Source organism: Chelon labrosus, assembly GCF_963514085.1.
Source record: "Chelon labrosus genome assembly, chromosome: 22".
Classification (NCBI taxonomy): domain Eukaryota; kingdom Metazoa; phylum Chordata; class Actinopteri; order Mugiliformes; family Mugilidae; genus Chelon; species Chelon labrosus.
This window is the reverse complement of record NC_140355.1, coordinates 21278395-21400290: the sequence shown is the minus strand read 5'-3', so window position 1 is coordinate 21400290 and position 121896 is coordinate 21278395. Positions and strand designations below refer to the sequence as shown.

The window sequence follows — 121896 nt, the reverse complement described above, 5'->3', positions numbered from 1 at the left end:
AAATTACAACTAATAATTCAGATCAGTTATGTTTCAGCAGTGCGTCGCGGAGGAGGACGTTTGTTGTGAAGAGGTGGCCTTTCAGGAAACACCTAATCGTCATTGGCTGTTTCGCTTGCTGTGACATTTATGAAAACTTTATTGGACAGCGGTCGCTTCAGCTTGTGACATTTTGGATTCCCCTTTAAAAGCAGCGAATATGAGAGGTTTCTGCTTTCAAAATGAAAATCAGCTCTCAGTCACACTGGTGCAGAGAAAAGAGACCGATGGTGTTTGTATCGCGTGAGAAAAGGTCATAAATATGATGCGACAGAATGTCTGATGCCTTTTTCATGGGTTGTTGAACTCTGCAGGTAGAGAACGATCCACCTCAGGAAGCATGTTGGAGGTGAATCACGATGCAGTTTGGTTTATGTTTGATTTAAATGTGTGAGAAAGACTTTGACCAGACTTTATTAGCACAGCTGACCATCCTACAAGACAAACATCTATCACAGATGACGGTTAACGTCACAGATCGATGTATTAAACAATAAATTAGGAAGGGAGGCTAGGAAGCTAGAGGAAGCTACTATTAGCTGAGAGGCTAGGAGAAGCTATTGTTATGTTATAGGCTAGGAAAAGTCACAGTTAGCTGAGAAGCTAGGAGGAGCTACTATTATGTTATAGGCTAGGAAGAGCCACAGTTAGCTGAGAGGCTAGGAGGAGCTACTATTATGTTATAGGCTAGGAAGAGCCACAGTTAGCTGAGAGGCTAGGAGGAGCTACTATTAGCTGACAGGCTAGGAAGCTAGGAGGAGTTACTCTTCTCTACGAGGAGATACTATTAGCTACAAAGCTAAAAAGCTAGGAAGAGCTACTATTAGCTGAAAAGCTAGGAAGCTAGGAGGAGCTACTATTAGCTGAGAGTCTAAGAGAAGCTACAGTTAGATGAGAGACTTGGAAGCGTTAACTCTTAGCTGGGAGGCTCAGAAGCTACGAGGAGCTACTATTAGCTGAAAAGCTAGGAAGAACTACTATTAGCTGAGAAGCTAGGAAGCTAGGAGGAGCTACTATTAGCTGAGAGTCTAAGAGAAGCTACAGTTAGATGAGAGGCCAGGAAGGTAGGAAGTGCTATTGTTAGCTGAGAGACTTGGAAGCTAGGAAGAGTTAACTCTTAGCTGGGAGGCTCAGAAGCTACGAGGAGATACTATAAGCTGAAAAACTAGAAAGTTAGGAAGAGCTTCTATTTGCTGAAAAGCTAGGAAGAACTACTATTAGCTAAGAAGCTAGGAAAAGCTACTCTTAGTTGGGAGGCTAGGAAGCTAGGAAGAAGCGCCATTAGCTGAAAGGCTACGAATCTAGGAGAGCTACTAATAGTTGGGAGGCTAGAAAGCTAGGAGAAGCTACTATCTGCTGGGAGGCTAGAAAGCTCGGAGAAGCTACTATCTGCTGGGAGGCTAGAAAGCTAGGAGAAGCTACTATCTGCTGGGAGGCTAGAAAGCTAGGAGAAGCTACTAATAGCTGAGAAACTTACAAGCTAGCAACCCGTTGTACAGAGCTAGCCTCTCCTGAGTCATGCTGATTAGTTGGTCTACCGTTTATTCAGCTGTTCAGTTTGTCTTTGTGTATTCTGAACTCCTGTGTAGTGTTGTGGTATCTGATAAACCATTAACGCAGTCATTTGGTATTCAAATAGGACGTCTTAGTTTGCATCTCATTGTCTCACCGGTAACAACATCAAACAAACAGACACAGAGCCAAGCTGATTCACCGTCACATGGCTTTAGACTTTAGCGTTGGTTCCCTGATATTAGTCCCCGTTCATTTTTATTACTTCCCTAAAATGATTCTGGTGGTTTTAATAGAGCTAAGGCAGAATATGGACTCTGACGCTGGTCAAACTGCTGTTAATCTCTAAACAAAAGGCCGTCGTTCGACTGATTTGACTACACACACAGAGCCAGTAACTTCCAGTTTGCATCGCTCGTTGCTGCAGAGCGGCCGAGGCCTGTAATCTGACTTCACATCTGTAGTTTGGGGCTACTTGTGCTGGGGAGGGGCGGGTGGCCTGTTCTCCCTGCAGTCAGCCCATCTCTGCCTTCATTTGCATACGGGATCAGATTATCATCACATTATGTATTCGAAGGACGGGCGTGAGCGTGATGGATGATCGGTGCAGTAATCTCCACCAAGGTGCTTCGTCCAACCTTGTGTTTACTGCGCCTCCAAACCGAGCAGTGGTGATCTACATACTCATCCTCTGCTCCAGGGTCACCAGCTAAAATATTCTTAAATTTAAACTTGTTTTTTTTTTTAAACAGCTGAGCTTGTTGTTTTGTATCGCGCTGTAGATGGCAGGGGGTTCCCGGAAGCTTTACCGGAATATGCTGATTTGCAAAAAAAAAAATAAAAAATGTAAAAATCTGTTGATAAAAAACAAGAAGAGAGTAAATTTAAAGAATAAATGAGACAATGAAGGTCAAGGATTGTGATCAGAGATGAAGTGTTTCCATGGAGACTGAATTAAATGACGTGATCAGATGCACGTGTTCACATGAAAACATCAGTTAATTGATGAAGAGGTTCTGCTGCTGGGGAGCATTGAATCTACTGGAAATAGAACAGGAGAAGAAGAAAGAGGAGGAGGAGGAGGAGAAGAAACGTGAGAAGAAATAGAATATGGAAGGAGAAGAAGAAAGGAGATGGAGAGGAAGAAAGGAGGAAGAGGGAGTAGGATGAGAAGAAAGAGACCAAAGATGAAAAGGAAGAGAAGGAGAAGGAGGAGAAGGAGTAAATAGGGGAAACTGAAACAAAGTAAGGAAAAGGGGGGGTGGAGTACAACAAAGAAGAGGAGAAGGAGAAGATGAAGGAAGGGGAGAGGGAGAATAATGAGGAGAAATATCAAGAGGGAGGAGGAGGTGAAGAAGAAGAAGAAGAGGAAGAGAAGGATGAAGGCAGAAGTGGAGGGAGAAGGAAGGAGGATGAATTGATTCCACAGAAGAAGACGACCAAGATGTCTCCAACGGGAGAAGAAGAAGAAGAAAAGGAGGAAGGAGAGGACAAAAAGAAGGCAAAAGCAAACAGACAAGAAGAAACATGAGAAGAAATAGAATAGGGAAGGAGAAGAAGAAAGGAGATGGAGAGGAAGAAAGGAGGAAGAGGCAGTAGGATGAGAAGAAAGAGACCAAAGACGAAAAGGGAGAGAAGGAGAAGGAGGACAAAAAGAAGACTAAGAAGAGGAGTGATAGACAAAGTAAGGAGGAGGAGTAGGAGGAGAATGGAGTACAACAAAAAAGAGGAGAAGGAGAAGATGAAGGAAGGAAAGGAAAGAGGAGAGGGAGGACAATAATGAGGAGAAATATCAGGAGGGAAGAGGAGGAAGCAAAGAAGAAGAATAGGAAGAGAAGGATGAAGGATGAAGGCAGAAGTGGAGTGAGAAGGAAGGAAGATGAATTGATTCCATAGAAGAAGATGACCAAGATGTCTCCATGTTTCCAACAGGAGAAGAAGAAGAAAAGGAGGAGAGACACAGAATGAAAAGATGACAGGAGAAAAAGAAAAGAGGAGACTGAAGAAGAAGATAATTTCCTCCATGTTAGAAGATCTACTCCTGATCCAGCAGTCAGATCTGATCCAGGAGGTTTTAATCTGATTACTAGAGAAGAGCTAGGTGTTGATGAATATCACAAAACTGGTTAATCATATAAGTCATCATTGACTATTTGTTGACATTTTTTTCCTCGTTGTGTTGACTTGCAGTAAAATTATCTAAAGACAGTATCTAAAAACACAATTTAAGCCAAGAAGGGAATTAAAAATTACACCAGTTACTCTGGTTGGGGCCGTTTGACGTGATGGTGGAGAAAAATAAAAAACAATCCCTCTTTAAGCCGTCAAATTAGAAAACGTCAACAAACCTATCTCCGTCTTATCTCGCCGATGCTTCGGTATCTTCAGATTCTGAGATCTGATGTCATGAGAGCAACTTTCCCCGCTGTTCCCATCCCATCGCGGGCAGATAACAGCGAGCCGACGGCTTGGCTAACGCGGCGGCAGGAGTGGAATAACAGGCCGGTCCACACAGGATACGTGTGATTAAGGGTGATAAGATTTATCTGTGGTGCCGGTTACACAGATGGGGTTACAGAAATAAGCTGCTGGCTGCTCACAGGATCTGCTCTGATTGACGCAGAGGACGTTTATGGTCCTCAAGAAAATAGCCTGAAGTCCAAGCAGTGGCTAAGTGCATATACGACGTGATAGATGTGTGTGAGTGACAGGCCGATTATGGAGCTGTTCCAGGTGTAGGCAGTTTGTCTCTTTGCAGGTGTCTCTCTAAGTTTTGCTTGAGACACACAAGTGTTCTGTGTCTCCTTCAAGTCACATGTTTGGTGGTTTTGTGTTTCTGTCACTATCTCGGAGGCCGTCTACTTCGTACGCGTCTTTGCTGATGTTTCGCGTCTCTTTGTGCTCATTAACGCGTCCATACAGTTGTCTTTTTAGTCGTTTCGATGCCGTTTCAAGTAACCTAGCAGTCGTCTAACGTCTCTTTGTGGACGTTAAGCTTCTCTGGATTTCTACGTGACTATTTGCGGCCATTTCACTTGTTTCAAACGGTTTGTTTTTGTGTTTCGTTGTAGTTGCTGGACCAGTTTTAATAGTTATCTTGTAACTGTCATCTGCAACATTTTCTTGTGTCTCTTTATTGTTGTTGTGTGTCTTCTAGTGGACGTTTTGCCTCTTTGTGTCATTGCTTTTCTTACTTAATCCTCTTCGCTCCCGGTGGAACATAAAGCTGCAACTTGTGGTTCCTAGAATTTCAAAAAGTAGAACGCGAGGCAGAGCCTTCAGCTATCAGGCTCCTCTCCTGTGGAACCAGCTCCCAGTTTGGGTTCAGGAGGCAGACACTCTCTCTATTTTTAAGGTCAGGCTTAAGACTTTCCCTTTTTGATCAGGCTTATAGTTAGAGCTGGACTGAACCATCCCTTAGTTCTGCTGCTATAGGCCTAGGCTGCTGGGGGACGATGCACCAAACACATGTCCTCCTTCTTTCTTCTCTCTCCTCTCTCGCATCCTCCACTTTCTTTTCTCTGGCACAGAGCTCTTGCCCTCTAATTTCCTATCTGCTACTAGTCATGCAGTTCTGTGCATCTGTAATTACTGTATAGAATGTTTACTGCTGGGGGTTTCAGGCCGGGTTTTTGTAAAGCTAACTATCTGCTTCTATCTCCTATCCTATGCAGAATGCTGTGCTTCGCCCCACGATAGGTTCAGTTCTCCACCAGGTGGTTTTTGCCCTCCCTTGTTCCCTATTTCCAGGTGGGGTTACTTTGGGAAAGCAGTCTTTGTCCTTACTTGGGGACATGTCCGAGCCATCTCAGCCGTCTTGTGCCACATTGCGACAGTTTGTCTTTTGGTACAGGTCTTCATTAGAGATCTTTTCTGGCCAAAAGATGCGACATGTCTTCCTGAGACAACCACTGTGGAGTGTGTTGATCTCTCTCATGTCGCTCTCAAGCACTTTGTCTGTTTGAATAGTTGTCTCGTTTTATTGTGTTCACTTTACATCCGTTTCTGGTCATTCTGTGACTTACTTAACTCTTAATCTGACTGGTTGTCTCTTTGTGGTCATTAACACATCTCAGTTGTTTTAGTCATACTTTCAAACTCTTTACGGCCGTCTTGTGTTACTGGATTCATTCTAAATCAGTTTCTGGTCATGTTGTGACTTTCTGAAGAAGTTTTGAATCTTTGTTTGGGTTTTATTTGAGTCTGTATTTGTCAGTTTTTAGTTGCAGTTGACTTTTCTACAGTCTCTTCATACAGAGGCGTCTCTCCCAACGCAGATATTCTGTAAAATACTGCGATAAATAAAGAACCCGCGGAACGTCGTCCTCTCAAAAAACTATTTTAATCAAAACAAAGTGTTGATTCATTAACAAGTTTATAAAACAGTGATTTTTAGTTACATAAATAAATCGATCAGTGTATCAAATCTTAGTTTCAACTTCATGAGCATGTTGACATGGTTGTACAATCATTTTACCTAAACGTAATAAATAAAAATAAAAAATAAAGGAGCCACTAGCAGACCTCTAAGACGACACTGAAAACAAAAAAAACAAAAAACAAAAAAACAGATGAGCTTTTGAAGCACAGGACGAGGCTGTAACCAAAGCCAGAGTCGGCGTACGAAAAGAGTTTGGTCGTTAGAACTCCCATTTGGTTATTTTAAAGCATTAAGACAAGGCAAGAAAGAAGGCTGTTCTTGTGTGAGGAAGTCTAGAGAGAAACCAGATCGGCTGAAGAAGAGGAGCAGAAAGGAAAATTCAGAAGCACACAAAGCGTTTTAAAAAACAAAACAGTCGAGATCTAAAGTATAGAGCAACTTTCTGTCCTGCACAAAGTCGAGATGTGAGAAGAAGAAGAGGAGGAGGAGGAGGTGGAGGAGGAGGCGTGGAGTTAGTCGTGCAGCCGTTTTGTTTTTCTGCTGCAGCTCTGCCTCCACGGTCGTCTTCTACGATCCTCCAGACACTTCTGTGCTGAGGAGAAAACACACTTTGCATGTCCACTTCCTGTTCTGCAGTTCATTTCATGTCTGCAGCGAGTTTGAACCGGGGCCCCTGAAGCCATGCGAGGCCAAACGTTTTGAAGTCCTTCTGATATGTTTTCTTCTTTTTTTTATTTTCTCCCTTGTTTGTTTCAAAAACCCAAAAGTACTGCAGCTTCAAGTATTGTGCCTTACATAGAATATTCTGTCATAAATTAGTTAACATATACATTTTTTTTTCAATATTCAGACATATACTTTCATATATACAGGACAATAAAATGCTTTTGTTCTCTTTTTTTTCTGTTTTTTTTTTTGTCTCTTTTTGTCTTTTACAGAAATCCCTGAGAATGTGTGTTGACGGTTTGCGAAGTTCCCACAAGAGCGAGCGCCGTTATTCGTAAAACAAGCATACTGAACGTTTTCAGAAGACACTGCAGAGCCAGAACAACCAGGCTGAAGATGGCAGTGAGATGGATCCCGAGCAGATGGTGGAGGAGGAAGAGGAGGAGGAGGCCTGGAGGGGTGGAGGAGGAGGAGGAGGAGGAGAGTAAAGCTGGATCCTTTTAAAAAGAGGTACTCGTCACTTCAGCTGGAGTTGCTCCATTTGGTTTAAAGCCGTTTGTCTTCTCTTTGAGGCTGTGAGCTGAGGGAAGTAGGAGGAGTGCAAGGTAGACGGTTTTGCCACCGGACAATTCAGGATACACTCGGTGTAAAACACTCTCACTTTCTTTCTCGTTCATGTAAAGGGAAACGCGTTGGACTTTGAAGGACTGAACGTTTCCACGCGTCGTTACCGGGGACCAGATGTTTGAACCGTGAACAAACCGTACACAGAAATACTTTATACCAGGCGTACGCACAGATGAGGCTGAAACAACCGGGACATTGAGAGATTTAAGCCAAAGTTAATCATTCTAACGATCACTTGATCACTTAGAACCAGCGTGAGAAAGGTGGATGATCATTGTGGAGGATGTAGTTTGTGGTGCAGTTAAACTGGATTGACTTTGGGGAGATGAGACATATTTTGGAACAAGCTACAAAACCACAGCCTCCACAATGAAAACACAGCTGAATCAACTAATGCTGAATAAAATAACCTTCACAAAGCTTAGATTTAGAGCAGGACTGTTATGGTAGAATGTTTTCACTGGTGTACCTAATGAACTGGCCAGTGGGTTGACTTAGGCTTGACTTAATCACTTTTAACTATTCGCCCTTTAAAGATATTTTGCTGTCAGCTCCAGCTTTTGAAGAATAATCAGTTCCCAAGACTTCAGACCAAACTTTCCAACATAAAAACATAATTGTATGTGTGGAAGTTGGTCAGGTTTCCAGGTTAGATCTTTGCCAGTTGTTTAGTTTATAAAACATCAGAAAATGGCAAAAATCTTTTGCGTTGTCTCGATAAAGAGCCAAAAAAACTAATTATTAAGACACAAAATGCCTAATTTTCACCTTTGAGAAGCAAAACGTAGTGATTTTTTAGACGTTTCTTTTCCGAAAATTGCGTCGCAGCTAATTTCACGGATCATTACCGGCGTAAAGTTTCAATTAAAGATGCATTTACTTAATTTTATCAATTAAATTGAAGCTTTACAGCTAAATGCGATGAAATAATGGTGCTGTTTATAATTATAGAAAGAAAGAAAGATAATCTGCGACTGTTTTAACAATCAGTCATCAGGGTTTGGACTGTTGATTGGAAAAATAATGCTCTGCGATCTTTTTGGAATTTTCCGATGTTTCTGAAGTGACTAGTTTGGCTTTGATTTGACGTGAAGCTTGTTCCTAAACTCTCTTGACTTTACAACACTGTCAACGGCCAACGCAACAATCACGTGTCCAGCCACGGCGCAGCCATTAGCATTAGCGACTAGAGCTAGCATCAGAGTTCTTGACGTGTAATGAGGCTCGTGCAGGCGGATGCACGTCTACAACGACCCATGCGATGCACCGCTTCACAGATTTGGCAAACACTTGACTTTAGTCTTGGTCTTCACACGGTTCGAAGCATCTGGCCCCGGTGTCGCTAAGAACCTTTTCCCTAAAAACATGTTTCATACTTGTTCCTATTACTCTGGGCTGTCCAACACTTGACTCTGTCTGTTTCACAACACAGTCTTAATTATTATTTGCCTTCAGGAAAAAAAAACAAAAAACTGTGTTCATCCTCAAGTCACACCCATTAGTCCCAAATCACAGGAATAAGATTCACATGATGGATGTTCACTTCAAGTTAGAAAGAATAAAAACAAGGAGACTCAAGTAAATGAAATAAAATAAATGGCTATTTGGTCATTTGATCAACCAAACCGTTCTCTAACGAGCATCATGAGCTTCTTCTTGCCCTTGTATATCTGTTTCAGGTTGTCTATGAACTGTGTGAACTGGATGTGTCCGTCCTGCGCCATGAGGAACGTCTCTCTGGCTTTACTGAGGAACTCGATGAACTCGCTGTAGTGGCGCGGGCTGATGTGCGTCAGCCGCGAGTGCGTGGTGTTGATGTAGGCGCCGATGGTGGCGTCCAGCAGCTGCCTGAGCGGAGCCTTGTCCAGAGACATCAGCTTCCCAGAGTTCCTGCGGCTGTGCAGCGCCACCATGCCCGGCGTCGTCAACGTGCACCGCCGCAAAATGTCCGACAAGACGGTGGCGCACTTGACGCTCTTCACCACCAGGGGGATGACGGCCGCCAGCTCGTTCTTCCCCAAAGAGTGGCTGAGAGCGCACGCCCAGAGCACGTCGTTGATGGCCGGGTGAGTGTCCTGGTTGTAGCTGAGGTTCAGGTGGGTCATGGCTAACGTCGCTAGTTTGTACGCCCTCATAGGGTAACCTCGGTGCTCCATGTAGCGTGCTATCGTAAACAGCTGAGTGTAGTTCATTCCCGTGGCGGCCGCGTCCAGTACAATCTGGTAGGCCGTCTCGAAGGCAATGTGGTCCTTCTCGCAGAGCGTCAGGGCCGACAGGGCACAGTTCTGGGGGTCCTTCATGGCACACTGCAGGGCCAGGGTGCGGGCGGAGTTGGCCAGGTTTTCCTGCTGGTGGCAGTCCAGGTGCAGGCGGACGATGGTGCTGTTGGACATGACGGTGCTGGCCACGACGCTGGTCGCCTCGGTCGGGGTGAAGAGGGTGAACCAGGTCTGCATGATGCTGTCCAGAGCAAATACACCTGCACGGAGAAGAAAGTATGAGTTAGTTTAGAAAAGATGGAGAAGATGTCGACTAGTCAGATGGTCAGGTAGGTCTCCCTTGTGGTGACTCATCAGAGAATGGACATGTTAGTGGTGGGCCTTTGAGGGGAGGGGCCTCTGTGGATCATCCCAAAGATACTTGATCAGTTCAGGATCTAGTGAATTTGGAGGCCAGGTCAACACCTTGAGCTGTTCTTCATGTTTTTTTGAGTTGTTCCTAAAGTGTTTTTGTGTTTGTTAGGCTGCTGCCATCAAGGAGTGTCATTGCTATGGGGTGGGGGTGGGGGTGGCTGGTCTGGTCTAGGTGGGTGCTACATGTCTAAGTAACATCCACACCAATGAATGCAGGTCGTAGACGCCTCCTAAAAGACAGGTGAGGGGCCCAGTGGGTCGTTGCAGCAAACTAGCAGCAGTTCAAGTGTGTGGAAATACTAAACTAATTTTTAAATACAACAACTTGCCTCCATTTGGTCCCGTTCTCCCTAAATAAGTCGTCTTCTTTGGTGAAACAACATAGCTGCCACCAAATATGGATTAATCTGTGAGTGAAAATAGTTCCCTACAAACGCACCACTTCCTCCTTGTTAAATGAAATGAGCCGTTTTAGTAAATTATTGAAACTAAAGTCTCCAGTCTCTATCAGCTTTAGCACCAGATTATTTGACCCAACTTTGAGCACAAGCGTCGTTAATCACGGTCCCAACAACGGCTTTTTGACCTCCTAATTGGATTTTCTGCTTCTAATTCTCTGGCATTATATGATATGCGTCGGCGACCGGCCTCTCCTCAATGCCTCCATTCAAAGCTTTGCTCCCAGACACAGGGACTCCTTGTCGCTCCCCTACATTCGGCAGAAATCATCTGGGAGGAGGGTTTTCCTCTGCACAGCTCCCTCCCTGTGGATTCAGCTTCCTGTCCACTTCAGGGAAATCAGCCACTGGGCTTCAGCGCTCAAGTCCAAACACAAGGCCCACTTAATCAGCCAACAGCCCACAATCTCCCATAATTACTGCCCTGCCAGTCATTCCTTTCCCTGTTTGCAGAGAGCTCTCCAAAAAAAAAAAACACACTTGATGTCTCGGGAAGCCTGACCTGCTGTTTCTTGAAAGTCTCTCACATCTCTAAGCATGCACGGGCAAGAACATCTTTAGTTATTTGTAACGGACCGACTGCCGCTCCCTTCCCCCAGCTGTAACCGGGCACAGTCGAAGCTTTTCTCCACATGTTGAGGCTGCAGGACAACAAATATAACGGACAACAGCTGGACGCAGACATGCTGCCAATACTGTGGTGGTACTGAATGACAAGTAGCACCTGTCAGATATTAAATATGGTCAGAAAAAACGTTGAATGACGAACGTTTTGTTTGCTTTTAAAGACGAGATAAAATTCCCAACGGAGGGCCGAACATCAGACACTAGATCTGGATGCTGGAGCTGGTATAAATGATCATTCTGGACTAATCTGACAACCGTCACCTTGAAAGAAGAAGCTGTTTTTGTGTGCTAGGGATGTCCTGATGAATCTGATCTTAAATGTCCTAAAGTCCTTCCTTGTCTTCTCCTAGAGTCGGCTGGATTCAGTGTGGAGAGGGTAGCTGGTACCTTGTGTTCTCTACTCCAGAAATGTTCTGGTCATCCAACGCTGCCATAAACTCCCTAACCCTCTCTGGAAGATGTTTCTCCTTGACGCTGTCTCCAGGAAACTTTTCTCTTCTTTTAAACGTTCAGTGTTTGTTGTTGTTGTTGTTTGGGTGCAGCCTTTGACTGAGTGGACTCCATGGATTCTGTTTAGATGATCAACTACTACCACCTCAACTCAAACTCCTGTTTAGTGACAGGATGTTGCTTCTTCTTCTTTGATTTTTGGCAGCTTTGATGCTAGCCAACCGCCATTAAAACAGAAGGAGAAGGTTTGACGCCAATTTTAAAAATACCTGGATTTACCCCAATAAAGATCAGGACGTTCCTATGTACTGCTGTTCTGTGGTTCTTGTACCAGTGCTCTGTGATTGGACAAAATGTTCGGTTTGATCTAAGCCAGGTGTAAAGTCACTGTACGCGCCACGTGGACATCAAGTTCAAACTCACCGACTTCAGTAGCACAGGTGACGAGCCAGCGCACCATCTCCCTCCTCCTCCAGTTCAACGTAGACAGGGTCATTCTCATCACCTGTGAGACGCACAAGATTAGCCACGCCCCAAAACATACAACCTGTATTTATTTATTTATTTATTTATGTTTGTTAAAGTGTGTTGTACCTGAAGGCCCAGCTCCAGGGAGACTTTGAGCAGCGTGAGGTCGGGCAGGCTGTCCATGAGCGTGGCGATTTTGAAGGCATCCTGGGCCAGTTTGAAGATGTGGGACGAGGAGTGGATGTTCTTCTGGATGGACTCTAACACTGTTTCCAGCTTACGGGCATCACCTGGTAACGTACACAACTTTTTATAAATCCACGTCGGAAGAAACGTTTTGAATCTGGTGGCCTCGTTAATGTCGAGGTTAGAGTTGGTACCTTTAGCAGCAGTGAGCATGGTGGAGGCCAGTTCACACTGTTGGGTCTCTATGTGGCTCAGAGTGAACCAGCGAGGGTAGCGGTTGGGCACCACCGATACTATGTGGTGAGGCCGAGACAGGTCGCCGGAGGGGGCCGTGGACTCCAGGACCGGCAGCCTGATCACAGAGGAAGACAAAATTAGATCTTTATTAGACAGAAACAGGAAGCAGGAATGTTTCACGGAGGCAAAGGAAGTTATCTGACAGTAATGTTCCCGTTTTAGCATCAATCAATAGCTTTGTCTGAACACCTGAGCTCAGGTGGATGTTTGCCTCAGGCTGTTCAGGAAAGAAAAGACTTAAAAATAATTCCCTTTCACCCAAAACCTGTTACATCCACACACACAGTCGCTGTAGTTTAATAATCCTGGAAAATGAATATCAAGATTTTCATGCCATTAAATGAAAAATAAAATCACAGAGGCTTAATTTGCGCGAGAGGAAATAAAATAAAGTTTCCCGCGGTGGTCAGGGAGAAACAGCTCGGAATTTATTATTCACACATTTTTATAAAACTCCGTTCTCAGCACTGTTAAATTATTCAGTGAAACTCCGGCGAAAAGAGGTTTTGTCATTAAATGGTGTCCCAGATAGCTCCTAAATCTGCCTCTTTTCCCTCCACCGTCTCTGCTTCCAGCACAAACCAGGGGAGGCCAGCTACAGAGTCTGTTCATCAGGCGGTTTCGTGCCCAACTGGGAGGTTTTCAGTCTTATTTCGCGGGTAAAAATAAAGTTGGGCTTGTTTGCACGGGCTCTAGTTTCAAATTTTTAAAGATGGCGGCGCCCGAAGCCTTAGATCTTTGGCTTCACTTTGGTCAACGGGAGGACGTGGAGATGCATCGTCCATCTTTATCAACAGTTCGTAGTTAAGAAACATTTTCCAAAGTTTGCTCTGGATGTTTTCAGTCTCATCTGATCGGCGTCGACTCACCTCATGGCCCTCAGTGCAATTCTGTACGCCAGTTCGGCGTCGTGAGGTAGCAGGGAGGTGAAGAGATACTTGGCAAAGGTGTGCATGGGGACGCTCTCTCTGTAGAGTATTTCCCCCAGACCGCTGTAAGGACCAGCTGAAAGAGACAAAAGACACAACACAGACAGTTCAGTTTAAAGTTCAACTGATACTTCATATATGACTGGACGGTAAACCCTTAGATTAAACCGGGCTGATCAGAATGAGTCAGCAGTGAATCAGAATCACAATGTTAGTCAAGCGGCGACGTCTCGCTTTAAACGACTTCTGAGAAAATCCTGAAACGACGTGTGAACTTTCGCACAGTGAGAAGACACATTACAAGAATCAGAAACTTCGAGGAAACGCCTTTAAAGCCAGAGTCACAAGTTATATTTGTCTGAGCAGTGGTTTTTCTGGGTAGTCTTGACAAGTACAGCTACGCGACGTGCTTTGTTAATTAGCGCTTATTAAAAACACAAAGAAATGTGAACCTGCGTGTGGACATCGAGAGTCATATCTTTAAAAACACAAAATGCTCAATAATTTCCTAAAACAGATAGTAGCACTGGTTTTGGGCAACATGACTCAAAATGTGAGTTTCTTAGAGACTATTTTTAACTGTGGATTAGTTGGTGTAGGACGTTGCATTTGGGATTAGATTAAAAATAAACGTTATAATGGCAATGTATGAAGTAGGCTAGCTAGCATAAGAGTCCACTAGTGGCAAAGCCATCATAGTAAGTTGGAGGCTAGCAGCTTAACTAAACGAGCATTGTAAAGTAGAAGCTATTTTGGCTAGCTCGCTAATGATTCTAAAGGAATGTTAGATTTGACTGGAATTTCTGTTTTTGCATTCGACTCCAATCAGATAAAGTGAGCTGGCTAGCATTAATTAGCTGTGTCTTTCATGAGTCCATTAGTGGACTCTGAAGCTTTAGAGTTTAGTACTAGCTAGCTAGCTACTGGCTTCCAACTTCCTAGCTTTGGAAAGTCAAAGCTATTCTGGTGCTAGCTAGCTTGCTAATGATTCTGGACAAAGGTTAGACATTTGTTTGTCTTCCATTCAACAAATGAAGCAGGTGCTAGCTAGCATTAGTTTTCTCTTTCTCATGCTCGTAGTCTTCAGTGTTAGGTTGGAAGCAAGCAGCTTAACTAAACTAGCTGTGGAAAGTCAACGCTACTTTGGGTAGCTTGCTAATGATTCCAACATCTGCCGTCATTAGCAGCTCTCAATCACTCTGTGTTGAATGAAATGAGCTAGCTAGCTAGCATTAGCTGTCTTTGTATTGCATTATAGTCCAATCAAATTAAGGAGGCTAGTTAGCATTAGCTGTATCTTGCATGAGTCTATGAGAAGCAAAGACACGCTATTAAGGTTGTATTTTAGAGTAAAGTTGGAATCTATCTTTAAGTCAAAGCTACTTTGGCTAGCGCGCTAATGATTCAAAACAAATGTTAGATTTGAATGGAATCTCTGTGTAGTGTTTGTCTTAGAGTAGCTAGCATTAGCTGTCTTTCAAAGCTAGCCACTTAACAAGTTTTCCAAACAGATTGTGAAAACCACAAGAGGGCGCTGCTCACGGACACAGTAAACCCTGTGGTTCAAATAAAAGCCATCAGAGGAGGAGTCAGCACTGGTCGTACTCACCCTCGAGCAGGAATACAGCTTGCTTCCGGAAGATCTTCACCAACGTGTCGTCTAAATCGACTTCTTGAAGTTTGGCCAGCAGCTGCTCTTCGTTGCGACACACTTTCTCTTGGGCGTAGAGGCCGTCGGGCATCACCCTCTGCTGCCCTAAACCAATCAGAGCCGTCTCAACAGCCAGCGACACAAACGACTCGCCCTCCTCCAGGAAATGCTGCGCGGGGAAAACAGGAAGCTCCGCCCTCCGGCCTGGACCCAGAGATCCTGAACGTGGGGGAGAGATGAGGAGAATGTTTAGGCCGTGGACTGAGCAGAGCATCGACAAATCTATTGATCTGTTTGTTAATTCTGGTGTTCCCCTTTCCCCAGTGTGTATTCTCCTGAGGATGGTAATCATGTGTCTTATTGGTTTAATGATGTCCTGGCAGACCTCGCTGCCCGTCCCAGGAGGGTTAACGGTCCCAGATGATCTCACACACACAGATATATATAAATAGCCACGTCTTAATTGAAACATCTTGTCTAGGCAGTGGTTCCAACACTTATATTCAGACTTTCTGCTGTGTTGTAGATTCAGTTTAATCAAATCTAAACTCAAAAACCAATAAAAGATAGAAAAAAGGCAGCATTGAGTGCAGAGACTTGGCGATGGTTCATGTTTTGGCATCACAACGAATCAAAACAACACTTCAGGACAAAGCAAAAACTAAAGGTTCTCAGTCATCTAGGTCATGGTATATCCAAAAAACAAAGCTGAAACAAGGACAAATGGACTTTTAGGCTTTCTTGAAGACGTTTCATCCAGGTCTTCAGTTCTTAATGATTGGTGGGGAGTTGAGTCCACCGGATACCATCTAGTCATGTACGTTTTAGGTGGACAACACCCACAGATGTTCCTATTTGAACCTCCTCCTCTTTTGGAACTGAAGACTGGGATGAAATATCTTCAAGGAACTCCTGCGCCAGACACTAGAGACCAACTGTCAGCTGCAAAGAGATGGTTTCAGTTTTTGACTTGTCCTGAAGCCACCCCCAGTGTTGTACTGGCAGTTTGCTTTAGCTTGTTGCGATGCCTGGGCGCTCTGGAGGCTTAAAGCGTGATCCAAAAATGTGATCTCTAATGGATTGTGTGTTTTATCACAGGACCTGTGTAATTTTTACATTTTTTTTGCTTATTTTGACATAAAAAGGTCAGAAAATGTCCCGAGAGTAAGTGAAGATGGAAAGTCTGATGCTTCCATCCAATCTGATCAAACCTGAGAGGATGCAGGTGTGAGAAGTAGACTGATAAAACAAATATACGTCAAATTTAGAACTGAATTCTGGACGTAAAGAACCCCGGATCTACCTCCCGTTACCAGACTGACTGACTGAGAGCTGATGTGACGTCCTCCGTGGCTACCGTATGTTGAGATTCGTCCGCCCGAGCTCCCTGCATAATTAATGCTTTTTAATTGGAGTGTTTTTCCTGCTGCATTTCTTATTCATGAGCCGTTATCGGAGGATGACTGGAGGCCAATCAGCACGTCTGTGTCATCTCTGCTGATTGCGACCCGAGGGCCCGGAGCTCTGACGGGAGGGACGCTAAAATCGCTGCAGCGTGAATGTTTGGAGACTCGTTCGGGAAAATTAGTTTGAAAATGTGTCTCTGCAGCCGAGGAAAGAAACCACCAATGATTAATCACTACAGTGTTTGCTTCTGCTTCCACTAGTAGTTAGTTGACAGATACAGTTTCTAGCGTATACTACTATATTATTAGTAGTTCTACCAAAGCCCCACATATTAAAAACTGTTTGCGTCCTAATGCAGGTGGCTTTAGGTTGGGCATGTCTGTTTTTGCTCGTAGAGCTGGGTATTACTACTCAAATCCTTTCAATCCTTTCCACAGGCTCCTGATCTGATTCAATATCAATTCATTTAGAGATATTTCAGTTTTGGAAACAATATCACTTGGTTATAAATTAGATTTTCACAAAACTAATGAGGTATTTCCATAATATTTCATTTTATTCTAGTTGGCAAAAAAAAAAACACAGACTGTATGTAAAGATGGATGATGCATCTCTATGAAGCCAAAAAGCTAAGGATACGGGCATTTTTACGTACGTCTGTGTTTGGTGTCACTACTGATTCCCGATTTATTTCGATATCGATTCTTTTAGAGATATTTCAGTTTGGAAACACGCTTTTTTTCTTAAAACTGGAAAAGGAAAAGGTCTTTTTCCTTTTGCGCCGCTCTTCTCTGTCGTCATACTTTTTAAATCCAATCATCGTTCAGTCCCAACAATACCCTCAGAGTTAGAAATTTGCAATCTTGCATGACACGTGAGGGAGATCAATCAAGACGAAGCAGTAAATGACGTGTTATCTAAAAAAAAATCCAAGAATTTCATGAATCCTAATCTGATCTTTTAAAGGAAGATTGATTTAAATCTGATTTGTTTGTTGTGTTTTTTTAACCCTGTCCTATCCACAGTGTTGCTTCTACATATATTCCTGTTTTCCCAAACTACGGGCCGGGCCAAATCACAAAAAAAAATCAAAAAAAGATTAAAGCCAGTAAAAGTAATGTTGCTTAAGATAAAGGATTTCACACCTCAGGTTTATGTTTTGATCCACTGGAGGAGCCCAACCCTTAGATTGGGAACTCCTACCTCGACTAAACTACCTAAATGCATTCAAATAGACTGAGCAGCCGTTATCAGTCACTCTTTTATTTTACCTTAACTCAAAGGTGTTTCTATCCAGGTGTGTTTTTTTTTAGCTTTACCTGAGAAGTCGAGCAGAGCGCCGTCCTCGCTGCCCCGCCCCGTCTCCATCAGGGTGCTGAACAGAGTGCCGATGGGGTCCAGGGGGTGTCCCACCCAGCCCTCCAGGTTGGTGACCGACGTTACTCCTCGGTGGAGAAGCTCTGCAGCGACACGAACAAACGCCGTTAATGAACTGTGGCGTCACGCTGAGAACAAACATTAACCGACTCTTATGGGAACTTTTTTTTTTTTTATATGATAGATTGAGCATCAAAGTTGTGTCCCGGCTTTAACTGGGTTTTAAATGTGTTTTATTGCAAATTATTACTTTGTAATGTTGATTTGAAAAGTGCTAAAGACTTAAAGTTATTTTTATATATTTATACCGGACCAGACCAGTATGTAAAATAGATGCAGTTATCAGTAATTCTTTCTTGCATGATAAACACTTAAATCTGATCCGATACGAACGTTTTTACACCTTCTAGTCTTAAACCCTGGATTCAGAAAAGGAAGAACTGAAGAAGAAAGATCGAGGAGGAATCTATCTTCCACTGATGTTTTGTGAAACCTGACGGATGTACTGACCTTTCTTGTGAGCCCTGAAGAGCTCCAGCTGTTTCTGCTGTTGCCTCCTCAGCGTGTTGACGATGGCGATGGCCAGCCTCAGCGCCTCCTTGGGGTAACCGTGCGATCGCAGGGCGTCCACTCGGGCGCACGCCGTGGGGACGTGCTCTGCGGGAGATGAAAACACAAAGACACGTTTCATTTCCTCCGTCCGTCTCATTAATCTGCCTTCCCTCCAACCACCAGTCTAACCACGCTCCCTCTCTCACCGTGCCACAGCGGCCACCCCCGGGCGTCGAACAGGGAGCTGTCGAGGTGGTCGTGGTAACAGTAGTTAGTGTAGTGGTCCTCGGTGATGATGTGCTGCAGGTGGGAGTCCTGCCAGTGCAGGTCGCAGGCCTCGATGGCTCGCGTGAAGACGGTCCGGTGAGGACGAGTCAGGGAATCTGAGAGAGCGAGAAGAAGACAGGACACACAGTTTTAGATTCAGTAGGGATGTCGCAGTAGATGTCGGGCTTCAGTCGAGCCTGATATTTTGTTCATAAACTAAAACCACATCCTTGCAGTGTCAAAATGTTCTTCTTCTTCTGTTTTAATTGTGGTTGGATAGTGTCAAAGCTGCCAAAACTCAAAGAAGAAGAAGAACCAATCTACAGGAGACCAACTTTAGGACATTTAAGATCAGATCGGGACGTCCCTAGTCGACATTGAATAATCTTAGAAATAAAGTCTCCCAAAGCATTATGGGAGTAGAAATAAGAAACAAAAAGACAAAGAAATTCATCAGTATTAAGATGAAAATCGAGTCCTGGCAGAGGTGAGAAACGTCAAAGCATCAACTCGTCTTTCTCACTCGAAACGTTTTTATTATTTTATTACGGCCCGATAGAATCGCTCCTGTGTCTCTACATCTTCTCTGGTTTAGTGGAGGCAGACGTCAGAATAAAGCTGCAGGACCTCAACTGTGTTATTAGGCTCATTCTATTAGCTGCACTAAAAAAAAAAAAAAAAAAAGGTAATAAGGCTCGCAGGCACTGAGATGAGAATGGAGGGGGGGGCTTGATTAAAAGAGAGGGGGGAGGGCGCAGAAAAGACGACTTAATAGAGTTAATACAGCAGCGGAGGAGGAGGAGGCGGAGGAGACGCTGCAGGAGAGAAGAGACGTGACGGAGGAGAGGATGTGGAAAATGAAACAAAAGGGGGAAGGCCACGTTTCTGCCTCGGCCGCCGGGGCGTCAGCTCACCTGGGTTGCCAGGAGGGCCCTGGGGCAGAGCGTTGGTCAGATTGGTCAGCTCGCTGCCATGGTTACCGTCCTCCAAGGGGCAGACGTCCACGCTGTTCCACCTGCGAAGCTGTCGCAGCCAGAAGCCCTTCTGCTCGGGTTTACAGTGGGGGTTCAGCACGATGCACATCCACAGAGCTCCTGCACGCAGAAGAGAGAGAAACCACACTGAGCGCACTGGTCCCGGGAAAAATATACCAGCTCATCAAACGACAGAGATCATCAGCTCCTTAGAGTGGAACTGGAGAAATAAAAGGCTGCGTTTTCTATTTTGATTGAAATGATAATTATTTTGTTAATTAATTCTATAAAGCAGAGTCAGGTTACTGTGTGCATTTATTAAGTTTAAGGAGAAAATGCAGCAAATTCCTCACGTTTAAGAAACTACAACCAAAATTTTTCTGGTTTCTGGTGCTAAATATGACTTTAGTGTTTATCTACCAGTTTAAACCTAAATAAGAAGCAAATTTAAACAGATAAGACTCTTATTATGTTTTATTATTACTACTATATCAGAAGAAGTGACACAGGTTCGGCTCCAACCAGTGATTATGTCTGCGAGAAGTTGGAGTTGACGTCTTCAGCCATTTTGTTTTTGTTTGCAAAAATAATCACTTTAAACCAGAGATTGATGAACAGAATTGTGATTTAATGACTTTTAATTTATATTTAAGACACAAATATCTAATTTATTTGCCACCACTGGTCTCTGTATTATGAAAAATAGTTTAAAAATAACAGTTTAAACTCAAATAAAAGGCAGATTTAAACAGACATGACTTCAACTAATGATAACAGCCTGAAACATAACAAAGAAACACAAGGTTCTTTAATTGTTTTGGGTTTTTTTTCCTGATAAACTGTCTAAACACCCGCAGACATTTAGTTTAAAATGATACGAAACTAATCAGAGGATAATGTTTTTTGCTAAAATGGCAAAAATAATTTAAATCGTCGTGGCTCAATAAAGGAGTCTGGAGGGATAACAGGAGGAGTTACAGGATAAATAAAGGATGACAGATGACAAAGTGAAAGGAGGAAGAAAGGAGGTGAGGGGAGGGATAGGGAGGAGGGAAGGAGGGAGGCTGAGGAATGGGGGGAGGGGAAAAGGAGGAGAGAGGCTTTATCCTCTGTCTCTTTGTTATAGGGCTGCACCAAGGACGACACCGAGGAGGAAAAACAGACGAGAGTGACGAAACGAAGAGAAAGAACCGACAACAGCAACAGATGTAGGAGGAAAAAAAAACCTGCAGGACGTAGACAGGAAGTAGATCTGGGGTTTTTATGAAGCATTTAAATGTCAATGTTGTATGTAAATCACTGTACTGCGTATTTAATTTTTTATTTTTTTTTGTTCTTTTAGGCGCCAGCAGTTTGTACAAGAAGTGAAGCTCAAATGTGACGGGACTGGAGGCTGCCAGGCTCTTGTATTGGAGACGTAGAATCGAAGCCCCGCCTCTTGTCCAGCCCTCGCTACCAACAAGCTAGCAGCGGTAATAATGACGGCAAGTTACCTAGCAGCAACGTTTTCACCACTTACGCTCGATTTTACAAATAGTTTGCCAAGTGCATTGTCTAAAATATGTGTTCGCCATTAGCTTAGCATTTGCTAATGGAGACTAACCACAAAGTACATTTGAGGGCTCTTGGCTGTGTCAAAGTAAAATAAGCTGAAAGGATTTAAATTATTTGTTCTTTCTAATTCAAAGTCAAATTATTAGAATTAGAATGTCAGAAAAAAACTTGAAAACATGACTTGTAATCCAAAACCACAAAAGACGCCCTCATGGCTTTGATCTGCTGATGCCACCAGATTTTGTCTCGCAGGAAAAGAGAAGTCACAACCAAATGATTGTATCTCAGTTACCGTTTACTGTAGCTGCAACCAACGCCACAGCAGCCACAAAATGTTTGGTTTAATGTCCCCGAGTGCGTTTACTTACCTAGTTCATCCCACAGCTGCCTGTACTTGTCCGTCATGGCCGTTCCCTGTTGTCTCCACAGCGCCAGTCTGGGGTCGCCCATGAACTGCTCTGTGATCAGCGTTAGCATGCGAGCGCCGTTGGAGTCCCTCATCTTCAGCATCTCCCTCACCTGCAAAGACAGGCGGCATTGTGGGTAAATAGTCTGTATTCAATCTGATAAAGTAGTAGTGGAAGGTTTTTAATAACAAATGTATCCTGCACCATAACTGGAGATGCACCCCAGAACCCAAAACTGGAAAAACAACCGTTATATGATTTATATTTTAAAATACAAAAACGAAAGTGGAAAAATAAAACAATCTATAAAGTTAACATTGGGCTCTAATTTTCTTTTCTACTCACGTGATTTTAAAAGTAAAAGTGCAACAAGTTGATTCAGCACAAAATCTGTGGTCGTTTCTTGCGGAAAAAGCTGGTGCTTCTCCAAATTCACAAGACCAACGCTCAGAGAGAAATTCAGATGGCAAAAAGGTCTAAAAATTACATCTGAATATTGTTCCAAAGTCTGTTTATGTCTCTATTTAGACCAACAGAAAGGATTTAAATCACTGACTGATGGCAACAACTTCTTCTTCTTCACCTACAAAAAACTTCTAAAGTGCTTTTTAAATTGAAAATCAAATAAACTCTAAATTATTTTAAAAGAAATATATATTTTAAATACCAAAAAGTAAACTGACGCCGAAATCTGGCATAAAAGACAGAATCATCTGCATAGAAACACACATCAAATGTCTGTTTTGACTGTAAACAGCAAAGGAGCCAACACAGATCCTTGTGGTACTCCGTTTTCATCAAAATGTGAGCCTGTTTTGACCATCGATAAAAATATCTTGTGTCATGCCGGACAAATATGGACGAAATCAGCTCGGACGCAGTGCAACATTCAGGAGGTGGTATGGTTTGGTCGGTCGGTACCTTGCTGAACAGTAAGTTGAGCTGCTTTCCCGATCCATGGTACCCGCCCTGGGAGAGAAAGAGCTTGACCTGTTCCTGGACCTGCTCCTCGTCCAGATGCCAACAGTTTTCATCGTCCACGCTCGCCCCCGCCGTCGGATCCGGAGCTCCTGCAGCGAACGACGGAAATCAGTCAGCAACACATCGGAACCAATTAAACCAAACCTGACATTAATTCAGAAGTTCACTTCATTAATTGGAGGAAGAATTATATTAAAAAATGCAATCGTTATATCAAAATTAGAATTGCTAATTATAATTGCTAACCCCCATTTACAAAATATTTATTTATTCATTAAATTTAACTCAATTATGTGTTATTTGTTATATTTTATACCATTAACCGTAACAGCAAAGTAAAAACTCTGAAATGCAGCGATTACTTAAACTGTGATATATTAACATGTTTTCAGGAAGCAGCAGCAGCAGACGTGAATATGCCGACATCAGCACATATATATATACACACACACATACACGGTAGTTCAACCTTTTGCATTAATGCAGCGCTGGTCAAGCTTAAAAACTGATCGATAGAGTATATCTGCACCGCATTTTTAACACTTAACACGCGTCTCCGGGGAGGATTAAGTCCATCAGATTCGGGGCAAAATAGGGTCTATTTACCACTGTGCAAATGAAAAGCACTAAAGAGGATATAGAACAAAACTGCAGACTAATCCAAAGTGTATACAACTACCAAGAGGCCAGGAGGTGTTGCTTTGCTGCAGGAACGCTGTGTGCATGAAAACTAATCAGGATATTACAGACAATAACATAAATAAGAATAAAAGAAGTAGTCAGTAGAATGAAAATGTATGTCATATCTTTAGAGAAGGGTTTCCAGGTTCCCAAATATATAATATACAATATACAATTATCTGCAAAAAACTAAATTAAATGAAAATGCATTTATTTCGAAGAAGAACTCGTATTAAAAATATTTTTTTCCTTGGAGATAAATAAATAAAAGTCGTTTATGTCTTGAATTTAAGACATAAACAGCTGGAAACTGGTCCTGCACTGTACGACCATGTTAATGCTCATATTCTGCATATTTATTTAAAATCAGAGCTGCTTAAATGCACATAACTCTGATTCTTTAGTTAGTTTTAAACCATCACAGTGAAGGCATTTCTGTAAAAGCTGAAAGCAAAACGTTTCCTCCCTATAGAGCTTCGTCTCCCAGGACGTCAGCGTCCAGATGGACTTATACTGGAGCGAGACAGAGGACACTTAACACAGATACCTGCCTTTGCTTGTTTTTAAACGACTTTCCTGAATTACCCTAACCCTTAAATCAATTTTGATTTGAAAGATATCCAGTATCGATTCATAAAATCCTCAGATCGTTTTTTTTTTTAAATATAAACCGCATCCTCTTGCAAATCTTGCTCTGGTCTTGTGAGGTAACCTAACATTTTGCATAACAATTCTTGTGCAATGAAGAGATTTGTCCACATGTGAGGTAGATCTAAAACATGACAGGAACTCCAACTCTGAGAGCATTGTCAGGACTGAAAGATGATGGGATTTAAAAAGTGTGACGACAGAGAAGAGCTGCACAAAATCAAAGACACGTGAAAGATTTGAACCTATAGGGAGAGTTGATAAGTCCAGCCTCCAGTAAAATCTTAATCAACCACCTCCACTCACCATGAACCTGGTTGATCTCCGAGTTCTGCGACAGTATTTCATCCGCCAGCTTCTGCGCCGTCGGCAGCACCTCGGTGTGATGCACCGTGATCAGATACTGGACAAACTTCTGCAGCTGATCCCTGTTCATTTGGAATAGAGTCTCTGAGATGGGCAGGCGCAGCTTGACCAGCTCGGGCTTCCGTACCCGGTACAGCGACAGTGCAACGACGTGGGCGCAGTAGAAAATGTCCTTGTTGCCGCAGCTGCATGTCACGGCGGTGATTTTGCAGCGGTCGAAGCTGACGCTCACGTTGCAAACCAGCTCCGGCTCTGAGGTCGTGGCGGGTTCTCTTACTGTGCCGCTGAGGTGAAACCCTGCACGGAAACAGAAAATAAATTAACCACAATATGTACGTTTTAATGCTTAATAGCTAAAAGTCAACACATGATGAGTTTTTAATCATCTTTATATGAACTCTAATGTAAACATTGTGCACAAAAATAGGAAGGAGGCTGGATGACACACTGCATAGAGCAGTTATACCAAAAATAAATAAAATTTTTGTTAAATGGACACTATTTTTATAAATTATCAGTTGTTAAAATAATATTTTAACCTCTTTAGCAAAATATAGAACTTCCATAGCAACTTTATTATTAGTTTAAAGTCGAGGTTCTGCCCATTTTTCGCTCTCTTTTAGCTCCAGTTTTGGTCCCTACCACTTCCTGTGTTTTTAATTACCTTTAAATGAACTTTAACGAACAAATGATGCACAAAAATAGAAGGGAGGTCTGAAGAGCCAGTGCAAAAGAGACTAAACCAGACTTTATGGCCACTGGAGGCAGGAGAAACCAAGTGTAAACACAACATTTACATATTATCACCCTTCAAATCGATATGTTGACTCTTTTGAAGCTTTTGGTCTCTATCAATTCCTGAGGGAAGTATTTAGCTCTTTAGCTGCTGCATGCTACACTACTGTGACAAGAAAAAAGACTCAACTCACAAGTTTAGCATGGAAACAATCTTTAACAACTACATTCATAATTCTGATACCTAAAGGGGTACCACAGGGATGTGTGCTGGGTCCTCTACCATTCATGTTCTACAAAGAGTTGTAACATTCGTCTTTACACAGATGGTGGTCTTCTATAAACGTTATCTAATTCAAGCAAATTTTTTTTACATAAAAGGTGCTTGCTGGTTGTTTCCAAGAAGGTATTGTACAGTTTTTTTTGTGTTTTTTTCTTCAAATACGATGCAATAAGAGCAAAATGTTTAGTCAGCCAGCTGAAAAATGAACAACAAGTCGCAATTCATCATTAAAAACTACGGCTGCTGTGCGTTTTGTTCGTTTTTTTGACTAATTCCATTGTCGTTCTGGGGTTTAACCTTAAAGGCCCGGTGAAAAACAAACCAGAAAGACACAAAGAAAGGACAGGGAGACGAAAGCAAAGCCCTAAATATTCTCATTTCCTTTTCATTTCCCTTCCACAACATGTCCAGTGATTACCTTACCATGAACACCTCCTCCATCCGTCAGCACTGACAGGATCATTTCACCACAGGAACAGAGGCCTGCTATTATACTGTGAACCTATGGCCCTCTCACAAACAAAAATCTATAGGTGCATTCGGGAATACTTGGCAGAAATGTGGACGTGACCTTAAACTTACTTCTCTGAGCTATTTGGGTTTCTGACCGTAAAATAAACCTTTGACGCAAATGCTTTGTAACTCGAAGAGGAGGCTTTAACACTCTGTTTTCCATTTAAAAAAAAAAAAGCCCATGAGAAATACAGATTTGAAAACACAGCAGCCACACGTGGGAGTGAGGTTTAAATATTGTGTTGAGTTTGGAGAGACGCAGCAGATGGCCGTGTTTTTGGCAAAAGAAGAAGATACAACATGTACTTTATGAGCAAAATGCTTCTGCAATGAGAGGAAACCGATAATCTGACCGGGTTAGTGGGTTATTGGTGATAACAGATGGTTTTCAGAGGCTTGGTCATAGCTGAGCTGATACAAACAGTATGAGTTTGTTATCTAGTTTTAGTCTGTTCTGTTTCAGTTTCACCACAGAGAGAACAAACACGAGTTGGCTTTGACGTGTACTGCTAACGTTTCTGGTCCAGGAAACATTCACGGGCAGAACAGTTGCTTATTTAGCCCTGAATCGAAAGAAGCATGATGTACTTCATGCATCACGCCGTCATGAAAACTGGAAAACACATGAAGCGGCCAACTAAGAGGCTGATAAGCCACAATGCCAGCCAGCGACAGATGACAGACAGCTTTCATAGACAGCTATGAGATGGTGGTTTGAGCCAAGGAAAATGGAAACTGCATCAAAGAGCTTCTGTCAAATGATGTCTATGGGGGAGTTTTTATATCACATCTACTGTAAGAGTTGTCTGCTAAGCCAGTAACTCCTTTATCAAAATAAAATAAAATCCCCCTGCCAGCACCTCTAAGGTTCACCAATATGTAAAAACAAAAAACAAGCTGCAAATGGTGGAGGTGGATGATTAATTCATATATTGTCATTTTACAGTGTTTTCTTTGTAGTTTTATAACATGTCTGAGGAAAAAGTTGATACTCCCTACGGCCTCGTCCTTTCATTTCATTTCCAACAATTGTCCCGAATCGATAGCGAGCTAGCCAAAATAGCTTTTACTTTCCAAAACCAGTTTAGTTAAGCTGTTAGCTTGCAACTTTAGTGGACTCATGAAAGACACCACTAATGCTAGCTAGCCCCTAATTGAATTTGAACAGAGTCAAACACAACACAGAGTGATTAAGAGCTGCTAATGACAGCAACTGTTGGAACCATTAGCGAGCTAGCCAACCTAGCTTTGACTTTCATTAACCTGCTAGTTTCCAACTTCCTCATTTGCGTGCTAGCCAAAATATTTTCAAAGGTAGTTTAGTAAAGCTGCTAGCTTACAACTTAAGTGGACTCATGAAAGATACAGCTAATGCTAGCTAGCCCCTAGTTAATCTAAATGGAGTCAAACACAACACAGAGTTGTGGGATCAAGTAAAGTCAAGTAAAATCTTATCTTAGATGTTGGTACCATTAGCGAGCTAGCCAAAATAGCTTTGACTTTCATTAAATGGCTAGCTTCCAACTTCCTCATTAGCGGAATCATTAACTTGCTTGCCAAAATGTAGTTTAGTTGAGCTGCTAGCTTAATAGCATGGCTTTACCTCTAGTGGACCCATGAAAGCTAACGCTAACTAGCCTCTACTTCATTTAAATGGAAGACAAACACAATACAGAAAGCCCAGTCAAACCTAACATTTGTCTGTAATCATTAGCGAGCTAGCCAAAATAGCTTTGACTTTCCAAAGCTAGTTTAGTTGAGCTGCTAGCTTCCAACTTCACACAAATACAAACACAATAGCACGGCTTTACCACTTGTAGACTTATGAAAGAGATAGCTAATGCTAGCTAGCCTACTTGATTTGAATGGAGCTGCTAACAATCGTAGAATGTAAAACTGTTCCTACAAAATGTGCACAATGCTCGCTAACTGTAGCTAGCATTGGCCGCTAGGAGCTGCCAGAATAGGCGAGGTTCGAGCAAAACAAATGAGTGTATCATATAGAGCTTGTTTTATTGTTCATGTAATCATTAAACTAAACTCTGTGATGCGTTAGAGTTGTACTGACCGCACTGAAACACCGTCTGCTGTCAGAGCTATCAGCGCTTACAGCTCTATCTATAGTACACTGGGTTCACATATTTTCATTCTTTAGCCGTTAGCGTCACTCTTTACGATAGCAGCTGTCCAGACGCTGCATGTGACTGTGGTGAAAACGTCTGCAGCGGCAAAACCAGAGAATCTGAGACAAGAGCGTGACGGGAACCTTCACACGGCTGCCGGTTTATTAGGTACACGCAGTTTTATTGTAAAGCTCTGAATGCCCGTTAAGAGGATGTAGGTGTAGTGAGGTTTGATTTCCACTCAGCTCTCTCATGTTCTCATGCATGCGACACACCGCACATAGCTGACACATATCACCCCTACTGGGTGGAAGAAGGCCGTGAACAGAGTAGGTGTTTGTCTGCAGATGTGGTGGAGCCGTGTGATCCGAGCCGAGCAGAAACAAAAGAAGCGGAAGAGATGGTTCTTCACTTCTTTACTTGCTTCACACGGCTATGTAGTCCACATCCTGCCTCTTACGCTGTTACGCCGCCCTGCCCCAGTCATGCCTGGCCCGCAGCTGAACCACTGACGTAACAGAAAGAGAGAGAGAGAGAGAGAGAGAGAGAGAGAGAGAGAGCCGAGAGGAGGGAGGAAGGCCGCTGTGCTGCTGGAAAAATCAGTATGCCCTCAGCTGAGTGAGTGAGTGAGTGTGCACATGCAGGAGTGTATGCTTGGCCGCCAGCCAAAGCCCTGAGCTCAGCATTCTGTAATGCACTTCCTCTCTTTCTGTCTGCTCTCCACAGCTTGCATAATACAGCCCTGTGCACCGCTTAGCAACCAAACTTAACTCCTTCGCTGCCGGCGTGGGCCAACGCGAGCTTGGGGCGTCTCGGAGAACCTCCGGGAACTTTCCAAGAAACTAAACACTCCCTCATATCTTTGTTATTTGCTCATTAGCTAGCCGTACTTCAAGTTCAGGACGGATGTCTTGACAATTCCTGGATTTCGAGACAAATGTTTGCAATCAGATCTGCAGATATGCCGAGTTTAGCTCCTCAACTCCCAGTTAAGTCAGCTTAAGGCGTCTCTATAGGATTCAGTGAAGAGGAGGAGGAGGAGGAGGAGGAGGGAGGTGGGAGGTGGGGGTGAGTGTTTACATATGCACCAGTCAGCCATTCACTGGGCTCAGTAAATGAGAGCTTCTCAGCCAAGGTGTGCTTTGTGCTCATGAGTGCGTTGCATTGTGTCTTCCTGGTGACAATGGGGCAACCTAATCTCTCACCCGTGGAGATGCAGCGTTGCCTCCGGGGCTGCAGGAAGGAGCAGTAAACAACCAATCAATAGCCACGGTGGGCCGATCATCTGCCTCTAATGACTGGTTTCAGATCAGCTAGCACGTGGACAGGCAAAACAAAAATAGTTTACAAATAAAAAACCCCACCAACCTCTCGCTAACTGTTAGCAACCAAAGCGAAGCCCCACAAGCAAGTTTATCAAAACAAAACGATGTTAGCCACAATTCTTGTTAGCATAGCTCACTGGGTACTTAATTTTCCCAGCAGCTAGCATAACAATGTCCCTGTTAGCTACTACCACCGTGCGGAAGCTATTTGGCTGCTATGAAAGTTCAGGCTAAGGCTAGCAGCTCTTCAACACGTCAGGACAAACTCACTAACATCAAATGTTTTCTAAGCAGCAAACTAGTATTTTAGAAATAAATATTAGTCTGACGTTTAATTTTTCCTAATTTAAACGTTGTGGCGCTAACTAGCACTACACTGACACAAGAACAATGCTGCCTACCTTTAGCATCCGTGTTTTAGCATTACTATAATATGGATGGAGCCATGTTTATATGGTGTTACTATTTCAAGTTTTATTTAAAAAATATAAATAAAATGAAACTACATACTTATATACCAATTTTCCAAACAAGACATAGAGCTAACACTAGCTTAATTAGCAAGCTTGCCAGATTCACACTCAATCCAAATCGTTAGCATAGCATTAGCTAACTAGTTTAACTCGCCCATGGTGGAGGTTAGTCCTAGATGCTATGAATGTTTAGGCTAAAGTTAGCAGCTCTTTCACAAATCAAGACAAACTTGCTGCCAACCTTTTGCTAGCTTTAGCTTCTGTGTTTTAGCATCACAACGTATGGATGTAACCGTGATGTTGGTATTTCAAGTTTTATTTAAAAAAAATATATTAAAAAAAGGGGCAACTTTTCAAACAAGTCATGGTGCTAACATTAGCTTAATTAGCTAGTTAGCTTGGTTTAGATGGATCTACAGTTGCAGATAGGTAGTAAGAGGAATATTTTCTTTTTTAAATTAACGACAATATGAATTTTTAGAAGCACATTTGTTCCTGTAAGCTAAGGCTAAGGTGGTAAGGATTAGCAAACAGAGTTTAATAAGATATAAGTGGGGTTGTAGGGAACAGGAGGATGCACCTCCATGCAAGCTCAAAATTAGGTCAATGAGGATTTTAGTTAACTAGGTCAATCTGTTGCCCTCTTGAGCAATCGCCAACAGCTCCCTCATCACCTACTGATCAATGCTCACGCACACCAGCCAGTAAATATGTCACGCCGGGCAATCGCTTCTGATGTCGGTTTTAGAACCTAAAATGTAATTAGGAAAACCAAACGCGGCAGCTAAATCCAGTTATCTGCTCCTTCGTCCAATCTGATGTCCTGCTTTTGGAAGGGAATTCCAGAAATAGCAAACTCCACTGAAATACTACACGGCCGAAGGAGTCCTCCTCAACCGAGTGGACAGAAATTCCTCAGCTCTATCAGAAAAAAAACAAGAGGCCGCCTTTTTTACCGCACATGAGACATTGCAGACGGTCTGGTCACTCAGACAAGAATACGACTCCTCTGGCAAACATCGCCCGGCCAATAAAGAAGGGTGAAACTTAATTGCTGCCATTCAGGCTTGGACGAGACCCGTCTGGCCTGCAGCGAGGAGGAAACTGGCAGTGTTGTTTTTAGTTTTTAAAAAAAAAAAAAAGAGACACTCAGAGAATTACTTAATCTGACAGCGAGAAGAGAAAGAGAGAGAGAGAGAGTTCGGCCTTTTAACGGCGAGAAGAAACCTCTCATAGCCGTGGCGGCTCATGAATCGATTACAAACACGACTATCCAAGCACTTAGAGATGCTGCACTCGATACCGCTCGCCTGTAATGTAATGTGAGGATTATGAAAGCAAGTGTCATCTGAGGTTGCCGTGCTTTACGACGTATTATACTTTATTTTCCAGTAATTAATAATCATTTTGGTGCTTTAAAACCATAAAATCCATATACTGGAAAACAGAAATACTATATTTTCTTATTGATTGCTAGGCTTAAGATCCCCTGACCAAGTTACTCTTGTACTGGTGAAAGAAAAGTCCCATCCCGTCTTTTCCTTTGTAAAGAAAATACTGTGACTGACGCTCCAAGCCAGCCATCACTGTGGTGAATCTGGTATTTTGACAGGTTTTTTTCTTGATGTAAACATTTGGGGAACTCGGTGTTTGCCTCATATTACATCAACAACCGCACTAGTCGTCAGCTCATAGCGGAAATTAGTTCAACACCCCCCCCTATTTTTGTCACCTAAAGGTTTTTCATGACATGGGTCTATAGTCACCACATCCACAAGTCTCCTCCTGCGTTTACACCGTTGAACTTTACGAACCTCAATGACTCAAAACACTGAGAGGAACTGGGTTACGCAGCAAGACGACGACCCCAAGAAACTCTTTCCAAAATTCTGCGGAACGGCCATGTCAAACTTCTTAATGCCGTAGAAATGTTGTGGAAAGACCAACATCTTAGGACTGACGTGGTTCTGTTCTGAGAAACGGGTTAAAATTCCTCCAAGTTGCTGTAGACGACAGATCAGCGGTTGCCGGTAAACGTTTAGTTGCCGGTAACTGCTGCACAAAGAGACCACAGCAGATACTTTTGGAAACAAGGGTTCACTTATTTTTGCACCTCTTGGATATGAACAAATGGTTAATTCTCTTGAATAAATAAATGCATATACGTATAATACTTCTGTTTCGTGTGTTTGATCGGGTTGCATTTGTCTACTTACGGGACTTTTATGGAAAATCCTCAGGATTTTGCACCATTTAAGTTCAGTGTCATCTGGTTGTTTTTGCAAATTTTGGTAGATTGTCACTATTAACAACAACAACAACAACCAAGACAAATGACGTATTGGACATTAAACATGCTAACAGTGTGCTGCACAGCTTAGTTTTTTCTCCATATTCTACTCAAAATATTTCCTGTATTCCTTCTGGGACACTTCCTCTCCTGCTGCACACCACAAATGTCACTTGGACTTACAAAAACAAACTTCCAGAGTTTACAGTACACTCGGCTCTTCTGATAAAACCAACTCCTCCACGGTTCAATCTCGCCAGCGTTTTTACGTCAATGTCTCTCTCTCTCTCTCTAAAACTAATAACGGCCATCAGAGGTTTCACAGCGAGCTTCTGAAGGGACTAGAAGAGGATTTTCACCCAACCCATTTAAAAAGCATTTGTTTGAGTGCTGTCTGCTGGCGATGTGCTGGGAGAAAGTCATTTGTTTAGCCTCTGAGGACCATCAGCCAACCCAGCCGGAGCTTCTCCTCTCCAAATGCATTTGTTCCCACTCCTGAGATCCAGCAGGTCTCCACAGAGATCCTCGCTGCTGCCGCTAATGAGCTCAGGAATCCCACGAAGACTCCAAATAAAATCAAATAAAAGCTTTTAGCGTTTTGCTTACTCGTTGGATCCGACGGTGGTTTATTAAATCTCGTTTTTTTTTTCTCCCAAAGACGTGAAAGTTGACTTTCTCATGCGTTTCTTCCTCAGAGTTCAGACATGATGAGACCAGGATACGGTTAGCTTAGCTTAGCATAAAGAGACTGGAAGCAGGATCCCCAGTCTCTTTATGCTAAGCTAAGCCACGTGTGGTGATACGTCTTAAACCTGATCAACCATTCTGATCAGAGATGAACTGTTCCCATGGAGACAGAATAAAATTATCTGATCAGATGGACGTGTTTGTGGAAACTAAACTACTGGAAATAGAACAGTAGAAGAAGAAGGAAGAGGAGGAGGAGGAGGAGGAGGAGGAGGAGGAGGAGAAGAATGAAAACACAAAAGGGAGAAGGAGGGGGAGGAGAAGAAAAAGAAAATTAGGAAGAAGAGAAGAAGAAAGATAATGAGAACAAGAAGGAAGAAGAGAAGGAGAAGAAGAAAAATTAGGATGAAGAAAAGAAGAAGGAAGAGTGGGAGAAGAAGAGAAGAAGGGAACAGAAGAAGAAACGGTAGGAGAAGAAGAGAAGAAGGAAGATAAGGAGAAAAGGAGAAGAAAGAGGAAGATAAGGAGAAAGAAGAAGAGAAGAAAGAGGAAGATAAGGAGAAAGAAAGAAGAAGAGAAGAAAGAGGAAGAAGAGAAGAAGAAGTAAGATAAGGAGAAAGAAAGAAGAAGAGAAGAAAGGAAGAAGAGAAGAAGAAGGAAGATAAGGAGAAAGAAAGAAGAAGAGAAGAAAGAGGAAGAAGAAGGAAGAGGAGAAGAAGAGAAGATAAGAGTAGGAGAAGAAGAAGAAAGAAGACGAAGAAGAGGGAGGAGAAGAAGTAGAAAGTGCAGGAGAAGAAGAAGGAAGACAAAAAGATAAGAAGGAGGAAATGGGGACAAAGAGAAGGAGTAGTAGTTTCTCCTCCATCTAATCAAACTCTAGAAGAAGACAACCAAGATGTCTCCACGTCTCCAACATGTGTCTCGGAGGCGGAGGCGTTAGCGACAGTTTCACATTTAACAGATAAACTTTTAAAAAAGGCGAGAAAGAAAACATTTCCCCAAACGTTGAACAGTTTCTCTGCTGCAGGATAAACGTCCAGTCTGAGGCTACGCCTGCTGAGCTCTGCACCAACCGACCCGTGACCTTTAACCTTTGAACTGACACCAGTCGCTTCCTGGAGGCCTCAACCAGCCCGACGACACCAACAACACCAGGAAAACATCAGAGCGTGGGAGGCTGGACGCCACACGGTAGAAACGTTTAACTTTAAAGCCCAGAGCTTTGTGAACCGTCGCCAACGTGTTTCTTCAACGCAGCCTCGTCGGTCGACCGGAGACCAAACACCGAAACCAGAGAGACGTGACTGCGCCGACCCGTTCCAGTAAGTGCATTTTCATATCTCACTGTTCACACACTACGTTTGCATACGTTTATACGGCAGACCGGAGGCCAGAGCCGTCATAAAGAGAGAACTAAAAGGGAGCAGTTCCCTTTAACGCCGACGGTTCAAAGTAAACAGCAACTCTGAGAATCAGCTGCTGCTAATTTATGGATCTCTGCTGCAAAACAAACTTTGAATGAGATTTACACTGAGATTCTGCAGAATAGCTGCACCGGTACCATCCTACAGACTCCTACAACAACATAACCTGGGTTTTTGTAGTCCTGGCATCTTCTCAGAGTCGATAAAGTTCATATTTTAACATAAACTATTAAAATAATTTACTTTTTGTGAGTTGGTTTTAAATTCTAGAGCCGAACCAAACGTTTCCAAACCTACCAAACGCGCCTGGTTTAAATAATGATTTACGCACAAAGACATCTGGAAGATTTGAATTTAATGACGGCCATTAATGGGTTGGACGTACACACCGATCAGGCATAACATTATGACCGCCTTCCTAGTGGAGACAATGCTAGGAAGGTTTTATGACCCGCAGAACCACTTAGCAGCCCCAAGACAAAAAGAAAGAGGAGGTCAAGGGGTCGTAGTGGAAGAGCCACAAGGTCCACACAGGGAGGAGGTCGGGGCGGATGGATGGGTCAACCTTGTGACTTCTTTTTAGGTTTTAACACGGGAGGACGACGCTTGAATCAATCTTTTAACAGTGACTTGTTGTAATGCCACCAGCCACAGTTTTTATTATGATAATAGAATAATAGCCCAGTCAGAATAATCAGCCACAACATTATGACCAACTTCCTGATATTGTGCAGGTTTCCCTTGTGGTGACTCATCAGAGAATGGACATGGGCCTTTGAGGGGAGGGGCCTCTGTGGATCATCCCACAGATACTTGATCAGTTTGGGATCTAGTGAATTTGGAGGCCAGGTCAACACCTTGTGCTGTTCTTCATGTTTTTTTTTTTTAGTTGTTCCTAAAGCGTTTTTGTGTGTGTGTCAGTGTCAGGCTGCATCCTGCTGGGGATGGCTGCTGACATCAAGGAGTGTCATTGCTATGGGGTGGGGGTGCCTGGTCTGGTCTAGGTGGGTGCTACATGTCTAAGTAACATCCACACCAATGAATGAATGCCAGGTCCAGAAGTTTCCCAGCAGAACAATTGAATTGTCAGAAGATGGTCAATGTTATTTACGTCTCCTGTCAGTGGTCATAATGTTGTGGCTGATAATTGTCACCGTTGTCCTTATTTTCTGAGGACAGCCAGTAAGTCGTCCTCGTCTCTGTATCAGGAGTTAAATCAAGCTGAGCTCATGTGTTGTGTTGAACATCTGAGTCTTTGTTTCACACAGCGACTGTTTAACTGTCGGTGTAACGTCACAACGAGCCTCAGAGAGGAAAAGCTCCCCTTCAGCATCACAGTGTTACAGGAGGAGGAGGAGGAGGAGGAGGAGGAGGGGCCCCTCGCTGTCAAAACAGGATGCAGGTCACACCTTATCATGGCAGCACATCAAACCAGGACTCCACGCCCTCAGCCTCTTCTCTGTTTGGGCTAAACAGACGCCACGGTCTCGCTCAACATATCTGAGCTGAAGCAGCAGGTGTGACTGGACTGGAAGATAAACAACGCTATAATTACCCCGGGACGTTTGTCCAACCGTCGTCCCGATCAATCTACGGCTATTTTTAGTTTCTGTTGTCTCATGTTATCTCAATGAAGACCTGCCCGGTTCCTCCTCTTCTTCTTACGTATCATCGACCAGACGGAGACGTCTTCCTGCGAGGCCGAGGCCAACCTCAACGTTACTGAGAGGGGGTTTTTATTTTTTTATTTATTTTAACTGAAACATTCATCATTGTCCAGCTGGAGACAAAAACGACAACCGTCAGCAGATTCACTCAAGCGCTTTAAGTTTCCTTTCTACGTATTTACACTTGACTAACGGTTGGTTAATTAATCAAATACTCAAATATAAACATAACTGGCGGCTGTGTTGATCATTTAAGTCAAATTTTAAGAATAAAATACCAACAAAAATGTGAAAATCAGCCGGTTTGTTTCTCTTATATTACAGGAAGATGAATATTTTAGAGTTTCTGATGATACGTTTGGGACGTTACTCAAGCGTTGTCTTTAAGTTTAATTTTTAGGTTCTTTACTTGAGGATATCCTCATTTATACTTTACTTTAAGTTAGTTAATTAATCAAATAGCCAAATATAAACTTAAATTGACGGCCAACATGGTTTCCAGTTATTATTTAAGCAGTTTTTTTAGGAATAAGACACCAAAATCAAATAAAAGTCCAGATTCTTACATTACAGGAAGCTAAATATTTCAATACAACACATTAAATGTCCTGTTCTTGGACGATTTAAATGTTTTAGTCACGACTGATCTTTACATTAATCAATAATTACAAAATTAGTTGGTGATTTACTCAAGCAGTGTCTTTAAGTTTGATTTTATGCACTTTACTTGAGGATATCCTCATCTATACTTTACCTACAGTTGGTTTATTAATCAAATACCCAAATCTAAACGTAACTGGCAGCTGTGTTGATGATTTAAGTCACTTTTTAAGAATAAAATGCCAACAAAAAATGTGAAAATCAGCCGGTTTCTTTCTCTTATATTACAAGAAGCAGAATATTTCAATATAACACATTTAATGTCCTGTTCTTGGACGATACGACGGACAATTTTCACAGTTTTTTTAATGTTTTAGTCTCAATTAATCATTAGATTAATCAATAATTACAAAATTAGTTGGCGATTTACTCAAGCAGTGTCTTTAAGTTTTATTTTAGGCACTTCACTTGAGGATATTCTCATTTATACTTTACCTACAGTTGGTTTATTAATCAAACACCCAAATATAAACGTAACTGGCAGCTGTGTTGATCATTTAAGTCACTTTTTAAGAATAAAATACCAAAAACAAATATTCCACAATGAGAAAATCATCCGTTTTCTTTCTTTTACATTAGAAGAAGCTGAATATTTCCCGAGTTTCTGACAATATTTTGTACAACACATTTAACTTTCTCCTTTTGGACGCTTATTACTAAACCTTAAACTTTCAATCTCCGCTGTTTCATGATGTTTCAGATGATCGTGGGTTGTAAGCCGCTCAATTAAACCTCCTGAGAGTCTCAAACAGATGAAATTAGCTGAAGTAGCTCCACCTCCTACTGCTACAGCAGACAAAGCATCAGCCTGTAAAGCCTCTGCAGATCGTTGGGGCCTTTCCTCCACTCGGAGCCTGAACACTCTTAAACTTCCTCTGCTTTAAACTCCGATCGCTAATCACGCCTCCTTCCCTCACTTCAAGCTGCATTAAAGCGCAGTCGATGCGGTTTTCAAGTGCATCCCGTTTCCACCCCGCATGCCGGCATTACTCATCGTTAACAGATGAAAACAATGACTCAAACTTGTAGGCGCATGCCAGGCATACCCGGCTTTGTGCCTGAAACACACCGCATCATGTTTGTGGGGCTTGTGAGAGCTTGTGTCATCGCTGCCAATTCAAACGGCGTCTCTTTAAAGGGTCACGGCGCTCACTTCACACGTGAAGTTTGTAGGAGGTTTGACAGATAAAGAAAAGCAGAACATCAGCACAGTTCCTTAAATCCACCCCATCTGTTCCAGGACATGAGGAAACATTTCACCCGTGGCAACAACGGTTGGATAAAGAGCATAAACAGTTTCAGGACAAGCCTTGAAACCTGGTTTTACTCGTCTTTATTTCCCCACACTGTACGGTTGAAGCTTCGAGGCACCAGGGCCGATGAGTCAGAGATATTCAGGAGCCAAACTGGAGGTTTTGGGGAAAGGCCTGCAGCTACAGTCGGACCAGGAGAACAAGATCATTTGCTTGTCATTACAGACACAGACGAAAGTGTAGAAGGTGGAGCATGCAAAGAGGCCGAATAATGAGGTGAAACCAGAGAGGAGATCCCCGAGTAAAGAGCTGCAGCAGGAAGCAGGAAGCGACTGGTTGTAGGTCTCGTGTCAGCACACTGTCGATGGGTTTACCTTGGAGAATTCGGCAAAGCAAACACTAGTCAGCTAGCATGCTACACTAGCTAGCTTTGAAAACATGAAGCAAGCAAGGCAGCTTGCCAGTTCGCTTTAGCTATCCATTTGTAACACTACGATTGTATCTCAGTTTAAAGTTGGAAGCTAGCAACATAAACTAAACTAGCTTTGGAAAGTCAAAGCTATTTTGGCTAGCATGTTGATCCTTCATTCAAAGAAAGTAGGATAGTTAGCATTAGCTATGTCTTTCGTGAATCCTCTTGTGGAAATGCCCTGCTACTATGTTTGGAATTTCAAACTGAAGTCGCCGTGCTACACCAACTAGCTTTCAGAAAGTCGTAGCTAGTTTGTGTAGCTTGCTAACAGTACCAGTTAAAATTATTCTATTCAACAAAGGAAGGGAGCTAGCTAACATCATCACTAAACTAGCATGGCGAAGTCAAAGCTCATTTGGCTAGCTAGCTAGTGATTCCAATGAGACATTTGACTCGAATCTCTGAGTAGCGCTAATCTTCCATTCAACAACAGAAGGAGGCTAGCTAGCTAGCAGTAGCCGCCTTTATATATATAATTATATAGATAGATAGATTTAGATGTTAAACTAAACTTGCTTTGAGAAGTTGAAGCTATCATTTCATTTCAACATCTACAGAGTTAGCCACAGCCCTCAAACAGACAGCTAATGCTAGCATTAGCTATGTAGCCATACCATGCTATCAGATGTGTATTTTAGAGTAAAGTTGGAAGCTAGAAAGCTACACTAGCGTTGGAAAGCAATTATTACTTTGACTTATATGTCCACTGGTGGTAATTTATATTATATTCAGATATTCTAAGCTAGCTTGCTAATGCTCGTTTAGCCTCAGCTAGCCTCACATCAAACAGCCTCTCTTTTGTGAATCAAACGAAGCAAATGACCTCTGAATTCACTGTTATTCTTTGATTTGAAATAATAAAAAAAATCAACCTCTGACGACTTCGGCCAGTTAATTGAACTATTTTCTGCCACAGCTGCTGAACCGGTACCGACCGGTACAAGCTTCAAAATCGATCAAAATATCTTAGCCACATAGATGCACAAAAAAAAAAATGAATAAAAGCATCAAGTCTACAAAGGATATAAACCGAGGGGAGAGGAGCATCAATCTTCATTAAAGGCCTCTCTGGCTGGGCGCTACGTTAACAGCCTCTGATGGATGACACCTTTAAGGTCCCATTAAAAAGGTAAGCAGCGCTCATGAGCAGCTTCTGATTAGCACTCGGGCCTCGAGAGGTGAGCACCAGGCCTCGAAGCTCTTTACGTGTTTTTAAGCAAAGTGTTTGCAGAGCTGTGAAGGTCCAACAGGGGACGGGGGGACGTGGGGCTCTTCTTCAGGGACCGGTCCACAGGGGAGGACCCTGGGTTCCCATGAGAAGAGGACGACGGCATGCTTTGACTTGCTGAGACAGCGCTGGGGTTAAATAATACTCTGAGAGGAGGAGGTTTAGCTTTTTAAGCCAAAATGCCAAAAAATACCCCAATTCAAGCTTCTCAATTCGTTTGCCATCACGCGAGACAAAGAAGAGCAAATATTTTTCCGTCATTTAATGTAACAACGGCCAATTAATGGCCAATTACGGCGCGTACTAAACGGGATATCGAGCCGGACGGAGGTAAACTAGTTCCTCCTCCTCCTCCTCCTCCTCCTCCTCCTCCTCCTCCTCCTCCTCCTCCATCCGCCGCCTCTCCTCTCCCGCGAGTTGAAGGTTAATGACGGAGGGATGCTGCAGAGGAATACAAATCAGAAAGAGACGTGGATGGATGCGGGGAGGAAGACTAGATCGTTCAGGAGCAGCAGCAGCAGCTGTGGCCAGAGATTACAAACTAATTTTAAAACAACCTTTAATAAGAAGGAGGAGGAGGATGATACTGATCAACTCTATTATCTCCTGTAGAGCTTCAATGTTGCCCTTAAAGTTGCCTCAGATCTCACCAGAGCAGCAGAGGTGTATTAGTCCGCTTCATAAAACAGTCCCAACAAACTGAGCTGCTGCTTTAAAAAGGTGAAACTTTAGATTTATGATGAAAAAGGTTTAGTTTTTAGGTATTTATGGAGCAATACTGACTAACTATGAACAGCTAAAGCTAATGAAAAGTGCAGAGTGACCCTGGACTATACCTGGGCAGTCCTCCAACACGTCAACAACAGCTTAAAACACATCAACGCCCACTGCACGACTCCTTCCTCTTAATTCTATACGCCACATGTGCTCGCTGTGGTGTAAAACCATTTTTCAAAGGTGCCACGTTTTGCCAATAGCTGCACTCGCGCCTCCAAAAACAGAATTGATCCTGCAGAGCTTAGAGGTGCAACGCGTTCGGCATTAACGCTGATCAACAACCTGAGAGGCCCGAGCGCGGCCGTCCCTCGGCGCCGTGCATCATTCAGGAGGCCGAGCGCCGATTCATCGATTATTCGTAAAGTTGCAGATGAGAGGCGGTGATGGGTGTACGCTAACGGCCCCGAGGCTTCGTGCACGTATCAGTGATGATTAGCAAGTTATTAGTGATTTAGTTCAGTCAGCGGTTTGAATATGGAGGCACGGAGAGTCTTCATGTTGCTGAGAATTTATTTGAACAATTGATTTATTCAATTTATTCAGGCAAGAAAACATGAGAAACTTTTTTCCTCTGCATCACTTTTACTCAGTTTCTAACCTTTAGTCCATCTTGACCTTTCTGTGATGTCATTTAAAGCCTCTTAGCACAACATATATCTGCAAGATTCATTTAATTAACTCTTAAAACACAATAAAGAGCAAATATTTATGATTTTTCATTTAAAAAACCCAACATGTCTGTGTTTTTAATGCTGCGTATTATTTAGAATTTGTCATTTTTGCTTCATCATAAATAAAAATTTTATATGTATTTTTTTTCTAAATCTGTTGATTATTTTAAATATTTTTCTTCTATTATTAATTATTTATTATATTTTATTTATTATTATCCATTTTTATTGAAGTCTTAAATATTAATCTTTTGGTTATCTGCTAAAATAACAGATTTTATTTGAACACGACATCTATGAACGAAGACGTGTCATTAATTAGGATGTTTTTATTATATTCTGTCATTCATTAGCATATATTGAGTTTAACTGAAATTTAATGACTTGTGCTGAGTCAGCATGAAGCTAACAGTCGTGTCTATGTGAGAGGAAACAGCAGATACAAGGAGAACATAGAAGCATAGACTGTATATAAATAAATAAAGGTTGCTAACACCGAAAAGCTAGCTGTTAGAATCACCATTAGCGTCTTTTCTCAGAAACAACTGATGAGGACACAACGACGACTCCCAGCCTCTTTTAACCAATAAACCATCAGATTAAATTCACTGTAGTAGTCTTGAAAGAACTTGAAATGATGCAAAACTGAAAGGGGGGGAACTTTTAGTTCAAAGACCACCGAGACAAAATGGGCAAACTTTTGGCTGGACTCTGGTTGCTTCTCATTCCAGCGGTCACAGAAGAGCAGCGACGAGGTTTGGTTCAGCCTCGAAGCAACAGACCGGTGACAGAGTTCAGGTCTGAGTCTCAAATTCTGCACCGCGGTGAATGAACCGACAGAAACGTCGACACAAACTCAGTCACAGCGCTTCAGAGGAAGATATCTGGATGAATTAACAGATTCATCGTGAGGGAAAAACTCTTAGATGCTGCTGTGTAGCTTATAACTGATCATTGGGATTTAGGTTAAGGCCTGAAATACAAATAAAACATGAAATCAACTAATATCTGTTTCAGTTTTTGATCATTTTTCAACACAAATCAGGAAATCGATGAATAATTTCAGTCCTCGGCAGATAAATAAGAAGAGGAGAGAGGACGGAGAGGTTCCTGAATGATGACAGCATCGATGTGGGATCAGACGGAGGTGAGGAGGCGTGAACTTGACCTCCTGTAAAGAGCAAGCAGCTTAAACGTGACCTAATAACCAGGTGACGCTCTGAGAGCACACGATTCCCCGAAATAACCAGAAACTAATCAGTGCAGCCGATAATTCAACGGAAACCTGAACGCTCCACGTCGTGTTTACGGCGAACGCTAAAGAGTCCAGGAGGCGGCGGCGGCCATTGTTGTAGTTCTTGGAGACTGACACCGACACTGAGATCTTAAAGCGGAAGGCTCTACGTAGTTTTTATCCAAAGCCATCTAGATGTTCATGCTCCCTTCATTTAAAACATCCACTAACTGACATGTTTGCTCCAAAATGCACCAACAGTTTTAGTTTCATCTCTATAAATGCTTCATTTTCAGCACATCCTGCATCTTTAAAGTTTAGATTTTTATGAAAATGAAAACCTAAAACTCATAGTTTAAGACAAAAAAATAAATAAAAGCATTTTCTTTATATTTCTGAAGGTAGAAACATCGGCTAACAGACGTTTTTGCTCCAAAGTGCGTAAGAGTAGTGATTTAAAAGGCACATACACGTTTACAGCCAAATCTATTAGTGTAAACATCAGAGTCTGAGTCAGTTAAATCTCTGCAAGCAAACACGGCGACATTAGTTTGAGATTTATTACTACGAATGCTGCAGTTTTTTCATACTTTGGTCGATAAAATGTTGTAAAATACAGATCTAGAACTCCATATTTGTGTTTCCAGCTCTAGTTTAATTTATTTTTCTTAGATGTATGAAGCTAAAAACATCAACATACTGTTTTACAGCCAGTTTCAGTTTTACCAAACAAAAGCTGCGTTTTCTGCACTTTAATCGTCTTTAAAGTTTGATTTTTGTGACGTTCGTTTTCATTATCAGTTATTTTATTTGCAGTTTGGTCGATAAAATGTTAACAAAGCATTTCCAGCTCCTCGTGTCTAGCTTATTCCAATTTAAGACAAAAACTAAGCGATTTTTTATACTCATGAGGCTATAAACAACAGCTAACTGACAATTTTGAGACTATTTAGGTTTTGATAAAGATTATTTTCATTACTGATTATTTTCTTTATGGTTTAGTCGATAAAACGTCAGAAAATCCTGTAAAATATTCATCAAGAACTCCAAATTTGTGTTTTCAGCTCCTTGTTTTCCAGTTTATTCTAATTTAAGAAAGCAACGAGGCATATTTAATCAAATTATGTTAACAAATGATGTAAAATATACATCCAGAAATCCAAATTTGCATTTCCAGCTCTTCGTGTCTAGTTTATTCCAATTTAAGACAAAAACTAAGCAATTTTTTTATATTTATGAGGCTGTAAATAACAGCTAACTGACATTTTTGGCTCCAAAATGACTTAAAAATAGTAACTTAAACCATAGATCTACATTTTACAGCATTAACTTTAACTTTACTACAAACGCTGCAATTTCTGCACCTTATGCATCTTTAAAGTTTGATTTTGACAAAGTTTATTTCCACTATAGGTTCATTTATTCACGGTTTAACCAACATAACATCAGCTATATCCAGTTTATTTGCATGTTCAGACAACAACTAAGTATTTTTTTATATTTATGAAGCTAAAAACAACACATTTGCTCCAAAATAGCAACTGATATGTCAGCGGTGCATTGAGAGCTGTAGCACTCTCTCTCTCCTCTCTCTAGAATAAAGAGTGACCAACTTTATCTCTGATTAACACTGAGGGTTTGTTGTGGAGAGCGAGGGTCTGCAGCACATGTGTGCCAGTTCATTTCCTCAAGGTCTGCTGCTGCCGCTGCAGGAAGAAAAAAACCCTCCCTCCTCCGGTGCAGCCCACACGTGGGGAGATTACATCTTTTATTTATCGCTCCTCGCCTCTATTTTTCCTGCAAATTCCAGGCTGGGGTGCAATCAGCCAAGAAACCCTCCCTGTGTGCGTGTTATTTCTGTTTGTGAGAATGCAGATGGAGCATCTCAGATTTAGTTACAGCAGAAACAGACAGACAGAGGAGTGTGTTGTGTATTCACGGTATTCACACGAGGGGGGGTGGGGGGGGGAAAGAGCGATGGGTCGTGCAGAGACTCAAGCATTCAGATTGCATTACAATTCAAATTAAGCATGCAGAGTAATGGGATTACAGCGAGGAGGTGTCCCGAGTCTGGTGAACTCACAGGTGACAGACGGCAACACAATCAAAGCGTCCCGGGACGAGAGGATCGCGATGAGGGCAATAACCCGAGGAGACACCCCTCCAATCTTACACCACCACGATTACACATAAAACCAGCCGCATGTCAAAAGATAAAACTCCAAATCTGAGTTTTCACCTCCTCATGTCACGTTTGTTCGAATTTAAAATAATTTCTTTAAATTAATGAAGCTAAAAACATCAACTAACTGATGTGTTTCATCAGATTTATCACAACAAGTTGCTGCATTTTATCGTTTCCTGCATCTTTAAAGCCTGATTTCTGGGACTGATTATAGTTTGATGATGATTATTTTCATTATCGGTTATTTTCTTTAGGGTTTAGTCGATAAAAGATAAAATCCTGTAAAATATTCATCAAGAACTCCAAATTTGAGTTTATCAGCTAATCGTGTTCTAGTTTATTTCAATTTAAAACAAAAACTTTGCATGTTTTTACAAAAACGACACAAATTATGTTAAATGTTCATTGAGAACTCTTCTAATTTAAGACAAAATATACATTTATTTACATTTGTGAAGCTAAAAACAACAGCTACCTGACACGTTTGCTCCTAAATGCACCAATAGTTTCAGACGTATCACAACAAATTGCTGCATTTTCATTATTTCCTGCAACTTTAAAGTTTGATTTCTGAGACTGTTTAGGTTTCGATAAAGAAAATAATCTTCAGCAGTCATTTTCTTCATGGTTTAGTCGATAAAACGTCAGAAAATCATATAAAATATTCATCATGAACTCCAAATATGTGTTTCCAGCTCCTTGTTTTCTAGTTTATTCTAATTTAAGACAGCAACTACACATATTTCATCAAGTTATGTTAAAAATTCATTGAGAACTCTTCTAATTTAAGACAAGAAATACGTTCTTCTTACATTTATGAAGCTAAAAACAACAGCTAACTGACACATCTGCTCCTAAATGCACCAACGGTTTCAGATGAATCACAACAAATTGATGCATTAACAGGACTTCCTGCATATTTAAAGTTTGGTTTCTGAGACTGTTAATGTTTTGATAAAGATTATTTTCATTATTGATTATTTTCTTTGTGGTTTAGTCGATAAAACGCCAGAAAATCCTTTAAAATATTCATCAAGAACTCCAAATGTGTGTTTTCAGCTCCTCGTATTCTAGTTAATTCTAATTTAAGACAAAAACTACGCAAGTAAAGTTAAATATTCATCAAGAACTCTTCCAATTGAAGACAAAAATATGTTTTTTTTTACATTTGTGAAGCTAACTGACACGTTTGCTCCTAAATGCACCAATGGTTTCAGATGAATCACAACAAATGCTGCATTTTCAGGACTTCTTGCATATTTAAGGTTTGGTTTCTGAGACTATTTAGGTTTTGACAATGAAAATAATCTTTATCAGTGATTTTCTTCATGGTTTAGTTAATAAAACATCAGAAAATCGTGTAAAATATTCACCAATAACTCCAAATATGTGTTATCGGCTCCTTGTTTTCCAGTTTATTCTAATTTAAGAAAGCAACTAGGCATATTAAATCAAATTATGTTAAATATTCATCAAGAACTCTTCTAATTTAAGACAAAAAACATGTTGTTTTACATAAAAACAACAGCTTAATGCACCAATAGTTTCAGACTTATTATCACAAATTGCTGCATTTTCAGGACTTCCTGCATATTCAAGGTTTGGTTTCTGAGACTGTGTAGGTTTTGATAGTGAAAATAATCTTTAGCAGCCATTTTCTTCATGGTTTGGTCGATAAAACATCAGAAAATTATGTAAAAATATTCAACAAGAACTCCAAATATGTGTTTTCAGCTCCTCGTATTCTAGTTTAAGACAAAAACGAAGCATTTTTCAATATTTATGAAGCTACAAACATCACCAGATTTGCTCCAAATTTACTTCCTCCCTCCAAATCTCTTGAGTCTTCGACAAGGGGGTGAAAAGATGCTTTTGTTTGCCCTCTCTGTTCGGAGGTGACGGGAAGCTCAGGGGACGCAAATGAACATGAAAATGGGAACAAAGTGGGAAACTCACAAAGGGAGAAATTAAAATGTGAAAAGGAGGAAAAACAAAAACAAAAAAAAAAAATACACAAAACAAAAATAGAATAAAATCACAGATCGGAAGGAAGGAAGGAAGGAAGGAAAGTGGTGGAAGCACACAGGTGTCTAGAAAAACAACAACCGTGCAGCAACTAGTTCATATCTGACTCATTTAAATGTTCATCCTCAGCTGAGACACAACAACTCATTCAAATGCAATGTGTGTCAGTTGAGACCCAACCCTGTGTTACTTCCTTTATTACTCAACCACTTTTATGTAATCACACAAAACTGATTTATAAAAAGGTCCGGGCGACTGTGTGGCTTCTGGCTGAAACAATCTGCTGATGCTTCAGATAAAATAAATAAATAAACTTTTAATGTGTTTTCTGTTGAATGGTTTATTTCTGCTTCAGTCTGAGGAAAGTTTCACAATGAACTGAGATGTGTCAACGTGGGGATTCCTCTTTTGTTGAAGCCACAGCTTGATTTGCAGCATTTTGAGGCTTTTTTTTTTTTTTTTTTTTCTTTCTTTACATTTAAACTGAGCCCCGAGCTAAACGGGATTTAAATGCCCCAGTCACACATTAATGCCATTCATGCGGGCAGCAGATTTAAAGCCCCCCTCCTTTTGTCGGCTCTCTGAGGCTCTGTCGCCCCTTTGTTGTCACTTTATCTGAATCTAAAAACGCAGAATTAGTTAATTTTTTTAATTTCTAATGTCCCCGTGCTGGCTGGTTGTTGGACATGTTCGCTTTCTGTCCCCGTTCACCCCGCTCCCATCACTCACCGACTTGCAGGACGTTGTCCACGCAGCCGCTCTCCAGCAGAGCGATGCCCCGGCGGAAGGGCAGCCGCGTCTCGTCGCATATCTCCCCGCTACTTCCGATCTCCTCGCCGCCGCTGTTGAACGACGAGTACATGCAGATTTCCCGTTCGCTCCTCGGGAAGGACCAGTACACGATCCGCCTCTGGACGGGCTCCGGGATCCGCTCGAAGCGCTCCTCCACCCGCTGGAACGGCCACTTCTCCGCGACTTTCCTCGCCGCGATGTCCAGGAGAGACTCCGGGCTCTGGGTTCGGCTCGACTCGCCCTGCGCGGCCGCGGAGCCGCCGCACGGAGCCCCGGCGGCCCGCTGGCCTTGCCTACACGTCGCTCCGTAGCCCGGTCGACAGCAGAGCCGCTTGGCCGGGGGCTGCTGTGCGCGCTCCGCCATGATAGCTCCGCTTTAACGGCGACGGAGGAAGTCAACGCACCGTACGAACGGGACGGGGAAAGGAGACGCTTCGCCACGGCTTGATTATCGGCCGTGTGCGGCCAAATCATCCTTTTAAGGGAACATGGGGGCAGGGCTTCTCCGGGGCTTGTCAAACCCCTTTGTTGACAAATGAAGAGAAGGCGGGGTCTGTCCGGCTGGCTCCGGGGCTCCGAGCTAAACACGGACTGGAGGGCGGAACTCCCGCACGGCCGCTAATCCTTTGTGAAACCCGAGTAAAAAGCGTTGAAATGCGGGTAGTTTGTCCGAAGGAGCTTCTTCCAGGCGGTGTTTTATTTATTTTTTATTTTTTTTATTTTTTTTGTTGGCGTTAAATCAAACCACGGACGCAGAGTCGAGGCTTTTGTCTGGCGGAGAGCCGGAGCAGGAGGACCGAGCGCTGGGAGCCTATGGGCGGTTATTGGCCTGTCAACACTCGAGCCTCGTGGTTTTGGGGGATGGGGCCGTGAACGCAGCACCACCCCCTGTGACGTTTACGCTCCACTGGAATGTGGAGCGTTTTAAAAAAAACACACGGCTCATTATGGGAATTATGGAGGCCCAATGGTGCCAATATTTATTTACCCTATTTAGGTGAAAATTATCATGTAAAAGTTTAAATAAAATAAATTAAAAATCACGGCTCATTGTCTGATTGTGGGAATTATGGAGGCTTAATGGTGCCAATAAAAAAAACAAAATAATTTCCAAAATTAATGTCACAGTAATAGTTTGAGGCACTAATGAACCACTGGTTAGACTGTTAAGATGAAAATGAGGAGATAAAAATAAAATATAAAAAACCACTGGTTATTATTGGAATCAACAAGGACCAGTGGTGCCAATATTTATTCACTATTTATTATTACAATTGTCATGTAAAAATCTCAATAAATAATAAAATAAAAAACACAAGTGATTGTCTGATTGTGGAAATTATGGAGGATCAATAAAAAAAATCAAGTTTACAAAAATATCACTAAACAGTAATAGTTTGAGGTACTAATGAACCACTGGTTAGACTGCTAAGATGAAAACAATAAGATGAAAATAACATTTAAAAATGGACTGATTATTACGGGAAATGATGAGGACCAATGGTTCCAATATATATTCACTATTTAGATTACATTTATCAGACTGACTGTCTGATTGTGGAAAATGTGGCAGTCCAATGGTGCTCATAAAAGAGAATCAACTATTGGCTGACTATATATGTGAACATTATAATATAAAAAGTGAAAAATTAAAGAACGGCTCATTATGGTAAATATGGAGACCCAGCTGTGCCAATAAAAGATAATCAACTGACTATTTAGGTGAAATATATAATATAAAACGTGTCTGATTGTGGGAAATATGGATGCCCAATTGTGTCAAGAAAGGAAAATTAACTACTAACTGACTGTTTAAGTAAAATTATTATATAGGCCTTATTATGAGAAGTATGGAGGACCAATGGTGCTCATAAAATAAAATATAAAGGCTTAAAAAGAGTCAGAATTTCTAGTGACTAATCCAGTAGTAATTTGACTATTTGAAAACAATAAGAATAAAAAGTCAAATAATAATAATTATGATGTTATATCTAATAAAACCAAGTTCAGTCATGTTTAAAAATTTTCAACAGAAACTGACAATAGTAAATTAGTAAATGTATTTGGCTATTTTCATTTACAATTAATAAAATACAATACACTGAGCGTAATAAAACTGCATCAACTGAATCAACGTTCACACCCCAAACCAACTGCACTGAGTTCAATAGCCACATTGTTTTTTGGCTCCGTTGCCTTCGGGGCAATGGGCTGGTTGGTTAACTGCTCTCACCTGAACTCTCAGGTGTAAATAGTCCCTGAATGAATGAGTACAATCGAAACAGTGACTTGATAATAAAAACGTTTCCCAGGTTGAACAGCTGTGTCCACATTCATTACAATAAACTGGCCTCCTGTTGAAAACACGTTGGGCTAACATCTCTCTAACTGCCACGACTTACCACACTGAGCAAATTCTGAAAACTCGAATTAGCATTAGCATTAGCATTAACATTAAAGCTGCAATAAGAACCAGTTTTCTTTGTCTTTGTAGCACAGCACAATATGTTGCACAGGGGGGACATTGCAGAAGCCCCATCTAAAGACGCTGGATATGTCCTTTTGATCTGCACCAGGGGAACATTTCAGACACAGTTTTATTTGTGCATAAACACCCAATTTGTCACCGTAATGAGTTTATCTGTCGTGTTTTTTTCCTTCTTCTTCTTCCAGTTACAGTACCACCTGCTGCTGATGCAGGACAGAGTTATCAGCGGCCTCATTTCAGCACACTCGCTCCATGCTGTGTAAATGATTTAGGCCCCCTGGTTGAAAAATCTTGACTATTGTCTCATTTTCCCCCTGCAGACAGCATCGAAGAAGCACAGTAATGACTGAGCCTATTCACCCAGCATGGTGGGAACAGTGGGTGGGCTGAGGGAGGAAGACGGCAGCACTGACACACAAGGCTCAATGGTGTTGAATAAGATGGTAAAACCTCCTAACAAATGACTTAGTGCTCATTTTTTAAGGCATTCAGCTGCATCTCTCTCTCTCTCTCTCTCTCTCCCTCTCTCTAGTGCTGTATTAAATTTAAATTTCATTATGTTAATAAGGTTCTTATCTCCTTCTTCGCTGCGAGCACATTTAATCAGCACACCTCCCCTCTTTTAAAATGCTGCCACACTTTTGTCCTTTTTTTTACTTTACACTGAAATATCTCGACAATTATTTGTTGGATTGGAACCAGATTTGGTGCAAACATTCACGGCCCCTAGTTGATGTTTTAAAAAGACTTTGGAAATTCTCAGAGTTTTCCTTTAGTGGCACCAGGGTTTTAGACTTTGTATTTTTATTGATGCTTGGATGGAGGAAATTTGATCCACTCATTAATGTGCCTGTGTCTGGCCATTTGGGATTTTTGGCGTGTTTCAACCAAAATACTTCTGCACACAATTTGAAAGTCTCACAACCAATAAGAGAAAACTCTCTACAAAAAATTGTTTGTTCTTGTAAGTTATTTTGCTGTTAAAGTGAATCACAACTCATGCTTCTCCGACGGCAGCCATTTTGTTGTAAACAAAACCAACTCCACGGCGCTCAGGTTACCAGTATGACTGCATTGCTATTACTCTTTTATCCATATAGGCATAAATCCCATCCAAAAAAAAAACTGAATTGTGGCGTCTCCAAATCAAAGTTCCTCCACCAAAATTTTGTTTAGCTTTGGACTAGCTTCCAGGCTAGTCTGCCCCCTCTCCCCCTCAGGATAATATCAAGGAACTGGAGATGTGATGCCACTTCCCCCCAGTGGTTACAAACGGTATTGCAACAAGAACAACACTACTACTAAAATGTTTTTGTTTTTTGTTTGTTTTTTTTTACCCAAAATTTCCAAATATAAACGGTTAAAAATATAAATGATCACCTCCAACTTCTAATTCCTCATAGCCAAGAAAATGTTATCTTAAGACATATCAGCAGGAATGCTAATGAGCCTGTATATAATATGTATATAATCTTAAATATTATGCTGTATTATGTTAATATGTACAAAAGATAAATAAGTATCTTGGGCTGCATTGTCACACGAGTGTCGTGTACCAGACGCTACCATTATTCTGATTAGAGACGAGCCGTTTCCATGGAGACTAAATCAAATGATGTGATTGGATACACGTGTTCACATCACATCAAAACATCAATTAACTGTAGGACTGCATTGATTAAAATGTTCTGATGAGGAGGAGGATCAGATCTACTGGAAATAGAACAGAGGAAGGCGAAGGAGGAGGAGAAGGAGAACATTAAGGAAAAGGAGAAGAAGAAGTGAAGGAGAAAATGAAGAATATAAAGGAGGATAAAAGAGAGGAGAATAAGAATAAGGAGGAAGAGAATAACAAGAAGAAGGAGGAAAAGCTGAATTAAAGGAGATGAATAATAGGGTGTAGAAAAGGAGGAGAAGGAGTAAGAGAAGAGGAAGGACAAGTAGAAAGAGGAGGAAGAGGAGAAAAAGAATAAGGAGGCAAAGAAGAATAAGAAGAAGATGGAGGCAACAACGAGTAAGGAGTTGGGGGAGGAGAAGGTTGTCTGGTCCTGAATGTGCAGAGTCTTAAGCCTGGATTATGCTTCCGCGTAGTGATCACGCAATGGTCACACAATGGCCACGCAGTTGCTTGGACGCAGTCGTGAGACCGTGATGGTTCTGCGTGGGGTTTACGTGTCGAAATGCAGTTCAATGCCACACCGGTAGAGGGCGCCATGATTTTTTGTGACCGACCGACCGAGACTGTGACGTATCTCGCCTCGTATAGTTATTTACCTTCCGGCTTTTGTCGTAGTCACAGTGAACGATGGACACCGAGACAGAGAGACTGTTGTCCATTCTCAAAGACCAACCAAACTGAAGGCTTTTTAAAAATGGCGGTGTTTGAGTGGAAACCGGAAAAGCGGTCTCCAGCGGATGTAGTTAGCGGACCAATCACAGCCAATGCCGCTGCGTTGCTGCTGCGTTGCTGTTGCGTCGCCTCGAACGCGCGTCGAGGATTTTTGGGAGGTGCACGTCTGGCCCTTGCGTAGGACGTACGGGGGTCCACAAGGACGTAATAGGTCCGTACACCCCCTCGCGCTGTGTCAACGCAGAAGCATAACTTGGGCTTTAGAAGACGACCAAGATGTCTCCACGTCTCCAACGTCTCTGTCCGCATTGATTCCATCTTGGTTCATCTTGTTTTTCTACCTCCATGTTTCTGTCCCTCCTGGAAACTCCTCACCTAATGTTTACCCCACGTGGAATAGACATGCTCCTCTACTCCTCATCTACCAGGAGGTTTATATTCTGATTATTAGAGGAGTTCTAGTGAACATGTAAACGTAGCCAGGGATTCAAGCTACAGGCGTCTTCTTCTGTCTCTCCCTGCACATATATATTCTATGCAAGATATAATATACATAATAATGCAGAATGTCTTGCAGCTGGGAGCTTCATATTTTAAATACCACGCTGGTATTCAGCCATAAAGAATTCTTTAGGACTCCCATTAACATGATTTCTATGGTTGGACTCTCTCTGCTCGGCTAAATTGGCCGGTAAGGGTGATAATGACACCCTGCTCACTCCTGGGGATAATCGCACACACTGGGACATGTGCACAACACAAACCCATGGTATCTGCTCATTTGCATCCTCATCAGTATGCATGAAATTTCTCGCTCGAACTTTAATACCCTAACTGCTGCATAATACACTTTAATGAGCATAAAAGTGAGCATGACAATTAAAACTCGCATTAATCACTAAACGCTGAGGGGCGGGGATGCGATGAGAGAGGGAGAGATGGGGGAGGATACTGAGGGCTGGGGGATAAAGAAGATGAGGGAGAAGGGTAAGAAATTGTGAAAAATGAATGGACGCAAAGAGAAAACGAAAGAAAGGCAGAAATGTGTTGGAGACTCATATATATAAATATATATATTTGGTGTGGCGTCTCCACGGGAACAACAGACGAATGGTGTGGACAAACCTCTATCTTTCTGTTACCACTCTTTTATCCTTCTATCATTTCCTGTTTCTACCCTCTCTCCCTTTGTTCCTCTTCCTCTTCACAGACTGAAAGGGAGTATCGTTCACAAAGAGGATTACATTCCCCGGTAATGAAAACCTTTACTGTACCTCCCCCCTTCCCTCCCTTCCCTTCCCTTCCCTTCCTTCCCTTCCTTCCTTCCCTTCCCTTCCCTTCGCCAGCACAGATGATTTGGAGCTTATGAATATTCACAAAGCTCAGGTGTCAATTTTATGCCTGTTTTCTGCATGCATTTTCTGTTTATTAAATATCCCATGTAGTCTTTTTTAATTTATATTCTCATCTGATGAGTGTGAATATTTGTTGAACAAGGCAAAACAGTTTTAGCTGCACGTTAGCTGCATTTCAGAAGTGTAAACTGGACTTTTAAGAGGAAGTCTAGGTTATCGTCAGTTAGCATCGGTTAGCATTTGTTAGGTTAGCAACAATATGAGGGCCAAAGATGTCAAACTCTTCAATAATTCACACATAGCATGTTACGCTACAATTGAAATGTGTGATAAAGACAGTTTTATATAAATATTTGAATAATAAATCTATAAGATGTTAATTAGGCAAAGGGTGAAAACTTTATTTTGGTAAGAACAGTTGCATTTATGTTGTGTGATTATTAAAAATATGTGTTGATGTTCTTGTTTGGAGTCAGACTTTTTCTCTTGTATTGAACGATTGACTATAAACAGATTTTTATTCAGTTACCCAGAGTATTCCACAAATGCTGGATTGGACTGAGGTCTGGAGTAATTTAGAGGCCAAGTCAACAGCTTTAACTCATTGTTGTTGATGTCTTTCCTAAACCATTCTTGAACCAGGGAGGATTATCCTGCTAAAAGGGGACACTGCCATTAGGCAAACGTGAAAACGTGAACATGGTCTACAACAATGCTCTGGCAGGGTGGTAGATGTTAAAGTAACAAACTCTCATGACCTGCAGTTTTGGAGATGTTCTGACCTTGTTGCCTGCGATCACCGTTCTTTCCTTTTTAGTCAAAGTCTCTCAAATTCTTCCACTTTCCTGCTTCTAATATCAACTTTGAGGACAAAATGTTCATCTTGCTGCTTTGATACATCCCACCCACTGACAGGAAGAGCCATAATAACCATATAATCAGTGTTATTCACTTCACCGGTGGGTGGTCATAATGGTATGGCTGATCGATGTAAATAATTACAGGAGTTTTAAATATTTCAATAACACCTGCAGACACGCTGACCCGAACATGAATTATCTGCTGCAGACTGTATAATTTATTGCATCCTTAAACACGTTAATTACCGCAATTAAACGTAAAGACGCCTGTGAACGGATCCAACACACACACTGGAGTTGTGTTTCCACCTCCTCATCCTTACATTAATTTTCACGAGACCTTTGCTGTCACACTTAAATTTAAAGATTTACGTTACGAGGCCGTTAAAAGGGCGGGTCCCCACAATGTCCCAGATGTCCCCACAACGTCAGTGAAGACACTCACGCAGAGTCCCCGAGCTAATCGCCATTTTTGTTACAGAGTTGACACATTTCTCTTCAGAGTGTTTGACTCTCATTTGTCCTTATTTTACCTTTATGTGTGTGTTCCTGATTTTTGTTAAGTTGTGGACTAAGATCAAAACCTGGGTGTGTTCACAACGGGACTTTAAGCAGAACACTTGTGATCAGATCACGCAGGATGGATGTGAAATGCAAAGTCTGAACGGGGCCTATAATGATGTGCAGAAAAGCTTAAAATCCTCACATAGAACACGCAGCTGAAATGATCAAATATTTGCCAGTGAAAGTTGCTTAAATGCAAAGAAAATTTTACAGAATTTTGACCTTTAAGAGAAGTTTTGTGGCGTGTTTTAAACTCTCAGTCTTATCCTCTCAGTTGTATTTCCATGCTCTTCATTTAAATAGTAGGTAAAACAGGGACAGAGGAGGAGACAGAGGTAGAAAAAAAAATACTGACCCAGAACCTCTGGGTATGTCACGCAGCAATTTAAATTAATTTGAGACTCGGATACGTCTCCGAGCCCATCATTTAACCCTCAACGCCATTGATGCTCTTTTCAATTACATGAAGGAGTTTTAAACTGTTATCAAACCGTTTCTCCTTAAAAGTTTTTTTCTGAGCATGAGGAAAGATTTTTACCCCTCAGAGGGGCGAAAGACAGCGAGGGCATTTTAAGTGCGTGCGTCCCATCTGATCTGATCCAGTGGGTTTTGTGATGGTGGTGAAATTGATCCCTGTGGTGGATGCGCTGACAGGCCCGAGGAGCCAAACGAATTAGGAAGGGGAGAAGACGAAGAAGACGGCGAAAGGCTTTCTGTTTGTTCTTTGCCTCTAAATAATACAGCACGATGACAGCCAGCAAACAAAGGCATTTGTGTTGAGAAGCAGCGATACCAGGGATAGGATACAACACGGAGGAACGCTTAAATTACAGATGAGAATGGAAACATCTCTCTTTTTTTTAACGTTTTTGTTGTCTGTTAAACATTGATGGAACAAGAATGTTTCAGAGTCTGACAGTCTAGGACTAGAACCCCTGGGATGTGCTCCTAAATGGACATTTTTTCAAACATTTACCAGCAGAAAATATACTTTTTTAAATTTTTTTGCTTCAGGGTGAGAAAAACAAACGTGATTGTATCCAAATTCCCTAAACGTGATTAAATGTGTGAAGTCTCGGCAGGGAGATTTAGAGCTAAATAATTGACAGTGCCATCGTATATTGTTGTAGGATTTATTCTGCCTTTAAAAAAATGCTCATTTCACTCCGCATGTGTTTTTTTTATTTATTTATTTTTTAACATTCATGCATCTGAAAAATAATTGAAAGGCCTGCACGCTGCTGAATATTTCATTCCCCCCGCTGCCTCCTTTCCCAAATTTTCACAGGCTGAACGATGGCTTTTGCACCCCAAAAAAAGAAAGATATGAATTTTTCAGGCACTTTAAATAATTAAGGCCAAAGTGTTTGGGGGGCAGCACAGCCCTGATAAACTAATCTGAGCTGCGAGAAAGAGAGAGGGGAAAAAAAAAGGTCAGAGCGGGACATTAGAAATTTATTATTTTATCAGCAGCTATTTATTATTAACACAGAGAGATCCCATTAGCATTCATAGACAAAGGGACTCCTGGGAGGATGCCCTGTGGATTTCAAGGTGATACATTAAAAGAGAAGTTAAGGGAGGGGAAAGTATCCGCTCCAGCCCCTGATCTGCATATTAGCCAACATCTTTCAGCGAGAGAAGTCAGCGGGATTTCTCGAGGTGGATTTTGTGAGTGGATGGCAGATTTAGGACGTGGAAATGAATCGTTCGGGCTCCACAAAGTCACGCACCGAACGCCTGATGTGAGAAAGTCGTGAGGACACAGAGGTCGGTAGCTTTTGGCGACACAGGCAGAGCTATATCCATCATTAAGCCCCGCCCAAACGATTTGATTGGCTCGACAGATATTTGCTGGAGCAGAATCAGTTCCCAATGGAGAGACTTCAGACCGACTTTCAGCCCCAAGAAATTTGTCGGCAGGGGAAGGGCAGGCTAGCTCCCAGGCTACGTGGAGACCAGCTAAAAGAGCGTAAACGTCGGACTTAAATGAATGATACTCAGGGTTCCCACGCGTCCTGGAAAACCTGGAAAACCTGGAAAATGATTGACCAATTTTCCAGTCATGGAAAAAAGGTCAAATGTCCTGGAAATTATTAAATTATCCTGGAAAATTATTTATCCTGAATGCAAACGGGTTAAAAGTTATGCGCATGCATGTCTTCTGGGCAACATAAGGCACAGAGCTTCTCTGCCTCTAGCCAGTGCAGCGCCCCACGTGACACTGCCAGCAAATCAAATTTGATTTTGTCGCTAGCTTTAGCAGAGAGTTTCTGGCTTTAGTGACTTTTCAGACCCCGCGCTTAGAGACAAAACTCGGGACTACGGTAAATTGAAAAGTGCCAGTGTCGCTAGTATCATTCCAAAGAATGAGCGGGGAATGTATTGGTGTATGACATGATAACTTGTCTCCGTAGCAGCTGAAAATGTCCTGGAAAAGTCCTGGAAAATTATTTCTGGTCAGGAGTGGGAACCCTGATACTGTTGGATCCTATATTCCAATCAAATTTAATTTAATTCCTTACTTGAAAGAGAATTAAAACACTTGGAAATAAATTTTACAGAACTGACAACTCGTTGAAGTCTTTTCTGCGGGGGTTGTGTAGTGAGTCTAAGCTATAGCTATGGTAATGAAGTACTTTCACACCTGTGGAGAAACTCTGAGGTTTGTCAAAACGTACAAAGGCCGGGTCAAGTCAAGCATGACCAGACTGAGAGGTCCTTCAGATAAAAAAAAAAAAAAGAAAAAGAAAAGATCCAATATCTTGTCTGTCTACTTGACGTAAGAGTGGGTTTGATGGGTGGAGGAGTCGCCCCCCCACCCCTCCTCCTTTCTCAAGACTTACAGGAGACCACCTCCATCTGTACACATGGATGGCCTTTATGAAAATATCCCAAAGTCAATCAAGATCTGCAAATTTCATGAGCTGGCCGTTCCTCCTCCTGAATTTCTTAACAGGTTGTCAAGACAATCAGGGAGGTCTGAGCGCTGAATCAGAAAATCAGCTCCTCCAGACTGAGGCCGTCTCCTCTCTCGTCTCATCTCTGACTCTGACCTCGCTGTGAGTCCGGACACAAAAATCTCATTACGCTGGAAATTTAGAGGAGGAAAAATAGAAAGAGAAAGGGAGCCTAGAGCTGAGCTAGCAGCTCTGTGGAGCGTATAGCATTACTCTGAGCTCAATGCTAATGTTAGTATCAATCCTCCTCCTCCTCTTTTTCCTCCTCGTCGTCCTCCTCTTCTTCCTCTTCCTCATTCCTCGACCTCTTCTTCCTCTTCCTCCTCCGTCTCCTCTTTTTCCTCTTTCTCAACAGCCTTCTCTTTTTCCTCCTCCTTTGCTTTCCTCATTCTCCTCCTCCTCCTCCACCTCCTTTATTTCCAATTCATCCTCCTCCACCTCCCATTCTTTTTCTTCTTTCTCATTCCTCCTCCTCCACTTCCTCCACTTTTTCTTCCTCCTCCACATCCTCTTCTTCATCCTCCTCCTATGTTTTGTCATCCTCCTCTTCCTCTTCTTCCTCTTCCTACTCCTTCCTCCATCTGTTCTTCTTTTTCCTCTTCCCTGTCCTCTTCTTACTCTTATTCTTCCCCCTCTTCCTCATACTCTTCCTCCTCTACCTCCTCTTCTTCCTGCATGTCCTCATCTTCCTCTTCTTTCATCTGCTATTCTTCATCTTCCTTCCCCCTACTCCTCTTCTTCCTCTTTTTCCACTTCATCTTTCTTCTCCCTTACTTCCTCCTCATCTGCCTCTTCTTCCTCTTCCTCCTATTCTTCTTTTTTTCCACTTCCTTCTCCTCTTCTTCCTGCATGTCCTCATCTTCCTCTTTGTTCACCTCCTATTCTTCCTCCTCCTCTGCCTCTTCTACTTCTTCTTCTTCTTCCTCCTCATGGATCCTTGGTCCATGACCCTGTCTCTGGTTCTCCTCCTTCCTTGGACCACTGCAGACCAGGATCAGGAGCTACAGTTCTGGAGATGTTCTGATCTAGTCGTCTAGTCGTTACAGTGTTTGTTTTTAGAACATGAATGTAGAATAATCTGTTAATCATCTAGATAAACTCTCGTGGTGGCACTAGAGAAGAAGCCAAAGGAAACATGAAAATCACACGGATGAATATTCTGGGAACAACAAACGTTTGTTCAAAGTTTCATGGCAGTTTCATGCAGCAGATGTTGAGCCAGTTTAACTCGGACCAAAGAGCCAAAATGGAGGATCATGACACCAACATGTAGCTGTGATGCTAGCACAGCTAACACCAGGAAGAACATCTCTCAGCCAATAACAATGTAAAGAAATAGCAAAATGATGAAACACTGGACAAATGTCACCATGACATTCATTCATCTGAGGGAATATAGACGAGATCAAATGAAGACGCTGAATTTCACGAAAATCACCATTTGCAATTATAATTCAGAGGATTTTCTTAAGCTCTTCTCTGCGTGTTCCCAAAAATCCCGTTAATTTTCTGCATAATAGGAACGATCCGAGGCCTCCCTCCCTCCGTCCGACCCGAGCTGGCCGTGGAGGACGGCGGGTAATACCAGCCTCTGATATGAAGCCTGAAGTGGTGAAGCTCCTCTGTGACCAAATACTCATCTCCTCTGTCACCCCAAAAGAATCCATTAATATTTCAAATTAATGCAAATAACCTTAAACGATGAATAATTGCCCCCATATCAAAATTCAATTACTGTTAAACACTGACGAGCCTCTGATTGAAAACTATGAATAATTCCTTTGACAGGAACGCAGCGCTGAAAATGAGAAGGAGAATGAGAACAAAAGGGAGGATTTTCACAATAAAAGCATGTTTTATTGACTAGCTTTGTAGTTTATAAGGTGGAAAATAATAACAGTTAAACTTTTATCTATTTAACTGTATTGCAAACTAAAAGAAATATAAAAATAAATGGAAAATAAACTAAATGAAATCCTAAAAGATCGTGAAGGTCATGAATGTTGGTGTCATGATCCTCCATTTTGGCTCTTTGGTCCAAGTTAAACTGCCATGAAACTTTGAACAAACGTTTGTTGTTCCCAGAAGATTCATCGGTGTGATTTTCATGTTTCCTTTGACTTCTTCTCCTCTAGCGCCACCATGAGACTTTATCTAGATGATTAATATTATTCTATGTTCATGTTCTAAAAACAAACATTACGTCCTTAAAGTTAATGTTAGGAGCAGGAAAAATGTTCAAGTGGAAGAATTTGAGAGATTTTGACTGAAAGGACCAAACTGTGATGGAGGAGGAGGAGGAAGAAGAGGAGGAGGAAGAAAAAGAGGAAGAAGAGGAGTGGGAAGTAGAAGAGGAGAAGGAAAAAGAAGAATTGGATAAAGAAGAAGAGGAGAAGGAGGTGAAATAATAAGAGGATGAGGAGAAAGAAGATGAGGTGGAGGAGGAAGTAGAGGACAAAGAAGAAGAAGAGGAAGAAGATGAGGAGGAGAAAAAGGAGGAGGAGGAGGGAGTGGAAGCAGAGGATGAGAAGAGGAGGTGGAGGAAGAGCAAGAAGAGAAAAAATAGGAACAAGAGGAGGAGGAGAAAGAAGAAGAGGAAGAAAATGAGGAGGTGAAAGGAGGAGCAGGAGGAGGAAAAAGAAGAGGAGGAGGAAGAGCAGGAAGAAGGGGAGGAGGAGGAAGTAGAAAAGGAGGAGGAGGAAGAAGAAGAGGAAGAGAAAGAAGAAGAGGAGGAAGAGAAGGAAGAAGAGGAGAAAGAAGAGGAGGAGCAGGAGGAGGAAGGGGAGGTAGAAGAGGAGGAAGAGGAAGAAGGAGTGGAAGCAGAGGAGGAGGAAGAGGAGAAGGAAGAAGAGGAAGAAGATGAGGAAGAGAAAGAAGGATGAGGAGGTCAACAGTAGTCCAGTGAAGGAGGAGAACCAGAGTCAGGGATCAGACCAAGGATCAGTGAGTCTGACTCGTGTGGTTCTGATCCAACAGACGAGCTGCTGAAGAAGTTGATGCTGGTTCTGATAGAAAGGAGTCAGAACACTCAGTGGATCACATGTTTAGTCTGGGACCAGTCAGGGTGTCCATGCTGACCTCTGACCTCTGACCTCTGATGAAAGCTCCAGTGTTGATGATGTGGTTTGTCTCATCCACATAAATGTCACATCAATGTTATTCACTTCATTTTTAAGCTGCGTAAAATAAAAACCATGAGACATTACAGACTCCCCCTCTTTAAATCTGACGATTTCATTAGTCTCACTCTGTGCTGCAGTTTCTTGGAAACAACTGATGTAACAGTTCAGTCTGTAGGTGTATGTCATGGTACCTCTGGGGGGGGGGGGGGGGGGGGGGGGGGGGCTACAAGGCCACAGGTTCAGGCAGTCCCAGGTCTGATGCAACAGCTCCACCTGTTGGTGGTTATTAACACTAACAAGCTGATAAGATGCACAAAGAAAAGAAAAAGAAAGAAAAAGAAAAATAATAAAAAAAAAGAAGAGAGGACGATAAATAAAATTGAAATCTAATGTCCTCATTAGAAGTACAAATTAACTTCCTGCTGTGTTCTGGGTCAAATATGTGCAGTTAATGTGTTTTATTTTATTTTTTTGCATATTTATTAAAGTTTTGAACACCAAACTGAAGAAATAATTCAGCCTTGAAATTAACTTGTAATCCAAGAGCAGCGCTTTACTTTTGCAAACTCACAGATATGCAGTATTTGTTCATTTTTCCCTGAATAATACAGAAGTATTTTATTCTGTTATATTTGTTTGACTGACCAAAATATATATTGACTGACTAGCTTATGAGTAATGTGGAAATGACATATTTTATGGCCAGTTTGTTAAAAGTTAAAGAGGAACTACTGTTTTTTACAACCTCCGGACTCAACGGGGAATAGCACTAGCGTATCATAACAAAATATTGTTGAAATTAACAAGTTTCGTGGCAGATAATGCGTTATTTAGAGGCTGCTTTTTGGTGCCCCATTAACTCCCACTATATGGATATACGCGGATCTAAATATCTGACGAACGACTCCAAATAACAACAAAGTTATATGGGTGAGTAAACGATCGTATTTTATGCCAGAAATATGGTACAGGTTGTAAAAAACAGTAGTTCCCCTTTAAGACTAGCGGTGTCCAACCTACGGGTCAAGGCACTTAAAAGGGTCACAAGATAAATCTAGCGGGGTCTTTGATACTAAGATCTCACTGGTAGTCGTTTACATACAGTTTATTGCAGCTTTTTAATTACTTACATATTATAAAATACATATTTTTTTTGGAAAAGTCATGATTATTCCAAGAATTCACTAGATTAAAACAAAAGTACCTCGATTTTTTAAATTTAAAAACCTGTATTTCTTCACTGCTGTTACAGTTTAATGCCAGAAATTAAAACATTCACGTACTTATATTCACGGATGTATGATTTTATGAATGATTACAAGAGCGTGTCCGACTCCAAACTCCAAACTCAAAACACCAGAGGCTTCGGTTTTTCCCAGGGGAACTCCTTCCTGCCAAAGTGACCGTAGCAGGCGGTGTCCTGGTAAATTGGTCGCTTCAGCCCCAGCTCTCTGTTAAAAGAATCACATCCAATGTTACTCTGGTATAGATGGAAAGATGAGTGTTTTTTTTTTTTTTTAATGATATGAAAGTCAACACATACTTCACAATGACTCCAGGCCTCAGGTCAAAGTTCTTCTGCACTATCTGCAGAAGCTCGTCTTCGTCCCGGTCCGATGTCCCGTAGTGAAACACTGCGATGGAGAGTGGATGGCTCACACCTATAGCATAAGAGATCTGAAAGACATGCTTTACTTTAATTAAATGCTATTCAATAAAAATCCAAATTGTCGTTACAGTGGAAGCGGAAAAATTGACCCTGCATACCAATTGTGTGTCTAAACTAACACCAGTAAAATGGGGCGGGGCTTGATAATATAATAATATGTAGGTGCCCTCTGGTTGGTGTCAAGTGTAAACTAACCAAGCACAACTTTTACAAAGGTTAGCATTAGCATGTTGAAGCTAACGTAGCGAGAAGATATTTAAGTGTTTGAAACAATGTATTTGACGTGTCCCATCCACTAACACGGAGGGGGTGGAGCTTATGACCTATATTGCAGCCAGCCACCAGGGGGAGCTCTACTTGCTTTGACTTCACTTTTAAAGAGCTGTCATGGTGTCCATTTGTCCTACAGTCTATAGTTTCAACTAATATGTCCAAAAATAAGTTTATGAACATCTTCACCTGGACAAGAGCTCTCCTACACAGTCCAGCTTTGACCAGAGACTTGGCGACCCAACGCGCCGCATAAGCTCCTGACCGATCCACCTTGGAGTAGTCCTTTCCGGAGAACGCTCCTCCTCCGTGTCCACCCCATCCTCCATAGGTGTCCACTATGATTTTACGCCCTGTGAGTCCTGCATCGCCCTGTTGACACACAAAAAAAAAAAGTCAACTCATGCACGCCGCAACACGTCACAAACAACGTTTAATGATTACCAACCTGCGGGCCTCCCATGAGGAATTTCCCGCTCGGCAGCAGATGGTAGATGGTTTTATCGTCCAGGTACTTGGCAGGAATGACGACCTTCACCACCTTCTCCATCAGGTGGCGTCGGATCTCCTCCAGCGTGATGTTGGGGCTGTGTTGCACTGAGATGACCACAGTGTGGACACGCAGCGGCTCCATGGCTCCCATGTTGTCTTGATACTCCACAGTGACCTGAAGAAAAGTCATAGTGAACTCTTTAATATTAACACAACATTAAAACTCAAATGACCCAGTTTTCTTCTGAAGACGTTCACCTGTGATTTGGAGTCAGGTAGAATCCAAGGACACTCTCCGTTTCGTGACAGCTCCTTCATCTTGTGGTTGAGTTTATGAGCCAGGAGGATGGTTAAGGGCATACACTCCTCTGTCTCATCTGTGGCGTAGCCAAACATAAAACCCTGAACAGACAAACAGATACACATGAAAACCCCAAGTACAAACTAAATGTTTGTTTAAATTCAGGATGAACCTTTGGGGATCACCAACAAGTCAAAATTCACTTAATTACAAAATAATCCCAGTTGTACTTTAAGGCTAATAAACATGCTAACATTCTGTACTAAGATCCTGAACACTGTAAACATAATAAACACCTGTTAAACTTTAGCATAGTAGTGTTGTAAGCATGTTGTTAGTTAACATGCTAACAATCTGTACTAAGATGTTGAACGCTGTTAACACCTGCTAAACTTTAGCATAATAGTGTTGTTAGCATGTTGCCAATAAACATGCTAACAATCTCCTGAACAACGTAAACATAATAATCACCTGCTAAACTTTAGCATAATAATATTGTAAGCACGTTGCTAATTAACATGCTAACATTCTGTGGCAAGATGTTGAACACCTGCTAAACTTTAGCATAGTAGTGTTGGTAGCATGTTGCTGACAAAACACGCTAACATTCTGTAGTAAGACGGTGAACATTGTACAGCCACTGATTTTAAATAAAGGTGGACAAACCCTTTGTGACATCACATACAGATTTTGAAGCTCAGTGAGGCGTCTCTAGTCGTCTCCATCTTGGAATTTGGAAGTGCCTAACTTCATCTAACTCCTAGTTAATTAGAAATGTACACCCACCTGTCACTTTATGCCTTGATATAATTTGAACAAGTAAATATTATAAAAATTCACCAGCGTCATGAATGGAGAAATTAACTAAAGAGACATAAGTTGCTGTAAAGTTAACATGGAAATCTATGGTGGTGTTAGACTCACTTTTGGAACTAGCCTCAAGTGGACATTTGTGGAACTGAAGTTTTGACCTTTAGCATTAGCTTCATTGCTTTGGAGCGACTAGCAGTTTACCACCAATCCAGTGTAGTTATAAAAGGTCAAATACTGAACCTGGTCTCCTGCACCGATGTCCTCCTGGTCCCTGCCTTCAAACACACAGTCCGATATCTCCTCACACTGCGGCTCCAGGGCGACCAGCACGTTGCAGGTCTTGTAATCAAAACCTGCACATCGCGGTTTGTGCAAAATAAGTCACAATAAGCCAAGATCCAGGGCAGATTTTGGATAAACTCAAATGAACAAATAAAAATGCTGGATACCTTTTGAGGAGTCGTCGTAGCCAATCTTCTTAACAGTATCTCGTACGACTGACTGGAGATCCACTATGGCTTTAGATGTCACTTCTCCAACCAGTAAAATCATGCCTGTCTTTGCCACACATTCTACAACACATCAAGTCCAACATGACATTAAGAACGGGTTGGTCAAGCCTTTTTTTTTGTTAATTAACAGTGAGCAGAATGCATTTGATGAACCACAAGGCAGTGATTGTGATAATGAACTTTGATCTAAACACTGTTTAATCATTAATTATCAAGTGTTACCTTTCAAACAAACAAACACTGAAACTACATTGTTTTTAACTTCCTAAACACCAACTGCTTATTTTGAAGGATGAAAACTTACCACAGGCCACTTTGGAGTCGGGGTCCTGACTCAGGTATGCGTCAAGTACAGCATCACTGATCTGATCACACATTTTATCTGTGAAAACAAAATCACCCTTTTCTTACATTAGCCGATCCATAGATACAGGATGTTTGTATTACATAAGATAACCCGCTACTAGCTAAGTAGCAAACTGCTTCTAATGTTAACTAACTACGTGTTAAGACAAGTAACCTGTTCTTAAGCTAAGTTAAGCTAACTAACTGCATGCTAGGGTCAGCTAACTGGGTGCTAGCTAAGATAAGCTAGCTCATTGAACAATAAGACAAAAGTTTGTGGCTGCTAGCTAAGATAACCTAACTTGCTGCATGTTAAGACAAGCTAACTGGCTGCTAACTAAGGCAAAAAATAACTGGCTACTGGTAAAAATAAACTAACTGGTTTCTCAATTAGTTAACTGCATGCTAAGATAAGCTAACTGGCTGCATGCTACGATAATGTAACAAGCTGCATGTTAAGATAAACTAACATGCTGTTCACCAATGTTTACTAACTTGCTGCATGTTAAGACAAGCTAACTGGCTGCTTACTAAGGAAAAATAACTAGCTAATGGTACAAATAAACTAACTGGCTGCTCACTTAGTTAACTAACTGCATGCAAAGATACGTTAACTGGTTCGTTCACTAAGGTTTACTAACTTGCTGCATGTTAAGATAAGATAGGATAGGCTGCTATTAAAATACGCTAACTGGTTACTAAAGCAATAAACTTGTAGAAATAAAATAACTGGCAGCTCACTAAGACTGGCTAACTGGCTACAATGTTAGCTTAACTACCGCTTCCTAGCAATAAGCTAACTCACTACTAGTAAAAATGAGCGAGCAGGTAAGAATAGCTAACTGGCAAAGAGCTAAGATAATTCTAACTCGCTGATAGCTAGGATTTAGTCAAGTGGCTACATGCTAAGATCAGCTAACTGCAACTGGCTGCATGTAAAGCTAAGCTAACAGGCAACAAAGTGTAGCTTCATATTTGGCATGACTACTGATTTGTTTTTTAACTCTGCAAAAAGACATTTATTCGAAATTGTGGAACTTTAACATTAAATAACACTAACAATACCAATAATAAATAATAATAATAGTGTTAATGATGATTAATTTTGCTTTTCACATTTCTAATGTTTTGATTTTAGCATTTATTTTAAGCTTTTATTTCTAATTTCAACATCACATTTGTCTTGTTTTAACTCTGATTTACAATATGATGAGACACCATAATGAAATAATAAGAATTTTGAACAATTAATAATAAAACGTAATTGAATTTTGGTTAACAGAGTCCTCCATACATTCACGTCTGTTGTGTAGTGTTTCTAAGTCCATGGTTTCTGCACTAGATTTAGTGTTTTACTGAGTTACACTGACATACACCTAGTCCATGCATGTGCAGACATGTCCACACAGTGCAGACATGTCCATTTAATGCATCCGTGTGTGTTGTACAGTGAGAACGGTACCGGAGTGTCCTTGTCCCACAGACTCGGAGGTGAACAGGAAGGTCTTCCCGCTGCGGGCTCTGCTGCTCGGGTTCATCTTCAGCTCGTCGGTCGCTGCAGAAAAGTCAAATTTAACGGAGACAAACGTTCAGCGTGTCGGTGCTGGTCCGTGAATGCAGCCTGTGATTAAACTCTGGGGAAATAATTAACTCCGACGAGAGGTCGAAGCTCAGAAGCAGTAAATCTGATTCAAACTGTGGAGAACCACTGGTGCAACTTTCTTTTCTTTTTTTTTCTTTTTTTATCAGTGGAGGAAACGTGAAGAACTCATTTCCTCTTTGGATCTGCAAGCAGCTGGGAAGGCTGAAGGAGGAATGTGCAGAACAAACCGGACGGCCTCAAGATGGCGATGTTTGGACACACTTTGATTTTCAGACCACTTTATAACCTACTGCACATTTTCAATGAAAGTCTGGTCTTCACTGAAGGGTTTATATATTCTCCATCTGCCCACCAGGTGGCCTCAGAGCACCTGAGCTCCCTCAGCTACCTGTCCTGCAGCAAACAGACAAACCCAACATAAATCAGGAATATCTCCAAAACTATCAGGTGCATATGCATGACCCTGGTCTCTATGGATAGGTGAGACTTCGGAGAATAGATTCCCAGTGTTAGGAACATTGCAGCTGTTTAATTTGTTATACACTAAAATTTTGATCCTCTCTTAAAATATCCCTTGATGCCCTTGACTAGAACTGTACCAAGACTTTATAGAAATACCACAGAGCACACATATGCTACAAAGGTTCTAGTAAAAAATATAATGAGGCCGACTCTCCGTTTTTTACATTTAGATAAAACCAAAGTACCCAAAGTGTGTCACATCGTGTTTTTAGGGAATCTGGCAACAAAACACTACTGATTTACACTACAGGAGGCAACGTACGCACATTTGAGCCTTTAGCCGTGTTATTTAGCCTGTACATCAACAGATTCTGGCATTGTGCACATTATAAAATTCATAAGAATATTGACATTACCTCCATCTGGCTGTTAAGCACTCATGTTACTCCACGGAGAAACAAGTCTCCAATACCACAAAGCACAGATACGCTACAAAGGTTCTAGTAAAAATAGAACCAGGCAGACTCTCCGTTTTGTACATTTAGATAAAACAAAAGTACCCTAAGTGTGCCACATTGTGTTTTTAGGGAATCTGGCAACAAAATACTACTGATTTATACTACAGAAGGCAACGTGCACACATTTGAACCTTTAACCGTGTTATTTAGCCTGTACATTAACAGATTCTGGCATTGTGCACATTATAAAATCCATAAGAATATGGATGGCTGTTCATGTTACTCCCTGGGGAAAGGAGTCTTCAATGCAGGTTACATATCTTTGCAAAACCTACAGAGGGCGCCGCTAACTCAGCAAATGTTACGCAGTGTAAATGTACAAGATGCTTATGCTCAGCTAATGCTAATGCACCTTTTTTTATATCACTTTAAAAACATATTTGTTAAGTTTTCTGATGGGAACATGAATAAGTTTTACTTTTTAATTCAGTTTAACAAAACAAGCTGCCACAGAAAAAATATGATTCTGCAAAAAAACGGAATAACAACCTTACAACTACTTGGTGGTTTCACTTTTCATATTACTGGGATATCATACTTATGCATCGTGTTTGTGTATTTTCCTCATAATGTCCTGTTTCCTGAAAGTAAAACACGTCAGCAGCACAAAGCCGATGACTGCTGCACCGTTTGCATTCATTATCTCAAGTTAGTGCAGCTTTATTTAAGTGTTTTTATTTGGCTTTATTTGACTGCTGCCATTAGTATTTGGTAATCTTTCATCAAAGCACATCACCCCCTCCCAGTGCTCAATTTCAATTTGCATGACTCACGTCCTGATCCTCTCTATCTGGGACGTACTAGCAGATCTGAGTAAAGCTGCAGAGGGCGTTTCTGGACTTCTCCGTATTGTGCAATTATTACATGTATCTAGGATTTATGTGTGTAACGAAGAATTAGTTCTACTTCCATCCCCGCAACAGTCAACAGTTAATTCCTCTTCCTCCTCGCCCTGTTTTCTACTTCCCTGTGCAGCTCGCACGATACAAACACACTCACATCAATGTTTTGCGTTTCATGGGAGGGAAAAGGCTGTAAGAGCAGCGCAAAGAGGGAGGACATGCAAAACCTGCTGATATTAATGACTAAAATAATGTTGGAGCTATCTTAGCCTCTTTGTGTGAGGCCCAGGACATAAAAAGTAGATGAATGAACCAGAACAATACCTACTCAACTTACTTGTTGTTTTAAAGTCTCATAAATATCAAGATGAGAAAATATCTAATGAAATGTGTTTAGGTCATGGCATGGAAGGACTGAATGAGAGAAAGACAACATGGAGAACAGATATAATGAAACAAAAAGAACCAAAGTCAAACAGAAACTACTGCAGAGAGACACAATATGACCACAAAGAGACATGTGACAGCTGAAAAGATGCAAAAAGAGAAATGCAAATGACTAAAGAAAGATGCAAAGTGACAACAGACGGACAAAAACAGTGACAGAAAGAAATGCAATACGACTACAGGGAAGCAGCCACGAAAAAAGGATTAAAGAGAAATGCATCACAAACATCTAGAGAAAGACGTGAAACAATAACAAATAGACGGCTACACAAAGATGCAATGTGACAACACAGTGAGAAAAACAACAAGACAGAGATGCAGAATTATCGGAAAGAAAAGGAAAACGACCAAAACTGATGCCGACGTCGGCAAGGAGGCCTAAATCAACCGAACAGAGACACAAAAAGAGAGATGCAAGCGACAACAGAAAGATGCACAGTTTCACAGTTACCCAAAGTGTAAAGTGTGACGACACGGAGAAGCAAAGCAACCACGATGTGAGAAACACAACCACACAGAGGTGCAGAACGGTCAAAAAGAGACAGGAATCGACCAGAAACAGATTCAGAAGAGACACAACATGACCACAAAGACATGCAAAATGACAACAACTAGACAAAAACAGCCGTGCAGTGATGCAAACTTACAAAAAATGACAAAAAAGGACCAAAAAGAAATGTAAAATGACCCAAGAGAGACGCAAACAACTACAGACATGACAATAAACTGACTAAAAACAGCTTCAAGGCAACTTAAATGGACAACGGAGACACAAGTTAAGGAAAACCTCCACATAGAGACGTAGAGCAGTCAAAAAAAATGGTGCAAAATTGTCAGAGACATAAAACAAACACAGAAGAGACACAAAATGACCAAAAAGAGATGCAAAGTGACAACAAACAGACAAAAAACTGCCAAAAGGTGACGCAAACATAGACAAACAAGAACAAAACAAACAAAAAGAGATGTAAAATGACCCAAGAAAGATGCAAACAAGTCCAGAAGGATGCAGAATAACAAAAAACAGACAAAAAACATCCACAGAGTGACACAAAGCAACCAGAAACCGATGCAAAGTTGACAAAGAGACACAACACAAACAAAAGAGAGAGATGCAAAATGACAATAAAACAGCTTTATAGCAACACAAAGTGGCTACAAAGAGAAGCAATATGACCACAAAATGAGAAAAAAACAACCACACAGAGATGCGCAACAATTACAACAAATGAGCTTCAAAGTGACAACAAATTTACGCAAATGTCCACAGAGACAAAAAAAGGACCAAAGCAAATTGCAAAAAACTACAGAAAGATGTAAAAATGACAGAAAAAGGCAACAACATTGACACAGAGCGACTACAAAGAGAGAGAAAATAACCAAAGAGAGACGCAAACTGACAACAAACGTGGAAAAACAAGTACAAAACAGACAAAAAGAGACAAATAAAGGAACAAAAAGAGACAAATAAAGGAACAAAAAGAGATGCAAAATGACCCAAGAAAGATGCAAACAAGTCCTGAAGGATGCAACAATGACAACAGACCAAAAATGTCTACACAGTGACACAAAGCAAACAAATAAGACACAAAAGGGGATTCAAACAAAAAAAAGAGACAGAAAACTAGTAAATAAAGTCACTAAGTAGAGAAAGATGCAAAATAAATATAAAACAACCTAAAAAGAGACCAAAGAGATGCAAAATGACAACAAAGAGATGTAAAACTGCGACAAAAACCGAGACAAACAAGCACAAAACACGCAAAAGGAGACAAAAATGGACACAAAGTTGACAAAGAGTCATAGAGCAACCACAAAAAGGGGAAAAAACGAGATGCAATATGACAAGAAACTGATTCAAAGCAACGCAAAGAGAAGCACCTTGATCAAAATGTGAGAAAAACAACCACACAGGGACACAGAACGATCAAAAGGAGACTCAAAAGAACAAGCGACGACATGAAACTTAACTCTTTTCACACCTTTAATTACACGAGAGTCAAACTGAGCGTCGTCCAGTAAAAGTGGAGAAGGTGGAGTTCCAGTTAAACATATGACCCGTGAGCGCTCAGGCTGGGGGTTAACCATACTGCTGAAACAACGGGCTGCACACAACAGCACAGGATGAGGAAATGAAGTGGAGCAACCGGGTGACTTCAGCCCTTTATTGCCTTGCAAATATCCCTGAGCTGGAAACACAGAGCCCTTTGCCCAGACATATCAGCCCAGCGCTGGCCACCCCTCCGACTGCTCATGGTACGTAAACCCAACATGCCTTAAACCCAGACATATCTTCTCTTTCTAGTCTCTGTTCCCGCGGCCTGTTCTTAGAAGTGCTTCTCCTCTTTAATGCTGAATATGTAGCAGCCTGAAAGTAGTTCCTGAAAAAGCAGGAAATGAAAGTTGTGCTTGCTTGTCGGTGTGAGGCGGCCGAGTTTCTTGCGGCGGTGATGGTGACCGGGTCTGGTGAAGCCAGCCAGACTTTGATTGAGGCTTGTTAATGAGTAACGGAGAAGAAGGAGCAACCTTCAGTTTGTTTAGCTCTTTAGTGAATGACTCACACTGTACTCTGACAAGAAACCCATTTGTATATCGGGGCTGGACGGCGCTCTGAGGAGAGGATTTCACTTTGATATTTATTTGTATGAGGCTGAGTTTTGTTGACTGAGACACGGCTGCCATGGTGAGTGTTCTTTAACATATTTAAACCTGAGTATTTAACGTAACGCTCTCACACGGGCCTTCGTAAACCCTCCGACTCCTTCCTGTTTAACAGCAGCAGGAAGTGACACTCGGTCTGTCAGAAAACTCTTGCACAGAACGATCTTTAGCCTGGCTTCAACCACGACATTTAAACGTTTTATCTTTATTTCCTGCAGGCTGACACGAACCCTCAGCCGCCCGCCTCGGGCACCTCCTCGTCCCAGCTCGACCAAGTGCAGGGTCAGGTGAACGAGGTGAAAGTTATTCTCAAAGACAACATCAACAAAGTGCTGGAGAGGGGCGACAGGTTAGATGATCTCATCGGCAAGACCGACGACCTGCAGGCCACCGTGAGTATCTGACCCACATAGATAAATATCTAAACGACTGAGGCTGCAGGAGGAAATGCATCGACATCACGAGCTTTCAGAGGCTCATACTGCACCTGTCGTTAAAACACAATCAATTTATTAAGATTAAAGCAGCAGCTCCCAACATTTTTTGTTTGTGGCCTCTTAGGAAACTCTAAACTAATCAAATATACTCCTTTGAGTCTCGTTTGAGGCACAACTGTGTCAAATTACTGAACATTTCTCATAAAATATGAAAGAATAGTCCAGTCTTTGCTTGGTTTGCTCAAACACAACTTCATCCACATGTAATTTATGTTAATTATGCAAAAATGTTTTATAGAGTTGACAGAAACTGGAAGTCTCAAACTATTACTCATAACTATTACTTGAAGGTGTTTTACAGCAATTCATTCATTTCCTTATTAGCAAAATTTTGTTCAGTAGGCTAACTTTTCATACCAGCAGGTGGCAGTAATTATCGTTCAAAAGGGGAAATGGGAAACAATTAGCTGAGGGGCTAGGAAGCTAGCAGGGGCTACTATTAGCTGACAGATGAGGAAGCTAGGAAAAGCTACTATTAGCTGACAGATGAGGAAGCTAGGAAAAGCTACTATTAGCTGGGAGGCGAGGAAGCTAGGAGCAGTTACTATTAGCTGGGAGGCTAAAGAGCTAGGAGGAGCTACTATTAGCTGAGAGGTGAGGAAGCTAGGAAGAGCTACTATTAGCTGACAGATGAGGAAGCTAGGAGGAGATACTATTAGCTGAGAGGCGAGAAAGCTAGGAAAAGCTACTATTAGCTAGGAGGCTAAGGAGCTGGGAGGAGCTACTATTAGCTGGGAGGCTAAGGAGCTAGGAGGAGCTACTATTAGCTGACAGGTGAGTAAGCTAGGAAGAGCTATTAACTGAGAGGCAACGAAGCTAGGAGGAGCTAGTGTTATCTGGGAGGCTAGGAAGAGCTAGTATTAGCTGACAGGTGAGGAAGCTAGGAGGAGCTACTATTAGCTGAGAGGTAAGGAAGCTAGGTGGAGCTACTATTAGCTGACAGGTGAGTAAGCTAGGAAGAGCTATTAACTGAGAGGCAACGAAGCTAGGAGGAGCTAGTGTTATCTGGGAGGCTAGGAAGACCTAGTATTAGCTGACAGGTGAGGAAGCTAGGAGGAGCTACTATTAGCTGGGAGGCTAGGAAGCTAGGAAGAGCTGCAATTAGCTAGGAAGCTAGGAAACTATGGGGAGCTGTTCAGTAACTTTTCATAGCAGCAGGTGGCAGTATTCATCATTCAAAAGGGGAAACAGGAAGTATTACTATTAGCTGAGGGGCTAGGAAGCTAGGAAGAGCTACTGTTAGTTGAAAGAGAATATTTAAGACTTTTCGAAGCTGAACTGTATACCTGCTAATATATATATATATTTTCTTTTAAAGAAACAGTTAACGTATTTCATTACATTTCCAGCTTCATATGGATCCAGTCCAATTTTAATTGACTATTGCTTCATTGAAAGAATATTTATCATAATTTTTAGGTGAATTTACTATTTTAGTGACAAAATGTGAATATTTCTGTCATATATGATGACAGAAATATTTTTATAGCTAATTTATGTTGAACAAAAGAGGAAATGGAAACTGCAGCTAAGACTGAATATTGAATATATATCTTAAAACAAATATTTTTATTTTATTAGTATTGTATCTGATTATTATATTACATTTATAACATCAAAAAAATATGATGGGGGGAAAATAATCTAACATTTTATATCCATTTTCAACTTTATGTGAATCTAGTGAAACAGCAGAAACACATAGGGACAAAATATGTTAATTTTAGCAGGTAAATGTAAAACTGAACAAAAGAGGAAATAGAAACAGCTTCTAAATATTTATTCATTTTTTTCTTTCAATGAAAGAAGTTAAATTCTTACAACATCAAATAAACCAGTATATTTGATGACATTTACATCTTTATATGGCCAATTAGAAACAATTAATTCTTCTTAGAGTTGCAAGTTTGTCATATTATTATTGTTATATTATTTTATATTCTCTGTAATAGCACAAAAACATGAAGGAAAAAAATAAACGGACAAAATAAACTGTAGTTATTTATTATTTTTATTACATTTCAAGCTTCATATGAACCTGGTGAAACAGCAGAGCATGAATGAATTACTTAACCACCACATATAGTATTATTATATATATAATATTATATATTAATTACTAATTATTCTTACAGCTGCAGGTATGAGCTGATTGATATTTGATTAAACGATTTTGAGCGAATTTGCCAAATATTTTCTGGTTTAAGCAGCAAAATTTAGTTTCAGAACCTGAATTTAAACCTCTTTATTCTTTGACTCGGTTAAATTATTTTTAAAAATGCATTAGTGTGATGGAAAAAATATTATTTTATGACATTTCCAGCTTTATATGAACCTGGTGAAGCAGCAGAAAGTGGATAATTTCTCTTAAAAGTGACTGATCGCCTAAAATCTGCTCCATTTTAATGTAGACTATAGTTTAGATGAACAAAATAAGTGATACCTACTAATGTCTTTTTCTTTTCTAAATAAACAAATGTAATTCTGTTTCATTAATTCTAAGTTTTCTGTCATTTTCTCTTCGAAGGCCGACTCGTTCCAGAGAACGTCCACGCGGGTCGCCCGTAAATACTGGTGGAAAAACATCAAACTGATGATTATAATCGGCTTGATCGTGGTGATCATCATCATCCTCATCATCCTCGCCGCCACCAACGTTATATGAACCACCCCGGAAGAACTCGGGCCTGCTCGTCCACGGACATTCGGTTGCACTCAGGAGTCGTGGGAGATGTTTTTTTTTATATATATATATTCAGAGATCAAAAAGCGATGATGGTTATTGATTCGGTTCAGAGATTAAAAGTCGGCTGAAATCCTTCGTTAACACTCCAACAGTCGACATCACTCTTATTAATGGAAACGCAAATGAGCGTTTATTGTTTTTATTTTAATACACTGTGTATATACTGTATATGTATCATATGACTGATGATAAAGAGGATAATTACAACACATGGGTTTGTATCTTTGCTACCACAGTACTGTGTGTGTGTGTGTGTGTGTGTGTGTGTGTGATGAGTTTAAACCAACATTACATTTGAATTATGGAATAAACAAGTCACAAGAATCAGTTGAGAACATTAAATAGAAAAGAAGAAGAAGAAGAAGAAGAAGAAGAAGGGATGAGGAACTTATTAAGAGGTCGCCACAGTCTGAATAAACACTGACATACTGTGGTAAATATAGATAAGTGTACTGTAGGTTCATCTTCATTTATTGTCTTACAATCAGCTACCATCATCTCTCCGGTCGACGCTCCGGCGGCGTCGCTCCTCGTCGCTCTGAAACCTGCAGAGAACAAGCGAAAACGAAATCAGCCCTGGACGAATCAAAAGACGCTGCTGCCATCACTAAGAGCTAAAGGAATCCCCTGTTTATAACGTCCCATGTAATAATAATAAATAAAATAAGAAACAATAAGAAAATTATTTTGTGTTTTTTTAAAAAAAGTTAGAAAGTTAAGCGAGAAACCTTCAGATCGGTCAAAAAAGTACACGTTAAAGAAAGCATCACATGCAAATTTCTGGAAATTTTTCTGTAGCGACTCTTTGATTCTTCTGGTTTTACCGAGAGGAAAATATGTTACAGGGAAATTATGAAAAAAATAATTAAAGAGGAAGAACTTTTCCATCATCGCTGTCTGTCAGTAACACAAAACAGAACAATACATGTACACAAAGTAAAGCACTTTATCCCCCAACACAGTAGAGTCCAAAACCAGGTTTTAGCTCATGGACTACTGGCTAAATAAAGAAACAAGCATTTTAGATAAGATTAGAAGTGCATATATATATAAATATATATATTAACATTAGGAACTGGAAAGTCCAGAGAAAGCTGTACGTATCCTTTGAAAAGCAAATAGTTATTTTCAAATATTTATAATCATATTACTTGTGGGGGAGTAAGGGCCTGTAAAAAATGACAATTACATGTGTATATTTTAAGTTTTACATTACAAACAGTTGCAAAGAAATTAAAAATGGAAAGAAAGATGACAAAGCTGGACGTGTCCCATATTGTTTAGTTTAGAAATGCTGATACAGGATGTTGTAAGACCATACCAAATGGCAGCATTCGAGAGCGTATGCTTCTCGTACCCGGTCCGCATTGAGCGGGCCCTGAGAGTATCTGGGAGTCAGCTCATGGCCTGCAAGGAAGCTCCGCTGGCAGGTACAAACAAGGTATGTCAGAGTTAGGAGACAACACACTTTCCTTTTCTGTTTTCCTTTGCACATCCTTAACTTTGGCATCCATTTACTGTAGTAGCAGAACTTTACCTGTTAACTTTACAAAAAAAAAAAAAAAAAGAAGGTGCAAAAGAGGCAGCAGAAGGCCGGCTGTTAAAATAATCGCCACATGAGCGTAGCCTCTATGTTACCACTACTGTAAAGCACTTGAGGGTGCTGAGAAAAAGAAATTTATAAAGAGGAAAATTATGCATAATGTTACCAAACACCAAAGTAAATATAACTACTTTAAGTTTTTAAATGACGACGTGTATTTGTGCGGCTACGTACCTACTTGTGGACGAGGGGTCTCTCCCCTTTAATACGGCTTGTAACTGTTGGTGTGACCACCACGCCGCGGCGACTTGCCGTATCCGCCGGATTGATCTGCGAGTGCAGAATAAAATCATTTTCATCCTTTTGACAAATAAAAGAAGACAACTGACCCTTTTTTTTTTTGTTTTGTTTTTTTTAAAGTCAAGGCCTGCCCATGTTACTGTTGCTAGGTTAGACAAACAATAGATTAGAGGCTTGTGCACACGGGACTGGGTTTGACCTGGAGACCTCGAGTCATGTAGGAATAGTCGCAGAGGTCGTCTGTGATTTCAATCCCGCTGAATCAGCCATGTGTGCGATTCGAACCGCAAATTACAAACCATGTTCCTCCTAAAACAGAGGCCCTGTGATGAAATGAATCCAGTGTGAATCAGCGTCTTTTATCTTTATTTTTTAAAGAGTGTTCTTTGATTTGCAGCTCTTTTTCAGCCTCCGCTTCCCTCAGTAATTATATATAATTAAGGTTGTGTTAAAGTTTGGACAAATGTTTGGATGCCAAGTCAAGATGTCACAGAAAGAAAAAAAAAAAAAAAAAAAGCTCAAAACCATCAGAAGAATGAACTCGTGAAGGATGAAGAGATGGATGAGATGCACGGCAGCAGATTTGGATGTGTTGGACTTTATTTACGATGCATTAATTTGTTCATCAACATCATTAAACGTGGAGCTGATTTAAACACTAACAGGTAGTTTGTAAATTCTCCCCCAACATCAATACAGTCGCATCACATCAGGTTTTATTTTTGAAAAATATATATATATATATATATTTATTTTTTTTACTATCAATCTGAATCAAGAAAAGCAAAGTAACATAACAAAGTAATATAAAAGTTATATTATAACCTCTGACATGTAGTGGGGTGGAAGCAGGAAGTAGCAGAGACGACAGAACCAGAGATTCAAGCCCCGTTAACCTGAGGACGTCTTAGAACCTACGTCCTGTTTTCACGGGATAATTAAACTCCAAATTTAACGACTTTATCTCTGGTTATGGCGTCTCTGTCATATGTACAGAAGGTTTTTTATTTGGGTTGAACTCCCAGTCTGGTCACACACACACAGCCCAATCAGGTGGTGACGTTTCTCAGTATTTATTTGTTTATTTCTTTTTTGGGATAGGCAATAAAAAAACAAAAATAATAAAAAAAAAACAAACACGCCACACATTTTAAACATTTTTCCTTAATTGTCCCGTTCTCAATTTCCCTCTTCTTTTGTGACGAAAGAGTTTGTTTGTCTTACCGGAACGTCACGTTAGCAACGGTAACCATGGGTAGGAGCCTTCTGGTTGGCGGGTCAGCAAGAACCAATCAGAAGGGGTCATGAGGCTGGGGGGGCTCTTACTAACCGTTGTAGTCACCATAGCCGTAATAGTTGTTGTAAGCTGGGTAATCATAGCCACCATATCCTCCATATCCTTGATTACCGTAACCATAATTCCCATAATTCCCATAGCCTTGATTCCAGTAGTTGCCGTAACCCTGGTTCCAATTCTGACTGGGGCCTGAAAAGAAACAGAAAAGATACGTTTAGAGAATTATACGATTTACTGAAACTGAAAATTACAACATTACTTGTTTCCTTTTGGTTCACTAGTCCTGCACTAAATCTTGAAATCTTTCTTTCTCTGTACGCAAATGAATATCGACTGAATGTGTTTTTGTTGTTTCAGAACCAAGAACAGCTGTAAAATACAGTAAAATAAATACAGACTTCATGTGGGGCAAAGCATACAATTGTAACATTGCTGTTTTGCAACGATTCATCGCTATCCACTGTTGTTTCAGAACCAAGAACAGCTGTTTGTTGACTTGGGGAAATGATCCATATTTTGGATCAAGGTGTAAAGTTTCTCACGCGTTAAGTTCTTCTTTACTTCCAACCTGATGTTAGTTATTTTACAAACAAAGCTTCCACGCGCATCATAGCTTCATTATTTTACTGATGTCAATTAAAATGCCAGTTTATTAGGTACACAAGTGAAAACATTCTACTATAACAGCCCTTCACTAAATCTTGAAATCTTTCTCTCTCTGTACGAAAATAAATATCGATTTAATGTGTTTTTGTTGTTTCAGAACCAAGAACAGCTGCTTGTTGACTTTGGGAGACGATCCAGATTTTGGAAGAAGCTGGAAAGTCTTTCACACGTTAAGTTCTTCCTTATTTCCGCCCTGACGTTAGTTATTTTAAAACTGTAACAGCTGCTGTTTCACAACGATGCATCGCTATCCACTGTTGTTTCAGAACCAAGGACAGCTGTTTGTTGACTTGGGGAGATGATCCATATTTTGGAACAAGCTGTAAAGTCTCTCACACGTTAAGTTCTTCTTTATTTATTGATTTCCGCCCTGACAAAGCTTCCATGCGCATCATAGTTTCACTACTCTACCGATGTCAATTAAAATGCCAGTTTATTAGGTACACTAGTGAAAACATTCTACTGTAACAGCCCTGCACTAAATCTTGTCTTCCTAAAGGTTCTGGCATTCAGTAATAATAATTCAGAGAGCTGTTGAATGAAAACTCACCACCACCTCGTCCTCGAGACCTGGACGAGTAGCCCCCTCTGCCTCCCCAGTACTGCTGCTGCTGGTACTGCTCCTTGGACATCGCCACTTTTATTTCACACTGTAAGAACCGATCATATAAATCGACATTAAAAAAAGGCTAGGGTCTGACTTGAAGCAAAACTAAAAATAAAAAACAACAAAGATCCCGTACCTTGCTTAGTCCAATATTGTGATACTTCTTCTCCATGATTTTCTTCACTGGTTCCTCTTCTTTGAACGTGATGAAGCAGAAACCTCGCCTTTTGTTTGTTTTGTTCTCCATGGGAAGTTCAATCGACTCCACCTGCTCACATTATGTATAAACATGAATACAATAACACGACAAGAGGGGGAAAACGTGCAGCGTGGAGATGATCGTACCTCGCCGAAAGCATCAAAGTACTCTCTGACTTTCTCCTCAGGAGTGTCTGGAGAGAGGCCGCCGACGAAGATCTTCTTCACGGGCTCCTTGCTCTTCATGGCCTTGGCTTTTTTGGGGTCGATGACCTTCCCGTTGAGTTTATGTTCCTTCTGTGAGGCGACCTTCACAACGAAACAAATAAACGACAAAAAGGTCACACAGAATTCTGCCTATCTGAGTCCAACGCAACGAATGTTCAGATGTATTTAGCCTCATAATCAAGACTAGTTTCACTTAATTCAAGGCCTGCAAATACTTTTCAGAGCCAGAGTTATTTCTTAAATTCGCCTTGTTTTGTCCAGCTAACACTCCAAAATTGGACTATACTGTCCCATAGAAGAGGAAAATGTAGGAAATCAGTATTTCATACCAACTTCTATCATTCAGTACCAGATCAGAAGGATTTAGAGCCAGTTTGTGCCTCACCTCCATTATCACTGCAGAGCTGAGGATGTAATTGAGCTAAAAAATAAATATCTGGGAATCTCGTTTAACAATGTAAATTGAAAAAAATCTTCGCCTGTTGCAGAATAACCTTGTTTTTGTACTTGTTTTCCAAGATGCACTACTTATTTCTAGTACAAACGAATGTGTACTGTGTATTGTGTTATCCTCGTGTATACTCCAATTTTTTCCAAGATCACCGTGATGCAAAAGGAAAACGAAAACTGGATGCCCGACATCTGCACTGTGTTTGTGGCGGTATGCCGTGCACAGATACAACGCAGGCAGGAGAATACCTTATCGACACTCTCGGCTTCTTTGAAGAGCACGAAGCCGAAGCCCCTCGAACGTCCAGTCATGGGGTCCAGCTTTAACGTGCAGTCAACGACCTCCCCGAACTTTGAGAAGTAATCCTTCAGGTCCTTCTTGGTCGTGTCCCAGCTGAGCCCTCCGACAAACATCTTCCTGTTGATAAAACGGAGATAAGAACGGTAAGACGCTGAATGAGGAAAGCGCTTAAACAAATCCCCACGTTTACTACAAATAACCTGGAAGCGCGAATGTCTAGACCTTATTGTTGTATTAATTTTCCTTTATTTCTCTTTTAACACTCAAAAAAACTTGTTAAGTTATATTTTTCCATCAGAGAAAGACTGAAAAGCTGCAAAAAAATGCTTTTCAGCAAATCTGACAATTGTTAACTTCAATAATCTTATTATTATTTAGTGAAACTGGTGTACTTTTATTTACTGTTTGGTCATTTAATCTATAATAAAACATATTTTAGAAGCTATACATATACATTTATTTACTACAGAACTTCCGTTTACTTCCATTTGAAATGTAGACAATAGTAAAAAGATAAAAATATTCTAATCCCTTTAATTGTCTGAGCAGCTGTCGAAGAAACCAAAAGTTTACTGTCACAGAAAATTAGCAAATATTTAAAGGCGTCTCCGCGTGCGTCCACAGCCAACACTTGAGATCCGATCTTAGTATCTGTATACAAATAAACACCGAGATCATTGAGCAGAATATCGTAGTAGTGTTGTCTGGATACTCTGTGTCCTCTCTTGTCATTTCTATCCAGCTTTAATTACACGTGTGTATAAACCTAGAATCAAAATAGCGCCTCCACATCCATCTTGACCGACCACTTAAGATCTGACCTCGGTTTCATGCTCGCAAATAAACACCGACATCATTTGGGGCGTCGGCAGAATACTGTAACAGCTGCTGTTTCAAATCAGTGCTCCGCTACCCACTGTTGTTTCAGAACCATGAACAGCTCTGTTTGTTTTGTGTGTGTGTGTGTGTGTGTGTGTGTCATGACTGAAGATGATACACATGCTGGAACAAGATGTAATGTTCTCTCTGGCCCGCTGACAGCACACTCATTAGGTTATTTATTTATACACCAAGCTCAAGTTATAACTCTGGACGCCTCCATAAGCAGATGTCAATTAAACCGGCCAGTTTATTAGGTACACTAGAGAAGCAGTAACACTCTTTCACTAAATCTTATCTTGACAAACGTTCTGGTATTCTGCACTAACACAGAGAGCTGTTGAATCAGCTGTTTTCATTCTGAATGGGGCTGTGAACTGTTCCTATTATTTTGACATTTCACTCAGTGGGCTATGGCTGTCACATTGAAGTGCCTTCGTTTTCCACTGGTTGTACCTAATACACCGGGAAGTGGGTGTATGTAAAAGCCCGGGGTGGGTGGATAGGGGGGCAGCTAACGTCTCCTTACCCCTCATCCTCCTCGTTTTTACTAGCGTCAATCCTCGAGCCCTCGGCCTCGCCCCCCATCAGGCCACAGTCCCCAGCCGCTGACATCGGGTCGTCGCTGTTCGCCTCCCCATCCTCCTCCATTCTCATCATCGACGGGTCATCGCTGAATTCATAATCATCCGACATCTTTTGACTTTTTTTTTGTTGTTGTTTGTTTGTTTAAATAACTCAAGTTTTAAGTTTTAAATCACAGCTGCTGCACCCACTCGGAAACTAAAGCTACGTCAAAACAAAAAAAATTTACCAGTAGCAGCTAAGCTAGCAGCTGGCTTGTTGTGAGCTACTGGTGACAGCTAGCGGCTAGCTAACATTTAGGATATATCGTTAAATAAAAAAACGACTGCCGCCAAGTTTAACCATCTGTACGTTTGTTTAACGTTATTATTTTTTGTTTCGGGAAAGCAAATTTAAAAAAAAAAGGGTAGAGTTAGGAAGGTGTATTTTGTGAGCGTCGATTTGTTTTCATCGCCGTTACTTCCTTCTTCTTCGGTGGTTTTTAACAACAGGAGACGAACAGAAGGGAAGCGTCCACAGCGCCCCCTACTGTATGCTAGTATGTATGCTCAAATTAATTTATAAGGAATTTATTTATTTTTATACTTATATATATATATATATTAATATATAGCGTTTTATTAATGTATAAAATACAAACAAAAATTACAGATGAGAAAAAAAAGTGAATTTTAATTTATTTATTTAAGATCATGCTGACCCGTTTATAAAAACTATTCCGATTGCCTCTTTCAGCAGGATGATGCCCTTTAGCTCAATAATGTTTCGAGTAACAGCAAGAACATTGAGTTCAAGCTGTTAACTTGGCCTCCAAATTCAATCCAGCATCCAGTGGGACGTCCTGGACAAACAAAAGTGTCACGATCCACGGAGGCGGCGGCACCTCCACCTCTCGGAAAACTGGAAAAACTTGGACGAGGTGGTCGTAATGTTATGGCTGATTGGTGTGCGAGGCCGAACCGAAAGAGGAGACAGGCTTCAGTGTGAGACAAGGCATTTATTGGAATTACGTTTTCCTAAATAATACCAGCTACTGTTCCACACATAAAATCATCAGTTTGGCAATGTTTCCTGTTTTTTTTTTGTTTGTTTTTTTCTTTCCAAGACCCACGTTACAGACGAACAACAAGGATGGCACATTTAAATAGACACCGTTTACCTGCGAGGGGATCAGTTAAGACATCTCACTTGCATTAAAGTAAGGAAATCAAAAGAAAACCGTTCGATCCGATCTAGTTTACACTCAATAAGTGTTTTAGATAAAAGTCGTTAGGGACACTTGATAGTTTCACCATTTCCTCAAATAATAACGTTCTGAAATAGCACAGTCTGAACACATTAACCCAAAAGAAACAAAGCTTTAAAAAAAAAATAAAGGCAGCTGGACTGGAAGGAACATCTTAAATAGGTTATTAGGGATTTTAGAGAAATTAGTTTTGCTCTAACAACGTTAGAACTTCCTGTCTTGAGTGCATCTATATTGTTGCTCTACCGTCTAAAACATGACACTTAACATTAACTTCATACATGTGTGAGTGAAGGAGGAAGAAAACGGTACATGAACATTTACAAAATGGGAACAAACAAACGCGCACACACATACATACATACAGTCGGAAAGTGGCAGTCAAATATTCATCTAAAAGGTAAAAATCTCACGTCGTGTGCAGCTTCCTTCAGGCTCGTAGCTTCATTCTAGCTCAGCACCTTCTACCTGCAGCTCCCAGCCAATCAAACGGTCCGATGACAGTGATGTTCCGTACATGTTGAAGGCATCCTGAAACAACTGGGTAGCTGAACGTCTTCCAGGCTGGGACTTTTATTATTATTAATAATATTATTAGCTCCGCTGGAGGCTAGTCCCAGCTGAATCGTCTACTACTTCAGCTGTCAACAAAAAATAATAATAAAAAAAAGACGATCAAGGGCAAAGAAAGGAGGAGGAGGAGGAGGAGGAGGAGGAGGTGAAGTGAAGCCAGAGTCGTCGTCGTCTCTGCCTCCATTAATGCTCTGCGTTAAGCACGTCCTGTCAGCTGAAGTTGGTTAAAGGAGGTAATGAGGTTATAGTGGGCCCTCTCCTCGTCCGTCAGCTCCATGTTTCCGGGCCTGACCACCACCACCACGTTCATCCCGGCTTCTTCCGCTGCTTTGGCCTCTGCAACGACAAATCAACGCAAGATGTAATGTGATTCAGTCGAGAACAGCTGCACTACTGCGAGGACCGAGAAGAAGAAGAAGAGAATAATAATATGTATACCGATCAGCCACAACATTAGGACCATGAGAGAAGTAAATAACATTGATCCACAGAGGCCCCTCCCCTCAAAGGCCCCCCCACTAACACTAACATCCTGTTGCCAGACACCACAGGACATCCTCAGAAGGCCCATGTCCATTCTCTGATGAGTCACCACTGTTTTGGAGGCCTACACAATATCATGAAAGTGGTCATAATGTTATGCCTGATCGGTGCATCCCTGCTAACTCACCTCGGGTGACATCTGTCAAAAACGTGATTTCCTCAGGCGGACAGCCGATCCTCTCCGCAATCCTCTCGTAGCTTTTGCAGTCGACCTTAGCTCCTATATTCGTGTCAAAGTGTCCGTCAAATAACTGAAAACGATAAACAGACATCCAAATTAGACTTTGGAACTTGGAGACCTTTAGGAGTTGTTTGGACCTGGTATTAAGAGTCTAGAGTGTGAAACGTGGTGGTTCAAGATGCATGCAGAGACACGTTTTAATTCTACGTTACAAGTACTCACATCTAAAACATCTCCTTCCACAGAGTATCCAAACAGAAGTTTCTGAGCCTCGACGCTTCCAGAGGAGTAAATGTAGACCTTCAGTCCTTGTCCTCTCCACATTTTGATGGATGGAACCACGTCCTGATAGACCCTGTTTCAAAAAAAAAAAAAGAAGAAAGGCCCAACATCATCAAGACACGTCTGTCTTTCTTTTCTGAAGCAAATTCTCTAGCAAACTGAAGCATTTTTTTCCAGTCAGCCTCACTGATTAGTGGTTTTCTTAAGGCTACACAGCTGTTCAGTCCCAGTCCCTTGAGTTCCCTTCACATTGTACGTGTGGAAATGTTCTTACTTTCACTATTAAACATAGCCCTGAGTTCTACTGTTGCTTTTCTGAGATTTGATTTCGATTTACGATGGTTCTCCACTATCCTTCCAGTTTTTAATAAAGCGTTGGACAGTTCTTAACCCAGTTTTAGTAGTTTCTTCAATCTCCTTAGATGTTTTCTCTGCTTGATGCATGCCAATGAGTTGACCCTTCTCAAACAGACTAACATCTTTACCACGACCACAGGATGTGTCTTTAGACATGGTTGTTGAAGAAATGAGAAGCTACTCATTGCATCAGTTGAGGTTAAATAACTTGTTGACAGCTGAAAGATTATCACCCATGCAGTAATTATCCAACAGGAGGCTCGTATCTGTTTGCTTAGCTAAATCCAGGTGGCCAGGCAGTGTATATGTGTGTTTATGCAAATATATGTCTGATATAAAGAGTTAAAGTCACCCTTGTGTCTTGTTTCCGACAAGAACACGTCACTCTAGAAGCCACATTAGTCACCACAGACTCCGTGTTCATGTTCACTGTGCTTCTGGCAAACGTGAGGAAAACGATCAGCGTACTTACTCGCCTTTGATTCTCCCCGAAGAGTACGCCGCCCTCCACATGTGGCCCTGGAGCTGCTTGAGCGCCGTGGACTTCCTGTCCGCCGCCATCTGCCACAGCACGTTCTCCACCACCTCTCTGATGGCCTTCTCCTCGTCCGTGTGCACGGTCTGGTCCACGGCGTGGACGGGACACGACCGATGCTGTCTCATGTCCTCCTCGATCTGCAAGAAAACGGCCGTGCATTTAACAGGAGGATCGACGACGTTTATTTACGTCCTACAGGTGTAAAGGGAAGCGTTTCACTGGGTTTAGTGTATTTATTCATTTAAATCCAGGTCTTAATTGTAACCCACCTCCTTCAAGCCTCAGTAATTGGACATTAAACATAAATAAAACACGTGTACATTAGAAATAATACTTTTATACACATTAATTAGTCCAAGTCTTCTCTTCTTTGTTTATTACAATGCTGAAAATGAAAGATTTTGTCTCAGTGGTCTCCTTACCTGCTTCTTTAGGAGATGAACGTCTTGTTTACACTCGTCTTCCTCCCAGTGAGAGGACAAATAGTCCTCCAGATGCTCCTTGATGTAAGGGAATAAGATGTCCTGCAAATAAAAATGAGGACACGTTACACCAAAACAAATCAAACTAAAAAACACTTTACTTGAACATACTCCCAAGGTCAATTTAAAAATGTCCTCTTCTTGATTTATTGCCTTATTTGTAGGTAGTCTCCTTATAAAACACCATGTGAGACGTAATCCACCCCATTTATGAGTTATAATCACTTAATAGGTTTTGCGTGACTCAGTATATCACTTAATATATTATAGAGGTTAATCATCACATGTTATGGCCTGGCACGAGTTACCTGTGTTGGCTGATATGTATATTTTGTTAACTTTAATATCATAAAAGCACAAATACTTTAATAAATGTCCATTTACAAGAAGGAAAGTCTTAATTACGACTATTTTGGTTTGACCTGAACGCAGCATGAGGTCTGTTTTGTACCAAATGGTTACAAAAAGCGAATATTAAACGATTTAATAAAGGGTAACTCAACAAAACATAGAAAAAGATAAAGAAAATAAGCTTTAAATAAAAGGTGTAACTCTTCTTCCTCGTCCCACAATTGTCAAACACGTCAATCTGCTTTAGCTGCCAGCTACCGGTGTGACAGGTAGCTGTTAGCATAGCCGTTGAACCGTGCACAATTAGCGTAGCATGCTATTAAATTCTTACTTTAAAAATAAAAATTAAAAAAAGGCAGTTTCATTTAATATAATTTACCTTTACAAACGTGATCGGTGTAGTGGTGCCTTCGATATCCAACAGCAGTGCACTGGTGCAGGCAGGAATAGAAAGAGTGGCCATTTTTTTATTTGTATTATTAGCTCGTTTCGTTAGCTGACGTTAGCTTAATTAGCAGCAAGCTGGTAGCGCAGGTCCTCGCTGGCTCTCCCCTCCGCGGCGTCGCACAGATCGAGCGAAACAACGATTATAAACGTTAAATGTAACCGGTCGTTAGCCACTAGCTAGCTATCCGTGCCATATCGTCGCAGCTAGCTAACACACTAAATCACAGCGATGCATCAGCAGCAGCAGCACACATGTTCTGCTCCGCTCCGTCACTTTAGCCTGTAGCTCAGTAGGTGGCGGTAGCGAGAGTTTGTGCAACAATAAAAAGGAGCGAAGAAGAATTTTTTTTTCAATACTGTAACAACTTTATTGAAACTGTTCCATAACATAAACTAGAAAACACAGTCTATGTTCCATACCCGTTTAATACCTTACTTTTTAAAACAAATCTCAACATTTCAGTCCAGTGATATTTGGACTTAGATTAGATTATACTTTATTTATCCCACAGCGGGGAAATTCACCCGTTACAGCAGCAGAAAGTGTAATATACACCACGGAATTTGAAAAATAGAAAGGCAGAAACACAATAACAAGGAATAATAGCAGCTAATTAGCTTAGCTTAAACTATCTTTATTGACAATTTTTGTGTCAATAAAGTGGATTTGAATGTGAAAAACAAACCAAAACAAATCAAAAACAGTTCCTTTAAAGTTTATGATTTCAGGTTAAGTTAAAGACAACACAAACGCAGTATATATTTTTTTTACTGATAGTGGTTAGTTGCTGTAGATACATACTTGACAGCATTAATGACTTTACAAAAATAAAGCGTCTTTTTAAAAAAAATAGAAACTTTAAATAAAACATTGATAGTATGATTGTTGGTGTCCCACTTAAAACTAAATGGTCCTTTTAAAATCCCCCAAAATTCAATCTAAATTCCAGCACACATGTATATTATGGAGAGAAATAAAAAGAGAAAGAACACATAATGATTTAGCATTCTGGATAAAAAGAGTAGAAATATAAAACCAAAAAAACACTCTACAACTGAAATCACAACACACAGTGTAAAGGGCTAGATTTATACATTTCCCCAAAGATTAAATATCAAAAGAAGTTTCTATACACCTTAACCAAACACATTTAAACTTGTTTCTTCACAATCCCTGACATTTAAACTGCTGGAAGGTTTTCAGCTTATCTCTAATGCCTCCACTTTGTTGGTGTCATGGTCTTTTTTTAAGACCTATTTATGACCAAGCTTCACAGCTGACATTTTCAGATGTTCCCTCAATATATCCACATAATCTGCCTTCCTCATAATACCTTAGATTTTCCTGAAGTGCACTAATCCCTGCTACGACATGATGCTGCCGCCGCCGTGCTTCACAGTCAAGATGCCGTTCTTTGGCTTGCAAGCCTCCGGACGACGGTTATTGTGGCCAAACAGTTTAAGTTCTTGTTTCATCAGACTAGAGGACAGATCTTTGTCCCTGTGTGCAGCTCTAGTCTTTTATTTCTGTTTCGGAGAAGCGTCTTCTTCGTTTGCAGAGCAGCCTTTCGGATTATAGCAATGTAGGACTCGTGTTATTGTGGATTTTTGTGTCTGTTTCCTCTAGTGTCTTCGTGATTTGTACTTTTCGTACCAAAGTAGCTTAATCTCTGGGTTGAATGGTCTCACTATGTGTAGAATTGTTTGCAAAGATGACCCAGACGTTTGTCTTTGAGTTGCACATTTTTTCTCTTGGCTGATTACTTTTGATTTTTCCGTGATGTCAAACAAAGAGGCACCAAGTTTGAATGTTGGCCTTAAAAGCAACCCACAGATACACCTTCAATTATTGGTGCTAGCTCAATGCATGTCGATTTCTGATCCAATGGAATTCAGATAATTTTTGGTGTCATGCATAAATTTAGATGTTCTAGCCGACTTGCTAAAACTATAGTTGCCAAAAAATCTGTTTTAAATACTTTAACATGTCAAAATTCAAGTATGTAGATTCAAACTTCAACTGTACACATAAAAACATTTGTAAAATTCAACCATGCATGCACGATGTAGTGATCCAGCTCGTTTAGGCGTCTCCAGAGGGGCTGCTAACACGTGCATCTGGTGGAGTCGGACCTGGCGATCTTTAAAAAATCTTTAAATAATTTTCTTTGTTGCTGGAAATACTCACTAGAGCCGGTCCAGGTCCAGCCTGGCAACTTCCGAGGTCTCTAACTGACCCCCGGGGTGCGGGGATGTGTCTGCGTCGTGGTCTGAGCAGACTATCTGGAAGCGGCTGTGGCGAAACTCGACGCCAAAAGTGCTGATGAAGATGAGGAAGAACATGACCAGCGACCACTGGCACTGAGCTCCCTGGCTGAGCTGAGATGTGAGGGCAAAGTCTGAACCACAAGAGTTAAGGGTCTGGAGGGTGAAGAACATGGCAACCTGTGAGCTTAGACTGACAGTTTACATTCATTCAACGGAGGGAGGATACAAGTTTTGAGGATGATGCAGAGAGAGATGGCTCCAGACAACAGGAACCGAACGATGGCCACCTTCCTCCCCTCGTTCTTAATGTTCGCCTTCAGGGTGATGTAAGACTGGACCCAGCAGAACAGCGTCCCCAGGCCAAACGTCATCAGGGTGCCCATGTCGTGAGTCCTCCTCATGTTGAATATCTAAGAAACACAGAGTTGATCTTTAACACGTCTGGATGTGCTCTATCGTCTGTCTGTGAAGCTGTTCTCTTACCTGGAAGTTTCCTACTAGCGTCATCCCAAAGCAGCCGGCAGAGAAGGCCACCAGACTAGCAATGTTCAGCCAAGGTTTTATGATTCTGTTTCTCAGCTGAAGGTATCGGAGGACGCCGATGACAAACCCTGGAAGAGAGAAGAACCAGGAGAGGGAACGGCTCAACACCTCGACTGAATCATAATCAACATTTCTTCAACCCGACTGAAATGATTCTGACCAGAGATTCCATCGTTTTAGCCAAATAAAAAGGATTTGAACAGATGATCACTACAGGACTTTACTGATAAAGTGGTTCAGTTCAATTCAATTTTATTGATATAACGTCAATAACAATACAAACTGTCTCGAGACACTTTACAAACTCTGGTCTGAAACCTCCAGAGCAAGAATGAAGGAAACAGTGGCAAAGAACAACTCCCTTATGACAGGAGGCCCAGTGTGGAGCCCTGAATCTACAAGAATTATAACAAGAGAAGAAGATGAAGAAGAAGAAGAAGATGATAACAAAGAAGGATAAGAAGAAGGAGAAGAAGAAGAAAAGAAAAGAAAAAGGAAAGGTAAAGGAAGAAGAAGAAAAGGATGAAGAAGAGGACGAAGAAGAAGAAGAAGATAAAGAGGACAAAGAAGATGAAGAAGAAGAAGAAGAAGAAGAGGGTTTTCCCCCAACTTTATTGACAGCCCTGAATTGATTCAGTAGAAGAAGACCCAGACGTCTCCACGTTTCCAATGTTGCTGCATTTTTTGGTATTTAAAGTTTGTTTTAAAGACCAGAAACAAAAACTGGAAAAACAAAGTGGTTTGATGTTTATGTTTGAATCCAAAAACCAAAAAAAAAAAAGAGAAAAAAGTTAATATTACCTCCAAAACCTGCCAGGGTCATGACCTCGCTGAAGATGCAGCTGGCTGGAGGAAAGTTTCCTGAAATACTGAGAGAGGAAAAATAGTATTTAGTCTTCTACAATAGAATAAAACCTGCTCTACATCACAGCTGTTTGTTGTTAAAAGGACGAGAGGCAGTGAGGACAGTGTGTACCTGATGAAGGGAGGATAGTGGGTACCATTTCTTTTGCTAAAATGAATAAAACAAGAAGTTAATCATGGGAAACAGTGAAATAATAATAATCATCAGTACATGGTTTAGAGTCAGACCTGTACGGTGATCCCAGGGTTATCACGTTCTCATTATAGACAGCTATAGAGTACCTGTTTAAATACAAGAGGGAACAAGATGTTAAAGGAGAATAAAAACATAATTTAGTGTCTCTTTGTAGTAACTCTGTCTCTCTGTAGTCGATTTGTGTCTCTTTATGTCTCCCTGTAGTCAGTTTGTGTATATTTGTCTCTCTTTGTGCCTCTTTGTAGTCAGTTTGTGTCTCTTTTTGTGTCTTTGTAGTCAGTTTGTGTTTCTTTGTGTCTCTTTGTAGTCAGTTTGTGTATATTTGTCTCTCTTTGTGTCTCTTTATAGTCTCTTTGTGTACCTTTATAGTCACTTTGTGTCTCTTGGTGTCTCTTTGTGTCTCCTGGTGTCTCTTTGTAGTCCGTTTGTGTCTCTTTGTTGTCATTCAGTGTCTCTTTGTGTCTCAAATCAGTCAGTGTCTTTTTACAGAAAGTATCTCACAGTCGTCATACTAATCTTTTGTGGTATTTTCTGTCTCTTTATGGACATTGAGTGTCTCCATTGTCCTCTACACGCTGTAGTTGATTGTGTCTCTTTTTAATATGAGCCGTGAATGTAAACGTCCGGTAGAAGGAGAACAGAACTTACACCAGCCACAGTCCAGCAGCAGTGGACACGGAGTAGATGGGAGGCAGAAGAGCCCACGGGCTGCAGCCCCACATCATGTTTCCTGTGACACCAAAGAAGAAGAAGAAGAAGAAGAAGAAGAAGAAGAAGAAGAAGAAGGAGGAGACCATTTACTATCTGTTTACAGTAACTCTGTTTCTCTTTGTAGACATTTTGTGTATTTTTGCTGAAATTTTGTGCTGCACAGAAAAGAAGGATGTTTAACCAATATGTGTCCATTTTGTGTCCCTTCATAGGGACATTCTATTTAATGTCTCTGTAGTAATTTAGTGTCTCTTTGTGTCACATGGAAAAGACGTTAAAGGAGGAGGAGGAGGAAGGACAAGATGAAGACAGAGAAGGAGGAATAGAAAAAGGAGTAGGATGTTTACCTTTTTGTAGCCAGTTTGTGTCTCTTTGTAGTCAGTACGTGTCTCAATATGTCTCTTTGTAGCCAGTTTGTGTGTCTTTGTGTCTCTTTGTAGGACGTCTGTGTCTTTGTAGCCACTATATATGTCTCTTTGTAGCCACTATATGTCTCTTTGTGTCTCTTTGTAGCCGATTTGCGTCTCTTTGTGTCTCAATGTGTTTCTTAGTGGCCAGTTTGTGTCTCTTTGTAGTACATCTGTGTCTTTGTAGCCACTATATGTCTCTTTGTAGCCACTATATGTCTCTTTGTGTCTCTTTGTAGCCAGTTTGTGTGTCTTTGTGTCTCTCTGTAGTCAGTTTGTGTCTCTTTGCAGTACATCTGTGTCTTTGTAGCCACTATGTCTCTTGGCAGCCATTTTGTGTTTGTTTACAAAAACACAGTGTCTGTTAATAGTGAGTCTGTGTCTCTTTACAGACACTTGAAGAAGAAGTAGAAGAAGTAGAAGGTAGAGGAGGATGTTTACCCCACATGGAGCAAACACACTCAGAAACAATTATTATTAGATTTATTCTAGAAGCAGAGAGAAACCAGCAGATGAAGACTTTACATAGTTAGACAGAGTCAGAGTCTGTCAGTGTTGCAGACTCCAAACCTGTTTCTAACCACATTATCAGTTTTATTATTTTATGAATTCATCACGTATCCATTCGTTCATGTGTCAGTAGCATAAATATAATCCCTGAGTGAAATAACTAAACTGACTCTTTATGGATCTTTAGGTTTAAATGAAGCAGAAAAATATAAAATAAGAGATCGATCGAACCAAAACAGGAAGTGAAAAACAGTCAACATTACAAGTGACAGGTGACAGGTGACCGATTAGTATGGAATTAGAACGCTGCCATAAATCGTGCGCGGCGCAATGAGACTCGCGCGAGCGCAAATCAAACATCCGCGCGCGCAATGAGACTCGCGCGAGCGCAAATCAAACATCCGCGCGCGCATTTTTGCCCCCCGAGCGCTTTTCCAAGCACTCGCGAGCTATTTTGTAGCTCGCGCGCGCGCAGAGTCCGCTCGCAAAACTTTCCCCTGCTCGCTCGCGAAACTCTCCTCTCCTCGCGCGGAAAACTGTCCCCTGCTCGCGCGCGAGTTATTTCTTTTACTGGGCGTTTTTGTCAGTGAGGGGGACGGGCCTGGGGGCATGCCAATCACCATTGTATCCCCGAATATAATTGGTTGAGCGTGTTGGCCAGTTGAACAGCAGGGTACGGCAACACTACTAGGACAAACGGTACAAACCACACAGCCCCGAATGCCTGAATGACATGTATTGTGATTTGGTGTCTTGACTTGAAAGTTTGCAAAATGTCACACAGAGCAATGAACTTCAGTATGTTTGACTGAGTGCTGTCTTTCCTTCCCTCCATCGTCGACATTAATCTGATAAAATGCTGATCATTTTTTGTAACTTGGATTCTGTTGCACAACGACATTTTTTATTTTGGTAAAACTGTTTTGTTCATATTCTCGATTTAGACTACTTCTTTCTCCCTGAAAATTATAAACGTAATGTTAAAAAATCCTAAAAATAAATAAAAAAGATAGAAGGCCTGTAGTTTATATAGGCGTCAGCAACTCTCGATATGAGAGCAGCATATAGACGTATGGTCCAGATGCAGATGTGTGTCAAAATATAGTAGGCTATTTCTTATTAAAATCTTATTAAGGCAAAGATGCCCATGGACACTCTTTTTAAGAGACACAACCCTGCAAACATTTCGACGTCTAATAAACGTTGAAACAACGTCTAAACGTACACGTCGCCAGGAGGTCTAAAAGTAATGCTGAAAGGCAAATTGAAACGACGTCGCGTTGCAACCTCGACGTCTTTTTAACGGTCATAAACAACGTCCCGTTGTAACACAGATGTCTTCTAAGCGCGCATTATTCACCTTCTAAAAACGATCCAGTAAATATTCTGATATATATTTACAGCTGTATGTGTCGAGTTTTAGATGTTGTTTCTGCAGTGAAGTTAAAAAGAGGTTGACAAATGCAGGTAGAGAAGATGTTGACGTTGCGATCTGACGTCTTTTCAACCTTCATTTCAGCATTACTTTTAAAGCCCCTGGCTGCGTCTAGGTCTCGACGTCGTTTTAACGTTTGTTCAACGTCGAAATGTTATCTGTTCAAACTGACTGATTAACTGTAACAATTAGTGTTTACATATAGATAATACATTTAATGAATAATAAATGATATTAAAAATATTTTTTGCTATAAATAAACACATTTATATAAATACAATGTATTAACAGAACCTACCTTTGGGGGGAAATTATAAGTTTGACAACACAAAAGTGCAATTTCTTTAAAGTTTTATTACACAAACAATCAGAACACTTGAAAAACTAAAAACTAATCAGACCAACATGATTCTTACACATACAGCTCTGGAAAAAGTTAAGACACCACTTCAAAATGATCAGTTCCTCTGGTTTTACTATTCATAGCTATGTGTTTGAGTAAAATGAACAGTTTTGTTTCATTCTATAACCTACTGACAAAATTTCTCCCAAATTGGAAAAAAAAATATTATCATTTAGAACATGTATTTGCAGAAAATGGCAACAGGTCAAAATGACAAAACAATTCTGGTGTTTTCAGACGTTGTATAATGCAAAGAAAACAGGTTCATATTCATTTTAGAACACAACACTACTTTTCAAACTTAGGAGGAGTTTAGAAATCAACATTAGTGGAATAATCCCAATTTAATCGCTGCAGTGGTCTCTTTATTTTTAGCTGTATGTGCAATAAACATAAAAACACCCACACAGTTGAAAAACACTTTGTAGGCGATCACGATCTCCTCTGGACCCCTCTCCCTCCTATCAATGGCTCCTTCACCTGGAGTGGAGATCCTCACTCTGTCATGTGAAGCTGGATAAACATTTGAAGTATATTACTTAACAATTCTTAAACACATCTTGGAAAATTATACACCGTTTTACCATCTAATTCACCTACGTACATACTACATACATCACATGAATGTTAAGTCATGAAACAGACATAAATTGCTTTTTGGTTATATTTACATAGGCCAAAAAGTCCCAGATAATGATAAAATAAAAACATTACATGATCTTAAACAGAAGAAACATTGTTGATTAACAAAGCAGACAATTAGGCATTGCATTGGGAGTCAAATTTTTATGTTCACAATCCACTGAATATTAACATTTTAACAGCTAATCAATAGATTAGGCTACTATTGTTTTTTTTGTTTGTTTGTTTTTTAATGAAGATAAATTAACATTTTCAAATTATCTTGGGGAAAAAAATGCATTTTCTGGACACCTCCATGTCAGCTCGTCTGTATAAGTGCTTCACTGATTTATGTCTGGATTTCTAAACTCCAATAGTCCAAAAATATCAGAATATTAGACAGAAAGCACACTGCAGAGCCCTGTTTCATGTTAGCCGAGTGAGCAGCTAGCTTGAAATCCACTCGACAGTTAAACACATAACGCACGGTCGGTCAATGACACTTTTTAAAACACAGAAAGTTGCAATATGAACCTACAGTCTATGATAATGAACACATATAAACCGTCTCTAATGTTTTATGTCAACGAACTTACCGAAAAAACTGTTCGGTACGTGCCGTACTTGCTTCTCTGCAGTCGTTCCGCTGCCAGGTTTGGAGTAGAAGGTCCCGCCCTTTCCGCCTCTGATTGGCTAGAAGGGCTCACCCGATTGGTTGTATAATTTAATTTTTTCTTCTAGTTGGTTTGTGGTCGAGGTGCAACCTAGACCTACATTTATTTTTTTCATCAAGTTGGTTTGTGGTCGAAGCGCGACCTAGACCTATTTTAAACTCGTTTCACGCTAGAGGTCGCCCCTTAGACCTACCGTCAAGGTTGATGAAATGTTTGCAGGGTACTGTCTTTGACGTTACCTGAATGGCGGTTCGGCAACCAGCTTTTTGGTGCATTACCGCCACCTTCTGTTCTGGAGTGTGAATAAGTGTGGTTTGTCCCGTTTGTCCTAGTAGTGTTGCCGTACCCTGCTGTTCAACTGGCCAATACGCTCAACCAATTATATTCGGGGATACAATGGTGATTGGCATGCCCCCAGGCCCGTCCCCCTCACTGACAAAAACGCCCACTAAAAGAAATAACTCGCGCGCGAGCAGGGGACAGTTTTCCGCGCGAGGAGAGGAGAGTTTCGCGAGCGAGCAGGGGAAAGTTTTGCGAGCGGACTCTGCGCGCGCGCGAGCTACAAAATAGCTCGCGAGTGCTTGGAAAAGCGCTCGGGGGGCAAAAATGCGCGCGCGGATGTTTGATTTGCGCTCGCGCGAGTCTCATTGCGCGCGCGGATGTTTGATTTGCGCTCGCGCGAGTCTCATTGCGCGCGCACGATTTATGGCAGCGTTCTAATTCCATAGATTAGCATGCTGTACCTGGACGAGCTCCTCACCAGAGCTGACCGGAAGTGCTGTAAACGCGACGCCCTGCTTCTGAAATCCGATCTTTGTTTCTTCTTTGTCTCTATTTATGTTAAATGATTGTCGGTTAGACTCCTGAGATCGTTAGTCTTCAGCAAAGAGCCACTAGTGACGTAGTTTCGTTCTCCAGCGACGAGTCACGGTTAATCTGGATGTATGCCCTTCAAAATAAAAGCACGTACTAGACTGTATGCAGGGGCGGATTGTAAAACAGAGGGGTCCCGGGCACTGACACGTAAAAAGGGCCCCCCACACCCACCCATCTATTTTTGTGGTTGTGTGCCAATCATTATTGTGTCTTGTGGTGTTTTTATTCTCTTTCTTGTGTTTTGTGTCTATACTTTGCATAATTTTGTGTCCATATCTTTTTTTTTTTGTAGTAGTAGTATTTTTGTCGAGTCATGAGGTTGCTTTGTGTCCATTTCAAGTCGTTGGTGTTTTAATATTTGCTTTGTGTCTGTTTGTGGTTGTTTTGAAGGAATTAAATAAACATTTTGTAGGTCTTTAAAGACGTTTGTGGATGCCCTACTTATGTATGTGTATTTAAAGACACTTAAATTTATGGAAAAAAAAAAAAGTTTGCGACCCCACTGCAGTACCTCCACGGACGCCCTTGGGGTCGCAGAGCCCCCCGTTGAAGACCTACGCATTAAACATTATAACACAGTGACTATGCAATGATGCATTTATACGTACGGATACAGCAAAGTTTGTATTTACAGTGCCGCTTTAAGGGTTCATGCACCTTTCAGATCAATATCGGTGTATTTTATACCAGCCGATTCTAAAAGAAAATGTCAGGACGTCTGTTCATGAGCTGAATCTGAAGAGAAACTGGGTCACGCAGCAAAGACAGCGAGAACCAAGGATTGAAATGAACGGTTAAAGAAGAACAAGATGAATGTTTTAGGAACAGACAAGTCAAAGTCCTGACCTTAATCCAAAAGAAATGCTCAGTTCATGTGAGGAAACCCACCAACATCTCAGAACTGAGGAATGGGCTAAGATTCCTCCAAGCTGCTGTAGACGACACATCAGCAGTTACCAAAAATGTTTAGTTACAGCAGATACTGAAAACAAGGGTTACTTTACAACTCACAGTTATGTAATATTGGCCAATTTTCCTGAATAAACAAATACACAAGTATAATAAAACTCTGAAGGACACAAAAACCTTTGAAGCGGCACTGTAACCAAAAATTATCTGTATATTTATTCCGGTTATAAAGTCTCAGGATTGTTGTAGTGCACAAAAAGATGTTTGCTGCTGCTGCTGTTGGTGCATGCCTGAGTGTTGGGCACCATGGTGGGCCATGAACTGAAGAAGCTAGTCAGATGAGTGGTGAAACGTCTTCTTGAAAAACTCTACAAGTCCAGTTGCCTTTTTTGAACCTTTGTTGGATATACCATGACCTGGATGACTGAGAACCTTCACAGACGTAATTACGCTCTTATAACATGCAGTTTAATTGTAAATAACTGCCCCGGAGCAGCGGAAAAGGAGGAGGAGGAGGAGGAGGGAAAGAAAAGAGGATGCAAGGGAGTAGAGGAGGAAGGGCACTGGCTGATGGGAGGTTGTCCGGGATAGAGAGGAGGAGGCGCTTGCTGAGATGGGACGGGCTGAGTGTACTGAGAGAGAAAGCCGATGGGGTGAGGAGGAGGAGGAGCAGGAGTACTGAAGAGGCTGATAGATAAGTGGCCCCCCAGCTCCAGGTGGGTACTGGTTGACCTGGGGGTAGGCTGGGAGTCACACAGGAAGTTCTGTTAGTTAAGAACTGCTGCATGTTACATCAATTATGCAACTATTGGGTTACTGAGCAGAGCATGCTGAAAGAACGAGATCAATTAGTCACTGAGACGCTGTTCAGATCTCACATTAACACCTGAAGAACCTGTGTTCTCCAGGATAGCCTATTCTTATCATTTTATGTCTGCAGCATTACAGCTTTTATCCATATTTAAACCATCATGTATTGTTGGACTCAACGAAATCTGCCTGGGTCTTCACAATTAAAGCTGAAGCTTGAAGCACATTGTAATGACGCTGTTCCTTTAGCCAATCGCATTTCGTATTCTTAGTCCTTCTCTGTGGCCTACGGTAGTGTCAGCGTTTTTGCGTCCTCGGATTAGATGGTCAGAGAAACGCTCCATTTAAGCCAAGCTAGCAGTTTGTCGATGGATTTGGTTGCAGATCTTTTTAGACTTTGAAGGAAAAGCTGGATATTGTGAGGAAAGGCCGCCCAACCCTGGAGCTAGCTAGCCTGACCCAGCCGGGGAAACTTTCAGGTCAGCAACAATGAGCGCTACCCTTGGTTGTCATTTCATTGGGTCGACATTGATGCTTCTGCTGGATTTGACGTATGTGGCGTACCAGCTGCTGTCTCTAATGGATCTCCACATACTGCTGGTTCAGAACCAAGAACAGTTTGTTGTGTTTGAGCCATGACTTGGGGAGGTGACACACATTTTGGGACAAGCTGTATCTGAAAGTGCGCACGTTAAGTTAGTATTTATTTATTTGCTTTTTAAAACAAATCTCAACATTTCAGGCCAGTGATATTTGGACTTAATAGCAGCTAATTAGCTTAGCTTAAATTTTCTTTATTGAAACTGTCATTAAACATAAGTGGATTTGAATGTCCAAAACAAACTGAAACAAATCAACAACAATTCCTTTAAAGTTTATGATTTCAGGTTAATTTAAAGACTACACAAATGCAGTATATATATTTTTTTTATTAATAGTGGTTGGTTGCTATGGATACATACTTGACAGCATTTATGACTTTACAAAAATAAAGCATCTTTTTAAAAAAATAGAAACTTGAAAAAAACACTGATAGTATAATTGTTGGTGTCCCACTTGAAAGTAAATGGTCCTTTTAAAATCCCCAAAATTCAGTCTAAATTCCAGCACACATGCATATTATGGAGAGAAATAAAAAGCATTCTGGATAAAAAGAGTAGAAATATAAAACCAAAAAAACATTCTACAACTGAACTCAGAACACACAGGGTAAAGGGCTAGACTTATACACATTTTAAACAAATTTAAACTTATTTCTTCACAATCCCTGACATTTAACTGGTGGCATTTAATGCCTTCACTTTGTTGCCTTTTATTTCTGTTTTGGAGAAGCGTCTTCTTTGTTTGCGGAGCAGCCTTTGGGATTACAGCGACGTACCAAAGTAGCTCCATCTCTTGGTTGAGTGGTCCCATTATGTGTAGTATTGTACCCAAAGATGACCCAGACGTTTGTCTTTGAGTTGCACATTTTTTCTCTTGGCTGATTACTTTAGATTTTTCCGTGATGTCAAATAAAGACGCACCAAGTTTGAATGTTGGCCTTATAAATTAGATGTTCTAGCCGACTTGCCAAAACTATAGTTGCCAAAAAAAATCAGTTTTAAAGACTTTAACATGTCAAAATTCCAGTATGTAGTTTCAAACTTCAACTGTACACATAAAAACATTTGTAGAATTAAAACATGCATGCATGACGTTGTGATCCAGCTCATTTAGCCTTCCTCAGAAGGACTGCATCCGGTGAAGTCAGACCTGGTGATCTTTAAAAACGAGTAAATAATTTTCTTTGTTGCTGGAAATACTCACTACACCCGGTCCATGACCAGCCTGGGCTCTAACTGACCCTCGGGTTACAGGGATTTGTCTGCGTCGTTGTCTGAGCAGACTATCTGGAAGCGGCTGTGGCGAAACTCGACGCCAAAAGTGCTGATGAAGATGAGGAATAACGTGACCAGCGACCACTGCCACTGAGGTCCCTGCCTGAGCTGAGCTGTGACGACGAAGTCTGAACCACAAGAGTTAAGGGTTTGGAGGGTGAAGAACATGGCAACCTGTGAGCTTAGACTAACAGTGTACATTCATTCAATGGAGGGCGGATACAAATAAAGAGGATGAAGCAGAGAGTGATGGCTCCAGACAACAGGAACCGAATGACGGCCATCTTCTTCCCCTCGTTCTTAATGTTCGCCTTCAGGGTGATGTAGGACTGGACCCAGCAGAACAGGGTCCCCAGGCCAAACGTCGTATAGGTGCCCAAATAGTGAATTATCTTCATGTTGAATATCTAAGAAACAGAGAGTTTATCTTTAACACGTCTGGATGTACTCTATCGCCTGTCTGTGAATCTGTTATCTCACCTGGAAGTTTCCTACTAGCGTCATCCCAAAGCAGCTGACAGAGAAAGCCACCAGACTAGCGATGTTCAGCCAAGGTTTTATGACTCTGTTTCTCAGCTGAAGGTATCGGAGGACGCCGATGACAAACCCTGGAAGAGAGAGGAACCAGAAGAGGGAACGGCTCAACCCCTCGACTGAATCATAATCAACATTTCTTCAACCCGATTGAAATGATTCTGATCAGAGATTCCATCGTTTTAGCCAAATAAAAAGAATTTGATATGACGATCACTACAGGACTTTACTGATAAAGTGGTTCAGTTTGATTCAATTTTATTGATATAACGTCAATAACAATTCAAACTGTCACAAGACACTTTACAAACTCTGGTCTGAAACCTCCGGAGCAAGAATGAAGGAAACAGTGGCAAAGAACAACTCCCTTTAAACAGGAGGCCCAATGTGGAGCACTGAATATACAATAATTATAACAACAGAAGAAGAAGAAAAAGAAGAAAATGATGATGGCAAAGAAGGAGAAGAAGAAGAAGAAAAGAAAAAGAAATAGAAAAAGAACAAGAAGAGGAAGAAGAAGAAGAGGGTTTTCCCCCAACTTTATTGACAACCCTGAATTGATTCAGTAAAAGAAGACCCAGATGTCTCCATGTTTCCAATGTTGCTGTATTTTTTGGGATTTAAAGTTTGTTTTTAAGACCAGAAACAAAAACTGGAAAAACAAAGTGGTTTGATTTTTATGTTTGAATCCAAAAACCAAAAACAAAAAAGAGAAAAAAGTTAATATTACCTCCAAAAGCTGCCAGGGTCATGACCTCGCTGAAGATGCAGCTGGCTGGAGGAAAGTTTCCTGAAATACTGAGAGAGGAAAAATAGTATTTAGTCTTCTACAGTAGAATAAAACCTGCTCTACATCACAGCTGTTTGTTGTTAAAAGGACGAGAGGCAGTGAGGACAGTGTGTACCTGATGAAGGGAGGATAGTGGGTACCATTTCTTTTCCTAAAATGAATAAAACAAGAAGTTAATCACAGGAAACAGTGAAATAATAATAATCATCAGTACATGGTTTAGAGTCAGACCTGTACGGTGATCCCAGGGGTATTACGTTCTCATTATAGACAGCTATAGAGTACCTGTTTAAATACAAGAGACAAGATGTTAAAGGAGAATTAATTTAGTGTCTCTTTGTAGTAACTCTGTGTCTCTTTGTAGTCCGTTTGTGTCTGTTTGTGTCTGTTTGTGTTTCTTTGTGTCTCTTGGTGTCTCTTTGTGTCTCTTTGTAGTCCGTTTGTGTCTGTGTCTCTTTGTGTCTCTTTGTGTCTCTTGGTGTCTCTTTGTAGTCATTCAGTGTCTCTTTGTGTTTCAAATCAGTCAGTGTCTCTTTACAGAAAGTATCTCACAGTCGTCATATCTTTTGTGGTATTTTCTGTCTCTTTGTGGACACTGAGTGTCTTCGTTGTTCTCTACACGTTGTAGTTGATTGTGTCTCTTTTTAATATGAGCTGTGAATGTAAAATAGTAAAAGGAGAACAGAACTTACACCACCCACAGTCCAGCAGCAGTGGACAGGGAGTAGACGGGAGGCAGAAGAGCCCACGGGCTGCAGCCCCACATCATGTTTCCTGTGACACCAAAGAAGAAGAAGAAGAAGGACACCATTTACTATCTGTTTACAGTAGGCTAACTCTGTTTCTCTTTGTAGACATTTTGTGTATTTTTGCTGAAATGTTGTGCTGCACGGCGGAGACTGAGATTGATGTTTAACCGATATGTGTCCATTCTGTGTCCCTTCAAAGCGACTCTTTGTCTCTTTGTAACTATTTAATGTCTCTGTAGTAATTTAGTGTCTCTTTGTGTCACATGGAGAAGACGTTAAAGGAGGAGGAGGAGAGAGGACGAGATGAAAACAGAGGAGGAGAAATAGAAAAAGAAGTAGGATGTTTACCTTTTTGTAGCCAGTTTGTGTCTCAATGCGTCTCTTTGTAGTACGTCTGTGTGCTACTAGCCACTGTATGTCTCTTTGTAGCCAGTTTGTGTTTGAATGTGTCTCTTTGTAGCCAGTTTGTGTCTCAGTGTGTCTCTTTGTAGCCAGTTTGTCTCTTTATAGCCAGTTTGTGTTTCAATGTGCCTCTTTGTAGCCAGTTTGTCTCTTTGTAGCCAGTTTGTGTCTCAGTGTTTCTCTTTGCAGTATCTCTGTCTTTGCAGCTACTATATGTCTCTTGGCAGCCGTTTTGTGTCTCTTGATAAAAACTGAATGTCTCTTAGTAGTGAGTCTGTGTCTCTTTACAGACATGGAGCGAACACACTCAGAAATAATTATTATTAGATTTATTCTAGAAGCAGAGAGAAACCAGCAGATGAAGAGTTTACATAGTTAGACAGAGTCTGAGTCTGTCAGTGCTGCAGACTCCAAACAGTTTTATTATTTTATGAATTCATCACGTATTCATTTGTTCATGTTTCAACAGCATCTTAAATATAATCCCTGAGTGAAATAATAACTAAATTGACTCTTTATGGATCTTTAGGTTTAAAAGAAGAAGAAAAATATAAAATCAAATCAAAAGAGGAAGTGAACTGCTAACAGCCCCAAACCACACGAGACCTCAGCACGAGACCCGACACGTTACAGGTGTGCAACATTAAACAGTCAACATTACAGGTGACAGGTGACCGATTAGCATGCTGTAGCTACCTGGACGAGCTACTCACCAGAGCTGACCGGAAGTGCTGTAAACGCGAGGTCCTGCTTCTGAAATCCGATCTTTGTTTCTTCTTTGTCTCTATTTATGTTAAATAATTGTCGGTTAGACTCCTGAGATCGTTAGTCTTCAGCAAAGAGCCACTAGTGACGTAGTTTCGTTTTCCAGCGACGAGTCACGGTTAATCTGGATGTATGCCCTTCAAAATAAAAGCACGTACTAGACTGTATGCAGGGGCGGATTGTAAAACAGAGGGGTCCCGGGCACTGACACGTAAAAAGGGCCCCCCACACCCACCCATCTATTTTTGTGGTTGTGTGCCAATCATTATTGTGTCTTGTGGTGTTTTTATTCTCTTTCTTGTGTAATTTTGTGTCCATATCTTTTTTTTTTTTTTTTTGGTAGTATTTTTGTCGAGTCATGAGGTTTCTTTATGTCCCTATCAAGTTGTTGGTGTTTTAATATTTTCTTTGTGTCTGTTTGTGGTTGTTTTGAAGGAATTAAATAAACATTTTGTAGGTCTTTGAAGACGTTTGTGGACCCCCTACTTATGTATGTGTATTTAAAGACACTTAAATTTATGGGAAAAAAAAAAAGTTTGCGACCCCACTGCAGTACCTCCACGGACGCCCTTGGGGTCGCAGAGCCCCCGTTGAAGACCTACGCATTAAACATTATAACACAGTGACTATGCAATGATGCATTTATACGTACGGATACAGCAAAGTTTGTATTTACAGTGCCGCTTTAAGGGTTCATGCACCTTTCAGATCAATATCGGTGTATTTTATACCAGCCGATTCTAAAAGAAAATGTCAGGACGTCTGTTCATGAGCTGAATCTGAAGAGAAACTGGGTCACGCAGCAAAGACAATGAGAACCAAGGATTGAAATGAACGGTTAAAGAACAACAAGATGAATGTTTTAGGAACAGACAAGTCAAAGTCCTGACCTTAATCCAAAAGAAATGCTCAGTTCATGTGAGGAAACCCACCAACATCTCAGAACTGAGGAATGGGCTAAGATTCCTCCAAGCTGCTGTAGACGACACATCAGCAGTTACCAAAAATGTTTAGTTACAGCAGATACTGAAAACAAGGGTTACTTTACAACTCACAGTTATGTAATATTGGCCAATTTTCCTGAATAAACAAATACACAAGTATAATAAAACTCTGAAGGACACAAAAACCTTCGAAGCGGCACTGTGACCTAAAATTATCTGTATATTTATTCCGGTTATAAAGTCTCAGGATTGTTGTAGTGCACAAAAAGATGTTTGCTGCTGCTGCTGTTGGTGCATGCCTGAGTATTGGGCACCATGGTGGGCCATGAACTGAAGAAGCTAGTCAGATGAGTGGTGAAACGTCTTCTTGAAAAACTCTACAAGTCAAGTTGCCTTTTTTGAACCTTTGTTGGATATACCATGACCTGGATGACTGAGAACCTTCACAGACGTAATTACGCTCTTATAACATGCAGTTTAATCGTAAATAACTGCCCCGGAGCAACGGAAAAGGAGGAGGAGGAGGAGGAGGGAAAGAAAAGAGGATGCAAGGGAGTAGAGGAGGAAGGGCACTGGCTGATGGGAGGTTGTCCGGGATAGAGAGGAGGAGGCGCTTGCTGAGATGGGACGGGCTGAGTGTACTGAGAGAGAAAGCCGATGGGGTGAGGAGGAGGAGGAGCAGCAGCAGAGGAGGAGGAGCAGGAGTACTGAAGAGGCTGATAGATAAGTGGCCCCCCAGCTCCAGGTGGGTACTGGTCACACAGGAAGTTCTGTTAGTCAAGAACTGCTGCATGTTACATCAATCATGCAACTATTGGGTTATTGAGCAGAGCATGCTGAAAGAAAGAGACACTCAACAACATTAGTTAGTCACTGAGACACCGTTCAGACCTCACATTAACACATGACGAACCTGTGTTCACACCTGGTATTAAATGTTTAATGTTTAAAATTTAATGTTAAAAACATCCAGGATAGCCTATTCTTATCATTTTATGTCTGCAGCATTACAGCTTTTATCCATATTTAAGCCATCATGTATTGTTGGACTCAACGAAATCTGCCTGGGCCTTCACAATTAAACCTGAAGCTTGAAGCACATTGTAATGACGCTGTTCCTTTAACCAATCACATTTCAAGTTCGTATTCTTAGTCCTTCTCTGTGGCCTACGGTAGTGTCAGCATTTTCGCGTCATCGGATTAGATGGTCAGAGAAACGCTCCATTTAAGCCGAGCTAGCGGTTTATCGATGGATTTGGTTGCAGATCTTTTTAGACTTTGAAGGAAAAGCTGGATATTGTGAGGAAAGGCCGCCCAACCCTGGAGCTAGCTAGCCTGACCCAGCCGGGGAAACTTTCAGGTCAGCAACAATGAGCGCTACCCTTGGTTGTCATTTCATTGGGTCGACATTGATGCTTCTGCTGGATTTGACGTATGTGGCGTACCAGCTGCTGTCTCTAATGGATCTCCACATACTGCTGGTTCAGAACCAAGAACAGTTTGTTGTGTTTGAGCCATGACTTGGGGAGGTGACACACATTTTGGGACAAGCTGTATCTGAAAGTGCGCACGTTAAGTTAGTATTTATTTATTTGCTTTTTAAAACAAATCTCAACATTTCAGGCCAGTGATATTTGGACTTAATAGCAGCTAATTAGCTTAGCTTAAATTTTCTTTATTGAAACTGTCATTAAACATAAGTGGATTTGAATGTCCAAAACAAACTGAAACAAATCAACAACAATTCCTTTAAAGTTTATGATTTCAGGTTAATTTAAAGACTACACAAATGCAGTATATATATTTTTTTATTAATAGTGGTTGGTTGCTATGGATACATACTTGACAGCATTTATGACTTTACAAAAATAAAGCATCTTTTAAAAAAATAGAAACTTGAAAAAAACACTGATAGTATAATTGTTGGTTTCCCACTTGAAACTAAATGGCCCCTTTAAAATCCCCAAAATTCAGTCTAAATTCCAGCACACATGCATATTATGGAGAGAAATAAAAAGCATTACAGAAAAAAAAGTAGAAATATAAAACCAAAAAAACATTCTACAACTGAACTCAGAACACACAGGGTAAAGGGCTAGATTTATACACATTTTAAACAAATTTAAACTTATTTCTTCACAATCCCTGACATTTAACTGGTGGCATTTAATGCCTTCACTTTGTTGCCTTTTATTTCTGTTTTGGAGAAGCGTCTTCTTTGTTTGCGGAGCAGCCTTTCGGATTATAGCGACGTACCAAAGTAGCTCCATCTCTTGGTTGAGTGGTCCCATTATGTGTAGTATTGTACCCAAAGATGACCCAGACGTTTGTCTTTGAGTTGCACATTTTTTCTCTTGGCTGATTACTTTTGATTTTTCCGTGATGTCAAATAAAGACGCACCAAGTTTGAATGTTGGCCTTATAAATTAGATGTTCTAGCCGACTTGCCAAAACTATAGTTGCCAAAAAAAAAATTGTTTTAAAGACTTTAACATGTCAAAATTCCAGTATGTAGATTCAAACTTCAACTGTACACATAAAAACATTTGTAGAATTCAACCATGCATGCATGACGTTGTGATCCAGCTCATTTAGCCTTCCTCAGAGGGACTGCATCCAGTGAAGTGGGACCTGGCGATCTTTAAAAACAAGTAAATAATTTTCTTTGTTCGTGGAAATACTCACTACACCCGGTCCAGGTACAGCCTGACAACTTCCGAGGTCTCTAACTGACCCTCGGGTTACAAGGATGTGTCTGCGTCGTTGTCTGAGCAGACTATCTGGAAGCGGCTGTGGCGAAACTCGACGCCAAAAGTGCTGATGAAGATGAGGAAGAACATGACCAGCGACCACTGGCACTGAGGTCCCTGCGTTTTCTGAGATGTGTGGACGAAGCCTGAACCACAAGAGTTAAGGGTCTGGAGGGTGAAAAACATGGCAACCTGTGAGCTTACATTGACAGTTTACATTCAATGGAGGGAGGATACAAATAAAGAGGATGAAGCAGAGAGTGATGACTCCAGACAACAGGAACCGAATGACGGCCATCTTCTTCCCCTCGTTCTTAATGTTCGCCTTCAGGGTGATGTAAGACTGGACCCAGCAGAACAGCGTCCCCGGGATAAACGTCGTATAGGTGCCCAAACAGTGAATTATCTTCATGTTGAATATCTAAGAAACACAGAGTTTACCTTTAACACGTCTGGATGTGCTCTATCGCCTGTCTGTGAATCTGTTTTCTTACCTGGAAGTTTCCTACTAGCGTCATCCCAAAGCAGCTGGCAGAGAAAGCCACCAGACTAGCAATGTTCAGACAAGGTTTTATGACTCTGTTTCTCAGCTGAAGGTATCGGAGGACGCCGATGACAAACCCTGGAAGAGAGAGGAACCAGGAGAGGGAACGGCTCAACGCCTTGACTGAATTATAATCAACATTTCTTCAACCCGACTGAAATGATTCTGATCAGAGATTCCATCATTTTAACCAAATGGTATTTCAAGTTTGTTTTTAAGACCAGAAACAAAAACTGGAAAGACAAAGTGGTTTGATTTTTATGTTTGAATCCAAAAACCAAAAAAAAAAAAAGAGAAAAAAGTTAATATTGGACCTAATTTTCTTGCTGCTGACGTGATTACAAGACAAATGCTCAGAGGGAAATTCAGATGACCAGATCTCACCTTGTGTCAGAAAGTCTAATATTACATCTGAATATTGTTCCAGAGTCTGTTTATTGTCCGTGCTTCGTTTAGACCAACAGAAAAGATTTGAAATCACTGATGGAAACTACAACTCCTTCTTCTTCTTCTGCTCTAACTCCAGTCACCAGAAGTGTTAGGAAGTGATCTAATCAGTGTCTGCATCACTGCCTTTACCTCCAAAAGCTGCCAGGGTCATGACCTCGCTGAAGAGGCAGCTGGCTGGAGGAAAGTTTCCTGAATTACTGAGAGAGGAAAAATAGTATTTAGTCTTCTACAATAGAATAAAACCTGCTCTACATCACAGCTGTTTGTTGTTACAAGGACAAGAGGCAGTGAGGACGGTGTGTACCTGATGAAGGGAGGATAGTGGGTACCATTTCTTTTGCTAAAATGAATAAAACAAGAAGTTAATCACAGGAAACAGTGAAATAATAATCATCATCAGTACATGGTTTAGAGTCAGACCTGTACGGTGATCCCAGGGGTATTACGTTCTCATTATAGACAGCTATAGAGTACCTGTTTAAATACAAGAGACAAGATGTTAAAGGAGAATAAAAACATCATTTAGTGTCTCTTTGTAGTAACTCTGTGTCTCTCTGTAGTCGATTTGTGTCTCTTTATGTCTCCCTGTAGTCAGTTTGTGTATATTTGTCTCTCTCTGTGTCTCTTTATAGTCTCTTTGTGTATCTATAGTCGCTTTGTGTCTCTTGGTGTCTCTTTGTAGTCAGTTTGTGTCTCTTTGTGTCTCTTTATAGTCTCTTTGTGTATCTTTGTAGTCAGTTTGTGTCTCTTTGTGTCTCTTTGTAGTCAGTTTGTGTATATTTGTCTCTCTTTGTGTATCTATAGTCGCTTTGTGTCTCTTTGTGTCTTTTGGTGTCTCTTTGTAGTCAGTTTGTGTCTCTTTGTGTCTCTTTATAGTCTGTTTGTGTATCTTTATAGTCGCTTTGTGTCTCTTGGTGTCTCTTTGTGTCTCTTTGTAGTCAGTTTATGTCTCTTTGTGTCTGTTTGTCTCTCCTTTTGTGACTTTGTAGTCAGGTTGTGTCTCTTTTTGTGTGTTTGTAGTCAGTTTGTGTATATTTGTCTCTCTTTGTGTCTCTTTTCTAGTCAGTTTGTGTCTCTTGGTGTCTCTGTGTCTCTTTGTAGTCAGTTTGTGTCTCTTTGTGTCTCTTTATAGTCTCTTTGTGCCTCTTTGTAGTCAGTTTGTGTCTCTTTGTGTCTCTTTGTAGTCAGTTTGTGTCTCTTTGTGTCTCTTTGTAGTCAGTTTGTGTATATTTGTCTCTCTTTGTGTCTCTTTGTAGTCAGTTTGTGTTTCTCTGTAGTCAGTTTGTGTATATTTGTCTCTCTTTGTGTCTCTTTATAGTCTCTTTGTGTATCTATAGTCGCTTTGTGTCTCTTGGTGTCTCTTTGTGTCTCTTTGTAGTCAGTTTGTGTCTCTTTGTAGTCAGTTTGTGTATATTTGTCTCTCTTTGTGTCTGTTTGTGTCTCTTTTTGTGTCTTTGTAGTCAGTTTGTGTATATTTGTCTCTCTTTGTGTCTCTTTATAGTCTCTTTGTGTCTCTCTGTAGTCAGTTTGTGTATATTTGTCTCTCTTTGTGTCTCTTGGCGTCTCTTTGTGTCTCTTTGTAGTCAGTTTGTGTCTCTTTGTGTCCGTTTGTGTCTCTTGGTGTCTCTTTGTAGTCAGTTTGTGTCTCTTTGTGTCTCTTGGTGTCTCTTTGAAGTCCGTTTGTGTCTGTTTGTTGTCATTCAGTGTCTCTTTGTGTCTCAAATCAGTCAGTGTCTTTTTACAAAAAGTATCTCACAGTTGTCATACTAATCTTTTGTGGTATTTTCTGTCTCTTTGTGGACATTGAGTGTCTTCGTTGTCCTCTACACGTTGTAGTAGATTGTGTCTCTTTTTAATATGAGCTGTGAATGTAAACGTCCGGTAGAAGGAGAACAGAACTTACACCACCCACAGTCCAGCAGCAATGGACAGGGAGTAGACGGGAGGCAGAAGAGCCCACGGGCTGCAGCCACACATCATGTTTCCTGTGACACCAAAGAAGAAGAAGAAGAAGAAGAAGCAGAAGAAGAAGAAGAAGGTCTACATTACCTTTACAATATTTCTTCAGCCTGATCAATCATTCTGATCAGAGATTCTAACTGGACTGTTTCCACAGAGACTTGATAAATAAAATGATCAGATATGTGTTTACATTAGAACATCAACCACTACAGAACTATACTGACAAAGTGGTTCAGCTGCTGAGGAGGAGGAGGAGGAGGAGGAGGAGGAGGAGGCCATTTACTATCTGTTTACTCTTTTTCTCTTTGTAGACATTTTGTGTACCTATCTCTTTATAACTATTTAACGTCTCTGTAGTAATTTAGTGTCTTTGTGTCACATGGAGAAGACGTTAAAGGTGTCTGTTTGTGGTTGTTTTTAAAGGAATTGAATATTTTGTAGGTCTTTTGTTTAAATTAATTTTACAATAAATTACATTTATCTCTCACATTTAAACGTTTTTTTTGGTTTTTATCTGCCTTTTCCTGCAAGACAAAGACAGCCGTTGGTTTTAACATTTGCTTTGTGTCTGTGTGTGGTTGTTTTGAAGGAATTAAATAAACATTTTGTAGGTCTTTAAAGACGTTTTGTGTGTGTTTAAATTAATTTTATGCCTTTTTTTTGTCTCTACAGTAATTTTTGTATTCATTTTGCGATTTTTGAATAAAGAATAAGAAGAATAAGAAAACCTTTATTTGTCCCACAATGGGGAAACTGCAGTTTGCAACAGCATGCAGAAATGACAGAGATAGAACAGATAATAGATATATTACACAGACTGGTGTTATTGCACCATGATGTTATTGCGCCATAAGGTGTAATAACATTGCACATATTAGGAGTGTTCGTTGCAGAGCCTAACAGCAGCAGGAAGGAAAGACCTCTTTCCTTCACACATTGAGGGTGAATCAGTCTGTCACGGAAGCTGCTCCTCAGTCCTGTCAGGTCACCATGCAGGGGGTGGGACTCATCCTCCAGCAGACCACTCCACACAGGAGTGCGGCCAGTTCTCACGTTGCCCATGGTAACGGAGGGGAGAACAGCGCTGAGAAGTGAAGCGTCTCTTCTCTTCTCGATGTTGTTTTCCTTTTCGGCATCCGGTCTGGATGTTGTTAAAAATATTTGGCTATGGCGAGACTCCCGATAAAAAAACAAAACTAAAAAAGTGCAATGCTGTCTGAAAAAGTATATAGGCCTACAAAAGTAATCTCCACAAAAAGAGAAGCAAAAAGTGAATTAAATTCGAAAATAAGAGAGATTGAGTAAGAGCTGTTGCAAGCAGTTGCCGATTTCAACCGGCACCGCAAATAAATAAATAAATAAATAAGCAAATTGTTTGTGTTTCTGTCTATACGGTCATTTTTTTACTTGCTCCTGTCACATAAAGTAGTATACAATAGTTTTTATTTAAGTTTTTTTGTTTTTATCTGCCTTTTCCTGCAACACAAAGACCAAATTAACCCATAAAACATTATAACACAGTGACTATGGGCTGAATACAGCTGTATCTGTGGTATTTGTAGATGTTCGGACACTGTATGAATCTGTAGGATCCTAGTAGTTGCCTTCATACTACACACATACATACATTCATACTACAGGGGCTTGCAGATAAAAAGTCAAGATAATCAACTTGTTGATTGATTTAACTGAAAATAAAGTAAATGACACATCTTTTCACAATCTTTTATTTCATGAAATGAAAAAAAAAGCAACACCTTCTTGTAAATAAATACTATTTATTGAAAATATTGCATGTCGTCAGTCTAAAACAAAGACTTGTTCTTTTTTATTAACAACACAAAGAGAGGTTGCCAGAGTCAAAGAAATCTGCCTGGGCCTTCACAATTAAACCTGAAGCTTGAAGCACATTGTAATGACGCTGTTCCTTTAACCAATCACATTTCAAGTTCGTATTCTTAGTCCTTCTCTGTGGCCTACGGTAGTGTCAGCGTTTTCGCATCCTCGGATTAGATGGTCAGAGAGCCGCTCCATTTAAGCCAAGCTAGCGGTTTGTCGATGGATTTGGTTGCAGATCTTTTTAGACTTTGAAGGAAAAGCTGGATATTGTGAGGAAAGGCCGTCCAACCCTGGAGCGAGCTAGCCTGACCCAGCCGGGGAAACTTTCAGGTCAGCAACTATGAGCGCTACCCTTGGTTGACAGAACTCTAAATAGTTTCTAAAGTTCTGGTGAGTAAAATGAATTATATTTACATCTGTTATGTATATTTTTGCCATTTTATTGGGTCGACATTGATGCTTCTGCTGGATTTGACGTATGTGGCGTACCAGCTGCTGTCTCTAATGGATCTCCACATACTGCTGGTTCAGAACCAAGAACAGTTTGTTGTGTTTGAGCCATGACTTGGGGAGGTGACACACATTTTGGGACAAGCTGTATCTGAAAGTGCACACGTTAAGTTAGTATTTATTTATTTGTTTATTTGCTTTTTAAATCTCAACATTTCAGTCCAGTGATATCTGGACTTAATAGCAGCTAATTAGCTTAGCTTAAATGATCTTTATTGACACTGTCATTAAACATAAGTGGATTTGAATGTCCAAAACAAACTGAAACAAATCAACAACAATTCCTTTAAAGTTTATGATTTCAGGTTAATTTAAAGACTACACAAATGCAGTATATATATATTTTTATTGATAGTGGTTGGTTGCTATGGATACATACTTGACAGCATTTATGACTTTACAAAAATAAAGCGTCTTTTAAAAAAAATAGAAACTTGAAAAAAACACTGATAGTATAATTGTTGGTGTCCCACTTGAAACTAAATGGTCCTTTTAAAATCCCCCAAAATTCAGTCTAAATTCCAGCACACATGCATATTATGGAGAGAAATAAAAAGAGAAAGAACACATAATGATTTAGCATTCTGGATAAAAAGAGTAAAAATATAAAACCAAAAAAACATTCTACAACTGAACTCAGAACACACAGGGTAAAGGGCTTGACTTATACACATTTTAAACAAATTTAAACTTACTTCTTCACAATCCCTGACATTTAACTAGTGGAAGGTTCTTCTTTTTTTAAGACCTATTTATGACTAAGCTTTGCAGCTGACATCTTAAGATGTTCCTTCAATATATCCACTTAATCTGCCTTCCTCATAATACCTTAGATTTTCCTGAAGCGCACTAATAACGACATGATGCTGCCGCCGCCGTGCTTCACAGTCGAGATGTCGTCCTTTGGCTTGCAAGCCTCCGGCCTTTTGCCTCCAGATGACGGTTATTGTGGCCAACCGACCGTTGCCGACTTGCCAAAAGTCGGCTAGAACATTTTTTTTTAGTTCAGTTTTAAAGACTTCAACATGTCAAAATTCAAGTAAGTAGATTCAAACTTCAACTGTACACATAAAAACATTTATAAAATTCAAACATGCATGCATGATGTTGTGATCCAGCTCGTTTAGGCTTCTCCAGAGGGACTGCAGTCGGACCTGGTGATCTTTAAAAACGAGTAAATAATTTTCTTTGTTGCTGGAAATACTCACTACACCCGGTCCAGGACCAGCCTGGCAACTTCCGAGGGCTCTAACTGACTGTCGGGGTGCAGGGATGTGTGTGCGTCGTTGTCTGAGCAGACTATCTGGAAGCGGCTGTGGCGAAACTCGACGGCAAAAGTGCTGATGAAGATGAGGAAGAACATGACCAGCGACCACTGGCACTGAGGTCCCTGCGTTTTCTGAGATGTGTGCTTGAAGCCTGAACCACAAGAGTTAAGGGTCTGGAGGGTGAAGAACATGGCAACCTGTGAGCTTACATTGACAGTTTACATTCATTCAATGGAGGGAGGATACAAATTACGAGGATGAAGCAGAGAGTGATGGCTCCAGACAACAGGAACCGAATGACGGCCATCTTCTTCCCCTCGTTCTTAATGTTCGCCTTCAGGGTGATGTAGGACTGGACCCAGCAGAACAGCGTCCCCGGGATAAACGTCATCAGGGTGCCCGCATCGTGAGTCTTCCTCATGTTGAATATCTAAGAAACACAGAGTTTACCTTTAACACGTCTGGATGTGCTCTATCGCCTGTCTGTGAATCTGTTTTCTTACCTGGAAGTTTCCTACTAGCGTCATCCCAAAGCAGCTGACAAAGAAGACCACCAGACTAGTGATGTTCAGACAAGGTTTTATGACTCTGTTTCTCAGCTGAAGGTATCGGAGGACGCCGATGACAAACCCTGGAAGAGAGAGGAACCAGGAGAGGGAACGGCTCAATGCCTTGACTGAATTATAATCAACATTTCTTCAACCCGACTGAAATGATTCTGATCAGAGATTCCATCATTTTAACCAAATGGTATTTCAAGTTCGTTTTTAAGACCAGAAACAAAAACTGGAAAAACAAAGTGGTTTGATTTTTATGTTTGAATCCAAAAACAAAAAAAAAAAAGAGAAAAAAGTTAATATTGGACCTAATTTTCTTGCTGCTGACGTGATTACAAGACAAATGCTCAGAGGGAAATTCAGATGACCAGATCTCACCTTGTGTCAGAAAGTCTAATATAACATCTGAATATTGTTCCAGAGTCTGTTTATTGTCCGTGCTTCGTTTAGACCAACAGAAGAGATTTGAAATCACTGATGGAAACTACAACTCCTTCTTCTTCTTCTGCTCTAACTCCAGTCACCAGAAGTGTTAGGAAGTGATCTAATCAGTGTCTGCATCACTGCCTTTACCTCCAAAAGCTGCCAGGGTCATGACCTCGCTGAAGAGGCAGCTGGCTGGCGGAAAGTTTCCTGAAATACTGAGAGAGGAAAAATAGTATTTAGTCTGTTTGTTGTTAAAAGGACGAGAGGCAGTGAGGACAGTGTGTACCTGATGAAGGGAGGATAGTGGGTACCATTTCTTTTGCTAAAATGAATAAAACAAGAAGTTAATCATGGGAAACAGTGAAATAATAATAATCATCACTACATGGTTTAGAGTCAGACCTGTACGGTGATCCCAGGGGTATTACGTTCTCATTTTTGACAGCTATAGAGTACCTGTTTAAATACAAGAGGGAACAAGATGTTAAAGGAGAATAAAAACATCATTTAGTGTCTCTTTGTAGTAACTCTGTGTCTCTCTGTAGTCGATTTGTGTCTCTTTGTGTCTCTTGGTGTCTCTTTGTAGTCAGTTTGTGTCTGTTTGTCTCTCTTTTTGTGACTTTGTAGTCAGGTTGTGTCTCTTTTTGTGTGTTTGTAGTCAGTTTGTGTATATTTGTCTCTCTTTGTGTCTCTTTTCTAGTCAGTTTGTGTCTCTTGGTGTCTCTGTGTCTCTTTGTAGTCAGTTTGTGTCTCTTTGTGTCTCTTTGTGTCTCTTGGTGTCTCTTTGAAGTCCGTTTGTGTCTGTTTGTTGTCATTCAGTGTCTCTTTGTGTCTCAAATCAGTCAGTGTCTTTTTACAAAAAGTATCTCACAGTCGTCATACTAATCTTTTGTGGTATTTTCTGTCTCTTTGTGGACATTGAGTGTCTTCGTTGTCCTCTACACATTGTAGTAGATTGTGTCTCTTTTTAATATGAGCTGTGAATGTAAACGTCCGGTAGAAGGAGAACAGAACTTACACCACCCACAGTCCAGCAGCAATGGACACGGAGTAGACGGGAGGCAGAAGAACCCACGGGCTCCAGCCACACATCATGTTTCCTGTGACACCAAAGAAGAAGAAGAAGAAGAAGAAGAAGAAGAAGAAGAAGAAGAAGGTCTACATTACATTTACAATATTTCTTCAGCCTGATCAATCATTCTGATCAGAGATTCTAACTGGACTGTTTCCACAGAGACTTGATAAATAAAATGATCAGATATGTGTTTACATTAGAACATCAACCACTACAGAACTATACTGACAAAGTGGTTCAGCTGCTGAGGAGGAGGAGGAGGAGGAAGAGTAGGACGCCATTTACTATCTGTTTACTATTTAATGTCTCTGTAGTAATTTAGTGTCTTTGTGTCACATGGAGAAGACGTTAAAGGAGGAGGAGGAGGAGGAGGAGGAGGAAGGCCGAGATGAAGACAGAGGAGGGGAAATAGAAAAAGGAGTAGGATGTTTACCTTTATGTAAAGGTTTGTGTCTCAATGTGTCTCTTTGTAGCCACTATGTGTGTCTCTTTATAAAAACTCAATGTCTCTTAGTAGTGAGTCTGTGTCTCTACTGACACTTGGAGAGGAAGTAAGAAGTAGAAGGTGGAGGAGGATGTTTACCCTACGAGGAGGAAACACGCCCAGAAACAATTAGGCTATTATTAGATTTATTCTAGAAGCAGAGAGAAACCAGCAGATGAAGAGTTTACATATTAGACAGAGTCAGAGTCTGTCAGTGCTGCAGACTCCAAACCTGTTTCTAACCACATTAACAGTTTTATTATTTTATGAATTCATCACGTATTCATTTGTTCATGTGTCAGTAGCATCTTAAATATAATCCCTGAGTGAAATAATAATAACTAAACTGACTCTTTATGGATCTTTAGGTTTAACAGAAGCAGAAAAATATAAATTAAGAGTTCAATCGAACCAAAACATGAAGTGAACTGTTAACTTCACCAAACTACACGAGACCTCAGCACGAGACCCGACACGTTACAGGTGTGCATCATTATACAGTCAACATTACAGGTGACAGGTGACAGGTGACCAGTAGCATGCTGTACCTGGACGAGCTCCTCACCAGAGTTGACCGGAAGTGCTGTAAACACGACGTCCTGCTTCTGAAACCCGATTTTTGTTTCTTCTTTGTCTCTATTTATGTTAAATAATTGTCGGTTAGACTCGTTAGATCGTTAATTTTCAACAAAGAGCCACCAGTGAAGTGGTTTCGTTCTCCAGCGACGAGTCGACGAGATGTATGCCCTTCAAAATAAAAGCAGGTACTGGAGGCTGTACGCAGGGGCGGATGTAACACCCACCCATCCATTTTATGTGGTTGTGTGCTATTGGTCATTGTGTCTTGTGGTGTTTTTATCCTCTTTGTTTTTGTTTTAGTCCATAGAGTTCATTTAGTTTTTTTTTTTGTAGTATTTTTGTCATGAGATTGATTTATGTCCCTTTGAAGTCGTTGCCGTTTTAATTTTTGCTTTGTGTCTGTTTGTGGTTGTTTTTAAAGGAATTGAATATTTTGTAGGTCTTTTGTTTAAATTAATTTTACAATAAATTACATTTATCTCTCACATTTAAACGTTTTTTTTGGTTTTTATCTGCTTTTTCCTGCAAGACAAAGACAGCCGTTGGTTTTAACATTTGCTTTGTGTCTGTGTGTGGTTGTTTTGAAGGAATTAAATAAACATTTTCTCGGTCTTTTAAAGACGTTTTGTGTGTGTTTAAATTAATTTTGTGCTTTTTTTGGTTGTTTTTTGTCTCTACAGTAATTTTTTATTCATTTTGCGTTTGTGGACCCCCTACTTATGTATATGTGTATTTAAAGACATTTAAATTTATGGAAAAAAGTTCGCAACCCCACTGCAGTACCTCCACAGACGCCCTTGGGGTCGTGGAGCCCCTGTTGAAGACCTCCGCATTAAACATTATAACACAGTGACTATGGGCTGAATACAGCTGTATCTGTGGTATTTGTAGATGTTCGGACACTGTATGAATCTGTAGGATCCTAATAGTTGCCTTCATACTATACACATACATTCATACTACAGGGGTTGCAGATAAAAAGTCAAGATAATCAACTTGTTGATTGATTTAATTGAAAATAAAGTAAATGACACATCTTTTCACAATCTTTTATTTCATGAAATGAAAAAAAATGCAACACCTTCTTGTAAATAAATACTATTTATTGAAAATATTGCATGTCGTTAGTCTAAAACAAGACTTGTTCTTTTTTATTAACAACACAAAGAGAGGTTGCCAGAGTCAAAGAAATCTGCCTGGGCCTTCACAATTAAACCTGAAGCTTGAAGCATATTGTAATGACGCTGTTCCTTTAACCAATCACATTTCAAGTTCGTATTCTTAGTCCTTCTCTGTGGCCTACGGTAGTGTCAGCGTTTTCGCGTCCTCGGATTAGATGGTCAGAGAGCCGCTCCATTTAAGCCAAGCTAGCGGTTTGTCGATGGATTTGGTTGCAGATCTTTTTAGACTTTGAAGGAAAAGCTGGATATTGTGAGGAAAGGCCGTCCAACCCTGGAGCGAGCTAGCCTGACCCAGCCGGGGAAACTTTCAGGTCAGCAACTATGAGCGCTACCCTTGGTTGACAGAACTCTAAATAGTTTCTAAAGTTCTGGTGAGTAAAATGAATTATATTTACATCTGTTATGTATATTTTTGCCATTTTATTGGGTCGACATTGATGCTTCTGCTGGATTTGACGTATGTGGCGTACCAGCTTGTGAGAGACCGAGCTGGCCAAAGCAGGAGAATGCTCAGGTGGTTTAAAGAAAAGAAGGTTTTATTTAACAAAAAGGCAAAAAAATTAATTTACAAAAACTTGTTAAACTTTTGGGCCCATAAAAAGAGGTCAAATTAACAAGACTCAGTGTGTAACTGAAAACAACTAAGAACAAACTCAACAAACAGACCTGACAAAATTAACACAATGGGGCACATATATAGTGGCTGATCAGACCACGTTGACACACTAGGGGGAACTGAAAAACACTACACTAACCGCACTAAGCCATATTACAACAATTAACATCTAACAAAAAAAAACAGAATTCTCTAAACAAAGGCCTTAATAAAGAAATACAAAAATTCTAAATACCCTAAGAAACAAAAATAATCAAACTAATCAAAATCCTCCTCCCTGGAGGTATTGGGGAGATGGTGCAGCCCAATCGGCCCAGGAGACCATTTAGCAGGCCCGACCCTTTTCCTCAGCCTTTGCTCCTGGCCTCCTGCAGCAGCACCACGAGGGGACCCCACCAGCACTGGTAACTCAAAAAAATAACAATTACCATTAGAACTAATGACTCTGCAAAATATAAATGTGATAAGTAAAACAAACATGTGTCCTGTCTTTTATCTGTAAATTATCTGCAAAATAAACCAGCTAAAGCAAACTAACACAAATGTACTACTAACTAAAAAGGTGTCAGTGCTAGGGGGTTACCGACTTTTCAATCCTGTGTGGCTGTGGATGCAGCCATCACACAGCTGCTGTCTCTAATGGATCTCCACATACTGCTGGTTCAGAACCAAGAACAGTTTGTTGTGTTTGAGCCATGACTTGGGGAGGTGACACACATTTTGGGACAAGCTGTATCTGAAAGTGCACACGTTAAGTTAGTATTTATTTATTTCCTTTTAAAACAAATCTCAACATTTCAGTCCAGTGATATTTGGATTTAATAGCAGCTAATTAGCTTAGTTTAAATTATCTTTATTGACACTGTCAATAAAGTGGATTTGAATGTCCAAAACAAACTGAAACAAATCAACAACAATTCCTTTAAAGTTTATGATTTCAGGTTAATTTAAAGACTACACCAATGCAATATATATATATTTTTATTGATAGTGGTTGGTTGCTATGGATACATACTTGACAGCATTTATGACTTTACAAAAATAAAGCGTCTTTTAAAAAAAAATAGAAACTTGAAAAAAACACTGATAGTATAATTGCTGGTGTCCCACTTGAAACTAAATGGTCTCTTTAAAATCCCCAAAATTCAGTCTAAATTCCAGCACACATGCATATTATGGAGAGAAATAAAAAGCATTCTGGATAAAAAGAGTAGAAATATAAAACCAAAAAAACATTCTACAACTGAACTCAGAACACACAGGGTAAAGGGCTAGATTTATACACATTTTAAACAAATTTAAACTTATTTCTTCACAATCCCTGACATTTAACTGGTGGCATTTAATGCCTTCACTTTGTTGCCTTTTATTTCTGTTTTGGAGAAGCGTCTTATTTGTTTGCGGAGCAGACTTTCGGATTATAGCGACGTAATTTTCGTACCAAAGTAGCTCCATCTCTTGGTTGAGTGGTCCCATTATGTGTAGTATTGTACCCAAAGATGACCCAGATGTTTGTCTTTGAGTTGCACATTTTTTCTCTTGGCTGATTACTTTTGATTTTTCTGTGATGTCAAATAAAGACGCACCAAGTTTGAATGTTGGCCATATAAATTAGATGTTCTAGCCGACTTGTCAAAACTATAGTTGCCAAAAAAAATCTGTTTTAAAGACTTTAACATGTCAAAATTCCAGTATGTAGATTCAAACTTCAACCGTACACATAAAAACATTTGTAGAATTCAAACATGCATGCACGACGTTGTGATCCAGCTCATTTAGCCTTCCTCAGAAGGACTGCATCCGGTGAAGTCAGACCTGGCGATCTTTAAAAAGGAGTAAATAATTTTCTTTGTTGCTGGAAATACTCACTACACCTGGTCCATGACCAGCCTGGGCTCTAACTGACCCTCGGGTTACAGGGATGTGTCTGGGACGTTGTCTGAGCAGACTATCTGGAAGTGGCTGTGGCGAAACTCAACGCCAAAAGTGCTGATGAAGATGAGGAATAACATGACCAGCGACCACTGCCACTGAGGTCCCTGCGTGAGCTGAGCTGTGACGACGAAGTCTGAACCACAAGAGTTAAGGGTCTGGAGGGTGAAGAACATGGCAACCTGTGAGCTTAGACTGACAGTTTACATTCATTCAATGGAGGGAGGATACAAATAAAGAGGATGAAGCAGAGAGTGATGGCTCCAGACAACAGGAACCGAATGACGGCCATCTTCTTCCCCTCGTTCTTAATGTTCGCCTTCAGGGTGATGTAGGACTGGACCCAGCAGAACAGGGTCCCCAGGCCAAACGTTGTATAGGTGCCCAAATAGTGAATTATCTTCATGTTGAATATCTAAGAAACACAGAGTTTATCTTTAACACGTCTGGATGTGCTCTATCGCCTGTCTGTGAATCTGTTATCTCACCTGGAAGTTTCCGACTAGCGTCATCCCAAAGCAGCTGGCAGAGAAGACCACCAGACTAGCGATGTTCAGCCAAGGTCTTATCACTCTATTTCTCAGCTGAAGGTATCGGAGGACGCCGATGACAAACCCTGGAAGAGAGAAGAACCAGGAGAGGGAACGGCTCAACACCTCGACTGAATCATAATCAACATTTCTTCAACCCGACTGAAATGATTCTGATCAGAGATTCCAAATAAAAAGGATTTGAACAGATGATTACTTTTGATCATTACAGGACTTTATTGATAAAGTGGTTCAGTTTGATTCAATTGTATTGATATAACATCAATAACAATATAAACTGTCACAAGACACTTTACAAAATCTAGTCTGGAACCCCCAGAGCAAGAACGAAGGCAACGGTGGCAACAAACAACTCCCTCTTAACAGGAGGCCCAATGTGGAGCACTGAATCTACAAGAATTATAACAGAAGAAGAAGAAGAGGAAGATGAAGAAAACGATGATGACAAAGAAAGAGAATAAGAAGAAGAAAAAGAAAACAAAGAAGAAGAAGATTCAGAAGATTCAGAAGAAGAAGAAGAGGGGTTTTCCCTTGAATTGATTCAGTAGAAGAAGACCCAGATGTCTCCATGTTTCCAATGTTGCTGCATTTTGTGGGTATTTCAAGTTTGTTTTTAAGACCAGAAACAAAAACTGGAAAAACAAAGTGGTTTGATTTTTATGTTAGAATCCAAAAACCAAAAAAAAAAAGAGAAAAAAGTTAATATTAGACCTAATTCTCTTTCTACTGACGTGATTACAAGACAAACGCTCAGAGAGAAATTCAGATGACCAGATCTCACCTTGTGTCAGAAAGTCTAATATTACATCTGGATATTGTTCCAGAGTCTGTTTATTGTCCGTGCTTCGTTTAGACCAACAGAAGAGATTTGAAATCACTGATGGAAACTACAACTCCTTCTTCTTCTTCTTCTGCTCTAACTCCAGTCACCAGAAGTGTTAGGAAGTGATCTAATCAGTGTCTGCATCACTGCCTTTACCTCCAAAAGCTGCCAGGGT

General features: G+C 40.9%; 9 protein-coding genes across 12 annotated transcripts in view; 1 reads left to right on the top strand and 8 right to left on the bottom strand.

Moving 5' to 3' along the window:
- Positions 1-5617: 5617 nt before the first annotated feature.
- On the bottom strand, positions 5618-47954 carry LOC311508011 (zinc finger SWIM domain-containing protein 6-like). 2 transcript variants are annotated; one of them, XM_084572619.1, is made up of 14 exons: positions 46893-47954; positions 24079-24435; positions 22384-22532; positions 21424-21574; positions 19442-19621; positions 18467-18643; positions 18219-18365; positions 17651-17791; positions 14883-15185; positions 13214-13349; positions 12242-12399; positions 11988-12151; positions 11817-11898; positions 5618-9704 (listed from the first exon to the last, which is right to left on the bottom strand). In XM_084572619.1, exons 1-14 carry the CDS (start codon positions 47317-47319, stop codon positions 8842-8844), a joined length of 3435 nt encoding a protein of 1144 aa, XP_084428745.1. In that variant the 5' UTR covers positions 47320-47954; the 3' UTR covers positions 5618-8841. The 2 variants fall into 2 exon arrangements, with proteins under 2 accessions (XP_084428745.1, XP_084428744.1); XM_084572618.1 differs by having other exon boundaries at positions 14883-15143.
- Positions 47955-61721: 13767 nt separating this feature from the next.
- mat2al (methionine adenosyltransferase II, alpha-like) lies at positions 61722-67533 on the bottom strand. Its single transcript, XM_084572000.1, has 9 exons — positions 66519-67533; positions 65016-65093; positions 64649-64771; positions 64440-64552; positions 63344-63487; positions 63042-63260; positions 62783-62965; positions 62198-62331; positions 61722-62105 (listed from the first exon to the last, which is right to left on the bottom strand). The coding sequence occupies exons 1-9, from the start codon at positions 66592-66594 to the stop codon at positions 62003-62005; spliced, it is 1173 nt and encodes a 390-aa protein (XP_084428126.1). The 5' UTR covers positions 66595-67533; the 3' UTR covers positions 61722-62002.
- A 3499-nt stretch (positions 67534-71032) lies between these two features.
- On the top strand, positions 71033-74751 carry LOC311507816 (vesicle-associated membrane protein 8; the record flags this gene model as incomplete). 2 transcript variants are annotated; one of them, XM_084572331.1, is made up of 3 exons in its annotated part: positions 71033-71184; positions 71808-71981; positions 74614-74751. In XM_084572331.1, the coding sequence occupies exons 1-3, from the start codon at positions 71182-71184 to the stop codon at positions 74749-74751; spliced, it is 315 nt and encodes a 104-aa protein (XP_084428457.1). In that variant the 5' UTR covers positions 71033-71181. The 2 variants fall into 2 exon arrangements, with proteins under 2 accessions (XP_084428457.1, XP_084428458.1); XM_084572332.1 differs by lacking the exon at positions 71033-71184 and adding an exon at positions 71268-71611.
- Positions 74752-75243: 492 nt separating this feature from the next.
- On the bottom strand, positions 75244-82354 carry hnrnpd (heterogeneous nuclear ribonucleoprotein D). The gene is made up of 8 exons (XM_084572330.1): positions 81831-82354; positions 80371-80539; positions 79591-79752; positions 79382-79513; positions 79189-79288; positions 78006-78161; positions 76610-76705; positions 75244-75377 (listed from the first exon to the last, which is right to left on the bottom strand). The coding sequence occupies exons 1-7, from the start codon at positions 81995-81997 to the stop codon at positions 76638-76640; spliced, it is 954 nt and encodes a 317-aa protein (XP_084428456.1). The 5' UTR covers positions 81998-82354; the 3' UTR covers positions 75244-75377; positions 76610-76637.
- Positions 82355-82863: 509 nt separating this feature from the next.
- enoph1 (enolase-phosphatase 1) lies at positions 82864-87144 on the bottom strand. The gene is made up of 6 exons (XM_084572160.1): positions 86819-87144; positions 86029-86130; positions 85541-85743; positions 84652-84784; positions 84376-84499; positions 82864-84041 (listed from the first exon to the last, which is right to left on the bottom strand). The coding sequence occupies exons 1-6, from the start codon at positions 86900-86902 to the stop codon at positions 83902-83904; spliced, it is 786 nt and encodes a 261-aa protein (XP_084428286.1). The 5' UTR covers positions 86903-87144; the 3' UTR covers positions 82864-83901.
- Positions 87145-87310: 166 nt separating this feature from the next.
- On the bottom strand, positions 87311-96487 carry LOC311507708 (transmembrane protein 150C-like). Of its 2 annotated transcripts, XM_084572159.1 has the most exons (8): positions 96262-96487; positions 91406-91487; positions 90790-90843; positions 90674-90709; positions 90499-90566; positions 89638-89765; positions 89381-89564; positions 87311-89285 (listed from the first exon to the last, which is right to left on the bottom strand). In XM_084572159.1, exons 2-8 carry the CDS (start codon positions 91480-91482, stop codon positions 89074-89076), a joined length of 759 nt encoding a protein of 252 aa, XP_084428285.1. In that variant the 5' UTR covers positions 91483-91487; positions 96262-96487; the 3' UTR covers positions 87311-89073. The 2 variants fall into 2 exon arrangements, with proteins under 2 accessions (XP_084428285.1, XP_084428284.1); XM_084572158.1 differs by lacking the exon at positions 96262-96487 and having other exon boundaries at positions 91406-91638.
- Positions 96488-99029: 2542 nt separating this feature from the next.
- Positions 99030-103312, bottom strand: LOC311508186 (transmembrane protein 150C-like). Its single transcript, XM_084572870.1, has 8 exons — positions 103179-103312; positions 102007-102088; positions 101546-101599; positions 101430-101465; positions 101255-101322; positions 100471-100598; positions 100214-100397; positions 99030-100118 (listed from the first exon to the last, which is right to left on the bottom strand). The coding sequence occupies exons 2-8, from the start codon at positions 102081-102083 to the stop codon at positions 99964-99966; spliced, it is 702 nt and encodes a 233-aa protein (XP_084428996.1). The 5' UTR covers positions 102084-102088; positions 103179-103312; the 3' UTR covers positions 99030-99963.
- Positions 103313-106915: 3603 nt separating this feature from the next.
- Positions 106916-116973, bottom strand: LOC311507905 (uncharacterized protein; the record flags this gene model as incomplete). Its single annotated transcript, XM_084572450.1, has 16 exons — positions 116588-116973; positions 115499-115580; positions 114883-114936; positions 114767-114802; positions 114628-114695; positions 114001-114128; positions 113744-113927; positions 113438-113648; positions 113201-113214; positions 109822-109903; positions 108339-108392; positions 108223-108258; positions 108048-108115; positions 107419-107546; positions 107162-107345; positions 106916-107070 (listed from the first exon to the last, which is right to left on the bottom strand). The coding sequence occupies exons 2-16, from the start codon at positions 115573-115575 to the stop codon at positions 106916-106918; spliced, it is 1479 nt and encodes a 492-aa protein (XP_084428576.1). The 5' UTR covers positions 115576-115580; positions 116588-116973.
- A 2280-nt stretch (positions 116974-119253) lies between these two features.
- LOC311508007 (transmembrane protein 150C-like) overlaps positions 119254-121896 on the bottom strand; it is a 6861-nt gene continuing 4218 nt past the window's right edge. Inside the window, exons 5-8 of the mRNA XM_084572609.1 lie at positions 121878-121896; positions 120836-120963; positions 120579-120762; positions 119254-120483 (exon numbers count right to left, since the gene is read on the bottom strand). The exon at positions 121878-121896 is cut by the window's right edge and continues 49 nt beyond it. Of these exons, the coding sequence (XP_084428735.1) occupies positions 120329-120483; positions 120579-120762; positions 120836-120963; positions 121878-121896 (486 nt within the window). The 3' untranslated portion in view covers positions 119254-120328. The remainder of the gene's footprint in view (positions 120484-120578; positions 120763-120835; positions 120964-121877) is intronic.

Bases quoted from the DNA above. Each gene is read 5' to 3' on its own strand.
- hnrnpd (XM_084572330.1), bottom strand. From the start codon at position 81,997: ATGTCGGATGATTATGAATTCAGCGATGACCCGTCGATGATGAGAATG. The intron at 79,753-80,370 runs GTATTCTCCTGC...TTCGTTGTGAAG, and splicing joins AAGCCGAGAGTGTCGATAAG to GTCGCCTCACAGAAGGAACA. The intron at 79,514-79,590 runs GTACGATCATCT...TAATGTGAGCAG, and splicing joins ACTTTGATGCTTTCGGCGAG to GTGGAGTCGATTGAACTTCC.
- LOC311507708 (XM_084572158.1), bottom strand. From the start codon at position 91,554: ATGGTCTCCTCCTTCTTCTTCTTCTTCTTCTTCTTCTTCTTCTTCTTC. The intron at 90,710-90,789 runs GTCTGACTCTAA...TATTCATTTTAG, and splicing joins ACCCTGGGATCACCGTACAG to CAAAAGAAATGGTACCCACT. The intron at 89,766-90,498 runs GTAATATTAACT...TCTCTCTTCCAG, and splicing joins GACCCTGGCAGGTTTTGGAG to GGTTTGTCATCGGCGTCCTC.
- mat2al (XM_084572000.1), bottom strand. From the start codon at position 66,594: ATGAACCCGAGCAGCAGAGCCCGCAGCGGGAAGACCTTCCTGTTCACC. The intron at 64,553-64,648 runs GTATCCAGCATT...CGCGATGTGCAG, and splicing joins CTACGACGACTCCTCAAAAG to GTTTTGATTACAAGACCTGC. The intron at 63,488-64,439 runs GTTCAGTATTTG...TTGTCTGTTCAG, and splicing joins ACATCGGTGCAGGAGACCAG to GGTTTTATGTTTGGCTACGC.
- LOC311508186 (XM_084572870.1), bottom strand. From the start codon at position 102,083: ATGATGTGGGGCTGCAGCCCGTGGGCTCTTCTGCCTCCCGTCTACTCC. The intron at 101,466-101,545 runs GTCTGACTCTAA...TATTCATTTTAG, and splicing joins CCCCTGGGATCACCGTACAG to GAAAAGAAATGGTACCCACT. The intron at 100,599-101,254 runs GTAATATTAACT...TCTCTCTTCCAG, and splicing joins GACCCTGGCAGCTTTTGGAG to GGTTTGTCATCGGCGTCCTC.
- LOC311508011 (XM_084572619.1), bottom strand. From the start codon at position 47,319: ATGGCGGAGCGCGCACAGCAGCCCCCGGCCAAGCGGCTCTGCTGTCGA. The intron at 22,533-24,078 runs GTGAGTGGAGGT...CGTTCGCTGCAG, and splicing joins GGAGATCAACCAGGTTCATG to GAGCTCCGGATCCGACGGCG. The intron at 11,899-11,987 runs GTACAACACACT...TGCGTCTCACAG, and splicing joins CCCTGGAGCTGGGCCTTCAG to GTGATGAGAATGACCCTGTC.
- enoph1 (XM_084572160.1), bottom strand. From the start codon at position 86,902: ATGGCCACTCTTTCTATTCCTGCCTGCACCAGTGCACTGCTGTTGGAT. The intron at 85,744-86,028 runs GTAAGGAGACCA...GTTTTCTTGCAG, and splicing joins TTCATCTCCTAAAGAAGCAG to ATCGAGGAGGACATGAGACA. The intron at 84,042-84,375 runs GTGAGTTAGCAG...TTGTCGTTGCAG, and splicing joins TTTGACAGATGTCACCCGAG to AGGCCAAAGCAGCGGAAGAA.